The 144179-nt window shown below is 43.4% G+C and overlaps 2 protein-coding genes across 5 annotated transcripts; one reads left to right on the plus strand and one right to left on the minus strand.

Annotated features, from left to right (window-relative positions):
- Positions 1 to 1995: 1995 nt before the first annotated feature.
- Positions 1996 to 86520, plus strand: TBC1D8 (TBC1 domain family member 8). Of its 4 annotated transcripts, none has more exons than XM_073664782.1 (20): positions 1996 to 2134; positions 20327 to 20470; positions 24250 to 24368; positions 27732 to 27960; positions 33342 to 33582; positions 55815 to 56022; positions 60504 to 60686; positions 63148 to 63297; positions 71233 to 71383; positions 72270 to 72484; positions 72827 to 72944; positions 74336 to 74621; positions 74883 to 75012; positions 75559 to 75657; positions 76430 to 76498; positions 81816 to 82056; positions 82187 to 82252; positions 84129 to 84218; positions 84302 to 84402; positions 85492 to 86520. In XM_073664782.1, the coding sequence occupies exons 1-20, from the start codon at positions 2011 to 2013 to the stop codon at positions 85918 to 85920; spliced, it is 3393 nt and encodes a 1130-aa protein (XP_073520883.1). In that variant the 5' UTR covers positions 1996 to 2010; the 3' UTR covers positions 85921 to 86520. The 4 variants fall into 4 exon arrangements, with proteins under 4 accessions (XP_073520883.1, XP_073520882.1, XP_073520885.1 ...); XM_073664781.1 differs by having other exon boundaries at positions 2028 to 2438; XM_073664783.1 differs by having other exon boundaries at positions 2030 to 2438; positions 20327 to 20437.
- A 10016-nt stretch (positions 86521 to 96536) lies between these two features.
- On the minus strand, positions 96537 to 105086 carry RPL31 (ribosomal protein L31). The gene is made up of 5 exons (XM_073670494.1): positions 104973 to 105086; positions 104607 to 104715; positions 102469 to 102594; positions 99697 to 99809; positions 96537 to 96604 (listed from the first exon to the last, which is right to left on the minus strand). The coding sequence occupies exons 2-5, from the start codon at positions 104711 to 104713 to the stop codon at positions 96573 to 96575; spliced, it is 378 nt and encodes a 125-aa protein (XP_073526595.1). The 5' UTR covers positions 104714 to 104715; positions 104973 to 105086; the 3' UTR covers positions 96537 to 96572.
- Positions 105087 to 144179: the final 39093 nt, after the last annotated feature.

Here is a 144179-nt window from a genome sequence, read left to right on the forward strand (position 1 = left end):
GTATGTTATGGTCAGTGTGCTCCTCACATCTGGGGGCTTGGGCTTTCCTAGTTCTATCTATGGTCGGTGTGCTCCTCACATCTGGGGGCTTGGGCTTTCCTAGTTGTATCTTGTGACTAGTGTTGAGCGAATTTGTTCGGCATTTCAAATTAGGGTTTGTGTTCGGGGTTCCGGCTTGTTCGCGACAAAAAATCGGCTCCGCCCATAAACATCCCTGATGATGGCCGGTGTGCTCCTCACGTCTGGGAGCTTGGGCTTTCCTAGTTCTATCTATGGCGGATGTGCTCCTCATATCTGGGGGCCCGGGCTTTCCTAGTTGTATCTATGGCTGGTGTGCTCCTCACATCTTGGGGCTCGGGCTTTCCTAGTTGTATCTATGGCCGGTGTGCTCCTCACATCTGGGGGCTCGGGCTTTCCTAGTTGCATCTATGGCCGGTGTGCTCCTCACATCTGGGGGCTCGGGCTTTCCTAGTTCTATCTATGGTGGGTGTACTCCTCACATCTGGGGGCTCGGGCTTTCCTAGTTGTACCTTATGACCGGTGTGCTCCTCACATCTGAGGGCTCCGGCTTTCCTAGCTGTACCTTATGGCCGGTATGCTCCTCACATCTGGGGGCTCGGGCTTTCCTCATTGTACCTTATGGCCGATGTGCTCCTCACATCTGGGGGCTCGGGCTTTCCTCATTGTACCTTATGGCCGGTGGCTCCTCACATCTGGGGGCTAGGGCTTTCCTAGTTGTACCTTATGGCCGGTGGCTCCTCACATCTGGGGGCTCGGGCTTTCCTAGTTGTACCTTATGGCCGGTGGCTCCTCACATCTGGGTGCTCGGGCTTTCCTCATTGTACCTTATGGCCGATGTGCTCCCCACATCTGGGGGCTCGGGCTTTCCTCATTGTACCTTATGGATGGTGTGCTCCTCACATCTGGGGGCTCGGGCTTTCCTCATTGTACCTTATCGCCGGTGGCTCCTCACATCTGGGGGCTCGGGCTTTCCTCATTGTACCTTATGGCCGGAGTGCTCCTCATATCTGGGGGCTCGGGCTTTCCTAGTTCTATCTATGGCCGGTGGCTCCTCACATCTGGGGGCTTGGGCTTTCCTAGCTGTACCTTATGGCCGGTGGCTCCTCACATCTGGGTGCTCGGGCTTTCCTCATTGTACCTTGTGGCCGATGTGCTCCTCACATCTGGGGGCTCGGGCTTTCCTCATTGTACCTTATGGCCCGTGGTTCCTCACATCTGGGGGCTCGGGCTTTCCTCATTGTACCTTATGGCCAGTGGTTCCTCACATCTGGGGGCTCGGGCTTTCCTAGCTGTACCTTATGGCCGGTGTGCTCCTCACATCTGGGGGCTCGGGCTTTCCTAGCTGTACCTTATGGCCGGTGTGCTCCTCACATCTGGGGGCTCGGGCTTTCCTAGCTGTATTTATGGCCGGTGTGCTCCTCACATCTGGGGGCTCGGGCTTTCCTCATTGTACCTTATGGCCGGTGGTTCCTCACATCTGGGGGCTCGGGCTTTCCTAGCTGTACCTTATGGCCGGTGGCTCCTCACATCTGGGGGCTCGGGCATCCTAGCTGTACCTTATGGCCGATGTGCTCCTCACATCTGGAGGCTCGGGCTTTCCTCATTGTACCTTATGGCCGGTGTGCTCCTCAAATCTGGGGGCTCGGGCTTTCCTAGCTGTATTTATGGCCGGTGTGCTCCTCACATCTGGGGGCTCGGGCTTTCCTCATTGTACCTTATGGCCGGTGGTTCCTCACATCTGGGGGCTCGGGCTTTCCTAGCTGTACCTTATGGCCGGTGGCTCCTCACATCTGGGGGCTCGGGCATCCTAGCTGTACCTTATGGCCGATGTGCTCCTCACATCTGGAGGCTCGGGCTTTCCTCATTGTACCTTATGGCCGGTGGCTCCTCACATCTGGGGGCTCGGGCTTTCCTAGTAGTGACCCCAGTAGCCACCAGACACACTCTAATTGCCATTAGCTGTAGCCCAGGTGCCGGCGGGCAGGCAGGATGACATTCCCTCCGTACAGGGCAGGCTGGGGAAGAACTTCCTCTCTGGATGCCGGAACTGTGTGTGCAGTGTGTACGAGGAACACAACACGGATCCGGACGGGTGCCGTGCATGCGGCCACAGGTACCAGGATGATGGGGGCTGCTGTGTGGCTGACAGGAGCTGATGAATGGCGCGGGCTGTGTGGCCGCCAGTGATTACCGGGGAGGCAGCAGCTGAGCTCAGCCCGGGCAGGACGGCGCCGCCGTGCGCTCACAGCTCTCTCTCCAGGCAGAGCCGCCGCCGCCGCGCACCGACAAGATGTGGCTGAAGCCCGAGGAGGTTCTGCTGAAGAACGCGCTGCGGCTGTGGGTCACACACAAGTCCAACCAGTACTTCATACTGCAGCGACGCCGCGGACACGGGGACGGAGCCGCCAAGTTCACGGGTGAGTCCTGCACGAGGCAGGCCCGCACCATACACTGTGGGGAAGGGAGCTCCGGGCAGCCATGGTCTGCACCACAAGCCCATGGGTCTGTACGGTGTTGTCCATAGGATGTGTCCACCATGGAAAGTGCCATCTCTATACAGGCATAAGATCTATGGAGCATTGGCTGCCCAGAGCGCCTCCTACTGCTGTGGTATGCTATGGACAGGCCAGTAGGGCAGGTGCACACGAGGATATTTGCTGTCCGAGTGCGTTCAGTCGAAACATCAGATTGCACTCGGACCAATGTTATTCTATGGGGCCGTGCACATGTCTTGTTTTCCTTGGACAGAGATATTCGGATCGCACTCTGCCATGCAAGTGCGTGGAGAACCTCGGACTGCACTCGGGTGACATCTGACTGCAGTCTGATTTTAATACCCTGACACAATGGAAAAGATGGAGAAATTTTTGTCTCCATCTTCTCTTTATCTGATAGAATCGGAGCGCACTGATCACGCTTTGAGTAGAATTTGATCAGTGTGTAATTTGCATAATGATCCCGTTTCTTTTGTATGAGGGAATATACTGCACCTGTACCTGCCCTAATGGTGGTAACCCCACTGTGCACCAGCACTGTCATTGTGTTAAAAGGGAGCCCCATAGGGCATTGGGTGGCACTTTGCCGCCTGTGCCATCCTTGCATCTTACAAGACAATAGCAGTGTGTAGTAGAACTTAGAATTAAAGTGACTTAGATGTGATATTAATCTCCAGGACTAAACCATTAAAGGGAACTGACCACGTAGTACATGCAGTCCTATCTGTGGACAGCACGGTATAAAGAAGGAGAAGCTGAGCAGAATGATATATAGGTTTGTAGGAAGAGCTTCAGTATAACTTGTAATGCTGGTGTATGTATGTATAGGAGTCCAGTGGGCGGTCCTACTCAGTGATTGACAGCTGTCTGCATGCTCAGTCATACAGGGAACACTGCCAATCACTGAATAGGACCGCCCACTGGACTCCTATACAAACCAGTGATTTTAATAAATAAAATAAGTTTTACGGAAGCTTTTTCCAAAACAGTGTTTCTGATCAGCTCCAACACCCGACTGTATAACGCCCTACCTGCAGATCAGATACCATCCTCAAGATGACAGGTTCCCTTTAATGGTTTATCCTATTAGGAAACGCATTCAATGTTTGATCCTGGTCCCGCTGCTGACATGGCGAGTACTGCAGCACCTGCCAGGGACTGGGGCTTATCAGCATATTAAGGTGGTACTGGTGATGAAATGGTTAATATTCCTGATCATTAAGTAATCCATACTACAATGCTCATTAGTGGGCTCTCCAGTAATATTAACCTTTCTTATGCCTGTGATACTAACACAACCCATATGGCATTAAAGGGAAGCTGTCGGAGTAATTTTCCCACAACACAAGTACTAAGACCTGCACGGCTGTACCAAACAATAAAAACGATGCCTGATTTATAGTCATTTGATACGCCAGCATTGAGATTTTAAATCGCATCCAAATTAACCTGTTAGTGCATTGGGGCGTGTTAGTGTGCACAGGATTATAGCAACCCCCCTTCTTAGTGCGCGTCCACGCTAATTTGCATATGATTTAAGTCATTGCACTGGCACTTCAGATTACTCCAAAAGTTAACAAAAAGTTGAACAAAAAAGTTTGAATAGGCTTGGGTCATAGATTGACGGTAAGACTTAGTATTCCAAGAATGGCGTATGAAAAAAAATGTCACATTTACTACTTGTTTGTAGGATATTATAGTGTGCCGATTGCCAAAAAAAGGAGGTCAAATTGGACTTCTATGTTTGAATATCTATTTTTTTTGCGATGTCAGTGCACTTGTTGGGGAAGAGCCATAAGGGCTCATTCACATGTCTTTAGTCCAAGTGTTGTCTGTGAAAAAAACCCAGGCAGCACTCGGACCAATTTTATTCAATGGCGCAGTGTAGATGAGCAATTTTTATTCTTTTATTTTCACTGACTAAATCTGCGTGTGAGAAATATGGCAAAATGCACTGGTTTCTTTAGGAAATCAGATGGGACTCGTCCATTGTGCGCAAACAGTCTAGCATCTGATTTTTACGGATACATTGCCATTCTGTAACGTAGGAAACTATAAGCGGTCGTGTAAATGATTAATAGCTGCTGTAAAAAATCAGATTACATACGGATGACAAGTGTGAAAAAACAAAACATCCCAGTTTTCTAGATGAAACTGAATTTTATTTTTATACACTTGTGTGAACCTTCCCTTATGGTGACGGGGACAGAACCTTACTGTGCTATGTCGGATACTACAGGTTTTATTTGCCATACTTTTGTGTCTTCCCTCCTCGGTGAAGGAACGTTGCTGTATTAGTGGCATGCGTTGGCGTGCTGATCTGGCATGTACCTGCCTGACGGGTCGCCATGTGTTGGTTGTGATCTATACAGGGGCGGCTTTCTTCTCTCCCTCTTCATCCTGAGAGCTCGATGTCTCCATCCCTTCATCTTTTACCCCTAGATTGAATTGCCTGTGATCTAGTGATGGTTCTGACATGAATCTCCTTGTTAATGGTTCAATAGACTTTAATCACTGTATAATGGAGCAGTTTATGGCGGGCCATTAGCCGATTACTGCTTTGCTGTGTGTAATCATCTGTGTACTTTAATTTAACTCCAGTCGTGTTCTGTGTTATATTTCAGAGTAACGTCCTATTACTGCCATGTTTGACCTTCTAACATTAGCCGCACTCTCATAGTTAAAGAATCTTTGTCCTGCAGTCATTGTTTCTCCATCCTAACAAAAAATAAGTGTTTAGACTACATTCCCGTGATGAGTATATGATGCAGATTTTCTGTACCTATTGTCTAAATTAGGTTACTTATAGTTTTTTTTTAATCATGCGTTTTTGTCTTTTGTTATTATTATGTCATGGTTTATACAAAGCTGCTTTGTTTTTTATACTTCCTGATATATGTCTTTGACAAAAAGTTATTGGTATAGTCATGTGCGGATTTCTTATGTGTTTCTGCCTTGGAATTGCACTTAAGACGTATGTGCGTTTGCATCTAATTCAAGTCAATGGGAAAAATCTGCATATAAAACTCAGTGTAACTGTAAGAAAAATTGACTTGTTGCAGATTGCATAAAGCGACGTGTGGACTTTAAGACCGAATTAGGCCTGGTCTTTAACCCCTTAAGCCCCGCGGGTGGTTTGCACGTTAATGACCGGGCCAATTTTTACAATTCTGACCACTGTCACTTTATGAGGTAATTACTCTCGAACGCTTCAACGGATCCCCCTGATTCTGAGATTGTTTTTTCGTGACATATTGTACTTCATGATTGTGGAAAAATTTCTTCGATATCACTTGCGTTTATTTGTGAAAAAAACGGAAATTTGGCGAAAATTTTGAAAATTTTGCAATTTTCAAAATTTGAATTTTTAAGCCCTGAAATCAGAGCGATATGTCACACAAAAGAGTTAATAAATAACATTTCCCACATGTCTACTTTACATCAGCACAATTTTGGAACCAAAATTTTTTTTTGTTAGGGAGCTATAAGGGTTAAAAGTTGACCAGCGATTTCTCATTTTTCCAACAAAATTTACAAAACCATTTTTTTAGGGACCACATCACATTTGAAGTCACTTTGAGAGGTCTTTATGACAGAAAATACCCAAAAGTGACACCATTCTAAAAACTGCACCCCTCAAGGTGCTCAAAACCACATTCAAGAACTTTATTAACCCTTCAGGTGCTTCACAGGAATTTTTTGAATGTGGAAGAAAAAAATGAACATTTAACTTTTTTCACAAAAATGTTAATTTAGACCCAATTTTTTTTATTTTCACAGGGGTAACAAGAAAAAATGGACCCCAAAATTTGTTGTGCAATTTCCCCTGGGCACGCAGATACCCAATATTTGGGGAAAAAATACTGTTTGGGCGCACGGCAGGGCTCGGAAGGGAAGGAGCGCTATTTGACTTTTTGATTGTAAAATTTGCTTGAATAATTAGCGGACGCCATGTTGTGTTTGGAGAGCCCATGTGTGCCCAAACTTTGGAGCTCCCCCACAAGTGACCCCATTTTGGAAACTAGACCCCCCAAGGCACCTTTCTAGATGCATAGTGAGCACTTGGAACCCCCAGGTGCTTCACAAATTGATTCGTAACAATGAAAAAGTGAAAAAAAAAAACACTTTTTCATTTTTATGAATCAATTTGTGAAGCACCTGAGTGTTCCAAGTGCTCACAATGCATCTAGATAGGTGCCTTGGGGGGTCTAGTTTCCAAAATGGGGTAACTTGTGGGGGAGCTCCAATGTTTGGGCACACAGCGGCTCTCCAAACGCAACATGGTGTCGCTAACAATTTGAGCCGATTTTCCGTTAAATTTGTTAGAGGACACCATGTTGCATTTAGAGAGTCCCTGTGTGCCCAAACATTGGAGCTCCCCCACAAGTGACCCCATTTTGGAAACTAGACCCCCCAAGGCACCTATCTAGATGCATAGTGAGCACTTGGAACCCCCAGGTGCTTCACAAATTGATTCGTAACAATGAAAAAGTGAAAAAAAAAACACTTTTTCATTTGTATGAATCAATTTGTGAAGCACCTGAGGGTTCCAAGTGCTCAGTATGCATCTAGATAGGTGCCTTGGGTGGTCTAGTTTCCAAAATGGGGTCACTTGTGGGGGAGCTCCAATATTTGGGCACACAGCGGCTCTCTAAATGCAACATGGTGTCCGCTAACAAATTTAACGCAAAATTGGCTCAAATTGTTAGCGACACCATGTTGCGTTTGGAGAGCTGCTGTGTGCCCAAACATTGGAGCTCCCCCACAAGTGACCCCATTTTGGAAACTAGACCCCCCAAGGCACCTATCTAGATGCATAGTGAGCACTTGGAACCCCCAGGTGCTTCACAAATTGATTCGTAACAATGAAAAAGTGAAAAAAAAAACACTTTTTCATTTTTATGAATCAATTTGTGAAGCACCTGGGGGTTCCAACTGCTCACTATGCATCTAGATAGGTGCCTTGGGGGGTCTAGTTTCCAAAATGGGGTCACTTGTGGGAGAGCTCCAATGTTTGGGCACACAGGGACTCTCTAAATGCAACATGGTATCCGCTAACAAATTGAATGGAAAATCGGCTCAAATTGTTAGCGGACACCACATTGCGTTTGGAGAGCTTCTCTGTGCCCAAACTTTGGAGCTCCCCCACAAGTGACCCCATTTTGGAAACTAGACCCCCCAAGGCACCTTTCTAGATGCATAGTGAGCACTTGGAACCCCCAGGTGCTTCACAAATTGATTCGTAATAATGAAAAAGTGAAAAAAAAAACACTTTTTCATTTTTACGAATCAATTTGTGAAGCACCTAGGGGTTCCAAGTGCTCACTATGCATCTAGATAGGTGCCTTGGGGGGTCTAGTTTCCAAAATGGGGTCACTTGTGGGGGAGCTCCAATGTTTGGGCACACAGGGACTCTCTAAATGCAACATGGTATCCGCTAACAAATTGAATGGAAAATCGGCTCAAATTGTTAGCGGACGCCACATTGCGTTTGGAGAGCCCCTCTGTGCCCAAACTTTGGAGCTCCCCCACAAGTGACCCCATTTTGGAAACTAGACCCCCCAAGGCACCTTTCTAGATGCATAGTGAGCACTTGGAACCCCCAGGTGCTTCACAAATTGATTCGTAATAATGAAAAAGTGAAAAAAAAAACACTTTTTCATTTTTACGAATTAATTTGTGAAGCACCTAGGGGTTCCAAGTGCTCACTATGCATCTAGATAGGTGCCTTGGGGGGTCTAGTTTCCAAAATGGGGTCACTTGTGGAGGAGCTCCAATGTTTGGGCACACAGGGACTCTCCAAATGCAACATGATATCCGCTAACAATTTGAGCCGACAATTTGTTAGCGGATATCATGTTGCATTTGGAGAGTCCCTGTGTGCTCAAACATTGGAGCTCCCCCACAAGTGACCCCATTTTGGAAACTAGACCCCCCAAGGCACCTATCTAGATTCATAGTGAGCACTTGGAACCCCAGGTGCTTCACAAATTGATTCATAAAAATGAAAAAGTGTTTTTTTTTTCACTTTTTCATTTTTACGAATCAATTTGTGAAGCACCTGGGGGTTCCAAGTGCTCACTATGCATCTAGAAAGGTGCCTTGGGGGGTCTAGTTTCCAAAATGGGGTCACTTGTGGGGGAGCTCCAAAGTTTGGGCACAGAGGGGCTCTCCAAACGCAATGTGGTGTCCGCTAACAATTTGAGCCGATTTTCCATTCAATTTGTTAGCGGATACCATGTTGCATTTAGAGAGTCCCTGTGTGCCCAAACATTGGAGCTCCCCCACAAGTGACCCCATTTTGGAAACTAGACCCCCCAAGGCACCTATCTAGATTCATAGTGAGCACTTGGAACCCCAGGTGCTTCACAAATTGATTCATAAAAATGAAAAAGTGTTTTATTTTCACTTTTTCATTTTTACGAATCAATTTGTGAAGCACCTGGGGGTTCTAAGTGCTCACTATGCATCTAGATAGGTGCCTTGGGGGGTCTAGTTTCCAAAATGGGGTCACTTGTGGGGGAGCTCCAATGTTTGGACACACAGGGGCTCTCCAAACGCAACATGGCGTCCGCTAACAATTTGAGCCGATTTTCCATTCAATTTGTTAGCGGACACCATGTCGCGTTTGGAGAGCCCGTGATGTGCCTAAACAGTGGAGCTCCCCCACAAGTGTCCCCATTTTGGAAACTATACCCCTCAAAGATTTTATTAAGGTGTATAGTGAACATTTTGAACCCAGAGGTACGGCACATTATTTGTTTACATTAGGTCATCATATTGAATAAGTTTTCATTATTCTTGAGCGCAAGTGCTCGCTACTTGAGTTTGCATCGGGTACTCAGGTATGCACCATGTACAGCGTGTGCTCGAGTGACATGCTCGAGTCCCTGCTCCGCATGTTTCACGGTTATTAGACACCCAAAAAAAAACATGCGGGGATCGCTCGTGCATGGCAGGCAATCCCCGTAAAGTTTTTTGGCCGCGAAGCATATGGGGCAGAGACTCGAGCATGTCACTCAAATACCCACGATACTAAATGCATACCAGAGCACCCGATGCAAACTCAAGTAGCGAGCACTTGCTCTCAACACTAGTCGCCATATCGTCATCTTTTTTTCTTACTTTTGAAAAAAATCCCAACCCCAGCCCTAACCCTAGCACAACCCTAGCCCCAGCACAACCCTAGCCCCAGCACAACCCTAGCCCCAAACCCAGCCCTAACCCTAGCCCAATCCTAACTCAAGAGTTTATTTTTGACGCCGTTCCTTGTGCGGTATAAGTGATTAGACGACTTTATTCTTCGGGTCGGTGTGATTACAGCAATGCCAGAATCATATGGGGTTTTTATGACTGACAGCTGTCACACACTAAAAGACGCATTTTTTGTAAAATCTAGTTTTTGCATCGCCATATTTTGAGAGCTATAATTTTTCCAAATTTTGGCAGACAGTCATGTGACGGCTCGTTTTTTGCGGGATGACTTGACGTTGTTATTGGTGCCATTTTCAGGCACGTGACATTTTTTGATCGCTTTCTATTCCGATTTTTGGGAGGCAGAATAAACAAAAACCAACAATTCAGGAATTGTTTTTTTTTTTTTTTTTTTATTCTGTTCCGCGTGTGGTAAAATTGATGAGGCAGCTTTACTCTTCGGGTCAGTACGTTTACAGCGGTACCACATTTGTATAATTTTTCTATGTTTTGGCGCTTATACACAATAAAAGCTATTTTATAGAAAAAAATATTTTTTAGTATCGCTTTATTCTGAGAGCTATAACTTTTTTATTTTTCGGCTGATGGAGCTATATGGCGGCTTGTTTTTTGCGGGACGAGATGACGTTTTCAGCGGTATCATTTTTATTTATATGCGTCTTTTTGATCGCGTGTTATTCCACTTTTTGTTTGGCGGTATGGTGATAAAGCATTGTTTTTTGCTTGTTTTTTTTTTTTTTTTTTTTACCGTGTTCACTGAAGGGGTTAACTAGTGGGACAGTTTTATAGGTCAGGTTGTTCCGGACGCGGCGATACCAAATATGTGTACTTTTATTGTTTTTTTTTTATTTTTTTTATAATAATATTTATTGATGGGTACATTATATTTTTATTTTTGGTGTATTATTTTTTTTATTTTTTTATAATATTTTTGCACATTTTTTTTTTTTTTTTTTTTCCACTTTCACACAGTTTATACACTTTATTACTTTGTCCCACTCTGGGACTTTCACTTTTTTTTTTCTGATCGCCTGCATGGCACAGGAATGGAGCACCATCCCTATGCCATGAAGGCTGTCAGAAGTGCACAGTGTGAAGATTGCTTGGAGATGCACTGCGCATGTCCAAGCAATCTTCCTGCTCTCTGGTGACCCGGATGTTGTCATGACGACATCGGGTCGTCATGGCAACACCCGGGAAGCCTTTGCAGACTGCGCTGGAAGCCGGAAGAGGAGGTGAGTATCGGCGATCACCTCCCCTTGCCCCCGCAATGCCGCGATCGACTTCGATCGACTTCGATCGCAGCATCGCGGGGGTTAATGTGCTGGGAGCGGTGCGTGACCGCTCCCTGCACATAGTACCGGGTGTCAGCTGTGACAATCAGCTGACACCCGGCGGCGATCGCGCCCGCACAGCCTGTGTGCGCGCGCGATCGCCATGACGTACTAATACGGGTCTGGCTCTTAAGTCCCAGGGCACAGACGCGTATTAGTACGTCAGATGTTATTAAGGGGTTAAAGAAGCACTCCTCCTCCCATCAAAATTATTATCCTCTTAATATATTGCAGTCATATTATATAGCACTGTGTACTTACAATTGCTCATTTTACCCTCCTATCCAGCTAATTCTTCTGTTTTCCATTAGGTCTATGGCATCACATGATTAAAAACAGACTAGCTGAACCCTTCTAAGCTCTATGTAGAAACAGGAGATCAATTTTCCCTGTATGAGTCATAAGTCACTGCAAAAGTCAGTAATGGGGGAGGAGGGATCAGCTGGGTCACGAGTTGAAGAGGGGAATGATTTCTGCAGGGACAAGAGACTTCCTGTTTCTACATACAGTAGGGAAAAGAGAAGAAATTTTGCTCCCTGGGAGAAAAAATATGCAAATTAGTTTCTTCTGCTCTGTGAGAGATGTCTCTCACAAGTACCACCAAGGAGAATTAGCTGCCCTATAGGTCAATGTCCAACTTTTTAACTAGGCGTGCAACATGACAAGGCAGAAACTCCTCTGCTGAGCCTATTTTGGGGTGCTTGCCTGTTGGGGAGTGCTGGTGAAAATTACCGCGCTCGCAAAAAGAAAGGAGTCATCTGTAAATAGTTTCTATCTCGTGCATAATTGATTGTTTTCTAACCGATAGACCCATTGAATTTCAGAAATATTCAAAGAAATGTAGTCAATGAGCCAAGGAGCACCGCCGGCTTGAGTGTCTGGTTCCTGTTATGTTCCTCTCCTAGGAGGGTCAGGATATGGAAAATGACTACTGCTGTGAGGTCTTTGAAATAGTTTTTCTTTTATTATTATTTTCTTAGTTTATCCTAGAAACTTTTCCTTTGCACTTTGATAAAGAAAGTTGCTGCTTTGGTTGTGACTTGTTTTTTTCTACCCTTTCATGCCTATAAGTTCAGCAGCGTTACGGGGTCCAGCACTGTTCTATAATTGTGTCATTTCTTATATTATATGGAATAATAAATAATACAGCTACAGTTAGGATTTAAGCTGGCTAAGAGCAGTAAGGAGCTTGTCTGAGTTTTTTCATACATGGAATCTTGAGTTCATCATAAAAAAACAAAATAAAACCTATCCTACCTGCTGCTCCGCTTTTCTACACTGTTTCTCTGATCACAGCACTGTCTCTTTCCTGGCACTCACGTTTCATTGTTATGCCACGTGACCGCTGCAGCCAATCAACAGCTACTGATCTGCTGAAGCCTTTATTATTTAATCAAAGCAGACTGCCGCTCTGATAAAACACTTAAGGCTGCAGCCAATCCACAACCTCTGATTAGCTGCAGTAGTCAAGCTACATAACAATAACTTTAAGTGCATTTTACTTGGTGGTTTAAGGCTATGTGCCCACGTTGCGGACCTGAAGCATATTTTTTACGCTTCTCCCTGGCGGGAAAATCGCATGCGGATTGTACATGCGGTTTTCCCGCCAGGTAGAAGCGTTTGTGAGGCGTCTTTGCATGCATTTCCGCATGCGGGTTATCAAGCACTTCTCCAAGCATCACTTGGAAAAGTGCTTGACAACTTGTTCAGAATGGTAAAAAATAAAAAAATAAAGTTTATACTCACCTTCTGATGCATTCTCTGCCCCGTCCGGAGTCTTGAGCGGCTCACGCTGTTGTGTGCAGGACCTGCGGTGACGTCATTGAGTCATGTGGTGGGTCACATGACTCAATGACGTGGCAGGTCCTTCAGACAACAGCGCGACGGAGGGAAAACATCAGAAGATAAGTATAAACTTTATTTTATTCTTTTTTTTACAGGTTCTTTGGTACCCAGGTCTGGATGAGAGTCTCCTCTCATCCAGACTTGGGTACCATCCGCACATTGATTCCGCTGCGCTTCCGCAAAATTAATGAACATGCTGCGGATTTTTGACCGTAGCATATACGCTGCGGAAAAATCCGCAGCATGGGCATTGACATTGCGGAATGCCATTGGGGACCATGGGGTGCGGATATACATGCGTTTTTCAAGCGTTTACGCTGCGGAAATTCCGCAGCATATACGCTTGAAAATTGCTACGTGGGCACACAGCCTTAAAATCTGCAAAAAAACACTTTTTATGGAAAAAAAAAAATCTTTTCTTTTTACAAAATGTATTATATTATGATCCATACATATACTTAGTTGTGCATTTTGTTACCAATCTAGTGACATTTTATCACTGTCATTACAGGAGCACTCCTCCTCCTCCCAAAAAAGTTTTTATCCTCGTAATATATTGCAGTCATCACATTATATAGCATTGTGTACTTAAAATTGCTCATTTTACCTTTCTACCCAGTAAATTATTCTCTTTTTTTTCTCTTCCGATGTAAAAACAGGAAGTCTCTTGTCCCTGCATAAATCATCCCCCTCTTCAACTCCTGACCCAGCTGCCCCCCCCCCCCAGCCATAGACTTTTGCAGTGACTCATGACTTGTGAAGAGAAAATTTCGTCATTGATCCCGCCTATCGGCGCCCCTGTCACGTGATGAGGGATGCCTATGGGTTGTCATGACAGCCGGGGGTCTGCTGAAGTCGCCCGTGCCGGTCATCCCGATCCTCCTGTGAATGCCGGTTTGCGGTCTGTGTTCACAGGAGATTGTGATTTTTGCTGAAGCCCTGCTATGTGTAGCCCAGGCAATCAGACGATCGCAGCTTCAAGTCTCCTAAGGGGATTATTAAATACAGTAATAAGTGAAAAAAAAAAGTTAAAAAAGAAATGGGGAAAAAGTAAAAAAACACCAGTTCAAATCACCCCCCTTTTGCCCCATTAAAATTAAAACAATTAAAAAAAACCAAAAAACAACACATTTGGTATCGCCGCTTTCAGAAATGTCCAATCTGTGAAAATATAAAATAAATTAATCTGATCGGTAAAGGGCGTAATGAAAAAATAAATCAAAACACCATAATTTACGTTTTTTTGGTCGCCACAACATTGCAATAAAAGGCAATCAAAACATCAGATCTACCCCAAAATGGTATCAGTTAAAATGTCCGCTCAGGCGCCCAAAATAAGCCCTCACCCAGCCCCAGATCCCCAAAAAAATGACCCGGTTACGGGTCTTGGAAAATGGCTACAAAAGCAACATTTTTCTTTTACGAATTTCTGAAATTTTTTTCACCACTTAAATTGAAAAAAAAAAAACAAAAACAACAAACTATACATGTTTGGTATCTGCGTACTCGTACTGACTTGGGGAATGATATTGCCAGGTCAGTTTTAACATGGTAAATAACAAACCCCAAAAAACATTGAGGAATTGCACTTTTTTTTTTTGCAATTTCACCGCACTTGGATTTTTTTCCCATTCTCCAGTACACTATGTGGCAGAATGAATGGTGTCATTCAACAGTGCAACTCGTCCCACAACAAACCAGGCCTCATATGGCTATATTGACGGAAAAATAAAAAAGCTATGCCTCTTGGAAGAAGGGGAGGAAAAAAACGGAAAATCCCCCAGGGGGGAAGGGGTTAATGAAGTGCAGTTTCTGCGCCTGCTTTTCTAAGACTGACTGGTAGTATCCTTTTACTTTCAGCCATAAGTCCCTTTGATAGCGGTCAGGGAGGTGACATAATTTGCGCTGGAGGGACAGTCGCCAGCTTTTGATTGCTGTCTGTTATAGGGATTTCATGACATGCATTGAAGCGTCATTCCCAGAAAGAATTATTCATGCATTGGAGACTTTTATATGGGTTTTTTCAAATTCGGATATTACTACAGGCTATGGTTTTCCATTATAAGTGCAATGTTTTTCTATTGTGTTGCGCTCCCTGACTCTTACCGTAGTTTGCCTTCCAATAATGCTCTATTATCTGAACCCAGCATGAATGACTGCTTCATGGGGTGTTTCATATTTTCCTGTGATATGGTGTTGCTTCACACCAGGTGGCAGAAACAAGCTATTCTTAAAAGAAATCTGTCATCAGGTTTTACCACCTAATCTGAGACCAGCATAATATAGAGACAAAGACACTGAGTCCAGCGATGTCACTTACTGGGCTGCTTCCTGTAGTGTTTGATAAAATCAGAAGATGATTACTAGAGAATTAGAGTAATCCTCCATATACATGAGTTCTGTATAACCCTATACCCACCATTGACTTTCTGCCTATGCACAGTGTACACAATGCTGTTGTCAATCAATGTTGTGGGTGCGGTTATATACAGCATGTCATTCAGAGAACTAGTAGAACTACAACAGATAAAATAGTGATTTTATCAAAACTGCAGCAAGCTGCCCAGTATGGTAGGTAATACATTGCTGAAATCGGGGACTTTGCTCCCAAATTTTGCAGCTTTCAGATGGAGTAACAAAAATCCGGTAACACATTCCCTTTAAAGATTTATTTCCAACTAGACAAGTATCACTTATCCACTTGTTCATTACTGATGGTCTGACCTTCAGGACGCCCACTGATTCTGAGACCTTGAACGTTGGACTGGTGCTAGGCTTTCTCTGGCCATCCCATACACAGTGAATGCATGTAGGGCCTCTACTTAATTCTGACCGACTGAAGATGCCAAAAGCAGCAAGGGGGAGGACCAGGGTGCAACTTGGAGTCCATTAGTTTGCCTCTAACTAGCAACCAAACACATTTAGTGGGTGGGGAGGCTTCTCTCCTACTGCTGAGGCTGAAGACTAGAAGGATTTTTAGAGAAAAGGCATGCTGTGAGAAATGGACATGGGGGCTCCTCTGGAGGGGTCAGCACAATTCTCTTGGCTACTTTGTTTTTCTTTAAATCAGTCTTTGCCTTCTTGTGGGCCACACATTTAATCATAGCTGCTTACTTGGGCAGCAGAATTTCAGTCTGTTTCTCAGAAGAGGTCAGAAATTCTCAAAATGATGGTCTACCCCTAACCCATTGTACGACACAGTAAATATCTTCACATCCCTTTTCTGTGCAAGCTTACAGGCTTCTGTTAGGAGAACTAATAGAGCAACCTGAGCTGAACGCTGACTGCTGGCTCCTTATTCCTTATGTGCCCGCATTCTCCACCACTTTGGTAAGACACAGTTGTTTTCCTAGAATTGAGGTTACAAAGAGAGTCATGGTGACATGAGAACGCCACAGAATCACAGCAAGCAGAGATCCGATTGTAAAACCAGAATAATTGGTACTTACAAGAAATCTCTGAGGGAGGGCTCATGATGAATTCTAGGTCATTGTTGAAGAAGTCACACAAATAACCAACTATCAATTTAGAAAGAATATACTTTCTGGAATACCATCTCTGACTGGTTACTTTTTAATACAATTTATCACAGTTCAGCTATTATCAGAAAATTATCTATTGTTTAAATAAGTTTTTTTGTGTTAAATGTATTTTTTTAATGTTTGACTGACTGACTTTTTTTTTTTTTTTTCCCTTATCACAATCTGTATTAAAAATAAAATGTGGGGATCTTAACATTGGCCGATAGAGCTTTTTAAGACTCTAACTTTGTGTTGTTTCAGGAAACAACATATGTACATGGCCACAATGGTCAGACCCCAACCCTACTTTTTGTATTGAAGAATTTTAATGAGCGTGTGCAAAGGTCACAAGTGAAGGGTAGCAGGGTCAGCGGTGACATTGCCTATTGTTTGGTGGATCCGAAGTTATGAGTTGTGTATAGAGGCGTTATTAGTCTTTGTAATCCTGTCTGTTAATAAGGAGCCTAAGGAAGTTTGAGTCTAAAACAGCTCCAGTGGCCAGTGTTGAAATTGCAAGAGTTCTTTTTTTTTTTTTTTTTTTATTTGAATAAAGATCAATGTTGAAAAAAAAAATACAACTAACACAAAAAAACTGAATGAAGATGTATTTGTAGGTAATTTTCCAATGATAGCTCCCCCCCCTTTAATTTTAGACTACTTTTTTTTTTTTACAATTGATGTCTTATTCCCTACATGTTTTTATTTGTCTTAAAGTTGTCCAGTTTGTGCAAAAATGAATAAATAAAATAAGCCAGAAGTCTTAGAGGTTACCCAGTATTGGACTACCATTTTAAATGCTGTAGGCATCCGTGTAAAATTATATCCTCACCTCCTGAACCGGCGCCATTTCGGAGATGTATGCCTTGTTTCCTTGTTCTTCTCACATTGTCACGTGAGTCCTACAGAGCTCTGTCGATGCCCGCTGACAGGCTGCAGCGCTCACGTGGCATAACATCGCTGGAACGGTGCTGATCCGGGAGGTGGGTGTGTTTTTCTTTTTTCTATTTTATAGATTTCATCATTTAAGAAGGTGTTGTCGTGTATTGGGCAGCCATTTCAAAAAGAAAAACGACTTATTTCTTCTGTTCCCCACTGATCCTGCACAAGCTGCCAGTCCAGCATGTAACCACTGCAGCCAATCAGTGCGCTCAGTAATCATATGCCATACTACTAGCATCACCAAACAGCACTGAGCCATAATGCCTGTAGGCATTATGGCTCAGCACCTTACCTTTGGAGCCACAGATCGGCTGCAGTGGTCATGGGATGGCAGCTTGTCAGTGTTGGAGCATCAGCGCTGGGATCGGTGAGGGTCATAACCCCTTTATTTCCAGATCTTACTGCAGCAGTAACTTGGTATTTTCAGACTTTATTATTTATTCTGTGACGCCTTCCTCTCTGGATAATCTCAGTATATACACATAGTTGGCCGCCAGTCCTGATGTCTTTCTTGTTATTCACCAGCGCTGAATGAGGAAGTAACAGGCTATGTTGGGTTTCCTGTGGTGTTTCTACTGCTCACATAGTAATTAAGCACACACAACATGCCCCGGTGAGAATATATAGCACTTTTTGTATTACCGGGTTTTTATAAAGTGTAAGATTGTTGATAATGGTGCATTATTTTTCTTTTGAACTTCCTATATTCCATAATTCAAAAAAATCCACTACATATACCTGTATCCTGCCATATGTTCTAGTAAGTGCATGACTCCAAATCTAAAATGTTCTGCGGACAATTGATCAGGTAGTGATGATCTATCCTTTAATCTAATGGTTTTACAATGTAAGCCATACCATGTATTTATTTCTGAACTAGTATTATCTATATTATCTTTTAAGTTTCATGACCCAGGTGATGAGAAAACAGCTCATTGCGTTGGCCATCTTGCCTCGTAACCCTTCTCAGCAATGAAGGCCACGCGGCTTGGTGGGCTGCTGTAGTCTTTTGGCCCCTTTTGCTTAGTTCTCACCGTTCGGGAGATGATTTCTTTTTATTGCGGCTGTGATGTGGTGCTTCAGTTGGCTGTACAGATATATCAGCGCTATTAATCCAATTCTCCTAAGATGTTGCAGTGGTCAGGAGGAGCACGCTGCATGTGCCGCCAGGCCAGAGACCTGATGCCTGGATCTATACAGTGCGCGGCATTATCTGGATATAGAAGCATACCTCACCGGGCAGCCATGTGGCAGGCAGATGCCAGGCTGATTGTGTTACACAGTGAATAGAAGGAAAGCTCTGTGCAGGACGCATTGCACTCTGAAAATAGCTGCGTGTTGTAGCATAGTTTACAAATGACTTGGAAGTTTCTTAAATGGCGATCAAAATGCAATTTACCAAATGAGTTGTGATGTTCAGCATTTCACAGCATGCATATTTGCAGAGGCATAAAGATCTACTTATAAAACATCTGTTTATGTGGTTCTTTCCAGGCATACATTGCAGGAACATTAAGTTACTTACAGGTGTATATTCTATGTAAATCTTATCATCCATAAAAATAAGGGCCTCCATACACATTACATAGATGTCGGCCAAACATTAATCTTATCTCCATTTCGGGGAGGCTCACATAGACAATTGGACTGTTGACCGATCCCGCCGATATCAGTGGATTTGGCCTACTTTAGTCTAATGCAATGGTCCTTAACCTTTCTATCCTTGTGAGCCACATTCAGCTCTGTGGGTCGCGAGCCACATCCAGATCACCCCCCCCCCCCCCAAAACGTGACATCCAGAGCCCCCATTATCAGTATAATGACAGCCAAAGTTTCACCACAGGAATAAGACCAAGACAATATACTTGGATCTGAGGGTTCCCATCTTACCCTTATTCGGTATTCTCACATCAAGCACTCATCACGCTATCACATCTAGCTTTAAGCAACCCTATAACTGGCAGTATTATCCTGTGTCCAACTTTGCACTTAATTTATCTATATATTCGCAAGGCCAATATGTACCCATCTGCTTCTCTATGTGGACCTACTCACAAAAGTCACCATCTGGAGACCTGCTCTTCATAACTGCTAGACCTGGAGCTAAGGCATCAAGTTGGCAGACAGCCGCGAGCCACAATTCATGGGCCTGAGAGCCACATGTGGCTCCCAAGCCGCAGGTTGGATCCCTGGTCTAATGTATATGGGTCTTTAGTATAGGTCCCATGTGACGGTATTGGGGCAGCAAAGTACTTCACCATTACTAATAAACCTTATATCAATGCGAGGTTGTGTTCTTGCAGAACTTCATCCATGTGTGAGGGACTGGGCGCCCGTCTAATTTGTATGGCGGTGATCCAACTTTTTCAGGATGACAGAGGTCAGGGAAAAGAAGGTTCAGACATATTTAATTTCTACATGCCCAATACTTTTGTTATCAAAAGAGACAATCTGCCACTATAGGTGTCTGGCAGTGTTTTATTCTTCTCTCATTATTGGACCAAGCCTGCATGTGTATGGGGAACATGAGGAATAGTGTCCAAGGTCTATGGCCACCTACATGTGGCAGTTTGTAGCTGAAAATGTATCCTAACTGTGCTATAAATATTGCATTATGTACAGCAGATACATTATAAATATAATATATATTCTCCTGAAATGCCTATTAAAATTCAGAACCACTTAAGATGTTACATATGATCCAGGCCTTGGGTTACGAGATGCAGTCTGGTTCTCCGAGACTGGTTTACTGCATGGTGTAACAGTTGAGTGCCGGCTTTTGTAGACGTGCCGTCTGGACTGTAGACAGCTGTTTGTGTGTACTGATCATGTAACCAATATGTTCTCTTGGAGTATTTTCTTTAAGACCATAAGTGTAAAATCAAAGATACAAGTTTAATAATGTTGTAAGAGTTTCCTCCCCTACACAAGTAGTCATTACTTTTTCTTATAATAGGTCGTCTTGTGGGTGCTCTGGATGCTGTACTGGATTCCAATGCCCGAGTTGCCCCATTTCGGATACTACTTCAAGTCCCTGGGTCACAGGTTTACTCAAGCATCGCTTGTGGTGAGTCAGAGGTATACTGGGCCCTAGCAATTGGTGAGTCTCACTGCCTACATCCAAAGCATGCTGTGTGCCTGCATGACGGTGGATGATACGGTAACCGAAAATAACAGTGTTGTGTGCAGTGTTACACAGCTAATGACACCGTTGACTAACCTTTAAAAAAAAAGAAAGAGACATGCAATAGATACAATGCAAGGGAAGGGATTGTTTTAAATTAAAGAGAGATCTGTCCAAACCAGCGCCACTCTTGGGGTCTCTGCTGGGAGCGTGATTCATGACGTCCCATCCATACAGTCACCTGATCACTGAGGCCAGTGATTGATGAAAAGGTCAGTTGACTGTTTGGATGGGAAAATAGACCACTAGAGTAGCAGCAGTTCTGCGTTTCTATATCTTAAAATTATCCCTTTCTTCTGTTCAGTTTTGAAATGGAGGCGAAGCCTCTAATATTCAATGTTTTAGAAAGAGAGATATATATATGAAGCATATATAACCCACATTTGTGTCCATAAATTTGGGAGATGTTTTGTTTGACTACAGTTCTGTAAAAGCAGATCTGTCCCCAGATTTCAAAATTCAAACTGTATATATTATTAAATAGATTCTTAGACCTGATGACCCAGAAGACCAGTAGACCTTATCCAGGTACGCTTACCTTTACCCTGACTACTATCCACTGGTCCCCTGGTATACAGCCATCCCCAGGACCAAGCACCATATTAGGTATACACCACTTTACTGTGTACCCCCATTTGAAGGGATACCTTTTTTTGCCCGCAGCAAATTGCACCTAAGAGGCCGGTTTACACCACGCTGTTTTCCAGGATCCCACGGAATGCTGTGGATTCTACCACATAGCTCCTTTGAAGCCCCTGATGAAAACCCCGGTGGGGTTGAAACGTTGGGCACCTGTTTGAGCTACCTCTAACTTGGAGAATCTAATAAAGCATCCACCTGTTTGAAACACATCAATTGACTCTCCATCATTATTTGAGTGCCAGAACCTTAGTAGATATTATTCAGTCTTGTTGAGTTCCTGGCACCTTCACTCCATTGGTTGAGCCTGGACTTTATATATTGTGCACTCAGCCTGACTGACAGTTGCAGCTTGTCCTCAGCAGTGTGAGATTCCAGCAGCAGGAGGGACACTGAGGAGCTGTAAGTCAGGCTAGGTGGGCAGTGATTGAGTTAAGCTTTCATAAGAAATTGTTCAGCTATTCTGACATGAATTTGTAAAGTAAATACACCAGCCTTATCAGGTCTATAGATCAGTTTAATAATGTACACAGTTCATATTGTGAAATCAGGTGACAGATCCGCTTTATACCTATTCAAGAAATGTTTTCTTTCTTCCATATTGACATGTTTTGTCATCTACCTCTGAGCAATTTCCTTATTTCTGGTGCTAACATCATCTATCGGGTATAGTCTGAAACAGAGAGCTTAATCTTATAATGGCATGTCTAGGAGATGTTCCCATCTCCCAGGAATCTGTATGAACCAGAGAGTCTCTTCTGCAAACCTCACATCAGAAGCCTCCTGCTTGGCTGTGCAGCTTGGGCATATGTCCTGCCGTTTCTCAGTAACTATAAGAGGAAACGCTAAAACATATAATTTTTCGTTTATATCTATAGAGGTACAGTGTAAGGTTAGAAAACATTGGATTCTGTAGCACCCAGGAGGATAGTTTAAGGAATTTGAGTTCCTACCACTTCCTAGTACTACCGGGATTGCTCAATAAAAAAAGTAAAAATCAAAAAATACACAAGTAGACTATTTTATAGGAAAAATACCATTTTATGCTTGCAGCTCTTATGGAGACCTAGATATTTGCATGGCTGCAGACTACAAATAAGCCTTTGGTGGTCTAATTCTGCAGTCCTACTTGGTTCCTTATTCTTTTCCTTGGGGTTTGTGCAGACAACCATACGTTCTCTCATCTCAGAGAATTGGGCTGATTATGCAAATGACACTGATCAAAGTTTGATCAGAGTGTCAGCACTGTGCTGTCCGATTCTTGGATGAGCAAATTGGAGCAAGCTGAGGAGAAGATGGAGAACAAAATTGCTCCATCTTCTCCATTGTGTGAGTGTGTGGAAATCTGACTGCACTCAGATGTCATCTGAGTGCAATCCGATGATTTTCACGCTCTCATTAACTTGCATGACCGAGTGTAATCCGAATATCAGATCAAACTCTGGCATCCTGTGATTTTGGATCATCTCTGTCTAAGGAAAAAATCAGACTTGCATTGCCCCATAGAGTAACATTGGTCCGAGTGCAATCCAGTGTTTTATCGGATCACACTTGGACTGATAATACGGTTGTCTGCACGAGCCCTTATTTGAAAATATTAAATGTATATTGCAGAGGAGTGGGTGGGTGGAAGGATGACTTCAGGGTAGAGATGGGAGAATCGAATCACAGGACAGTGGTCCAGCAGCCAGGTCTGTATTCCATGAACGCTGGGCAGGAGCCCTGTGATTTGCCACTTACCTGACTGCATACTTGACTCCTATTTTAATTAGCCGCAGTGAGTACATGCAGCTAATGAAAAGAGGGGCTGCATATGTCGTCAGGTAAGAGGCGGTTCACGGGGCTCCTGTCTAGCTGTCATGATATACTGATGTGGCTGCCGGTCCGGAGTCTTGCGCATTGATTCTTTTAGATCTACTGCAGGTTTTTTTTTTTTTTTTGTGGTCGGTCTCCATGGTGACACCCATGTGTTCATAGGAACTGCAGACTGTGGTTTGAGGTGTACTAATTTTTTCTCTTTTAATGTGCATCAATTCAGGGAGTAGATTTCTCCCTCCCCCTCACCCCCTTATTTTTTCTATTAATATTTGTGGTGGTCTTTCTTTAGAGTAGGATTTGAAATGATTCTAACTTTTAGTCTTTTCCCCCTTTTTTATTTGTTTAAATAGGGAACGTCACATTGTCATTGTGTTCCCTTTTCCTGTTTCTGAACTCCTTTTCCTTAGCCCGCTGGCTGTCTTCTTGGAAACAAATGACAGGCACACAACTACTTTTCCTATTGAAGTTTTTACTTTTGTTTAGACTTCTTCTTACAAACCAAAGAATACAGCCGCACACTGTATGTGCTAAGATGTATGCAAACATTGAATATGTGACATTTAAACTACATTACTGCTATATAGAAGACACTTATAAAATGAAGGTACTTACTGCACAAATTGGCCAATTCATGAGAACCCATCAGGCACAACAAGGCCATCTTTCCCTGATGAGGCTCTAGATCTAATATTTGTCATATATGCTTCTCCTGGGCTACTAGCATACAAATATAAAGGGCAGGTAAGATGCGGCAGTAATTAAAAAAACCCTAGGCATATAGGAGGAGTGCTCAGCCAAATATGTAGTCAGTCACCACCTTCAATAGTACAAAAAACTGATGAACATCTTCTAACAAAATGAAGCAAGTGTGAACAAATGCAAGCTGCTGTGACTGCATAATATACAAACCAAAGAATACAGCAGCACTGTATGCACTAAGATATATGCAGACAGTGAATATGTGAAATGTAAACTGCATTGCTGCTTACTCTTTGGTTTGTATATTATGCAGCTTGTACCTGTTCACATTGGCTTCATTTGGTTAGGTAAGTTTTTGTTTTTTTTTGTAGACCTTTTTACATTGAATCCCCATTATTTAGAGTGAATCAGCTGTAGATTTTATTTTGCTTTAAAGAGGCTGGAGTTAATGAATTTTCCAAGTGATTTACTGATTGACTTTTTATTATTTAGACCTTGCATAGACTGTAGGAATACAGCGTCCATTCTGTTTTTACCAGGAGCCACCATAGAAGAGATTCTCCAGCACTGGGAATGGATAGAACAAAACTTGCTCCACACTCTCTCGGTGTTTGATAACAAAGATGACATAGCTAACTTTGTAAAGGGAAAGGTTAAGGTAAGTGCTACTGAATATTTAAATTTATTGTACATTGCATGTCCATATAGTTTTCATGCGAAGGCTTGGAGGAATTGTCTTTTGTACCGAAATATAGTTAGCCACATACATTTGACCGTTTCTGCTCCTTATTATGTGTTAGCAATTAATGTTTAAAGAGAGTCTGAACCCACCTTTATGCTACCGTCTCTGAGGGGTGGCATAAGGTATATTTTGATTTCAGCATTTTGTCTGTTATCTGTGCCTTTGGTGCAGATTTTGCTAAAATTTTAATTTTATTAATTGCAATGCTTATGAGTGATCTGCATAAGCTCAAGAGCCGTTGTTATTCATGAGCTACTGGTTCCCCTCGCCCTGCTGCTTCTGACTGACATCCTCTATTATGCTTTGGAAGGAAACTGTTATTTAGCCTCTGGAGAGTGGGGAAGCCCATTTCTCATTACCAAATGGGTCACCTGAGCTAATGCCGATCTTTAAAGGGAATCTGTCAGCTGGTTTTTGCTATGTAATCTGAGGACAGCATGATGTAGTGGTTCAAACACTGAATTTACCGATGTGTCACTTATTAGGCTGTGTGTTGTTGTTTACTTACAATGATGGTTTTATCACTAGAAAATTATGGTTGCTCAGACTAGCTGCCTCATGACAAGTCATCTAACTCCGCCCCCTCCACTGATAAGCTGCTCACTGTCTATAGAGAGTGTACACAAAAGCTGTGGTGTGGGTGGGGGCAGCTTTCTGAGCTCTGCTACGTGTTGCATCTAAAAACTCTGCTTGTGTCACAACTGCTGCACCCAGTAATCTAAGTGACACATCGTTGGAATCAGGATCTCTTTTTCTAAATCATGCTGCTCTCAGATGAGGTAGCGAAAACCTGCTGACAAATTCCCTCTAAAAAGAGTGCTTCAACTAATACGATTTATGGTTCATAAGCGCTGCAACTAGTACAATTTTTAAATTTAACAAAAATGACACTACTGGCACATGTTGGAGACACAATGCTGTTATCAACATGTTTGTCTTCTGCTGCCCTTGATAAGGTGTAGGTGAAAGATTCCCTTTAATATGTGGATAATATATATGTAAAAGTTTATTTTTGCTAAAAATCATTATAATTTAAGTGCATGAGAATCTTATGTTGATCTCCCATTCTCTAATACTGTGTGCACAATCGGTATGATTTTTTAACGCAGAACTGAGAAGCTCATTCAAAGTGCTATCCAGTTTTTTTTTTTTAAATTGATGGTATTTTTCATAGGAGTTATCCAATCTATCTACAGTTTTAATGATAACTTGCTGTTCGTTGGGGGTTCCTAGGTAGGACCCACGCCAATAAGTAAGTGTGGCGTATGAAGTGACGGCAACTCTTGTGCACCATTGCTCCATTAATTATCTATATGACTGCTGGATATAGTCGAGTACATCACATGCAAGGGAATTGCTTTATTCAAGTGGGGCACTTTAAAGCCCAGTTTTGGGAATCGGTGGGATTCCGAGCAGTAGGTGATAACTTGTTGTGGATAAGAATTAGCTAGCTAAACGCACGTTTAGCATCTCCCACTCCCACACTACCTCCTCCTCTCGCCCTCTCTCTGTTGATGTCCCTCAAGGCACTGTCCTGGGACCCATACTTTTCTAAATCTATACCTTTGACCTGGGACAACTCATGAAGTACCATAGCTTCCAGTACCAGCTATATGCTGAGAAAACTCAGATCTACCTCTCTGGCCAAGCTGTCACCTCTCTGCTGTCCAGAATTGTAGAGTGTCTATCAGCCATATCCTCCTCCTTGTCACTCGCTTCCTAAAACTTAGTGTGAACAAAACTGAACTCATTATCTTTCCTCCATCTCGCCTAACTCCCCTACCCAATCTATCACAATTAATGACACCACACTTTCTGCAGTACCAGTAATCCCCTGCTTCGGAGTGATTCTCAACTCTGCCCTGTCCTTCAAACCTCACATCCAAGCTCTTGCCACCTCCAACTCAAAAATATTTCCAGAATCCGACCTTTCGTCAGCCCTCAATCTACTAAAATGTTAGTGCATGCCCTCCTCTTCTCCCACCTGGACTACTGCAATATCTCCCTCTGTGGCCTCCCTGCTAACACTCTCGCACCCCTCCAGTTTTCCTTAATTCTGCTGCCCGACTAATCCACTTCTCTCCACTCTACTCCTCTGCTTCTCTCCTTTGCAAATCCCTTTAATGGCTCCCAATTCCCCATCATATTCAGTTCAAGCTATTAACACTGATCTACAAAGCCATCCATAATCTGGTCTCCTCTGTATATCTCAAACTAATTCCCCGATATCTTCAGACATGTAACCGCTGGTCCTCCCAAGACCTCCTTCTCTCCTCCACACTCGTATATGTTCCTCACCCAATCGCCTGCAAGACTTCTCCTGAGTATCCCTCATTCTTTGTAATTCTGTGCCTCAACACGTCCGATTATCCGCCACACTCGGAACTTTCAGACGGAACCTGAAAATCCATAAGAAAGCTTACAGCCTGCAATAACCCTGGTGCCATCTCACCACCACCGGAGCTGCCGCAACCTACTGTCTCCTTCCCCATTATCCTATAGACTGTAAGCCCACAAGAGCAGGGCCCTCTCCCCTCTGTACCAGTCTGTCATTGTTAGTTTGTTCACTGTAACATATATTTTTATTTTTGTATGTAATTGATGGAATCCATGGTTCTCTAAAAATAAATAAGTTGCTAACTCCCTATAAAGGGGTTGTCAGAAAGCAGCCATGATTTTCAAATTTTTATCAGAAACAGCGTCACCCATGACTTTAGGTTGTTTTGTTTAGCAACCAAGGCCCATTGAAGTGAATGGAAGAGGTCTGCAATACCATGCACAAACCATGTTCAGAAAGCAGTTACCTTTTTCTAGTCCTTGAAACCCCTTTAGTATGGGCAAACACAATAGATGAACATTGACCTAGCCTGTCGATGTCAGTGGGATCGGCCAACGATCTAATGATGTGATAGGAGAGAACGCAGAGTCTGGCCGCTGCTTATTCCCCTCTCTCTATTCTGAATATAGCAATGTCCTTGGTTGCCTGGCTATTCAGGGAATTGCAGGATAGCCCCATTTTACGATAATGAAGCTGTGTGGCATTTGCTTGCACATCTGGTGGTAGAGGCACTTTTCTGCAGGGTAAATTTAAAAAGGGACATTGTGCTTAATCCGTGCTGTGTCCTCTTCACCCCAAGAATTGGTGCACCCCACAGACTGTAAAGTGATCTAAATACACTATAATTTTAGTTTGAATGATTATTCAGTACTATTCACTGCGTTTATTATATCATGATTAAAGGGATCATGACTCTGTTATTTCTTCTACATTTGCCACAGGGTCTTATAGCGGAAGAGACCAGCAGCAGGTTGGCCGAGCAAGAGGAAGATCCTGAAAAATTCCGTGAGGGATTGGTAAAATTTGAGAGCAGGTTCAACTTCCCCGAGGCTGAAAAGCTGGTCACGTTTTACTCCTGCTGCTGCTGGAAGGGTAGAGTGCCACGTCAGGGCTGGCTGTACCTGAGCATCAATCACCTTTGCTTCTATTCCTTCTTTCTGGGAAAAGAATGTAAGTCACTAGAGTTCTGTTCACATTTTCCTTTTAAATCTCAAGTTATGATATACATTAGAGTATGTAATGGTAACATAAAAATCCAAAAAGTGTCCCGCATTGACTAATATGTTTAAAAAATTATGCTAACTTTCTTTTAAAGCTGCAGCTTAATATTTCTTACAAGAGTTGTAACTCTTCTAGAATTTGTTTATTTTGGCTAACATCAATTCTTTCCTTTTATACACCAAATATTTTGGCTGCCCCAGTCCCCAAAGCATATGACACATTAAGGGTATGCTCACACGTGGCATTTTTGTTGCCTATTTTATGCAGCGATCTGATGCAGATAATGCATAGCGTTTTACAGTACCAGCCTAATTTGCGATTTCTGAAATCTCATGCACATACCGTGTTTTCTTTTCCCACATATTATGAGCCCTGCTGCGTTTTTAAAAGAAGCAGCATGCCTATTCTTTCAGTGTTTTCTCAGCCCTTCTCACTCACCAAATGAATGTGGTAAAGATGCACATATTGTTCGCAACGTATGAACAACAATGGTTAACAGAGCACAGGTAGGGTTTCTTTCTGTAGAAGCAGTAGTGCAGACATACTTCTTGAACAACTAAATTCTCCTGCAGGTCCTTGAAGGAGATGTGTTGATGTTTGCCTGGTATCCCTAGACCAGGGATCCCCAACCAGTGGCTCACGGGCCAATGATGGGTGGCTCTCGGCTGTCTGCCAGCTTGGTGCATTTAGCACCAGGTTTAGTAAACCGCTATGAAGACCAGGTCTCAAGATGGAGGCTTTTGTGAGTAGCCCTCACAGAAGAACAGTTCTGGATATACATAGATTGGCCTTGGCAATGGAGAGATAGATTAACTGGACATAGGATGATACTGCGAGATAGAGTAGGTGCTTGAAGCTGGATGCAATAGCGTGGTGGGAATGCTTGCTGCAAGAATACCGTTAAGGTGGGATCCCCTAGATGCAAATATACTGCTTTGGTGTGATTGCTGTGGGGAAGCTTTGGCTGTCATTATACCAATAATGGGGCTCTGGGTGTTGCTACAGAGGGGGAGGTTGGAGCTGAATGTCACTCTTCGGGGAGGCTTTGGATGTGGCTCGCAACTCTCTCTCAGAGCTGAATGTGGCTGCCCAGGTAAGAAAGGTTGGGGATCACTGCCATTCTTGGAGCGGCACTATGAGAGATTTTGGGTCTTACAGATCTTGTGCTAGTTCCCATTACCAAGTGTTTCTTAGGCCGGTTTCACATGTCTATAAAACATGGATTGTGGTTGGATCGAGATACCTGGCCCGTCAATTGGGTCTCCTGACCTGAGCAACTTCCTAATAGTAGGATAGTATAGTAATAGATTAGCTCAGGTCAGGAGACCCAGTGAGAGGGCTGGATATTATGAGCACGGTCTGTGTTTCACGGACACATGAAACTAACGTGAGGCTGAATTAACACCTGCAGTGTGAATTCTATTGTTTTTTTCCATCTTGGAAACCCAAAAAAATAAGAAATTGATGGAGTTCTAGATTCGTTGCATGTTTTACACTATTGGCTTATAATGGAGTGCCCTTCATTTTGTCGGGAAGGATAGCATCACATGACGTGCTTTTTTTCCCCATAAATTATGACCGAATTTGTAATAGTCTTCTGATGGAGCCTCCAATGTAGATGTGAACAAACTCATAATACCATTTTGGGTCAGTGGAATTTGAAAGAGGGATGAATTTAGATATGATATGATATACCTTCTGCCTTTTGAGTGAATTATCTTTGGAAGATCTAAAGTCAGCTGCTTTGAAGAACCCATAGCGCTTTTGAGTGTAATCTCAACCCCCTGAGATGCCTAAAGGGTCACGTTATTTATGGATGTTCTCTTTGACGTTAAATATATAGATCATTCATGGAACTGGAATGCAGCCTACTGGAAAGTTATATGGAACTTATAAGGATGAAGTAACTTCTGAATCTAGTGGTTCGGCTGTATAGGTCCTGGTACAACAAGAAAAATTAATCCAATTTTGTAGAAATCTAATGTACCAGTGCTGAGAAATCAAGCTTTGACGCACCATGCTAATTTGCTTGGAAATGTCTAGTGAGCACTCACAGTGCATCGAGACGTCCCATTGCACTTCCAGGCTAATTTGCTTGGGGCTTCAAAGCTTGATTTCTCAGCACTGGCGCATTAAATTACTACAAGACGGGTATTATTTTTATTCTTGTTCCACAACCTATACAAACATACCGCAAGTTTCAGTAGTTACCATCATTCCTCCTGACAGGTTCCCTTTAATTAAATCCTGAGACCTGGGTTTTGATATTCCTAAAATATTGTTAACCACTTAACGACTGCCAATATGCATTAAACCCGGCGGTCAGGAATAAGTGAATAGCTCCCCGCTGCAGGCGCAGTTCCGCAGGTGACAACTGTACATGACAGCTAACACCCTGCGGTATCAGCCCTCGCCAGTTTTTGGCCGAATAACCCCTTAAATACTGCTATCAATTGCGACATTGGTTAAAAGGGGGTTAAATACCACCAGCGGTATCTTACAGGCTGTGTACTAGAGTACTGCAATACATGAGACTAGCAAACAAAGTAAAAAATATACACGTCCCACAGTGGGAATAAGTAAAAAAAAAAAAAAACACAGAAAAGAGCACACAAATCACGAAAAGCTGTTTCGCCACTAAAAATGCAGGCTTTGCGTTAAAAAGAAAACTAAAAGTACACATAATTGGTATTGCCGCATCCGGAACGTCCCGATCTATAAAACTGGTACATAATTTATTCTGTACAGCGAACACTGTAAAAAAAAAAAAATAATAAAAAAAAAAACACGCCAAAAATGACGCTTTTTCATCATACTGACAAACAAAAAATTGAGTAAAAAGTAATCAAAAAGGTGTATGTAAAAAAAATAAAATAAAAACTGTTACAAATGAAAACGCCAAACCGTACTGCAAAAATCAAGCCTTAATATGGCTCATTCGGCAAAAAAAATATTTTTTTTTACAGCTCTCAGAATATGACGATGTAAAAATAAATCAGCTTTTGTAAAATGTTTTCAGTCTGTAAAAGTAGCAAATCATAAAAAAACATATAAATCTGGTATCGCTGTAATCATGGTGACCTGAAGAATAAATTGATCTTCTCACTGTTACCACACGGTGAACCACACAAAAATAAATATATAAATAAAACCAATGATTGAATTGCTGGTTTTGTTTATTCTGTGTCTAAAAAAATCTGAATAAAAAGCGATCAAAAAAGGTCCCGAAATGATAAAAAAAAATCTCCAACTTGTCGCGCAAAAAATAGACCCTCATACAGCATTGTTCACCAAAAAATAAAAACGTTGCAGCTCTCAGAATATGGCAGCAAATTTTTTTTTTTTTTTTTAGGAAAAAAAAAAAATAAATTTACTGTGTGATAGTAGCAAAACATAAAAAAAGAAATTAAATCTGGTATCGCTGTAATCACACCAACCAGAAGAATAAAGTCGTCTTATCACTTATACCGCATAAAAATAGGAAATATTCTCTCTCTGTTGAGCGCTTACAGCGGGGTTTGTGTGTAAATCCCAAAAACCGCGATTCAGATGAAACCCCCAATGGAACCACTCACTATAAGGCAGATGGAGTCACTTTGGACTGGTCTGTGTTCCGGCAATGTCCCATCATTTTATGAGTCTTTTTAGCGCACAAGTGTGGTCGACCACAGTTCTGTAAATGCCTAAAAAGATGGATACCACCGGAGCAGGTGGCAAATGGAGTCCAAAGTGTCTCCATCTGCTTCATTATAATGGGTGATTCCGTCGGGGGTTTCATCTGAGTCGCATTTTCGTGGGATTTACACAGAAATCCCAATGTAAGTGCTCAGCGTAGAACACAAGAATGTGATCCCAGTCTTATTCTGGAAGCGATGGAAAAATATTATGTACCCCAAACCCTAACTTATCCCCCATTCAAGTCCGTCATCTGTCACTGGAAATATAGAGGTTCCCAAAGTTACTGCTAGAACAAAGACTCTGGAAAAGCAACATGACTCTTAAACCCTCAAATAAAATCCAGTGAAATATGCGCTCCCAAATCCTAATTCTCCCTCCTTCTGTGCCCCAGTGTGGCCAAACTGCAGTAAGCGGCCACATGTTTGGCATTATTGTAATGGGGGAGCCCAATTAATTTACGGGGCTGCTTGTCTTCAGAAACACTAGCTGGGCACACTGTATGGAGGCACAATGTATGGGCACTGAGATAGGAGATGGCAGTTGAGGGAGGAGCTAGAGGCAGCGGTCCAGCCTCCTCCTGTCTGCATAGAATCTCCTCAGCCGCTCTCATCCCCTATCTCAGTAATGGGAAAGTCTGTCTGCGCTTAATACAGATTTTGATTGACTGATCAATTTGGGCAGTGAAAGAAGCAGATTTCTCTGATAAGATATAGAACAAAGTTGCTTATTTTCATGTGCACTATTGATTTATGAAATAAAAATGAAAACGACAGCTACGCTTGAAGGTTAAAATTTGCTCAGTCACCAAGGGCCCTAAGACAGGTCATCAATATCAAATGGGTCCTAAGAGCAATCCCACTGTTTAGAGTCCACAAGCACCGATGTGTCGCCTTTGTTTATTAGACACAGTTCCATATATTTTGTAATAAACTGTCTTATCAAATAAGTAACCCAAAGTGTGGTGGTCTGGCTATCCACATTTTACTTTATGCACCCTTTCCTCTGTACTTTTCCTTGAACAGACTGGATTTGCCAACAGCTGCTTGATGGTTCATGTTCTGAACAATAGTGCCCATTCATGCAAGTTTCTAAGAAGTTCTCAGGACTATGTTTAATTATCTTTGTTTGAGAGGCCTCTGAATTGTCCTGATCTGAAAGTAGCAGAACCTGTTTTCGTCTGTTTCTTAGAAACCTTTTATGTCTTAAGTCTAAACTTGAGATGTTCAAGGTCCACTAGACACACACGTTGTCTATAATTTCTATACAGAGAGAATTATGGTAACTGATGAGGAACATTTCTCTATAGCTTAGTCATTTTGCATGTGGTTTCAAAGCTTGATTTTATATATGGAAATGTGCCCAAATAGATTAAAGCTATAGTGTGTGTTTGTAAAAGTATATTTATACTGCGATAATATTGCTTTGTATGCGATGCCTTCTTGTTTAATAGTTGTTTTATTTTGTAAAGAAATTGTAATATTACTTTACTGATTTATTCCTTTCATACCTGTAAAAAAAAATAATGTTCTTATTTGTAGTATATTAGACAGACATTGCATCATTAACAGAAAGTTGAATGGATTGGGTAGATTGTATTGGGTTTTTTTCTATGGCAACACTTTTTTTATGTTATATTTTCTTTTCTTGTTTAGTAAAACTTGTGATCCCCTGGGTAGAGGTTCAGAAACTTGAAAGGGCATCAAATGTTCTTCTGGTTGATATCATCATGGTCTATACACGTGGAAAGGAGCGGGAGTTCTCAATGTTCCTTGACATCAATGAGGTGTTTAGGATAATGGAGCAGCTTGCAGATGTAACAGTTAGGAGGCTGCTGGACAATGAAGTCTTTGAACTAGACCAAAATTTGCAGCAACCAACACAAATCACTAAGAGGTAAGTGTTCTATTGTTTCGTTTTTTATTGTTTTGTTTTTTGTTTTGCAACATGATTAAATTGAAAGTGTATCTCTTAACTTGCTTAAAGGAATCCTAGTATGAAGACCGGTCTGTTGCACTATTAGCCTAAGGAGCAAAAAATGTGTACTGCAGTTTGAATAATAGGGGAATCTGTGACAGAGGGGCACCATTGACCCTGGAATTTCCAGGCAGCTGTCTGCTAATCATTTTATTTACATAGCACCAACATATTCCAGAGCACTTTACTATTGAGAGAGTACTTGTACAAACACTATCAGACATTACAGAGTGACACATAATACTACTATTTAAACGAGGAGTGAGGGCCCTGCTCCAAGCTTACAGTCTACAAGGAAGTAGGGAAGGCACAAAAGGTAAAAAATGCTTGTCGTGTAATTTCCAGCCATCTTTATAATAAATAAGGGTATTCATTAAAGCTGGATAAAGCAGTCATCAGTTAATGTGTATATGTTCATATTCAAAGTGTTACTAAGTGCATGGAGGTTGTAAGTGAGTGTGATAAGTTTATGTTGTATTCTATAGTGGATGAGCAACCAGTGCAATGACTGGCATAGGTTGGAGTCACCGGTGTAGCAGCTGGACAATAAATATGAGCCTGGCTGCTGCATTCAGGTTACATTGGAGAGGGGAGAGTTTGGTAAGGGGGAGACCAATTAGTAGAGGTTTACAGTAGTCAATGTAAGAATGAGTAATTGTGACAGTAAGATTATTTGCAGTTTCAAAGATTAAAAAAAAAAAAGTGAATTCTGGAGATGTTTTTGAAATATAGGTAAGAGAGTGATTAGATATAGGGAGTGAAGGAAATATCTAAGACAACTATAACCCCAAGAAAGCAAGCTTGCTGCCTGAAATTTCTACGCATGGAAATAGAAATATCAGGTTTAGGTGGGTTAGTAGAGGGAGGAAACGCAAGAAGTCCAGTTTTGGCGAGATTGTTTCTGATATAGGGAGGAAAGACAATCGCTGGTATTTTGTAGTAATGCAGGGGTGATTTATATAAATGGGTGTTATCAGCATAAGGATGGTACTGAAAGCCAAATCTGCTGATGGTTTGTCCAATATAGGCAGTGTATAGAGAAAAGAGGACATACTTTGAGGAACTCACACAGTAAGGGGAAGCATAGAGGAAGAAGAGCTATGATTCAACAAAACAGTGAATGAGCAGTCAGAGGTAGGACGAGAACCAAGAGAGATCAGTATACTTGAGATCAATAAAACAGCGCATAGTGAGCAGGAGCTGGTGGTCCAAGGTGTCACATGTTGCAGAGATCTAAAAGAATCAGAAGGGAGTGGTGAACATTAGATTTATCTGTTAAATCATTAGTGACTTTAGTAAAGCCCCCGTCACACTAAGCGAGATCGCTAGCGAGATCGCTGCTGAGTCACAAGTTTTATGACGCAACAGCGACCTCAGCAGCGATCTCGCTACGTTTGACACTTAGCAGCGACCAGGCCCCTGCTGTGAGATCTCTGGTCGTGTTGGAATGGTCTGGACATTTTTTTGATCTTTAAGGCCCCGCTGGGTAGCATGCATCGGTGTGTTTGACACCTTACCAACGACCTTGTTAACGACCCAGACACAGAAACACATAGGCGTGCATCGTTATACAGATCGTTACGGGTCGCCGATCCCTGACAGGTCGTATCGTTGTCGGGATCGCTGTAGCGTCACTTAGTGTGACGGGGCCTCAAGGGCTGTTTCTGTATGGGGTAAAGAGCGGAAACCAGATTGTAAAAGGGTCCAGAAGAGGGCAATCTGAGAGATGGCGGATTAGATTAGAGTGGACCAAGCATTCCAGGAATTCAGAGATGAAGGGAAGATTAGAGACAGGTCTAACTAGCAGAGCAGTTCTGGTCAGTGGATAATTTATTTTTAGTAATGGAGTTCTCTCTATCTGACCGGTTTTGGAGTTCTCTGTGATGGATGTAGGTCCGCACTGTGCTGGATGAGATTGCGGTGGGTCTTGTGCTCTGGATAAGTGCTGTATATCACCAAGCAGTGTTGGTGGTGTGCCAGCCTGTCCCGCTCGCTCAGACACTTGTTTGAAAAGTGAAAAACTGCCGCCCTGTGTATCTGTGACGTCACTGATTACGGACTCTCTTGGATACAAAAAAAAGTGTGATGATTCCTGTCATGTTCTTTTTCATCTGGGAGTGTTTTGTGCATAGCAGCCTATAATTTTTAATAGCATAGCTTGAATCGCGCACATGGACAGGGGGTGCGTTAGCTTATGCGGCTTCTGGCTTCCCTATGGCAGCAGTAGTGCATACATTTTCTTTTAGTAATGGGGTTATGAGTTTGTGTTTGAAAGAGGTGGGAAAAATATCAGAAGAAACAAATTCAATATTTTAGTTGAGTAATGACATTCGGGGAGAAGGACTGGAGGCAGCGACATGGAATAGGGTCATGGAGCATGTAGTAGTGAAAAAGAAGAGAGGAACCTGGTAACTTCTTCTTTGATTCAACGGCAGAAAATGAACCTAATGAAATGTGGCAGGGAAGAGGATCCATGATATTTGAGGTTTAAGAAATAATTTCCGCTTGAATATGGTCAGTTTTTTTCTTTTTTTTTTAACAAGTAGATCGTCAGCACTAAGGTTGGTGATAAGAGTCTGCAAATTGAGACCGAGTAGGAAGGGAAATGCCAGTCGTTTTGGATTGACAGATAGTAAGGTAATGAGTCTGGTGAGTAGGCTTGTTTAGTGAGATGAAGGGCAGTGTTATCTGTTTTGAGCATAAACTTATACTGAATGAAGTCTTGTGCCAAGTGTGATTTTTTTTTTTTTTTTTTTTTTTTTTTTAATTTTCCACAGACCTTCAGCACACCTAAAGCACCTCTGGAGTAAACATGTTTGCATTATGAGCCAGGGTGGCCATCATCTGTGCCGGTGCAGGGGGTGCAGCTTCTTCATGGTTACTTTCCATAATGGGCACGTTTGCAAAGCTATGTCAGCACAGGAGAGGGAATGAGATTGGGGCCAATGATGAGAGCAAATTCTTCATAAGTTGCTCGGTATTGATGGAACGTAGATTTCTGTATATGTGATATGAAGGGATGTCTTGAGTGGGGTGACAAATCTTAACATTCTAAAAAAGAGATCGGGAGAGGAGCGTTAGTAAAGTCATTGACTGAGCAAGGCCGGAAGAAGACCAGGTCCAGTGCATTCCCATCCTCATGTGTAGGAGAGTTAGTAAGCTATGAAAGGCCTAGGGTGGAGGTTAGAGATAGAAGATGAGTGAATATCAGTAGGGATGTTATGATGAGTGGGTGTGTCAGAAACCAAGTTGCAAAATGATCCAGGAATTGGTGGTTTGACCTGGAAGGAGAACGTAAATGAGGGTACTGAAGGCATAACCTGAATAGCATGTTTTAATGAAAGAAGGCCAAATCCCTACACCTTGCCTGTTCTCAGGTTTGGGGGGGTATGGGAAAAATGTTGCCCACCATGCAAGAGAGCAGCAGTGAAGGTGGTGTCCAGCAGTGTGATGCGGGCTCAGCTCCTAAGTCCATACTATACAGTAGTGCCGTACCATCATCATAAATGTGACCTGATCAATTCTTCTTTGACCTTGAAAGATATGGTCTTGGCATGCCTTTGTTTCTGTCTGTCACAGGGACTTCCAGTGTATTGCTCTTCCTGGCAGTCCAGATCTGTACACACATAAATGTTTAATGAATCCATCTTTATTAGTCATTAAAAATATTCTCCAGGCTCTGCTCATGAGTACATAATAATTATGGCTAATAGGCATCCTGCTGCTTATTGACTTTCCATCCGTACTGTTTCTTCTTCTCCCTTTAATCTCAGACTGATGTTGCATGATACAACTGGGTTAGGTTTTGCAAATTGACTGAAGTGGTATAATGAAATTTGATGTGGAGCATTGCACTAATGCTTGCTAGTCATGAATATGTTGTGTACAATATTAACATGTTCCATTCCAGAAAGCCATTATTTGGCATTTTAACCCCTTCACTGACTTACTATTATACCATAGGCCGGTGTATCCAAACCCAATATGCTGTACTATTACGACCTGCTGATGGCGAGGGCTCATGAGTTTATATCAGTGGATATCTGCTGTAACATTTAGTTGACATCTTTTCTGCAGTGGCTGGGATTGGTGCTTTTACCAATGTCAACCATTTAAGAAAGTGACCGGGTAGGAGGAGGTTAATTGAGGGAGAAGGCTCCCACTGTATCCCATTGGACTTTCTCTTCCTCTCTCCCTCCAAGATGCAACCGGAGGCATAATATTGCCCTGTATCTAATAGGCTGACAGGTGTAATACACTACAATACAGGAGTATTGCAGTATATTATACGAGCAGTCAGAGATATAAATGTTCACGTCCCATAATGGAACTAGGTAAAAAAAGCCTCTAAAAATGTTTGTTTTTTTAAATATAAAGTGTGAAGTACAAAATATGTAAATCTACTTTTTCCCTTTTATCCATTTCACCGCCGGGCAAATTTTTGTTTTTTTTCCTACCTTGCTTCCAAGAGCCATAACTTTTTTTTTATTTTTACAATATAGTCAATATAGCCATATTGGCTTGTATTTTGCAGGACAAATTGTACTTTTGAATGACACATTGATTTTACCATATAGTGTCCTGGAAAACGGAAAAAAAATTCCAAGTGCGGTCAAGTTGAAAAAAAAGTTCAGTTCCACAATTGTTTGTTGGATCTCTTATTTACCATGTTCGCGATATGGTAAAACTGACCTGCCATTCTGATTCTCCAGGTCAGTAAGAGTACACAGATACCAAACACTTATAGGTTCTTTTTTACTTAAGTGGTGAAAAAAAAATCCCAAATTACGGTAGTATGAAGAAAAGATTTTGCGTTTGATGCCATTTAACGAGACCCGTATCAATTCAATTTTTCGCCATCTGGGGCTGGGTGAGGGTTTATTTTTTGCAGCTTGATCTGACGTTTTTATTGACACCATTTTGGGGTACGTACGATGGTTTGATCTCCTCTTACTGCATTTTATTGCAATGTTGTGACGACCAAAAACCTGTAACTTTGGCATTTTGATATTTTTCTTGTTATGCCGTTTGCCGATCAGATACGTTTACTTTATGCTTTGATAGATTGGACATTTTTTATTTTTTTTATTCTTATTTTAATGGGGCATAAAGAGGGTGATTTGAACTTTTTTTCAGATTTTTTTTTTTTTTTAAATCTTTTTTTTTTTGTACTTTTTACGGTGTTCAATAGTCCCCTTAAGATGCTTGAATCTGCGATCTTGTGATCACGTGTGCTATACATAGCAGTGCATAGCAAAAATCACGATCTCCTATGACAGGAGGATCGTGCTAACAGGCAAGAGGGTCTTCTGCAGACCCCTGCTGTCATGACCACGTATTGGCACCCTGTGATCATGTGCCGAGGGGTGGGACTTGTGACATGCTTTCGGCCGGCACATGTTAAGTGCCGCTGTCAGTGATTGACAGCGGCATTTAACTGGTTAACAGCCGTGGATGGATCTTGTTTAGAGGCACTTGATGGCTGATTACATAAAAATAGAGGTTACTGGAAACTTCTGGAAAATGTGAAAAATTACTGCTAAACTATTAAGCCTTCTGATTCCCCAAGTAAATGGACATGTGAAAATTATGTTAAAATAAAAGACATATTCTAAATGTTAATTATTAGTGATTTTGTGTGATATAACAATGTGTTTTAAGGGCTAAAATATAAAAATAATGATAACTTAAATTGTTTCCAAATATTATTACATTTCAGGGTTTTAAATAATGAACTCAAAACATATCGACCTCAAAGCATCTCGGAATCACCTTAATTAGTAAATGATTCCAAAGTTATTTCCTCGGAAAATGACACCTGCTAGATTTAAAAATGAGTCTGCGTCCTGAAGTCACATATGGGCCACATAATTAAGGGGTTAATAAATGATCATGTACCCAAGTAGTTATTAAAAGAAAATACACTGGTTTATTAAAATGATTTACATTTATCAAAAGGTGGATACCTCTTAATTAGTGTTGAGCATTCCGATACTGTAATATCGGGTATCGGCCGATATTCGCGGTATCGGAATTCCGATACTTAATTCCGATACTTTTACAATATCGGATACCGGAATCGGAAGTTCCCATAATGCCTGCGCTCTGCAGTGTCTGTGAAGGATGACAAGTTGGATGGCAGCGCGATCCAGCCTGTCATCAGAATGCCATCCCAGCGGGGGAGAATTCTCCTGATTGTTTAAAAGCCGGCGGGCGGTATAAAGCCGCCGGCTTTTAAACAATCACACAGCCCCATACTGCTTCCCCGCAGCCTCCCACCCCGATCCTCCGCTCCCCTCGCCACCTCCCATCCCGATCGTAAGTTAGGACCGGGCGGGGAGCGCAGCTCCAAGGAGCGGGGAGTGAAGGACCCGGGCGGGAAAGCCGGCAGTGAAAAGACTTCACCGCCGGCTTTCCCGTTCTGTGCTGCGCTTTCCCGCCGGTTATTTCAAATGAACAGCTGAGGTATCAGGTGATGCCGATCAGCTGTTCATTTGAAGTCGCCGCGTTGCCCTCAGAGGGTTCATGTGAGTTCATGCTTGACTGCATGAACACACATGAACTTTCCCACGGCCGCACAGGTCAGCCTCACCTCCCAGACCCGTCATGATTAGTGTGTGTGCGGGGTGTGTGCGCGATGTTTGTGCGGGTGTGCGCGGTGTCTGTGCGTGCAGGCAGACATAGGCCGATGTGACACTACTACTCCCATCGGCCTATGTCTGTCCCCCGTCCACTCCTGCCAGCAGGATCAGCTCGATGGGAGCAGTAGTTCCCATCAGACTGATCCTGCTATTTAAATTGCCCTACTGTGTCCCCAATAAATGTTAAATACATGTCATTGGTGGCCAGTGGTTACCTAAAAGAAATTAGTTCATACATTACCTGTCCCCGCCGATCGCCACCTAAAATAAAGTAAAAAATAAAAAACTACACCTATACTCACCAAGACACCTAATTCCCCGAAGCCATCGATCTCCTGTAATAAAATATAAAATAATAAACCACAACCTTATCCTTACCCCTCCGTAGCAGTCCACGAGTGTCCCACGAAGATCTCCAGTTCAGAGCAGCCACATAGAATGTGACCGCTCTGAACCGCTGCCGCCGCTAGAATGACGGGGCCGTAAGGGTTCACCGGAGTTCAGGCAGCGCTGCTCCGGTTAGCTCCTTTACGGCCCTGCTGTATCGTGAGAAATTCCCACGGTACAGCAGTGCCGTAAAGGAGGTCTCCGGAGCTGCGCTGCCTGAATGCACTCCGGTGACCTCAGTCAGTGGCTCCCGCTGCCGGGAGCGGACGTGTTCCCGGCAGCGTGAGCTTACAGCAGCCATGCACAGCTGTCACCATCTCCAGATGTGACAGCTGTGCATGGGAGATCAGCGCAGGAACGTGGACAGGTAACTATTATTTTTAGTAAACTAAGAATTAAATAAAATTGTGTGTTTTATTTCAAATAAATTATTTTTTTCTGGGTGTAGTGTGTTTTTTCTTTTTAACACTTTGTAGGTTAGTAATGGGGGTGTCTTATAGACGCCCATCATTACTAACCTGGGCTTCATGGCAGCTGGCGCTGACATGAACCCCACCACTATTACCCCCTGCCACCGCACCAGGGCAGCGTGGAAGAGCGAGGCTAAGTGCCAGAGTTGGCGCATCCTATGGATGCGCCATTTCTGGGGCGGCTGACGACTGGTGTTTCTAGCCTGGGAGGGGGCCAATATTCATGGCACCCTTCCTGGGCTATTAATATCAGCCCCCAGCTGTCTGCCTAGCCTTTGCTAGCTATTAAAATAGGGGGGACCCCACGTCATTTTTTTTGGGGGGGTCCCCCATTTTAATAGCTAGTAAAGGCTAGGTATTCAGCTGGGGGCTGATATTAGTAGCCTGGGAAGCTCCGTGGGTTTTACCCCCTTCCCAGGCTTCAAACATCTGCCCCAGCCGTCTGCTTAACCTCCGCTAGAGACTAAAATTATGGGGGATCCCACGCCATTTTTTTTTAAAATAAATCCATTATTTTAACACTAAATGACATTTGAGGAGTTAATAAAGATGCAGTCCCTAAATTATTATTTATTTTTTAATTAATTTTTCCCAAAACTTTTGACGTGGGCTTCGCCATATTTTTGTATGCTAGCCAGGTACAGCATCCAGCTTCTATGAACGCGCCATTTTCCGGGGCTGCTGCGGACTGCAATTTTCAGCGGGGGGCAGAAAGCTTGGGCCTCCCTGCGCTGCAGATTCCATCCCCCAGCTGCCTAGTTGTACCTGGCTGGACACAAAAATAGGGAGAAGCTCCACGTTTTTTTTTTTTTAATTATTTCATGAAATTCATGGAATAATTAAGAAAAAAAGGGCTTCCCTATATTGTTGTGTCCAACCAGGTACAAATAGGCAGCTGGTGGTTGGGGGCAGCCCGTTCCTGCCTGCTGTACCTGGCTGGACCCAAATATAGTGCAAAGCCCCACGTCAATTTTTTTTTAATTATTTCAGGAAATTCATGAAATAATTAAAAAAAAATTATGTGGGGCTTCGCCCTATATTTGTGTCCAGTCAGGTACAGCAGGCAGGAACGGGCTGCCCCCAACCACCAGCTGCCTATTTGTACCTAGCCGGACACAACAATATAGGGAAGCCCTTTTTTTCTTAATTATTCCATGAATTTCATGGAACTCATCCAGGGCCCTGGTGCGGTGGCTCACTGGGTAATAAAGGGGTTAAAGCCAGCTTGGCATTATCAGCTGGCCCTAAGCCCGAAATTCATGGGGTCACGCCAATATTAGACATGACCACCATGAATTTCTAGTAAAGTATTTAAAAAAAACACAACACCCAGAATAAAGTCATCCCGCAGACACTGAGAAGCGCAGGCATGCTTCCACTCCTCAGTGTCTGGCTGTGACGGCATCCAGATGAGCCGAGGTCATGTCCAATGAACTCAGCTCACCTCATGTACGTCACTGACAGCGTGGGAAAATTCTCCTGCACTCAGCACTTCAGCGTGAGAATTTTCCCACGCTGTCAGTGACGTGAATGAGGTGAGCCGAGTTCGTTGGACATGAACTCGGCTCATCTGGATGACGTCACAGAGAGACACTGAGGAGCGCAAGCATGCCTGCGCTTCTCAGTGTCTGCGGGATGACAGGCTGGATGGCAGCGTTCTGCTGCGGTCCAGCCTGTCATCTCGATGTAGCAGAGCTGAAGCTGTCGTGGGAACCATGGAAAGGTAAGGATGAGGTTGCTTTATTATTTTACTTTTATTGCAGGAGATCGTTGGCTTCAGCTGGAATGGGCGTGATGGTAAGTATGGTTTAATTTAGAACAATAAAGAATTGTGTCTTTATTTCAATTAAAGGACTTTATTCTGGGTGTTTGTGTTTTCTTTTAACTTTGACTATGGGGTTAGTAATGGGGGTGTCTTATAGACGCCTCTCCATTACTAACCTGGGCTTGATGTCAGCTGGCATTATAAGCTGACATCAACCCCAACCCTATTACCCCCTGCCACCGCTACAGGGCAGCGTGGAAGAGCGAGGCTAAGTGCCAGAATTGGCGCATCCTATGGATGCGCCATTTCTGGGGCGGCTGACGGCTGGTGTTTCTAGCCTGGGAGGGGGCCAATATTCATGGCACCCTTCCTGGGCTATTAATATCAGCCCCCAGCTGTCTGCCTAGCCTGTGCTAGCTATTAAATTAGGGGGGACCCCACGTTATTTTTTTTGGGGGGTTCCCCCATTTTAATAGCTAGTAAAGGCTAGGTATTCAGCTGGGGGCTGATATTAGTAGCCTGGGAAGCTCCGTGGGTATTACCCCCTTCCCAGGCTTCAAACATTTGCCCCAGCTGTCTGCTTAACCTCCGCTAGAGCCTAAAATTAAGGGGAACCCCACGCCAATTTTTTTTTAAATAAATCCTTTATTTTAACACTAAATGACAAGTACAGTAATCAACACTGTCACTGTACTTCATATATATGTGACTGACATGTTTCTATCTATCTAATCTATGTGTGATTCTCTATTCTTTCTATTCTAAATTGTCGGGTACAGATGCTGAATTGCCGGCCGGCTTTCTTAAAGAGACGGTGCATGAAAACACTATTATTTTTTTAAATAAATCCTTTACACTAAATGACAAGTACAGTAAGCAACACTGTCACTGTACTTCATATATATGTGACTGACATGTTTCTATCTATCTAATCTATGTGTGATGCTCTATTCTTTCTGTTGTAAATTGTCGGGTACCGGTGTATGCCGCTGATGAATTGCCGGCTTTTCATGTCATTCTACATTATTCTTAGTTGTTTTACTTCATGTAGAATTAACCTACAAGGAAAGAAAGGGTTTATTTTCATTCCGATATTTGTGTCCCATTGACTTGCATTGGTTTCCGGTATCGGAATCGGCGATATCCGATACTTTTTGGGTATCGGCCCGATCCAATCCGATACGATATTTCCTGATATCGGAAGGTATCGCTCAACACTACTCTTAATAGATTTTAGCACATCTGGAACGTTTTAGAAAATGAAAGTGCTCTAAAGATCTTGCCATTTTCACATTTTCTTAATGGATTTGTCCTAAAACTGTGTCTTTTTGGGGAACTCCCTACTTTTGACACTTTTTTTAATTTAGCAAGCAATGAAAAGAGTTGCATATTTTTGTGAAATTTGTTGTAAGTTATTATTCGTGACTTTCTGGAGCTGGTTACAACAAAACCGGATTGACTGTGTGGTCTACAGTAAGGCTTGTATTGTGTGCAGACTGAAAGTACGGTAGTGAGCAAGCTCCAGGCGGACTCTTTTATGGTGTTAATGTAGTGGAGCTTTTCATTTACTTGTTATTTATTAGTCCTATAGAATTGTGGTTTTGTGCTTGGAAATCTTACCAACTCCACATACATAGCACCCTAGGGGTAGATACAAAATGGAATATCACAACTAACGTTGCATGCTGGTACTTAGCAGTTTATCTTCCTAACCATGCATTTATGGTTGTAATTCTATGACTATCTAGTGAACATAGTATGAAGTATCTGTCTTTTGAGCTTGTAATAGAAAGATTAAAATCCATAAGACATATCCAGGGAGATGTCCTCCTCCCCCATCCTTCACATTGGACATATGGTGAAGAGGAAGAATTACATAAAGCTAGGACGTGGGCAATACTAATTAAGACCTAAGAAGAGCTGACAATTTAAACTCCTTTTTGGAAGTAGGCCTTTACATGGAACATATGGGGAGCTACAGTGCCATGGGTTGTACACTTCTTGATTATGTTGCACACCGTGGACAAAGGAACATCAAAATATCTGGAGATGGAACAGTTGGACATGTATATTCAAAAGTTTATAGACGGTCACATTAAGTTCACCTGAAAAGATTAGAGTGCATTTTAGGATCATCCTGAAATTTCACCCGAAAGCCAAATATCCCTAACTTTTTGTAGTGTATGTCATGGCAAAGTCATTGTAAAAAGTGTTAGCACCATTGAAATTGTTCCAGAAAATGAAGTATTTCTCCCAAAAAATTATTGCAGTTACACATGTTTTGTTCTACACCTGTTTATTTCCTTTGTGTGTATTGGAACAACACAAAAAAAGCAGAGAAAAAGGCAAATTGGACATAATTTAACACACAATCCCTAAAATGGGCTGGACAAAATTGTTGGCACCTTTCCAAAATTGTGGGTGAAAAACTGTTTCAAGTATTTGCCTATGGCAAGTAACTGGTTTCGGCAATATGAAAATGACACCACATAAAAAGCGGAGAAGTTGACTCAATCTGATCATTGTGTGTCTGTGTGTGCCACACTAAGCATGGAGAACAGAGAGAGGAGCAGAAAAGTGTCTGAGGACTGAGGACTTGAGGGTCAAAATTGTTCAACAGTCTCAAGGTTACAAGTCTATCTGTCTATCCTACAAAGAAAATAACATAGTACATACAGTCAAATACTGTGGCGGTTCAAAGATGTTTTGAGGTTGTTTTGTTGCCTCTGGCACTGTGTGCCTTGATTCTGTTCAAGGCATCATGAAATCTGAAGAATACCCAAGTATTATGGGTCACAATGTGGTGCCCAGTGTCAGAAAGTTGGGTTAGCGTCCTAGGTCATGGGTCTTCCAGCAGGACAATAACCCCAAACATACTTAAAGAAGCACCCAGAAATGGATGGAAACCAAGCGCTGGAAGGTCTGAATTGGCCAGCAGTGAGTCCGGATCTAAATGCCATTGAACACTTGTGGAGAGATCTTAACCCCTTAAGGACCCTGGGATTTTCCGTTTTTGCATTTTCGTTTTTTGCTCCCCTTGTTCCCAGAGCCATAGCGTTTTTATTTTTTGGTCAATATGGCCATGTGAGGGCTTATTTTTTGCGGGACGAGTTGTACTTTTGAACGACATTACTGGTTTTACCATATCGTGTACGGGAAAACGGGAAAAAAATTCCAAGTGCAGTGAAATTGTAAAAAAAGTGCAATACCACAGATGTTTTTATTTTTTTTTACCACGTTCACTGAAAAGCTAAAACTGACCTGCCATTCTTATTCTCCGGGTCATTGAGAGTTTGCAGATACCAAACATGTACAGGTTCTTTTTTATTTAAGTGGTGAAAAAAAATTCCAAAGTTTGCAAAAAAAAATAAAAAAAAATAAATAAAAAAAAAAAAATGGCACCATTTTCCAAGACCCGTAGCGTCTCCATTTTTCATGATCTGGGGCTGGGTGAGGGCTTATTTTTTGCGCGCCGAGCTGAAGTTTTTATTGATTACATTTTGGGGTAGATCCAATGTTTTGATCGCCCGTTATTGCATTTTATTGCAATGTTGCGGCGACCAAAAAACGTAATTCTGGCGTTTAGAATTTTTTTCTTGTTACGCCGTTTACCGATCGGATTAATTCTTTTTTTCATGTTGATAGATCGGACGATTCTCAACGCAGCGATACCAAATATGTGTATGTGTTTTTTTTTTATTATTATTTAATTTTGAATGGGGCAAAAGGGGGGTGATATTAAACTTTTATATTTTTTTACATTTTTTTTTAATGTTTTTAAAAACATTTTTTTTTCACTTTTTTGCATCCTTCAATTGTCTCCATAGGATACTAGAAGCAGCAACTGTCCGATCGCCTCTGCTACATAGAGGTGATGAGCAGATCACCTCTATGTAGCAGAAATGCTCCTGTGCTATGAGCGCCGACCATTAGGTGTCGCTCATAGCGGTCAGTACATGACAACCACTGGGGTCTGCTGCAGACCCAGGGTTGTCATGCCCACGCATCGGTGACCCGCGATCACGTGACGGGGTCACCGTAGCAGGGTAAGTGACGCGCTTCCGACGCAGCGATGTTAAATGCCGCTGTCAGAGATTGACAGCGGCATTTAACATGTTAACAGCCGTGGGTGGATCGCGATTCCACCCGCGGCTGTTGCGGGCACATGTCAGCTGTAAGGATACAGCTGACATGTGCCCGGTTCAGTGCGGGCTCACCGTCGGAGCCCTCACTGAACCGGGGGTGACAGCCTGGTGCATACTATTACTATTACTTACATCCTGGTTGTCATGGTGACCCGATGTCGTCATGACTACATCCTGGTCACCAGACAGCAGGAAGTTAGGTAGACAGTGCTCAGTGCGCGGGGGCTGCAGTCTGCATAGTATAGAGATGCTGTTGCAGCATTTCTTTGCTATGCAAGCGATCTGGGTGAAAAAAATAAGTCTCAGGTTTTTTTTTAAACTTTTACACTTTGTCCCACTATCAGGAAGTGGGGAAAAAAAATTATTTAAAAAAAAAAATAATCCCAAAATAATAAAAATATACTGTACCCATGAATAAATATTATTCTGAAAAAAAAACAAACAAAAGAATAAAAGTACACATATTTGGTATTGCCATGTCCAGAACGACCTGACCTATAAAACTGTCCCACTAGTTAACCCCTTTAGTGAACACGGTAAAAAATAAAAAGCAGAGCAAAAAACAATGCTTTATCATCATACCGCCAAACAAACTATGGAATAAAACGCGATCAAAAATACAAATGTAGATAAAAATGGTACCGCTGAAAACGTCATCTTGTCCCGCAAAAAACAAGCCACTATACAGCTCCATCAGCCAAAAAATAAAAGTTATAGCTCTCAGAATAAAGCGATGCAAAAAAATTAATTTTTTCTATAAAATAGTTTTTATTGTGTAAAAGCGCCAAAACATAAAAAAACTATATAAATGTGATACCGCTGTAAACATACTGACCCAAAGAATAAAGCTACCTTATCAATGTTAACCCCTTTACAACCCAAGGTGGTTTGCACGTTAATGACCAGGCCAATTTTTACAATTCTGACCACTGTCACTTTATGAGGTAATTACTCTGGAACGCTTCAACGGATCCCCCTGATTCTGAGACTGTTTTTTCGTGACATATTGTACTTCATGATAGTGGTAAAATTTCTTCGATATCACTTGCGTTTATTTGTGAAAAAAAACAGAAATTTGGCGAAAATTTAGCAATTTTCAAAATTTTTATTTTTATGCCCTTAAATCAGAGAGATATGTCACACAAAATAGTTAATGAATAACATTTCCCACATGTCTACTTTACATCATCACAATTTTGGAACCAAAATTTTTTATTAGGGAGCTATAAGGGTTAAAAGTTGACCAGCGATTTCTCATTTTTCCAACAAAATTTACAAAAACATTTTTTTTTAGGGACCACATCACATTTGAAGTGACTTTGATGGGTCTTTTTGACAGAAAATACCCAAAAGTGACACCATTCTAAAAACTGCACCCCTCAAGGTGCTCAAAACCACATTCAAGAACTTTATTAACCCTTCAGGTGCTTCACAGGAATTTTTGGAATGTGGAAGAAAAAAATGAACATTTAACTTTTTTTCACAAAAATGTTACTTTAGACCCATATTTTTATTTATTTTTTTCCGCAGGGGTAACAGGAAAAAATGGATCCCAAAATTTGTTGTCCAATTTCCCCTGAGCACGCAGATACCCCATATGTGGGGAAAAAACACTGTTTGGGCACACGGCAGGGCTCGGAAGGGAAGGAGCGCCATTTGACTTTTTGAATGTAAAATTTGTTTGAATAATTAGCGGACGCCATGTTGCGTTTGGGGAGCCCCTGATGTGCCTAAACAGTGGAAACCCCCCACAAGTGACACCATTTTGGAAACTAGACCCCTCAGGAAACTTATTTAGATGTGTGGTGAGCACCCTGAACCCCCAGGTGCTTCACAGAAGTTTATAACATGGAGTCGTAAAAATAAAATTTTCACATTTTTCCCACAAAAATGTTTTTCAGCCCCCAATTTTGCATTTTCATAAGGGTAACAGAAGAAATTGCACCATGCAGTTTGTTGTGCAATTTCTCCTGAGTAAGCAGATACCCCATATGTGGGGGAAAACCACTGTTTGGGCGCGCGGCAGGGTTCGGAAGGGAAGGAGTGCCATTTGACTTTTTGAATGTAAAATTTGCTTGAATAATTAGCGGATGTGCCCCTGATGTGCCTAAACAGTGGAAACCCCCCACAAGTGACACCATTTTGGAAACTAGACCCCTCAGGGAACTTATCTAGATGTGTGGTGAGCACCCTTTAGTGCTTTACAGAAGTTTATAACATGGAGCCGTGAAAATAAAAAAATCTAACTTTTTCCACAAAAATTATGTTTTAGCCCCAATTTTTTTATTTTCACAAGGGTAAGAGGAGAAAATGGACCCCAAAAACTTTTGTGCAATTTCTCCTGAGTACGCCAATACCCCTTATGTGGGGAAAATACAGTGTTTGGGCGCACGGCAGAGTTCAGAAGGGAAGGAGCACGGTGACCTTTTTGAATGCAAAATTGTCTGGAATCGAGAGCGGATGCCATGTTGCGTTTGGAGAGACCCTGATGTGCCTAAATAGTGGAAACCCCCCACAAGTGACCCCATTTTGGAAATTACACCCCTCAAGGATTTTATCAAGTGGTATAGTGAACATTTTGAACCCAGAGGTACGACACAGAATTTGATAACATTAGGTCATCATATTGAATAAGTTGTCATTGGTCTTGAGGGCAAGTGCTCGCTACATGCGTTTGCATCGGGTACTCAAGTATGCACCATGTATCGCGGGTGCTCGTGTGACATGCTCGAGTCCCCGCCCGCATGTTTCACGATTATTAGACACCCAAAAAAAAACATGCGGGGATCGCTCGTGTATGGCAGGCAATCCCCGTGAGGTTTTTTTGGCCGCGAAGCATATGGGGCGACTCAAGCACCCGCGATACTCAATGCATACCCGAGCACCCGATGCAAACTCAAGTAGCGAGCACTTGCGTTCAACACTATTGCGGGAGCTGAGCAATTGCGCTCAGTGAATAAGGGCTTTTTGCCAGAAACGCGTTGAGATATATTCCCAACCTGTATGATCTGTTAAATTATTTTGTAATAAATTGAGGATTTTAATTATTTTTGGGACTCACCAAAATTATTTTCTTATGTGAAGCTGTAAGTCACGGCTACTGGTTGGAGACCCACAACATTGTAAGACGGACTGAGTCATATAAATAGGACACGGTGAAGCTGCTTTTTTGTTTATTTACCTTGTGTATATACATTATATAGAAGTAAATGATATATATATACATTATATAAGAGTCACCGAGGCTGACACGCTGTGATTTTTTTGTATGGATGTAGTTGGAGAGGGGCACGCTCTGATTTCGTACAAGGACGCAGTTGGAGAGGGGCATGCTGTGATTTCTTGTATGGACGCTGTTGGAGAGGGGCATGCTGTTATTTCTTGCTCGGACAGAGTAGGAGATGGGCATGCTGTGATTTCTTGTAAGGATGTAGTTGGAGAGGAGCATGCTGTGATTTCTTGTAAGGATGTAGTTGGAGAGGAGCATGCTGTGATTTCTTGCACAGACTGAGTAGGAGAGGAGCATGCTGTGATTTTTTTTTTTTTTGCATGGAGCAGGAGAGGGGCATGCTGTGATTTCTTGTAAGGACGTAGTTGGAGAGGGGCATTCTGTGATTTCTTGTAAGGATGTAGTTGGAGAGGAGCATGCTGTGATTTCTTGCACAGACTGAGTAGGAGAGGAGCATGCTGTGATTTCTTGTAAGGACATAGTTGGAGAGGAGCATGCTGTGATTTCTTGTAAGGATGTAGTAGGAGAGGACCATGCTGTGATTTTTTTTTTTTTTGCATGGAGCAGGAGAGGGGCATGCTGTGATTTCTTGTAAGGACATAGTTGGAGAGGGGCATTCTGTGATTTCTTGTAAGGATGTAGTTGGAGAGGAGCATGCTGTGATTTCTTGCACAGACTGAGTAGGAGAGGAGCATGCTGTGATTTCTTGTAAGGACATAGTTGGAGAGGAGCATGCTGTGATTTCTTGTAAGGATGTAGTAGGAGAGGACCATGCTGTGATTTTTTTTTTTTTTGCATGGAGCAGGAGAGGGGCATGCTGTAATTTCTTGTAAGGACGTAGTTGGAGAGGAGCATGCTGTGTTTTTTTTTTTTTTGCATGGAGCAGGAGAGGGGCATAGGTGGAGAGGGGCATGCTGGGATCTCTTTTAAGGATGTGGTGGAGGCTGCTGTGATGACTGGAGAAAGGCTTGGGGAGGGAAAAAGCTAGTTCAATAAATAAATAGGAAGGCCTCTGCTGTGACTACAGTAAGGTGATCTTTTTTTCTGCCTCCTTGAGAATAACTTCTTTGTGAAGCCCATACATCCTTGAATGCAGAACACTTAGTGAATTTTTTCATGTTTTTTTTCTTGCAGCAATTGGTAGTTGCCATTCAATCACATTGTGCATACTCAGCTGTCAAACATGTTGTTTCTTGGTCCTATTTAAGATTTATTCAGATTTCTCATATTCACATTGTAAGTGTAGTCTTCTCCTCAGGCCACATGTTAAAGAACAGCGGGAGCTGAGCACATTAATATTTATTTATCTTGTGGGAAAAGATTCAGTATAACTTGTCACTTTGTGTACTGAAATTTTATGTTTTTTTTTTCTTCTGTACTGAAATTTTATGTTTTTTTTTTCTTCTGTCAAATAGATGGTCCTAATCAATAATTGACAGCTATCCCTGTATACACCATTATATAGGGGGAGACTGTGAATCATTGATTAAGACAGCCCACCTGACTGAAAGCACAGAATGAGCAGGGATTTCAATTCACCAAATGACATGTTGTACTGAATCTTTTCCCACCAGATAAATATCAATGTGCTCAGCTCTCCCTGTTCTTTAATATAGTTATAGTGCATTCACAGTATAACAGGTTCCCTTTAAGCCAAGCTTGGTTCAGTGTACATTTCCCCCCTTTAACGTGTACTTTTCTTCATGTAGTGTAGAGACCTCCAACAAACACTCTTAACTTCCCAACAAAGCACATAACTGCAGTAAATGAATATGGGAGATATTCCCTTAACGTATGATCCCTGCTAGAGATTTCACTGCAGAATAGTGCACAATATACTCCAGTAATACATCACGATGTATATAGTATTTATGGCTGGGTAGATAAGATCTTATAATGTTGCAGGCTCGGTGTAATGATTTATATACTTGGTAGCAGAATGCAGTGCAGTGGAGGGTTGTACAAGGTGGTCCCTTTATCTTTCAGCATACTATCATGCAAATTTAAAATTGCGAACATTAGTGAGTTGCAATATTTTTTTTTTTTAAGATTGCTGCCTACTAACCTCCTAGATCCTGAACAATGCCTTTAACTTTTTGCAGAACCTTCTCTGCCATAAAGGAGCACAGTATAGTTACTGACGGTCACACAGGACTTCTGCTTTCGCAGATGTTTCTTAGAAGAGAGCTGTATTTCTCCTTATGACTTTAGTCTTGGGGCCAGTTTATATTTTACTTTGCTTGCTTCTCAGAAGAAGGAAGCTGTGTCTTCGCTATTTAGTCATTAAGTAATTGCTGGCAATCTCCTAAAAAAAACCTGTAGTCTATTTAGAATTTGTATTGTTTTTGGGGTTCTAATAAATATAGTTTGTTTTTGGGTAGAGTGGACCGATTGTATATTTCTGTATTAATTTCTAATTGTGCAGCTGGGTTGGAAGATCACTGCACACATTACTCTAAACCAGAGGTCTCAAACACACGGCCCCCGAGGCTCCATTGTATGGCCCTCGGGCCCTGGAGACTATCGCAGCCCGGTCCATAGGCCGTCGATGTCAGCCTTTATTTTCAACTGAATGTGTTTCCAAATTGAAATGTACTGCAGCGCAGAGACCCACAATCAGAGGCCAGCTGCAGCTGTCGGCATCTCCGTCGTGGCTGTGCATGATGTCACGGCCACGCGTCGCCCTGGTTGTGGAGGAGGAACAGGACGCTGTTTGCTGTGGGAACGAGGTCCGGTGAGAAGGATTTTTTTTTAATGTGTGTGTAAAGTACAACAGAATGTAGGACATTGTTACAAGTACAAGATGGGGAAATTACTATATGATGGCAACCAGGATGGGGACATTACTACAAGATGGGGCCAGGATGGGGACATTACTACAAGATGGGGACCAGGATGGGGACATTACTACAAGATGGGGACCAGGATGGGGACATTACTACAAGATGGGGACCAGGATGGGGACATTACTACAAGATGGGGCCAGGATGGGGACATTATTACAAGATGGGGCCAGGATGGGGACATTATTACAAGATGGGTCCAGGATGGGGACATTACTGCAAGATGGGTCCAGGATGGGGACATTACTGCAAGATGGGTCCAGGATGGGGACATTACTATATGATGGCGACCAGGATGGGCACATTACTATATGATGGCGACCAGGATGGGCACATTACTATATGATGGCGACCAGGATGGGCACATTACTATATGATGGCGACCAGGATGGGCACATTACTATATGATGGCGACCAGGATGGGCACATTACTATATGATGGCGACCAGGATGGGCACATTACTATATGATGGCGACCAGGATGGGCACATTACTATATGATGGCGACCAGGATGGGCACATTACTATATGATGGCGACCAGGATGGGCACATTACTACATGCTGGCGACCAGGATGGGCACATTACTACATGCTGGCGACCAGGATGGGCACATTACTACATGCTGGCGACCAGGATGGGCACATTACTACATGATGGCGACCAGGATGGGCACATTACTCCATGCTGGCGACCAGGATGGGCACATTACCTCATGATGGCGACCAGGATGGGCACATTACTCCATGCTGGCGACCAGGATGGGCACATTACTCCATGATGGCGACCAGGATGGGCACATTACTCCATGATGGCGACCAGGATGGGCACATTACTCCATGATGGCGACCAGGATGGGCACATTACTCCATGATGGCGACCAGGATGGGCACATTACTCCATGATGGCGACCAGGATGGGCACATTACTCCATGATGGCGACCAGGATGGGCACATTACTCCATGATGGCGACCAGGATGGGCACATTACTCCATGATGGCGACCAGGATGGGCACATTACTCCATGATGGGAACCATTATTACAGGGACATTACTACAGGATTGGGGCCAAAATTACTATAAAGGGCTAATTGTAAAACAATAATTCTGTATGGGGCTGATTTCGAGACAAAGGAAAACCTTTTTTTAAAAAAAAAAAAAAAAAATTCAAAATAAAGCATGAAAAAAACAGAAGAGACTTGATGGGACCAAGGTTGGGAGCTTGTAACCAAAGCTTGGGGCACTTTTAAGAAATTTAAGTGTGTTTATAAGTTGCATATCTTACTAGTTTAAACACATTTAACTAGAATTTATTTTTCTGGACACCATTTTAAGGTCAAAACATCTGTATTATATATTTTATTTAATTTCTGATGCAAATTTGTCCCTATTTTATTGTAGAATTCTATATTTAAAATAAAATGCCAATACCACTTTGATGGCTTCTGTTTGCTGGAAAACTGAGCAGTCAAGACTTTGTTACAAATACATAAGGATTCTGAATGGAGTCCATTATAAGGAGTCCTGGCAACCTCACTGCTCTTTGTGTACAGATCAGCAGTTTCTCAGATGTTTGGTGTGCTGCTTCTAGTGAGACACAAAGGAAATCACTGAAAATATTATATAAAATTATAAATTATAATATTAATAAAATATCCTGGGTTGGCAGAGTGAAATATTTTTTTATGGGATTTTGAGAAGTAATATATAGGTATAGTATTAATTATAAGAAAAGTTTCCTATTTGCCAAACGTTAAGGCTAAGTTGACGCACAGTTTTTTTTTTGAGTGGATCTGCTCAAAAGTCTGTATCAAAACCGCTTGGAATAGGAAATCCACTTTGCAGTTCATATAACATAGCACTGTCCAATCAGAAGGCTGCAAAAAATGCTTTAGGAAAAGCTCTTCCAAAATGCATCAAAAACTCAAGAAAAAAACTTCCCAAAAAAGTGGTGATTGCTAAAGCAGTTTCCACTTGAAAAACTCATTTTTGAACACCACAAAGTTATGCTCACATACCGTGTTTTTGCTGTGTTTTTTTCTGCAGCCATAACCTACTTTCTTGGCAGTAAAAACGCTCTGTTCAGTCGCCTCTTTTTCGCTGCATTTTCACTGTTTTTCACGACATTTGTGGTGTTTGTGTTTTGGGTGCGGATTACATGTGTACTTTGTCTACAGAACATGTTTAATAAAGTTAGTTTAATTCACCAAAAACAGCGAAAATGCTGCAAAAATGTTTGTCGCTTTTTTTCCCACTTTCTTAATGCTTTTTTTGGGTGAAAAAATGCTGCAAAAACACTGAAAAAATTGATGTGCTGCAGTTAAACACTGCCGTTCACAAATTCAGTCAAGTGTGTGCATGACATTTCCCTAATCTCATAGCTTTTTGTAGTACTGTAATAATCCGCTTTTCATTTTTATTAAAAAAAAACGCAGCAGATACATGCTACATGTGAATGTTGCCTTAATGTGATTAGATTGTGATTAGATTATTATTGAGGAGGCTGTGAAGTCTGCCCATTTTTCACCTTCTCATTTAATAGCTGATATTCGGAAGTGTACTTTGTGACTGTAAGTTCTGGAATGTTCATAGTTTACATAATGGACTTTCACTGACTAAGTATATAAGTTTCTATTAAGCGAAAAATGCAAAACTCTGTTTTTTTTTAAAGGGATCTAGAAGCAAGAGCACAAAAGGAGTTTTTTCGGGCAATGTTTAAGCTTCCGAGGATTGAGAAGTTGTATGATGTTGTGGATTGTTCTCTGTGGACCCCCTTCAGCCGATGCCATACATCAGGCAGGATATATACTTCTGACAGCTATCTCTGCTTTGCCAGCAAGGAAGACGGAGTGTGCAATGTTATTATACCACTCTCAGAGGTAGGACTTTAAGGCTGCAGCTATAAAGCAACTTTAGCCATGATCCAGGCCGCCCAACCAAAAATGGCTCTATGCAACTGTGGTTGCATTGTGACCAGCAAGGTACAGGGACTCTGGAAGCAAGTATCTAAAAAATTTCACCTGGTTCCTACTTTCTGCAACTTGCTTGAAACAGTCGCAGCATTTTGCGGGTCACACAGTGACTTTATTTGACTGCACTACACTGTGATGTAGCAGAGGGATACGGCAATCTTTGGCCACACCACTTGCATCTTGGCCAAAGCCACCAAGTAGCTCCAGCCTAATTGATTTGTAATCTGGATCTTTGAAATGGTTACAGCATAAACTGAACTACTATATGTGTTACATAACGTGAGTCGACCAGCTGGAATAGAAATCACTATTATTAATACAACCCCTGGCAAAAATTATAGAATCACCGGGCTCGGAGGATGTTCATTCAGTTGTTTAACGTTGTTGAAAAAAAGCAGATGACAGACATGGTACAAAACTAAAGTCATTTCAAATGGCAACTTTAGGGCTTTAAGAAACACTAAAAGAAATCAAGATTAAAATGTGGTACTCAGTAAGGGTAATTTTTTTCAGGCCAAGCAGAGGGAAAAAATTATGGAATCGCTAAATTCTGAGGAAAAATTTATGTAATCATGAAAAACAAATGCACAAAAGAACACTCCAATAAATCACTAGTATTTTGTTGCACCACCTCTGGCTTTAATAACCGCTTGCAGTCTCTGAGGCATGGACTTAATGAGTGACAAACAGTACTCTTCATCAATCTGGCTCCAACTTTCTCTGATTGCTGTTGCCAGATCAGCTTTGCAGGTTGGAGCCTTGTCATGGACCATTTTCTTCAACTTCAACCAAAGATTTTCAGTTGGATTGAGATCCGGACTGTTTGCAGGCCATGACATTGACCTTATGTATCTTCTTTCAAGGAATGTTTTCCCAGTTTTTGCTCTATGGCAGGATGCAATATCATTTTGAAAAATGATGTCATCATCCCCAAACATCCTTTCAATTGATGGGATAAGAAAACTGTCCAAAATATCAATGTAAACTTGGGCATTTATTGAAGACTAGATGGTGGCCCGATTCAAGCGTATCGGGTCTTCTAGAATACGTATGGGGTGACCGGGCGGTGTTTAAATTTGGCGCCAATATCGCTGATTGGCGCCGCTCCCCTGTCCTCCTTTCACACTTGCCGTCGGGAGATCAGCGGCCCTAGCTGCTGATCTCCTGACGGTAGCCGCATGGAAGTCAGCGGCGCCGCCGGTCGGGGTACTTCGGCTGCATCACTGCTGATCTCTGTGCAGAGCGTTGTTTAAATTTGGCGCCAAAATCGCTGATTGGTCGCGGCCGGGGAGCGGCACTGCGTGTGCGGGTACTTCCGCTGCGAGCAGCCGGGAGATGAGCGGCTGCTCGCAGCAGAAGCATCCCGACCAGCGGCACCGCTCCTCTGTCCTCCCTTCACACTTGCCATTGGGAGATCAGCGGCCTTAGCCGCTGATCTCCCGACGGTAGCCGCATGGAGGTCAGCGGCGCCGCCGGTCTGGGTAGTTCTGCTGCGAGCCGGACCAATCAGCGACGCGGGATTTCCTGGACAGACAGACGGGATAAGACGAGATATATATATATATATATATATATATATATATATATATATATATATATATATATATATAATGACAGCCATTTCCCCAGTGCCTTTACCTGACATGCAGCTCCATATCATCAATGACTGTGTAAATTTGCATGTTCTCTTCATGCAGTCATCTTTATAAATCTCATTGGAACGGCACCAAACAAAAGTTCCAGCATCATCACCTTGCCCAATGCAGATTCGCGATTCATCACTGAATATGTCTTTCATCCAGTCATCCACAGTCCACGATTGCTTTTCCTTAGCCCATTGTAACCTTGCTTTTTTTCTGTTCAGGTGTTAATGATGGCTTTTGTTTAGCTTTTCTGTATGTAAATCCCATTCCCTTTAGGCGGTTTCTTACAGTTTGGTCACAGACATTGACTTCTGTTTCCACCCATTTGTTCCTCATTTGTTTTGTTGTGCATTTCCTGTTTAGGTGACATAGTGCTTTAAGTTTCCGGTCTTGACACTTTGATGTCTTCCTTGGTCTACCAGTATGTTTGCCTTTAACAACCTTCCCATGTTGTTTGTATTTGGTCCAGATTTTAGACACAGCTGACTGTGAAAAACCAACATCTTTTGCAACATTGCGTGATGATTTCCCTTCTTTTAAGAGTTTGATAATCCTCTCCTTTGTTTTAATTGACATCTCTCGTGTTGGAGCCATGATTCATGTCAGTCCACTTGGTGCATGAGCTCTCCAAGGTGTGATAACTCCTTTTTAGATGCAGACTAACGAGCAGATCTAATTTGATTCAGGTGTTAGTTTTGGAAATGAAAATTTACAGGGTGATTCCATAATTTTTTCCCTCTGCTTGGTCTGAAAAAATTACCCTTACTGAGTACCACATTTTTAATCTGGATTTATTTTAGTGTTTCTTAAAGCCCTAAAGTTGCCATTTGAAATGACTTTAGTTTTGTGACATGTCTGTGATCTGCTTTTTTCAACAACATTAAACAACTGAATGAACATCCTCCGAGCCCGGTGATTCCATAATTTTTGCCAGGGATTGTAATAGCTGAACTAATCGAAAAAATACTCAGTCTTCTTGATCTGAGGAAGAGGAGTCTTGCATCAAAATACATTCTTTTTAGACATTTAAAGAGTAACCATCATATTATTTTTTCTTTAATAAATCAATAGTACACCTGAAAATAAACTATTTTGTAATATATGTTACCAGAGAGATCTGCTTTTTTTTATCCTCCTGGATCGCTCTTTAACTCTCAATTCTTGGCTAAAATCTGTTTCCAGTGAAGCCAGACTTTCCCATTACTGAGAGAGGAGATGACTGTTGGTGCTTATAACATTCTATGAAGAGGGGAGTAGGAGGGAGGAGCTAAGGACACAGACATTCTGCTGCAAGTTCTCCTGAAACTACAGTTACACTTTTTTTAACCATACACTTAAAATGTACTTGTTTCAGGAAAGTTTCAAAAGAATGCTTGTCTCTGCCTCTAGTTCGCTCGCCACCCCCTCCTTTTCATAGAATCTTATAAACACCAACTGTCATCTCCTAGATCTAGTAATGTGAAAATCTGTCTAAACTGAATACAGATTTTACAACTTTTACCCTTGAATTGAAATTGAAAGATCAGTTCAGAAGAGTCAAGCTGATTTCTCCAAAAAGATATGTAACAAAGTTGCTTCTTTTCATGTTATCAATGAAATAAAAATCAAAATGTCGGTTACGCTTAAATAAATATTTTTATACTAGTGCCCTGATATTTTTTATTCTTTTCAAAAAACATCTAGAAATTGATAATGGCTGCACTCTGTTATAGGTCTGTAGCCTGAGGCTGCTGGGATGATCCAACGAGAACATTCCCTGCTGTGATCAGTGCGGTCCTACAGACATGTATAGGAGGATTAGCAGCAAATCTAAACCAATTCGATTACTGTTTATATTTTCCAAATAGACATACAATTATAAAAGTTGGAATCTGATTGGTCGCTATAGGCAATTCATCTATTTTACCTTTGTACTATTTTAATAAATGCATAAATCCCCATCCACAACATTGTACACACATGTACAGAGAGAACTTGTATTAGACCTTAGAATCAGAACAGGAACGGTATCGGCCTCAGGTTTCTGATTTACAGCTTCTTGTTCTGATATCTTCACACAGATGTAGAAGTTGAAAACTTGTGTTTTTTTATAAATACATTTTTGTAAATTACTCTTGTCAGGATTTGCAGGTGTACGTATATTTTCTTCCCGTCTCAGTTTATAGAATTATGAGGTGGTATCGAAATTTAAGAAAATTGGTAGAAATTCTTGCGCTTCTAGTTTTATGGATAGAAGGTCAAATTAAGACAATGCTTTGTGTCAGAAATCTTGCAATTTTTTTCTCAATTTTGTAAATTTTTGCGATTTTTGACATAGCGCCACTAACTTTTTGGAGCTTGGTGGACTGGACATGACTGAGCACAACCCAATCCGTTCACCAGAATTTACACCAAAAAAGTGCTGTAAATTAAGACCGCAACAAAGTGCCCGTCTTGATAAATTGGACCCTATGGAGCAGATTCATCATCTCTTTTTTGCACCAGTTTTCTGCAAATGAATGAAGTCACACATTTTTGCCTTTTTGTACAAGCTTCTTCAATTTTCTAAAAAGTGGGCTGAATTTAGCAGAACAGAGCTCGGCGTCAATTGTAGCAAAAACCTACCTAATCACAAATCTGGGCTAGATTTCAGATTATGGCATCGGGGCAGCTTGAAGATGCATCAGAGCTATTAAGAGTAGAATAGTACCTGACAATAAATATTTAATTTGTTCCTTTTGCAATAATTTTTTTCCCTACTTTTAGGTAGTAAGTGTGGAGAAGATGGAGGACACCAGCCTTCTTCCAAACCCTATCATTATCAGCATAAGGCAACAGATGGCTTTCCAGTTTATTGAGCTGAAAGATCGAGAGAGTCTGGTTAATGGTTTACTCCAAAGACTTCAACAAGTCAACACGAGCTCAGTGTGCCCAAGAAAACGAGACCTGGTACTGTATAAACATAACTGCCATAATAATGCACAATCATTACACTGCTGGAAAGACCAAGCAGATGGAGGCCACGGGAAAAACCTCTTTCCACTGGCTCCATGTGTCATAGCTTATTTTTTCATCATCTGTAACTTCCCCAAAGTCTCAGCTTTGCGATATCACTCCATTGGATAGATGACTTATAATCCCATTCTGCAAATTTTAAGGGGGATCTGTCACCAGACTTCACAACACAATCTCCGTGCATTATGAAATATATCTGTTAGATCGGATGATATTTTTAAAATCCACTTCAGAATATATAGAATGAGCCCTAGCTGGACTCATAACAACATGCTTATTTTGGTAAAAGAAGAGAAAATTTAAAAAAAGATTATATCGCCATTCTGACATGTCTTTCCAAACTAAGTACACCTGGCTCATCCGGTATGAAAGGTTTATCTTAATAATGTATGCATTTTGTGTTTTGAAATATGCGATAAATCCTCTTTTATCATCGTTTGCTGCAGTGTTCTGAAAATATAATTTGTATTTCCACTCCTCACCATTTTAGGAAGTTATGTGCTGTAAGTGAATGAGAACTTTCAGATGTAGGAAAGTTATACAGCCAGGTCTGAGAAGGCTATATTTAAAGGGAATCTGTCACCCCTCTGGCCCTTGGCCAGCGAGTCACTCTGACTTCCCCCGCGCCTGTGCACAAGATCACTGCTCTACAATGATACATAGACGGCAGGAAAAAGTGAGCCTTGCATAAAAGGTGAAGTGCGCAGGCACGGGATCTGGCCGCGGAAACTGCAAGTCACAGGGGAGGGGGGAAAACATTATAATTCACACATGAGGCGGGGATTTCTAAAGGGCCCCGGGACTGAAACGCATCAGAAACTTGTAGGAATAAAAAGACATTTCACAGCAACAAGACCTCTAATATGAGTCATACTGGTAAGAATAGATTTACATTTCTATCACATGTATGCCCATATTAGAGGTCAGACAAGTGCCAGGGGGTGACAGATTCCCTTTAAATGGTGCCTTTCTGGTCCTCCCGAACTCCCAAACTGATCCAGAACTCCCAAACTGATCCATAATGATTAGCGGCAATAATCCAGCAATAAAATCACACCCCTGATGTAGCATACAGTTGTTTGTATCTGCACAAAAATGCCACTTATTGCCCTCACTCATATGCACACTCTCTCTGACTAGTCCAGCGGGCTTTTTTCATAGAACTATCTGACCGTTCACGCCTCCTAAGGAATGATTGACATTCTCCACACGGCCCACACCATGTCTCAGCCTGGACCGGTGCAATGAACCAAGGTGCACTCTCCCAGGCTTCATAGGCGCATCACCCCTGACCAGGGAGGAATGTATGGAGAAGTGCTGTGGGCTGTGTGGCCAATGTCAATCACTCCTTAGGGTGCGTGAACAGCGACTGTGAAGCCAGCCTATTGTATGAAAACAATGCCAAGGTGGACTCGTCCGAGATGCTTCACATATGTGAATGAGGGTAATAACAGACATTTTACATCATGGGCATGATTTTATTGCTGGATTATGGCAGGGAATCCATTTGGGGCAGGTTTGGAGGCCTGGGGGACATGACATATTCCCTTTAAATCACAGAGGTGTTCAGACTCTGGATGTAGACAAGATGGATTGCAGCTAGTGATGAGCAAGTATGTTTTGTTAACCCTTTCGCCAAGTATGCTCGGGCGAGCACCGAGTATTTATAGCGTGCTCGGTGATATGTTTGAATCACTCCCGTGTGCATGATTTGCGACTTTTTGACAGCTTTAATACATGTGAGGAATGTGTAAGAAGCAGACATTCCTCACATGTATTAAAGCTGTCAAACAGTCGCAAATCATGCACACGGGAGTGATTCAAACACATCACCAAGCACGCTATAAATACTCTGTGCTCGACCGAGCATACTCGGCGAAAGGGTTAACAGAACATACTCTCTCATCACTAATTGCATCCACTAAATTTTGAAACCGCATAAAAAATCTCATGTCCATATTCTTTGTAACCTCTGTAAATGGCATTACTTCTAATATCCTAATCCCGATGCCCAGCCCATATTATCGCCTGAAGCTGCATTTTAGCTTCATAGTGAAATTCTCCCAGCATTCCTTGCTGTTTCCATGTCTTCTAATTTGCATGATGGTAATCTGATCTCAGAGAGGCGACCTATCCTCCTGGAGTAAAGGAGCTCAGCTATGGGGGGTTTGTGATTGGAAACAGTCAGCAAGTTTATCACTAATTGGAAATATAATGATTACAACTATTAAATTATTTACAACCTGTGCAAAATGAGTTTTGTGCTTTACTTACAAACTGACTTTTGTGTAATTATTTCACAGTAAAGTGTTGTTTTAACATTAACAGCTGCATGACCGAAAACAGGGGCAGCTATACCTTACTATTTCTAACCGAGACCTGTCTCCATGACTAGGTGTTTGGTAAAGAAGGCTTCGGGAATATGAACCTAATAGTTAACCAGGATGTGGAAGGTGGAAATGAGAAGGAGAAGTTGGCAACAAATGCAGAAGCGCTGATGTCCTCTATTCATCAGACTGGACCTGGGAACCCCAACACTGGAATGGTACAGTATAATTGCTTCAATGATCCCTGTCTGCCGAAAGGAGGAACCACACAAAGACATTTTATGTAAAATTATCATTTATTGCTGCTGCGTGCCGTCACTGGTGGCAGCTTAGTACTTTTTTTGCCTATACAGCAAGACCTGAGAGATGCATGTGGGCTATGGCTGGCCACTCCTATATATACACCAGGTCCTACACTTGTAGGCTGACGAGCAGCATGGTAGCAGGACAATGTATATATTCATAGGGTAGGTTTCAATGGTGGCAATAATGGTGCATTTACTGCTGTAACGTTCTCTGTGTGGGGTGGTGCTGTGGCTGTTGCAGCAGTCACAGGTTTGAGGAGAGAACGGAGTGATCACAGCTCTGCTAGGTGTCTGTGAAGGTTGCAGTGCACAACTCTGGTGGGTGCTGTGGTTGTCTCCGTTCTTGGGGGTGTTCTGCAGCAGCCACAGGTCTGATTGGGGCACTTGCAGCTCTGGAGGAACTGGATTGTGTGGCTACCACAGCTAGGGAAACTATATGGCTCTGGTAAAACTGATACATTGTGATATGCCTAGCGTAGGGCCCGAGAGGGTGAGTGAGCTATGACCCAGAGATTTTATTTTGCACCCCTGTATAGTGCACCAGCTCCTCAGGACCTGCACTAGGCATATCTTTGTATATAACAATATAGCAGGGTATTTTGATAATACTTTGTAAATTGTGCTACAGGAGTAATACACACAAGAACTTCTGCATGGTGACGACACCTACATAAAGATGAAACCATTTAGAAAAGAGTCTTAATTACACATTTCTTAGCGATTTGTGTGCAGCTCCTTTGCAAAGTGATGCATTTCCATGGTAACAGACTACAAAGAAAGAAAACCACAACTTGTTTAATCAAACCTGTGGACTTCAAATGAACACATCAAGTTTATAGTCCCAACGCATTCAGCTTTAAAATAAAACAAAAAACTTGTTGCCTTTTGTTTCAATATTTTTTAAAATTTACAGGCAACTCAGTCATATAGTTCACAAATAATTCCATGATTAGAAGTAATGAGTCCCACAGTACTAATACCAATACTACCAACACTACCGCTATACAAGGAACAAATAATACCTCCATACCATGACCACATATTATTACCACATAGCGACCGAATAATACCACCATACTGATAACTAACAAAAAACACTGAGCGAAGAGCAATATTACCATCATACAGTGGTCCTAAGGTTGCAGATACCAGTTGTACGTGGGTACTCTGTATACCATATGTATCTTTACTGAATAGATAAATCCAGTGACGCTCTCTGATCATAGTCATTATTTTCCCCTGTTCTTCATCCTGCCCAGAACGCCATGACAAAGTCTTCTTGTTTCTGTAGGCTATAACGCGGAAATGTACCAGTGCCCTCCTCATTCTACTCCCCTTTGCACAAACTCCATAGTGCCCAACAGAGTAATATTTCCACCCCCCTTTTGCCATTCACCAGTTTTGTGCTCAACAACTACCAGAGTATCCATGTACTTCCACACATACTGTATATAGTGCCCCCTCTATGCCTCCAGACAGCAATAGTGCCCTCATGCAGGTCATGTCCCCTTTGTGCCCCATACACTAGCTCCCTTTTGTGCCTTCATGCAACAGTTATTACAAGCTTGTGCTTCCATACAACAATTATGTTCTTCAATGCAATAATTAACTCCTTTTTGTGCTCCCATACTATAATGATGCCATTCTTTTTGCCTCTATATAATAATTATGTTCCCCCTTAGTGCCCCCATGTGATAATTTTACCCCTTTTTGTACCTGCACACAATAACTATGCCCCTCTTTGTACTTTTATAGAATAGTTATGTCCCCCTTTCTGGCCCCAAACATTAATTAGGTCCCTTTTTGTGTTTCCAAACAATAATTTTGCCCCTCTTTCTGACTTCATACAATAATTATGGGCCCACTGTAATATCCCCCTTTGTGCCTCCTTGCCAAATAATGCCACTTGTGTAATATTTCCCTGGGTGCCTATATACATTAAAGACGATTGTGTCCTCTCATCATGTTTTAGATTTTGAACAAAAAACAAATCAAACTTGTCTTTCCTCTCTCCCAATCAGTGTGGTAAGATCTACTTCTTCCTGTCTGTAACATAATACAGATCTAATCCGCGCTCTCCCGACCCTTGGTTGTCCGCAGGCCTAAAGCAGCCTGAGACTTATCAGAGTAAGCGGTAGGGCAAGGAGAGAAAGCAGCGTCTTCCCGATGATGTAGGCACTCCCTTCCCTCCGAGCCCGCACCTCCTGCTCTATTACAATGCTGTTCTAGCACCTATCCGCTTCCAGTGCTGCCAGAATACAGGAACTGCACTGCAACTACCATTATAGATTAGATGATTATCTTCACAATTAATTGTATTAGTGTAAGTTAGATACAATGCAGTTTCGGATCTTGCTCTGAATAATGCAGATGTTCCTGACATAACTGTGGTGGGAGCAGAGTATGCGGGTCAGGAATGTGGCCACATGCAGAATGCTCACATTATCCCCCACACTCTGTGTAAAGGTTTGGCTTATTGCTATGTGCCATTTTATTGTTGAATTCTTCACTGAGATGAAATACATTTCTCGTGGACTTGTCAGATGTTGGAGATCTTGGAATGGCGAAGAAAAAAAGTCTTGGCAATGCTATTCACTTTGTGCATGCAAGAGGTCATCACGGCTAGATAAAGCTTCATGTCTTTTCTTTGCTGGGCTTTTTAAACATCCTAAATATGACAAACACTAGGATTTTTTATTAACCACATAATGCCAGAATATACCGTATATTCCGGCGTATAAGACGACTTTTGAAGACTGAAAAATCTTCTGTCTAGTCTGGGGTCGTCTTATACGCCGGTAATGCTTTTGAACTTTCAGAAATTGACATGCGGGGATACTCTGGGGGTGTTAATAAGCTGCCGTGGCCGTATCCCTGCCATGTCGGAGTTAATATAAGGTGGAGGGAGTTAAAATACGGCGGCGGTAGGTCCAGACAGTCAGCGCTTCTGTGCTGAAACTGACACATCGCTGCGTATTCCCAGCTCCGGACACAGCGCAGGGCTTCTGTGCCGACAGCTTTCACTTGTCACAGAAGCGCTGCGCTGTGTCCGGAGCTGGGAAGTTCGCATCGCTTCTGTGACAATATATGAAAAGCCGGCAATTCAGCAGCGGCATAAGCCGGCACCTGACAATTTAGAATAGAAAGAATAGAGCTTCACACATAGATTAGATAGATAGAAACATGTCAGTCACATATATATGAAGTACAGTGACAGTATTGCTTACTGTACTTGTCATTTAGTGTAAAGGATTTATTAAAACAAATAATAGTGTTTTCATGCACCGTCTCTTTAAAAAAGCCGGCCGGCATTTCAGCATCTGTACCCGACAATTTATAACAGACAGAATAGAGCATCACACATAGATTAGATAGATAGAAACATGTCAGTCACATATATATGAAGTACAGTGACAGTGCTGGTTACTGTACTTGTCATCTAGTGTTAAAATAACGGATTTATTTAAAAAAAAATTGGCGTGGGGTTCCCCTTAATTTTAGTCTCTAGCGGAGGTTAAGCAGACAGCTGGGGCAGATGTTTGAAGCCTGGGAAGGGGGTAATACCCACGGAGCTTCCCAGGCTACTAATATCAGCCCCCAGCTGAATACATAGCCTTTACTAGCTATTAAAATGGGGGACCCCCCAAAAAAAATGACGTGGGGTCCCCCCTAATTTAATAGCTAGCAAAGGCTAGGCAGACAGCTGGGGGCTGATATTAATAGCCCAGGAAGGGAGCCATGAATATTGGCCCCCTCCCAGGCTAGAAACACCAGCCGTCAGCCGCCCCAGAAATGGCGCATTCATAGGATGCGCCAATTCTGGCACTTAGCCTCGCTCTTCCACGCTGCCCTGGTGCGGTGGCAGTGGGGTAATAGGGCTGGGGTTGATGTCAGCTTATAATGCCAGCTGACATCAAGCCCAGGTTAGTAATGGAGAGGCGTCTATAAGACACCCCCATTACTAACCCCATAGTAAAAGTTAAAAAAAACACAAACACCCAGAATAAAGTCCTTTAATTGAAATAAACACACAATTCTTTATTGTTCTAAATTAAACCATACTTACCATCACGCCCATTCCAGCTGAAGCCAACGATCTCCTGCAATAAAAGTAAAATAATAAAGCAACCTCATCCTTACCTTTCCATGGTTCCCAGGACAGCTCCAGCTCTGCTACATCGAGATGACAGGCTGGACCGCAGCAGAACGCTGCCATCCAGCCTGTCATCCCGCAGACACTGAGAAGCGCAGGCATGCTTGCGCTCCTCAGTGTCTCGCTGTGACGGCATCCAGATGAGCCGACAATGAACTCAGCTCACCTCCTGGACGTCCGTCACTGACAGCGTGGGAAACTTCTACTGCGCATGCGGGGAGCAGGAGAATTTTCCCACGCTGTCAGTGACGTGCATGAGGTGAGCCGAGTTCATTGGACATGATCTCGGCTCATCTGGATGCCGTCACAGTCAGACACTGAGGAGCACAAGCATGCCTGCGCTTCTCAGTGTCTGCCGCATGGCAAGCTGAACGGCAGCGTTCTGCTGCGGTGCAGCCTGTCATGTGAATGTAGCAGAGCTGGACCGGTCCTGGGAACCATGGAGAGGTAAGGATGAGGTTGCTTTATTATTTTACTTTTATTGCAGGAGATCGTTGGCTTCAGCTGGAATGGGCGATGGTAAGTATGGTTTAATTTAGAACAATAAAGGATTGTGTCTTTATTTCAATTAAAGGACTTTATTCTGGGTGTTTGTGTTTTTTTTAATTACTTTACTAGAAATTCATGGCGGTCATGTCTAATATTGGCGTGACCCCATGAATTTCGGGCTTAGGGCCAGCTGATAATGCCAAGCTGGCCTTAACCCATTTATTACCCAGTGAGCCACCGCACCAGGGCCCTGGATGAGTTGGGTACAGCGCCAGAAGATGGCGCTTCTATGAACGCGCCATTTTCCGGGGTGGCTGCGGACTGCAGTTTGCAGCGGGGGGGGGCCCAGAAAGCTTGGCCCTCCCTGCGCTGCAGATTCCAGCCCCCAGCTGCCTAGTTGTACCTGGCTGGACACAAAAATAGGGCAAAGCCCCACGTCAACATTTTTGGGAAAAATTAATTACAAAATTAATAATAATTTAGGGACTGCATCTTTATTAACCCCTCAATTGTCATTTAGTGTTAAAATAAAGGTTTTTTTTAAAAGAAAATTGGCGTGGGATCCACCATCATTATAGTCTCTAGCGGAGGTTAAGCAGACGGCTGGGGCAGATGTTTGAAGTCTGGGAAGAGGGTAATACCCACGGAGCTTCCCAGGCTACTAATATCAGCCCCCAGCTGAATACCTAGCCTTTACTAGCTATTAGAATGGGGGACCCCCCCAAAAAATGACGTGGGGTCCCCCCTATTTTAATATGTTTATGAGTGACAGTTTTCCTGCTATATACCTGCATGTCATAAGAATTTAAATTAAAAAAGGACCATGTTAAATTCAAATCTGTTTTTTTTAAAATTTTTACCGGTGTTTGGTATGCGTTGGAAAAGGGGTAGTCTTATACGGTGAATATATCCTAAACTCTATATTTTAACAGGAAAGTAGGGGGGTCGTCTTATACACCAGGTCGTCTTATACGCCGGAATATACGGTAGTGTCAAGAAAAGAGCATTTCTATCATGTCCGTGCATTTTACGGACAACCCAATGACTTTAATGATTATTGGTGCTAGGAAATAAACATTTGTTAGAATGTTCCTCTACAGCAGGGTTCCCCAACCTGTGGCCACGTGACTCACGGGCTTGTAATGTGTGGCTCGTGGCCATCTGCTAGCTTGGCACATTGTAACGTTTTGCTAGAACTGGGGATAAAGAGCAGGTCTCCAGGTGGTGACTTTTGTAGGTGGCCCTTCACAGAAGAGCAGATCTGGATGGGTATATACTGGACTTGGTATAGGGTGATACTGCCAGTCAGAGCTGGATGTGGTAGTGTGGTGGGAGTGCAAGAATACCAAAGGTGGGAACCCTCTAGATCCATGTTTCTCAGGACCCCAACAGATTAGGTTTTCAGGATCTCCTTAGTATTGAACAGGTGAGAGAACCTGTGACATTTTTGGTGCCATGATAATTATTCCATCACCTGTGCAATACTAAGGATATCCTGAAAACCTGATCTGTTGGGGGGTCCTGAGGACTGGAGTTGAGAAATACTGCTCTAGATGTAAGTATACTGCCTCGGTGTGACTTCTGTGGGGGAAGCAGGAGCTTGATGCCACTATTCAGGACTCTGTATATGGCTCGCAACCCTTGATTAGAGCTCAAATACGGTCCTCAAGGTACAAAAGATTGGGGACCACTGATCTACAGAATAGATGGTGATTAGGGGCTCGTAAGTGAACCTTTGGCTGTAAGTCGAAGTACTGCTAGCGTTAAATTTGCATTTCATAGAGGCCCATTGAAATCAGTTGGCATTGATTGTTTCTCCTGTCTAGATCCAATCCTCCAGTAGAGGGGTAAACTGTTCACGGCACTGTCAGTCAACTAATAAAGGGGGGTCAGAATATAAGGAAAGTAGAGAAACTCTGTCCAGTAGATGGCTCATTAGAGCTGTTTCACCAGCAGCGTACACTATATGATGAAAGGGCTTTTTTCTTTTAACTAAATTTATCAAAGAAAAGCAATTTTCCTATTTTCCCTTCCTATAATAGATTGAGACTTTTGTCAAGAGCGCTCAAGATTTTAGGTTTTCTTTTTATCTTTAAAATCAGGGCACAAATATTAGGTTATAGTTTTAACGTACCCACTAATGTAGAATTCTAGAGAATGGTGGTGACCAAATTGGGTAAGACTTGACGATTTTTCCCTCAAATTTCTGTGGTCATTGAAATTGTTATTTATGGGGAAGTGTTTCTAAGAAATCCGCTAGTATAGATGAGAAATGTGTTTTTTTATATATATATTTTAGCAAGTTTTCAGTTTTTAATTCAACTGGTTTGAAGAATGACGCTATTGAAATCACGTATCCTAATGAGAATGACCTCGTGGCTGTTTTAATCTTGTTCAGCTTTACTGTAGGGACATTGTGTGGATCTTCAAGGGGTTTTTAGAAAACCCCTGTCCTCAGACACAGTTTGTTAAGAAGAAAAAAAAAAAGTAATAATAATAATTTGTGCTTCACTCATCCTCCTGGGTCCCAGCCCCAAGTCTCTGCTGCTGCTCCCAGGGTCTTTTATTTTGTGCAGCGCTTACATCACATCAACAGCACTGCAGCCAATCAGTGGGCTGACCCGCTCATGTCATCTACTGAGACAAAGCGGCTGACCTCTGTTATTGGCTACAACTATGCACCTGACATCAGCGCTGCACTGGGACATCAGCGGAGACTCGGCGCTGACCCCGGGGGGTGAGTAACACACAGGTTTATTTTTTTTTTTTTAAGCAAACTGCTTTTTAAGATAGAATACAGAATTCTTCATTAGTGGATATGTTACCACTGTAAGCTAATGTTTTTGTCCTGATTTTCAAAGATAAAAGGAAAAACTAAATACTTGAGCACTCTTGACACAAGTCATGCAATCAATCCATTGTAGGAAGGTAAAATAGATAAAAATATACTCGGTTTAATTTCCAATTCTTTGTTTTTGGCAATCTGGGATTGGCCATCATTATAATGTGCATTACATTTCAGAGACAGGTATCCAAAATAAGGATTGGGCATGTTGTATTTCGACATGCTCAATCATATGTTTTGCTGCTCAGCATTTTCTGGCAGCTATTGCATTTGTATGTCTACCTTTCAAGTCTTCACTACAGATTGATATTCTGGAGAGATCTTTCTACATTTGGTTTCTTCTGTTTTGTCTAATTTACAGACACGAGAACAAATAAAAGAAAGATTGTGGATGGACCATTTTGCGGAGTACGGGAGGACCGTTTGTATGTTCCGCACAGAGAAAATCCGGAAACTTGTTGCTATGGGAATTCCCGAATCCCTGCGTGGGGAACTCTGGCTCGTTTTTTCAGGTTGTCAATAAAGTCTGTATCTGAAAAGTATTGGAAAAAGTCATTTTACTGGTATTAATGTCCATCTTCAGCCTGCATGGACCACTATTTTGCAATCAGCTGTTCAGTTTGCCTATAGTCAGTGTACGGCAACAGATAACCTCATAACAACAACCACTTACAATACCTTACATGAGTTGTCCACCACTGAACAACCCCAGCTTATTTAATTCAGGACCCAAATTAAAATAAAAACTGTGTATACTCTCCTGCAGCAGCGGCGCCATTCCAGCCATATTGCAATAAATGAGGAATACGGTGGTTCAGAGTCCGTACTGCCCAAGGTACAATCACACACAGAGATGAAGCATGAATGCGGTTTCTCAACGCGTTTCAAGGTTTTCAAACCTCTTCATCAGGACCAAACCACAATGATCAGCTATATTGGAACCACAGTTTCCCGGTGGTGATATGACATCATTGTGTCACATGCAGGCTGCAGCCAATGAGGGGCTGCTCGTCATCTGCAGCTCAGGCGTCCGCTCTGATGAAATAATAAAGGCTGCAGCCAACACATCACGTCACCCAACAGGAACAGCGGTGCGGACATCACTGGAATGGCGCCTCTGCGAGTGGGGAGTATACAGTTTTGTATTTTTTTTATTAGGGTTTTGGATTGATTAAGCTGGTGCTGTCTAGTAGTGGACAACTCCTTTAAGTTTTGCCAAGCTTTATTGACCCAATATTCTATTACAATCACTTCCCATTAATGGATGTACTTTGCTGGCTTAGAGCATGCACACTGCACCACCGATGAAGTACATGGACTTAGGCCATAGAAACCACTTGATATACATCTTCTAGACAAAATACTGATTTTAGTTACAGAGTGTTTCCTTACTTCTAGATGCAGTGACGGACCTGGCCACCCATCCAGGTTACTACAACAGACTGGTGGATGAATCAATGGGCAAGAGCTGTGTGGTGACAGAGGAGATCGAGCGCGATCTGCACCGATCATTACCCGAACATCCAGCCTTCCAGAATGAAACGGGCATCGCAGCCCTGAGGAGAGTGCTCACAGCGTACGCCTACAGAAACCCCAAAATAGGATACTGTCAGGTAACGCCTGAGAGCAGATGATCAGCTTCTCTTCTCCCACTGCTGAGATAATGTTCAGAGTGGTGGGGCATATGCTACTGCTGTGGGCAATCTGTGTGGCTCCCAGTGTGTGACATCCCCTAGCACACGGACAGGTGATACACGTGACTGTATAGTAATTAGCCATTATTTTTAGAACATTTTTTCTAATTCTGTTTTGAACATTTCAGATTTTATGCATCTGTATTTATGTTATATTGTCAGTCTCTAACATATTTAATGGGGTTTAGCTCTCATCACGTAATTATTCTGTCTTGGTATCTGATAAATACATGGCTCATTTATATATATATTTTTTTTTAGTCTATGAATATCCTCACTTCAGTCTTACTACTTTATGCCAAAGAAGAAGAGGCATTTTGGCTGCTAGTCGCAGTATGTGAAAGGATGCTTCCAGATTATTTTAATCATCGGGTCCTGGGTGAGTCTATTATTTGCAGTCTATAAGACATCTGCCATCTTCTGGGGAAGAGAAGAATTACAGGTTATCTGTAATATAACGCTACAAGCGTCCCTCTGTCTGAAGCCTCTATAGACTGCGCAAGCGTGGCATGCCTGCGCAGTCTGGCTCCTGATACCTGTAACGGCTCCATGCGTTCTTCTAAGAGGAGTCTATGGCGCCAGAGATCGCGGTATGCGTAGACACTGAACGCATACCACGATCTCCGGCACCATGCTTACCTGACCGGGAGGAGCTTTGCCGCGGCGCCTCTCTTCTGGCCTGAGACCGGGGGCGGAGTGAAGGCGTCGGAATCGGCGCATGCGCATAGCGCTATCTGGTGCCATTTTACTGAAGACACATTTGCAGTGTGTCTTCAGCAAAACGGTGCCGGATAGCGCGGTATGGGCACATGCATACTCCGGCGGCGCACTCCTCCCCACGGCCTCCGGCAGAACAGGACACAGCAACGCTGGAGCACAGGGAAGAAAGGTGAGTATATGTGTATGTGTGCAGTGTGAAAGGGATGAGGGGTACCATACATACCAGGATTGGCAGGTGAGGGGGCCACTCATACTAGGATTGGGGGATGAGCAGGCCACTCATACCAGGATTGGGGGATGAGGGGTACCATACATACCAGGATTGGGGGATGAGGAGGTGCCAGGATTGGGGGAGGAGGGGTGCCATGCGTGCCACGATTGGGGGCGCCACGCGTACCAGGATTGGGGGCTGAGGGGGTGCCATGTGTACCAGGATGAGGTGTACCATACAGGATAGGGATGAGGGATGGGGTACCATGCATACCAGGATTGGGTATGAGGGAGCCATGCATGCCAGGATGGGGGGGTGCCATGCATGCCAGGATTTGGATGAGGGGTGCGCCATGCGTACCAGGATTGGGGGTGAGGGGCGCCATGCGTACCAGGATTGGGGGTGAGGGGCGCCATGCGTACCAGGATTGGGGGTGAGGGGCGCCATGCGTACCAGGATTGGGGGTGAGGGGCGCCATGCGTACCAGGATTGGGGGTGAGGGGCGCCATGCGTACCAGGATTGGGGGTAAGGGGTGCCATGCGTACCAGGATTGGGGGTGAGGGGTGCCATGCGTACCAGGATAGGGATGAAGGCAGCACATAACAGGATGAGGGAACAGCATGGGGGCAGCACAAATACCAGCATGGGAGACCATATACCAATAAAAATGCTCGCCACCCGGGCGTAGAACGGGCTCAATAGCTAGTTTAAATATAATGGGTTTAGAAGTAGAGAAACACTGCCATTGTACGGATAAGAAAAGCAGAATTTCTGAAATGGAAAATGTCATCTGCTAAGTTGTAATTAAGTTCCTAATTTCTTGGAATATTCTTGACAGGGGCTCAGGTCGACCAGTCTGTTTTTGAAGAGCTGATACATGAGCGGCTTCCCGAGCTGGCAGAGCATATCACTGACTTGACCACTCTGGCTTCCATATCCTTGTCATGGTTCCTCACACTGTTCATCAGCATTATGCCCCTGCAGAGCGCGGTCAGTGTTGTGGACTGCTTCTTCTTTGATGGCATTAAGGCCATTTTCCAGGTTGGACTGGCAGTCCTGGATGCCACAGCTGTGGAACTGTGCGGCAGTAAAGATGACGGACAGGCACTAATGATCCTCAGCAGGTTAGATAGTTCTAATTTTCTTTGTTGCTCTGTTTCAGTGTTAGTTACTGGAAATAATAATTATAACGAAATCTGTTAATGTTATATAATGCCAAAATGCATACTTCATGACATGAATGAATTGACGCTTTCTACTTGGCATTATGAAAAAAAGGAATGTTAGGCAACTCTCGGCATTTGCTATACGGATAACATTGCTTATATTTTGTACATGCCTTCCCAGAGCATTACAGTTACTAGTGAAAATGTTCCTGTGAATAGGTTTTTAGAGCATGTCAAGAATGAGGATAGCCCTCTGCCGCAGACCGGAAACGTGCACAGTTTATTGAATAATGAACAGGAGCTTTACCCGGTAACTGATATAGCAGATTTAATACGGGATTCCTATGAGGTATGTAAATGAAAGCCTGAAATGATCAATGATAGAATCTACTGTAAAAAGGACAATAATTATCTAATGTTTTTGGGCGTGCCTGATTCTCTGCTGACTGTTCATTTTGGGGGGAAAGCAGGGTGGAACACATTAAACTTCAACATGCCCCTATCTATTTGTTCTTAAGGCCTGTTACACACATCCATGAATCACTGTCCAAGTGCGGAACGTGATGTACGGACTAGCCATGGGTCTCCTGCGGCCTTGTATATGCCTGTGAGGCTGCCGAGACCCACGGTCAGTCCTTGCATCACAATCCGTACTCAGACCGTGATTCATAGAAGTGTGAAGACGGCCTAAGGGACAGAATCTGCCAAAAGAGGTGTCTGTGGTTTGGCCGACTGTTATCTAAAGTGTATGGCCAGGTCAAGTCTGCTGTATTCTTGGTATGGCATTATCTCCGTCTTATTCAATACCATCTATTAGTGCTATGTTTTAAAGTGATCAGTTTATCATTTTGCTATTCCCATGAATAGAACTGGTTAACTTATTTTCTCATTCCAGAAATTTGGCAACGGCTCTGTCGAACAAATTGAACACTTACGCTGTAAAAATAGGATCCAGGTTCTTCAGAGCCATGAGGATACTACAAAACAAAATGTTGTAAGTACCTTGTGGATAGTTAATGGAATAAACATTGTGCTCAGCACCTATTGAAGGGAATCTGTCAGCAGATTATTGCTGTGTAATCTGAGAGCAGCATGATGTAGGTTTATTCCAATGATATGTCGCTTATTGGGCTGTGTTTTGCTGTTCCAATACAGTGTTTTATCACCAGGAGATTATCAGTACCTGCAAGCTCCCTTTTGCCTCTTAGTCCAATAACGCCCACACCACAGATTAGCAGCTCTGTCACTATTCAATGTACACAGAAAGCTGTTGTGTGGGCGAGGTTATGTACAGCTCAACAACTGGACTCTGCTACATCTGCAGCAGTGATGACTATCACAAATGCGGCATCCAGTAAACTAAGCCATACATCGCTGGAATCAGGATCTGTGTACCTACATCATGCTGCTGTCAGATTACATGACACAAGCCTCTTTGTAGGAAAGAATCACAAACAGCCCAGCCTATGAATTAACTAATATCAGATATTTGGGGAGCATATAATCCTAATAATAATAATCTCATACTACAGGTGCCTTTTTCATGTTGACTAATAGCGAGCCATATACATTTCTTGCCATTTCTAGTGTTGTGATTATTTATTCTCAGTATACAAGCAGGGAACACGTTCTACATGAAGATCAGAATACTGAATAATATCAGCTTGCACAGATCTTCTACTTTCTGAGAGTTGCAGTTCTCACTTATTTCCCTTTTCTTCCTTTGACGCACATTAAATCTCACCAGAGGTCTCTTTCTTTTTTAGCTTAGAGTTGTTGCCCCTGATGTGTCCTTTCTTCATGAAGATTTAGAAGATATTTTTGATATGTTTAAGGTAAGAGTGAGGATCTGGACATCCGAAACATCTTGGGCACATCCATCTTAATGTCGCTCTATTGCTGTACATACTTACCTGTCAGCTGTGCGTGCACCGTGGATCTGCAGCAAGGCATTGCCATACCTGTTTATACTCTGACTTTTGCAGTAATATTGTTCCACTTAAGTACTTGGAAATGAGCAGTTCAAATATATATTTAACCCCTTCCTGCATTAGAATGTGAATAAACATCCTGGTGTGGATTCTGGCTGTACTATGCAGCTGGCATCAGTGACTAACAGCCATGGCTGGAGCTGAGCTGCTGTTAATCATTTAGATGCCACTGTTAATCTCTGACAGCAGCATTTAAATGGAACAATTGCAAGTGCTCGCAATGGTTGGGTACCGATGTGTTACCATGGCAGCTAGGAGCCTTGCTGAAGGCCACCATGGTTGCCATATTGGTACTTCTGTGATGCTCAGTCACAGACTGAGCTCCGTAGAAGTCCGTAATTTTTCCTACAACTGATATAAAAACTCTACACATCCTGAAAATCCCAGATTTTTGTCTTGCAAAAAAAACTGCAAATAGTAATTTAGAACTTTTTCCACCTTTTTAATGTCCTCTATAACCTGTAAAAATCAATTGAAAAATAAACTGATAGAGAAAATTAAAATAACTAAAATGTGGTTGTATAAGTATGTATTGTACACCCTTAAACTAATACTCTGACGTACCCTTTGAATTTAAGATAGCATTTTTCTTTTTGGGTAAGAGTCTATCGGCAATGCACATCTAGAATTGGCATTCGTTGCCCACTCCTTGCAATTGCGCTTCAAATCTGTCAGATTGCGAGGGTATCTCCTGGATATAGAGGCCTCTTTGGGTTAACCTCATCATCATCAGACCCCTGGCTGTCATGATAACCCATCGGAGCCCCACGATTACGTCACGGGTGCAGGAGCATAGCATGACGTCCCTGTTGGCATGTGTTAAATGCTGTTGTCAGAGAGTGACAATGGGATAAGCACATGATGGCTGATGAAATCAGCTGTCATGTGCGGGGAAAGATGTGGGCTCGGCTTGTGAGCCCGCATCAAAGGCTGAGACAGGAAGGGCCATCTTAAGAGGTTAAGATGGCCATAAACCTGAAGATTATCACTAATGAGTAGAACAATTTTTAAAGTAACTAGTTTGATCCTGTGTCTTCATGCTGCAAATTTTGACTGTGGAGAATGCAATTATTGCATCATTCATATTCCCAATGTTGACTGGGGCCAATTTGTGTGCTTGTCTACTGCCTGCCTTTCCAACAAGATAATCAGAATTTATTGCTGAGGATTTGCAATAGAAAATGTAACAAACAATTTGCACATTTGTCCTATGCTGTATTCTTTTTATAAAAAGGGAATTGCAAGGCTGCACCCAGGGGCATAATGCTGTCGCAGAGGTCGCAACCGGGCCCTGCGGGTGAGGGGCCCGCTGACACCACCTCAAACTTCAACTTGATGTGCTTCCTTAGATGCACATTCACCTGAAGTGTACTGCGGCATAGAGACCTGTCGGGTCTGTGCACTGAAATACACACTGCTGGCCAATCAGAGGCCAGCAGCTGATGTCGGCATGGACCTGGATGGGGGCACATGGCAGTGAAGTCATGCGCTCCTGTCGCTTGCACACTGAAGTCAGCTGCCAGCTTCAGAAGAGGACGTTGCACGGAGGAAAGTTGAGTAGAATCTTTTTTTTTTTCTATGTGTTAAAGAACAGCGGCAGAATGGGGGACAAATATACTAGGATGGGGGATATGTATACCAGGATAGGGGATATATATACCAGGATGGGGGATATGTATATATCCCCTATCTTGGTATACATATCCCCCATCCTAGTATATTTGTCCCCCCATTCTGCCGCTGTTCTCTAACGCAGAATAATATACACTGCTAAATAAAGGGAACACTTAAACAACAGAATATAACTCCAAGTAAATCAAACTTCTGTGAAATCAAACTGTCCACTTAGGAAACAACACTGATTGACAATCAATTTCACATGCTGTTGTGCAAATGGAATAGACAATAGATGGAAATTATTGGCAATTATCAAGACACCCTCAATAAAGGAGTGGTTCTGCAGGTGGGGACCACAGACCACTTCTCAGTACCAATGCTTTCTGGCTGATGCTTTGGTCACTGTTGAATGTTTGTTGTACTTTCACACTCGTGGTAGCATGAGACGGACTCTACAACCCACAGAAGTTGCTCAGGTAGTGCAGCTCATCCAGGATGGCACATCAATGCGAGCTGTGGCAAGGAGGTTTGCTGTGTCTATCAGCGTAGTGTCCAGAGGCTGTAGCCGCTACCAGGAGACAGGCCAGTACACCAGGAGACATGGAGGGGGCCGTAGGAGGGCAACAACCCAGCAGCAGTACCGCTACCTCCGCCTTTGTGCAAGGAGGAACAGGAGGAGCACTGCCAGAGCCCTGCAAAATGACCTGCAGCAGGCCACAAATGTGCATGTGTCTGCACAAACTGTTAGAAACCGACTCCATGAGGGTGGTATGAAGGCACGATGTCCACAGATGGGGGTTGTGCTCACAGCCCAACACTGTGCAGGACAATTGGAATTTGCCACAGAACACTAGGATTGGCAAAATCGCCACTGGCGCCCTGTGCTCTTCACAGATGAAAGCAGGTTCACACTGAGCACATGTGACAGACGTGACAGAGTCTGGAGACGCCGTGGAGAGCGATCTGCTGCCTGCAACATCCTTCAGCATGACCAGTTTGGCAGTGGGTCAGTAATGGTGTGGGGTGGCATTTCTTTGGAGGGCCGCACAGCCCTCCATGTGCTCGCCAGAGGTAGCCTGACTGCCATTAGGTACCGAGATGAGATCCTCAGACCCCTTGTGAGACCATATGCTGGTGCAGTTGGCCCTGGGTTCCTCCTAATGCAGGACAATGCCAGACCTCATGTGGCTGGAGTGTGTCAGCAGTTCCTGCAAGATGAAGGCATTGAAGCTATGGACTGGCCCGCCCGTTCCCCAGACCTGAATCCGATTGAGCACATCTGGGACATCATGTCTCGCTCCATTTACCAATTCACATTGCACCACAGGCTGTCCAGGAGTTGGCGGATGCTTTAGTCCAGGTCTGGGAGGAGATCCCACAGGAGACCATCCGCAACCTCATCAGGAGCATGCCCAGGCGCTGTAGGGAGGTCATACAGGCACATGGAGGCCACACACAATACTGGGCCTCATTTTGACTTGTTTTAAGGAAATTACATCAAAGTTGGATCAGCCTGTAGTGTGTTTTTCCACTTTAATTTTGGGGTGACTCCAAATCCAGGCCTCCATTGGTTAATAAATTTGATTTCCATTGATGATTTTTGTGTGATTTTGTTGTCAGCACATTCAACTTTGTACAGAACAAAGTATTCAATGAGAATATTTCATTCATTCAGATCTAGGATGTGTTATTTGAGTTTTCTCTTTCTTTTTTTGAGCAGTGTATATATGCAGGGTTGTCCAAAAGTAGGTGGACAGAAAGTGTAATAAGGTTATGAAGGGGGAGATTTATCAAACATGGTGTAAAGTGAAACTGGCTCAGTTGCCCTTAGCAACCAATCAGATTCCACTTTTCATTCCTCACAGACCTTTGGAAAATGAAAGGTGGAATGTGATTGGTTGCTAAGAGCAACTGAGCCAGTTTCACAGATAATCTCCCCCAAATCTGTTTTCTTTTCAGATAATTCAAATAACACATAATGGCAAATAATTTAAATACAGATCAAAGAAAATGGATTTTAACAGAGTATTGGAAATCTCAAAATGGTGAAACCGTTAGAGCAAAGTGGGTTGAAACATTTGGTACTCAAGCCCCAGAGACAAACCATTTACCGCATTCGTGACAAATTCAATGCCACTGGCTCAATCCTTAATGCTCCAAAAACTGGTCGCCCCAAAACAGTCTGTACAGAAGATAATAAACAACTTGTTGCTGAAACATTTGTTCAGAGTCCAAAAAAGTCCACCAGAAGAGCCTCTTTGGAATTGGGAATTTCACAAGCTTCTATCATGCGAATCCTGAAATCTGTTGGGTGGAAAGCTTATCGTCCATGTCTAATTCATGGTTTATTGGAGGATGATCCAGACAGGCGGCTGCAATTTAGTGTTTGATAAATCTCCCCCTTCATAACCTTATTACACTTTCTGTCCACCTACTTTTGGACCACCCTGTATACACCAAGATAGGGCCAAGGATAAGGGACATATGTACCACTATGGAGGACATATACCAGGATGGGGCTAGGATGAGGAACATATAAACCAGGATGGGCGCATATATACTAGGATGGGCCCAGCATGGGGACATATGCACCAGTAAGGAGCCCAAGATGGGGTACCTTACTACATAATGGAGGAGGGGGTGCAACTGGTATGTCCTTATAGGATTTAGAATGTTACAAGGGCCCATACAGCTAACCAACATGGTGGGGTAGGGCCCAGGTCCAAATTTTGCATCGGGGCCCTTCTGACTCTAGGTACGCCACTGGCTACACTAATAGTTTTTTGGCTACATACTGTGGTCCTAGGCCTCAATTCATAAAGCGTTGTTTTGTACACCAGTTTTGATGAAGAGTGCGCTGGAGTAAGATGCGCCTCCTCATGAGTTTGGTTCACCTTTCAGCTGCCGGGCAAAACTTTCTCCATTGAGGTACTGGGGTACATTTCTGTCGTAATTTACGGCACTTTTGTGGTGTAAATGTTGATGAAATAGCTGGGTAGGTTTGGCTCTGCCCCCTCCTGCTAAGCTCTGCCTAGTTTTCAGAAAGGGAGTGGAGCTGGCCAAGACTGGCATAAAGCTGCCAAAAGTCAGACATTTTTTTGTGCAACCTAGAGTTGTGCAAAGACTTTGTGACATTTCAAGTAGCTTTAGGCCAGAAAACTTCTTGATGAATCGGGACCTAAATGTTCTGAAATCCGAGCTACATGACTCACACGCAGTCTGCATCTGATCATACTGATACATTCTTAACAGTTTCCATTAGTTTATACATCTTATCACCCACAGACTTTGTTGATAACTTAAAAAATTTGATGTAAGCGGAAATGATGAAGACTGATGTAATCAATTTGAGTTCTGTAGAATTCAGTAGGATAAATAATAATAATTGTATTTATATAGCGCCAACATATTCCTAGCCTAAAATAAATCCCGTCAGAGGCACAGAGGTAATAGAAATCACAAGTGATGAGATATATGATGGGAGTATAGTTTATGAATCATTCTGCACCATTCTGTCACGTAAACCTGTCTTGTTTCGTTTCAGAGGGAGCATTTCATCAGTTGTTACTGGGAAGGGATCTCTTCATTAGTTGAGCGCCATGACCCTAGACGGCCTTATGCAGAACAGTACAAGATCGATAGTCGCCAGTTTGCATCCCTCTTCAGGCTGTGCTCGCCCTGGCCCTGGGGTTCTCACACTGAAGTCTTAGCAGAAAGGATGTTCCGGATATTGGATGAAAATCAGGACCTTCTCATTGAGTTCAAGTCTTTTGCATGGTGTTTAGGTAATTTTATTTGTGTATGATCACAGTAAGGATCATATAGTGTACTGGTTTAGTTGTGTCAGTCTGCTGCTATAGGATCAATTGATATTCATATTGTGGTGTTTTTTTTTATTTATTATTTTGCTTTCAGACATTATTTATCACGGCGAGATGAACGAAAAAATCAAGCTGTTATATAGACTCCATATACCACCAGGTGAGATGTACGGATCATAAAAATATCAGTCTAGATATGTGTGTGTACAGAGGCTAATGTCACACAGATGGCCATGCCACCATATACAGTGCCTACAAGTAGTATTCAACCCCCTGCAGATTTAGCTGGTTGACACATGCGGAATTAACTTGGCATTGTGACATTTGTACTGTAGATCAGCCTGGAAGTGGGAAATGCACTGCAGCAAATTTTTTTTTTTTTTTTAAAAACGTTAAAAGTTAATTCAGAGTGTCATTTATTATTCAACCCCTCAAACCACAAGAATTCTGTTTGGTCCCCCTAAAGTATTAAGAAGTAGTTCAGGCACCAAGAATAATGAGCTTCACATGTGTGGATTAAAGATCTCTTTTGCCAGCCTTTTCTGACTATTTAAGACCCTCCCCAAACTTGTGAACAGCACTCAGACATGGTCAACATGGGAAAGACAAAGGAGCATTCCAAGGCCATCAGAGACAAGATCGTGGAGGGTCACAAGGCTGGCAAGGGGTACAAAACCCTTTCCAAGGAGTTGGGCCTACCTGTCTCCACTGTTGGGAGCATCATCCGTAAGTTGAAGGCTTATGGAACTACTGTTAGCCTTCCACGGCCTGGACAGCCTTTGAAAGTGTCCTCCCGTGCCGAGGCCAGGCTTGTCCGAAGAGTCAAGGCTAACCCAAGGACAACAAGGAAGGAGCTCCGGGAAGATCTCATGGCAGTGGGGACATTGGTTTCAGTCAATACCATAAGTAACGTACTCCACCGCAATGGTCTCCGTTCCAGACGAGCCCGTAAGGTACCTTTACTATCAAAGCGTCATGTCAAGGCTCGTCTACAGTTTGCTCATGATCACTTGGAGGACTCTGAGACAGACTGGTTCAAGGTTCTATGGTCTGATGAGACCAAGATCGAGATCTTTGGTGCCAACCACACACGTGACGTTTGGAGACTGGATGGCACTGCATACGACCCCAAGAATACCATCCCTACAGTCAAGCATGGTGGTGGCAGCATCATGCTGTGGGGCTGTTTCTCAGCCAAGGGGCCTAGCCATCTGGTCCGCATCCATGGGAAGATGGATAGCACGGCCTACCTGGAGATTTTGGCCAAGAACCTCCGCTCCTCCATCAAGGATCTTAAGATGGGTCGTAATTTCATCTTCCAACAAGACAACGACCCAAAGCACACAGCCAAGAAAACCAAGGCCTGGTTCAAGAGGGAAAAAGTCAAGGTGTTGGAGTGGCCTAGTCAGTCTCCTGACCTTAACCCAATTGAAAACTTGTGGAAGGAGCTCAAGAATAAAGTCCACATGAGACACCCAAAGAACCTAGATAACTTGGAGAAGATCTGCATGGAGGAGTGGGCCAAGATAACTCCACAGACCTGTGCCGGCCTGATCAGGTCTTATAAAAGACGATTATTAGCTGTAATTGCAAACCAGGGTTATTCCACAAAATATTAAACATAGGGGTTGTATAATAATTGACTCACACTTTTATGTTTAAAATTTAATAAAATTCAACTGAGCAACATAACTTTTTGGTTTGTAAGATTTATGCTTCTGTTCATAAAACCTACTCTCGTTTGCAGTTTGAAGGCTCTAACTTATTTGCATCTTATCAAACCAGCTAAATCTGCAGGGGGTTGAATACTACTTGTAGGCACTGTATGGGGTACATTTTCTCTTTTCCATCAGTTATGTAACAGATCCATTTTAGACATGAACTCATATTGATCAGACAAATAGAATGTTCAGGTGTGAACTTAGCTCTACATGACAATGTTTGTTTGTAATTTTGCATTCACTTAATGTTTCATGTTTTTTAAATGTCTGTATCTGTTTTGCTCTTTTGGTCAACTTGACTTTTTTTTTTTTCAGCTCTTACAGAGAATGACCATGACTGTCAATCTCCACTCAAGGGGCCATTGTTATCTACTACCAGACCATTGAAGCTTACAAAACCAAACAGTATGTGCTCTTTATCATTTCTCCGTGACCCTTAAATGTCTTTTTATTTACTTAGATGAGTTTGAACTTTATTTTATTCACAGGTGGAGAAAAGGATTATCAAAAACAACTAAAGCAAATGCTTAAAGACTTGGCAAGAGAGAAGGACAGAAGCACAGAAAAAGAATTACCCAAAATGACCCAGGTATGTCTCCTCTCCATCTCTGAAACCTCTGACTAACCTATTAAGAAAACCTTATGTATAATCCTGGAGCCTTAAAGGTGTTTTACAGGATCAAATCTTTGGACTGCAATGATTTCCCTTGGGAAAATGTAACAAAATGAAGTCATCTTGGCATTCACAGGCCCAGCAATGCTTCCCCAGGTTAAAGGCTGCAGTGGTTACATCTCAACAACAGCGCATGTTACCACTGCAGTCAATCACTAAATACATCAGCCTTGTGCAGTCTACACTGATTTGCTGCCGTGGTCATATACTGTATACTTCTATTTAGATGTACAGAGTGGGTTTTTACATTCTAGAACTTTCTGCTTCAAATCTGCCATGTGTTAGCAACCTTTTCTGGCTCATTAACACAGGCAGTGTATAGAGTCTCATGGACTATGTGCACTGCCATACAAGTTTCACGGGGCTCCATGTGTATAGAGATATTGTATCCTAGAAGCATTGCTCGTACATACAGTGATGAAGCATGTTACTTTTTTTTCCCTAAACAATTAAAAAGAAAAGTTTGCATGCTGTTATAGGCATACCGGGGCTTGAGCATCTATAGAAGCTTTATTACTTATCTATGTAGAAAGAAACCATGACTTAAAGGGGTATTCCCATCTCCAAGATCCTATCCCAATATGTAGTAGGTGTAATAATATTAGAAAACCTTTACTACATTTTTAATTGGAAGTATTTGCTGATTCGCTGTGTCTCTTTCCTCATGTACAGGCATTGCAGGACCTTAGGTATACATGGTTATGACCACTAGCAACTAGCTAACTGTCACTATATCAATGGTTGCAACCATGGATACCTAAGGTCCTGCAATGCCTGCACATGAGTAAAGAGACATAGCGAATCAGAAAAACTTTACTACATTTTTAATTGGAGGTATTTGCTAATTTTATTATTATTACATCTACTACATATTGGGATAGAATCTTGGAGATGGGAATACCCCTTTTAAGTTTAATCAAACTATTTAGAAGGTATATGGAAATCACCTGAAATGTATGCTTAACAACCTTTTATAAAGTACTTTTCTTTTATTTCAATTATCAGAAGGAATTCATCCAATTCTGCAAAACCTTGTACAGCTTATTTCACGAAGACCCAGAGGAAAACGATCTGTATCAAGCCATTGCCACAGTGACGACCCTTCTACTTCAGATTGGAGAGGTTGGACAGCGCAGCAGTAGCATAAGCTCAGGTAGTGCTTCAGATGAATTTGTAGATTCAGAAAATGGGGCCTGCTCATCAGAACATGATTGTGTTTTCTCCGAGACCACTAGTACGCCAACCCACCCACTCCCTGAAACTGACTGGGTCGTTTCACTGGAACACATCTTGGCGTCTCTCTTGACAGAGCAGTCATTGGTGAATTTCTTCGAGAAACCATGGGATCTGAAGCCAAAGTTAGAAAGTGCTAAAATAAATCCATACAGCCTCAAGACGAATGGAATTAGCCAGCAATCCCCCATGCTGTCCTGAATATATGCAAATCTTGCAGACTTTTAGATTTTAATATCTGACTGCTAAAGGACCACTGAAAGTATTAACACCAGTGATAATCAATATGACTGAGCAGCTTGGAAGCTACAATAGGTCAATTAAAATTGAAAGGAAACAATAACTTTAAACAGGATTAACTTCCGGTTAATCCACAGAGACAAGCGGTTGAGACCTGCTAGAACGGAGAGATGCCTCAGATAAGTGGCCACCACTGACATTCTTGAATTACCAAAGCACACTGGAAGACGTCTCGTTCTTAAGATGCATCACCTTGGTGAAACCATCTTGAGGAGATGAGATACCTACACAACTTCCAAAACTCATTTGTATCCAGTTACCGGCATGCCAAACATTTTTTATTGTTGACTTTTGTTCAGGGTTTCTGTCATTTGTCCCATGTTTTGTATATGTGAGTTCATGTCTTGTGTTTGCACTAATAGTAATGTTTCAATGCTGGAAATTGAAACTTTTATTCTGTTCGATTTGCATTTGAATTTTTATGTCGTTAAGATGTCAACTTTTGTGCTTTTGTCTTGGTTTGTGAAGAGCTGCACTTTTCAATAAAGGTTTTTTTTTTTACATTGACTTCCTCTTAATGCGACATTTCAGCTTTCGATCTACTGTGGTATCCTAAATGTGGATGAGTGCACTAGACAACACTTCCAGAAGCTGAAGCAAACCAGTATACCTAAGGGATGTCTTCACTGATGTGCAATTCACGCGTCTGTATGTTATTGCCTGTGCTCAGACTGCAGTACCCAGCCCGACTAAAGATTTCCTGACCTGAACTAACAACCTCATAGTTTCATTGACAATGCTGCAGAATTTACCACTGAAAAGTCTACTGTGTGAACATGCCCCAAGGTTAAATTCACATATTGGGAGCAATTTATTAGGATGTTTAAGCCAGAAATCTGTTGTAAACACCTTTAATAAGTCGCAATATTTTTACGCAACTCTGCTGTTGGCGCAAGATATTGCGACTTTTGTTGTTATGGGCAGGACGGAGCATGGTCTTGCGCACCCGTCAAATTCATCATAAGTTACGCCACTAAAGTATTGTAAATTACTCTCGATAGGTATGCCAGCGCACACTGGATATCAGATGTGCCTGATTTATTAAGCGTCAAATATCGCCAGAACGCTGCGAAAACGCATCTTGGAACATGTGTATGATGCACAGACTAAAACCACATGCTGCCACTGGGGTGCTTCCCAACATTTCTCCAATTATCACAAAGTCCCCCCACCCAAAGGGGGAGGTGATAGATCTCGCATTCTAAAACCTAAGGAAGCATCGTGGATCTTAAAATTAAGCACAAGAATACCAAATGGTATGAATATTGGAACAGATTTAATGTACATATATTAATTTACCATTTGGAAACATTATCTAAATATTTTTTTTTCATGCGAATGAGCAGTTGTCCACTGATGTCATATCCTGCATAGTCCCTATATAAAACAACCCCTGTGAATGAGGGTACTATGCTATACTATGATTACAAACATTCAGTTCGAAACGCATACGTTTGTGCATGCCCTGATGAACTGAAATTTTTTTTTAACCATCATGAATTTTTTAAAATCATTATTTCAAATAAAAGGTTGTTTTTAATTAATTGAAATTCACCCCGGAATTGTTGCTGGATACACTCCTTTGGACCATTACTTTAGAAAGGTATGCCAGTGTACACTGGATATCAGACGTACCTGATTTATTAATTATAATTATACTGAAGAGAGGAGCCGGGGATTCCTTCCAGGCACTGTACGCACCGGGACTGGAAGGAATCATTAGCATAATGAAATAAAGTAAGATTTCACAAGAACAAGACCACTAATATGAGGCACAGGTAGGACTAGTTTAACATGTCTATCACCTGTATGCCCATATTAATAGGTTATATACCGTCCCAGGGGGTGGCAGATTCCCTTTAACGCATCCAATTGTGGAACTTCTTTTTATTCTAAGATCTATTAATTAAAATGAACTCTGTTTGTGGGAAAACCTCTTAAGGACTGGTGTGTACTAGTATGTATATAATATATGGGATTTTCTACGAAAAAAAAAAATCTGCGTTGTTGAAATAATTCTAATACTCGCTTTGCTGGACATAATACACATCAAAAGAGAAGTAGCTGGTATCTATCTGAACAAAACCTATAAAATAAGTACTGTCACAGCTATAAAAATGATTTGCAAATGATCTGTAATGGCAACAGACCATGCCACCTCCACTTGTGTTGAAGCCACTGTTAGGAGGCTTTGGTACAAGTTGTCAGTTGTACTGGAAAAAAAAAATGAAATTTTAAAGAAAATTTGCCATCAATATTCCCCCCCTCCCAGCCTATTTACATGCACATGTAAGACTGCCTGCCCACTATGCATTTTTCAAGCGTTTTTGCCGCGGAATTTCCGCAGCGAAAACGCTTAAAAATGCTTGGTAATACCTGCCCCATGGTCCCCAATGATAATCCGCATAGAATTAAAAATAAAAAATATACATTATACTCACCTTCTGATGTCCCCCGGTCTCCTCTATGATGCGTCCTGGCTCCCCAGTGGCTCGCGATGGTGTGAAAGGACCTTCCATGACATCATTTAGTCATGTGACAGGTCACGCGACCGCTGACTTCTGTGGTCGCGTGACCTGTCACATGACTAAATGATGTCATCGAAGGTCCTTTTACACCACCGCGAGCCGTACAAGAGACCAGACGCACCGGAGAAGGAGACCGGGGGCCATCGGAAGGTGAGTATATGTTTTTATTTTTTACCATTTTTATTCTTTTTTTAACTATTACTTGGTCATACTATATAAATCCATGCCAGTTGCATGGATTTATATAGTGTGACCAAGTTGTCAAGCACTTTTCCAAGTGATGGTAAAATCGCTTGGAAAATAACTTGATAACCCGCATGCGGAAATGCATGTGAAGAACGCTTGACAAACGCTTCTACCTGGCGGGAAAAACGCATGTGCAATCCACATGCGTTTTTCCTGCCAGGAAGATGCAGAAAAAATCTGCAGCATTTCTGCATCGTGGGCACTTAGCCTAACGCTTTCAAAGACAAATCTAGCAATACCTTTATATGGCCATTCAATTTCTCTGATACTGATAAATCAGCGCTTTAAACTATGTTAATGAGGCTGTAGGGCTATCTGTAGATTTGAAGCCTCTGTCACTCCAGCTCTATTCCACGCCAAGCTCTGCTTCCTCCTGCTTGACTGACGACTCTTGCCTGAAATCACACAGCATAGAAAGGCTGTCAGTCAAGTAGGAGGAGACGGCACTGGGCGGTGAATAGAACTGGAGTGACAGAGGCTTCAGATCTACAGCTTCATTTACATATCACTTCAAACACTGCTTTCTCAGAAACAGAGTAAGGGACTGACTATGTAAAGGCATTGCTGGACTTGTCATTAAAAGAGTTACTTACACATATACATTTTTGAGGGTGAAATCCCGCTGACAGATTCCCTTTAACATAATTAATAAGGGGTACATCAAGCATTGTTAGTGTCCGGAGCAGTCTCTTGCAGGAAAATATTTTTTTTCTTTATCAGAACAGATAGACATCTGGAGTTTGGAATTCAGTTTGTTAAAAATTAATATGTTCAAATACAGCAACACATACACACAAATCATGAATTATGTGTTTGGGGAGCACTTTTGTTCGCATCATACTTTATGGGGTGTAATTAAAGGGCATTCTAGGGGCTTCAATAGGAGGAAAAATACTTTGAAAGGGATGTAAAGTTGTGACATATACTCTTCTGTGACCCCACCGAATATTACGTTTTTTTTGGGGAGGGGGGGGTGGGGCCCAATTAGAACTTCGGCTATGTGACACTGATTACTATGTACGCACCTGCCTGCAAGGAAATACCCAATTGTCTGGTCATGTGGTCTTTCTCTTAAGATTTATTAATTAAAATAAATGTACCTTGTTTGTAGGACAATCCCTTTAGGGTTGTTTCCATATTAGATGATAATGAAAAACGTCCTCAATTGTACACATTTTTTTTAGTATATATCAAAGTTGGCCCGCAACTTTATTCCAAGTTTTTAATTTTGGCCCTCTGTGTATTTCAGTTTGAAATCCCTGCACTATATGGTATTGCTGAAACAATATTTTATTTGAGCACAAGCAGTGAGCAATGCGTTTCAACCACAAAGTGAGGTCTTCATCAGGCTCTATTAAAAGTTGAAACGCAATAAGATTGTGCAGTCTTGGGGGCGCCAACTGTGTTCTCCTTGGTCAGTGATGTGGACATGTCTTCACTGAGTGCAGATTTGGCTCTGCGAGATGAGAGTTGGGGATCATTATGGGTGGGAAGGGCGGTGGTGGATTTCTCAAATAGGTTGCAAGGTTGCTTATTTTCACATGTCCAGTTGATTTATGAAATTCCAGAATGCTACCATGGTCCCCTTGGTACCATAGATGAGATTAGGTGTAGGCAGCATTTTGAACCCACTGTTTTTTTAGCTTCATAACATTGATTTTCTTTTCCCAATAAAATGCTTCTTTAGTCCCAAATTTTCCATCTGCACATGAAGTAAAGGAAGAAAAAGAAAAACAATTTGTAACGCAATTTCTCAAGTATGCCACTACCCTAAATGTGGTCATAAACTAAAATTTGGGCGTGAAGCAGAGCTCAGAAGTGCTGATTAAGAGGGCGCCATTTGATATTACTATAGCCCTTGAGGTAGCAGAACCACCTTCCTCAATTTTTTTAAATTAATATTTTAGCCTGTTTTTTCATATTTTTTTTATATATTTTTCTACTTATATTTTTGGGAGACGGAATGAACAAATATATAATTACAATACCGGACTTGCTGTTTATTTTTAAACTGTTCACCAGGTCTGAACAATTGCAGCAATACTAGATTTATATTTTGTTTGCTACTTTTACACCTTTTTTTTTGTACAAATTTGTTTTAGCATTGTCATATTCAGAAAAATAAATCTTTAAATACAGTTAGGTCCAGATATATTTGGACAGTGACCGAATCTTTGAGATTTGGCCACTGCATGCCACTATTTTGGATTTTAAATGAAACAAGTGAAGTGTAGACTTTCAGGTTTAATTAATGGGGTTGAACAAAAATATCCTAGGAAACATTTAGGAATTTTTCTACAAAGCTTTCTCATTTCAGAGGCTCAAACAGTAATTGGACAAATTTAACTTTCCCATAAATAAAATGTTTATTTTTAATACTTTGTAGAGAATCCTTTGGAGGCAATGACCTCCTGAAGTCTGGAAGCCATGGACGTCACCAAACGCGGGGTTTCCTCCTCTGTGATGCTTTGCCAGGCCTTTATTGCAGCTGACTTCAGTTGTTGCTTCTTTGTGGGGTTTTCTGCCTTAAGGTTTGCCTTAAGCATGTGAAATGCTGCTCGATGGGGTTGAGATCTGGCGATTGACTCGGCCATTGCAGAATATTTCACTTCTTTGCCTTGAAAAAAAAAAAAACCACTTGGGCTGCTTCTGCAGTATGTTTTGGGTCATTGTCCATCTATACTGTGAAGCTCTGTCTAATGAACCTTTCTGCGTTTGGTTGAATCTGAACAGGAAGTATAGCCCTATACACTTCAGAATTCATCCAGTTGCTTCGGTCTTCAGTCACATCATCTATAAACACTAGTGACCTGTTGCCATTGGAAGCCATGCATGCCCATGTCATCACACTGTCTCCACCATGTTTTACAGAGGATGTGGTGTGCTTTGGATCATGAGTCATTCCGAGCCTTCTCCATACCTTCTTCTTCCCATCATTCTGGTTGAGGTTGATCTTTGTTTCTCTCTCCAAAGGATGTTTTTCCAGAACTGGGCTGGCTTCTTTACATATTTTATGGCAAATTCTAATCTGGCATTTCTATTTTTAAGGATGATTAACCCCTTAATGACCGCCAATACGTCCTAACACTGACCTGCGCTATAAGAGACTAGCATCCTCTGATGGGTGAAAATCAAGCAGCCATCAGCTGTACATGATAGCTGACAACTTGCTGCATCAGCCATGATCAGTGTTGGCACCGACCAAGGCCACTTAACCCCTTAAATATTGCTGGCAATAATGACTACAGCATCTAGATGATTAACAGAGTGTGGGGACTAGCTCTTTAACCCCATCGGCACCCTGAGATTATGATCGTATGGTCCTGATGTTTGCCATGAATTTAGGGCCAAATAACATTCTTAAAGTCTTCCAGCTATAGCGGCATGTTCAGGAGTTAGAAACATTTAGGTGGCAAAAATACATTTTGTAAATTTCCTTGAAAAATTACTGCCAATGTTTAAACCTTCTAAAATGTTAACAAAATAAACCAACATTTTACAAATGGTGCTGATGTAAGACAGCCATGAGGGAAATGTTATTTATTAATGTCTTTGGGTGGTATGATCAGCTGGATTAACCCCTTAATGGCCCAGGGCGTATTAGTACGCCCTAGGCCATCACCCCCGGTTCAGTGAGCCCGCACTGAACCGAGCACATGTCAGCTGATTATTACAGCTGACATGTGCCCGCAACAGCCACGGGTGGAATCGCGATCTACCTGCGGCTGTTAACATGTTAAATGCCGCTGTCAATCTCTGACAGCGGCATTTAACGTCGCCACGTCGGAAGCGCGTCACTTAAATCCGCCCATCGGTGACCCTGTCACGTGATCGCGGGTCACTGATGGGTGGGCATGACAACCCTGGGTCTGCAGGAGTCCCCAGTGGTTGTCATGTAAAGATCGCTATGAGCACCACCTAGTGGTCGGCACTCATAGCACAGGAGCATTTCTGCTACATAGAGGTGATCTGCTCATCACCTCTATGTAGCAGAGGCGAGCAGACAGTTGCTGCTTCTAGTCTCCCATGGAAACTATAGAAGCGAGCAAAAAGTTTAAAAAAAAAAAAAATGTTTTAAAAAATATAAAAAAAAACAATTTAAATATAAAAGTTTAAATCACTCCCCTTTTGCCCCATTCAAAATAAAATAAAAAAATAAACCCCACATACACATATTTGGCATCGCCGCGTTCAGAATCACCCGATCTATCAATATAGAAAAATAATCTGATCAGTAAACGGCGAAAAAACGAGAAAAAAATTCCAAACACCAGAATTACGTTTTTTTGGTCGCCGCAACATTGCAATAAAATGCAATAACGGGCGATCAAAATGATATCAATAAAAACGTCAGCCCGGCACGCAAAAAATAAGCCCTCACCCAGATCCCGAAAAATGGAGACGCTACAGGTCTCGGAAAATGGCACCATTTTTTTTTTTTAAGCAAACTTTGGAATTTTTTTTCACCTCTTAAATAAAAAAGAACCTATACATGTTTGTTATCTACGAACTCGTAATGACCTGGAGAATAATAATGGCCAGTCAGTTTTAGCATCCAGTGAACGTGGAAAGAAAAAAAAAAACTCTGGAATTGCATTTTTTTGCAATTTCACCGCACTTGGAATTTTTTTCCCGTTTTCCAGTACACAATATGGCAAAACTAGTAATGGCGTTTAAAAGTACAACTTGTCCCGCAAAAAATAAGCCCTCACATGGCCATATTGCCCAAAAAATAAAAAAGCTATGGCTCTGGGAACAAGGGGAGCAAAAAAATGAAAATGCAAAAACGGAAAATCCCAAGGTCGTGAAGGGGTTAACCCCTTTACAGCCTGTGCCCTATTAGTACGCACAGGCTGTAATCCCCTGGTTCAGTGAGGGCTCCGGCGGTGAGCCCGCACTGAACCAAGCACGTCAGCTGATTATTACAGCTGACGTGCCCGCAACAGCCACGGGTGGAATCGCGATCCACCCGCGGCTGTTAACATGTTAAATGCCGCTGTCAATCTCCGACAGCGGCATTTAACGCGCACTTCCGGGAAGCGCGTCCTAAGCCCCGCCCATCGGCAACCCCGTCACGTGATCGCGGGTCACCGATGGGTGGCCATGACAACCCAGGGTCTGCAGCAGACGCTTGTGGTTGTCATGAGCTGGTCGCTATGAGCGCCACCTTGTGGTCGGCGCTCATAGCACAGGACCATTTCTGCTGCATACAGGGGATCTGCTGATCCCCTGTATGTAGCAGAGGCGATCGGACAGTTGCTGCTTCTAGTCTCCTATGAAGACTATAGAAGCAAGCAAAAAGTGAAAAAAAAAAGTTTTTAAAAATTAAAAAAAAAATGTAAAAGTTTAAATCACCCTCCTTTCGCCCCATTCAAAATAAAATAAAAAAAACCTACATAGACATATTTGGTATCGCCGCGTTCAGAATCGCCCGATCTATCAATATAAAAAAAGAATTAATCCGATCGGTAAACGGCGTAACAAGAAAAAAATTCTAAACGCCAGAATTATGTTTTTTGGTCGCCGCAAAATTGCAATAAAATGCAATAACGGGAGATCAAAACACCGGATCTACCCCAAAATGTTATCAATAAAAATGTCAGCCCGGCACGCAAAAAATAAGCCCTCACCCAGCCCCGGATCACGAAAAATGGAGACGCTACAGGTCTTAGAAAATGGCGCTATTTTTTTTTTTTTTTTTTTACCAAATTTTGGAATTTTTTTTCACCACTTAAATAAAAAAAGAACCTGTACATGTTTGGTGTCTACGAACTCGTAATGACCTGTAGAATAAGAATGGCAGGTCAGTTTTAGCATTCAGTGAACGTGGTAAAAAAAAAATAAATAAACAACTGTGGTATTGCACTTTTTTTGCAATTTCACCGCACTTGGAATTTTTTTCCCTGTTTTCCAGTACACGATATGGTAGAACTAGTAATGGCGTTGAAAAGTACAACTCGTCCCGCAAAAAATAAGCCCTCACATGGCTCTGGGAACAAGGGGAGCAAAAAACGAAAATGCAAAAACGACAAATCCCAAGGTTGCGAAAGGGTTAAAGGGATAATCATTCAAAGTTTGAAAATTGCAATTTTGTTTTACATGTCACATTTCTGATATTTAAAGAAAAAAAAAAAACAACCTAAATTTACCCCTATCAAAGTATAATGTGTCGCAAAAAAAAAAACAATCTCAAAATCAATGGGATATGTTGAAGCATTCCAGAGTTACTACATAAACACTTCAGATTTCAAAAATTTGGCCTAATCATTAAGGGGTTAATGGTTTTCACCTTGTGATAAACCTTCTATTTGCTCTCATGAAGTCTTCTATTTCTTGTAGACTTAGATACTGAAACACCTACTTCCTGTAGTGTTCTTCACTTAGGTGGATGTTGTGAAGGGGTTTTTTCTTCATCATGGAAAGGATTCTCCAATTATCCACCACTGTTGTCTTCCATGGACGTCCAGGCCTTTTTGAGTTGCTAAGCTCACCAGTGCCAGACTGTTGATTTGGCCACTCCTAACATTTCTGCTATCTCTCCGTCTGATGGAATTATATTTTTCAGCCTAATAATGGTCTGTTTACCTTCCACTGAAAGCTCCTTTGACCACATGTTGTAGATTTACAGCAACAGATTCCAAATGCCACACCTGGAATCAGCTCCAGACTGTTTTACCTATTTAATTGATGATGGATTAATGAGGGAATAGTCCATTAAAGAGCTTTTGAGGTAATTATCCAATTACTTTTGGTCCCTTTAAAAGAAGCAGCTACATATTAAAGAGCTGTAACTCAAACCCTTAGTCCTATTGCGAATACCCTCAAATTAAGGCCACATTTAGTATTTGGTCAGTATTTTACATCAGTATTTGTAAGTCAAAACCAGGAGTGGGTGATAAATACAGAAGTGGTGACGTGTTTCTATTCTACTTTTCCTCTGATCTACTCCTGATTTTGACTTACACATACTGAGGCAAAATACTGATAAAATGCTTCACGTGGCCAAAAGCGGAGAGTCATGTCATATTGATTATATAACTGTATATTTGGTAAACAGCTAAATTGCCAAAACTTGTGTCACTGTCCAAATATTTCTGGACCTAAATGTAGAACATTCCATTTTTTGTACATGAATATTATGAAAACAATAGCTTTTTGTAGCATTTTTTACAGTATTCATTGTTTGGGGCCAATATCTAATATGTATACTTTGTTTATTTTTACACAACAAATACATTTTTAGCGGCAAAACATTTGTTTGGGATTTTGTGTTTTTTATAGGTTTACAAGTAGTAGCTACCTCCATGAACAAGTCACTTTCCTTTTTTGTCTTGTGGTATTTTTGGTGCCAATTACATCAAAATGGTGCACGTGACTCATGAATTTGGTGCAAAGTAAAAAATGTGATTTCAAAAATACACCAGGGTAGGACTACAGTGAAGTTATGTCAAATTTTGCAACTTTTTTAATTAAAAAAAAAACAAAACGGAATTTACGAAATCAAGCTAAAACCCATCTGGAACTACCAAAAGTGCACCCACAAAACAGAAAAAAAAACAGACGAGCACATATGAAATACTTAAAGGCACAAATATAATAATAAATTTGATGCAAAACACCCCCCCCCCACCCCACCCCAAAAAAAAAAAAAAAAAAACAGGAGCAAATTAAGTGATAAATCGGGTTCCTAATCTTTTGCAGAACCTTGCCAAGATGAATAAAAGACAATTACAGACTGGTTCATAGGTTTAGTTTTTTTATTTCAACAATGATGACAAATTAGTTTTCATCCACATTAACTGTCTGAAGACCTGAAAAACAAACAAATAATAGATTAACACTAGTGACAAAAACAAACAAAAGCAGTCTAAAATAAGTATATGGCCTGAAAATGCTCAAGTATCTGAGCTTGGGATGAAAACTATTAGGCCACATTCATGCCTTCAGTATTTGGTCAGTATTTCACATCAGAATTTGGAAGCCAAAACCAGGAGAGGGTGATAAATACAGAAGGGGTGACGTGTTTTATCACCCACTCCTGGTTTTGGCTTCCAAATTCTGATGTGAAATACTGACCAAATACTGAATGTATCAACGTGGCCCTAAACTGGTTATTGTCCAGACTTGTGGTTCAAGTCTACAGTCACTATGTGAGCTGCAAGCATGCCATTTCCATACATCCAGCCACATTCCAACTAGACGTGTCCATAATTCACTTGTATAGAGCGAGACAGAGCATGTGTAGTCGGCACGCGCCCGCCCACTCCCGGAGAATCCTGACAGTGTGCACAGTAAGGATTCACAAGTCTGCAGTCACAAATTGACTGTAGACTTGAACCTCAAGCTGGGAAACCCTGTAGGCATAACTCATGATTCTTGGATGACACACGGAGGCGAGTGAGGGTCATCTGGCTAGTCTTTATACACCACACTAAGGCATGTTCACACATTGAAGACATGAGGGATTCTCTGCACTAACGCATAATAAGGTACCAGCAAACTAGATGAAACTCCAACAAATTTCATCTACACACTGGGAAAAAATTCTGTCCAGAAAATCTGCAGTAGGTTTAAGGGGTTGTCCACTACTCTTGACAACCTTTTCTGAATCCCTATGTTTCACAATAATAAAATTTATACTACCCTCTGGTGCAGTTCCGGTGGTGCTGGCACTGGCTCTCCAGTGACATTGCTATGTCACACAATCCCTGCAGCCAATCAGCGCTAGCTTCACTCTCCTCTGTATGTAATTGATGTCTGGAGGGAGCAAGTGAGAATAACAACAGCTCTCACCTCCTCCGGATTTCTTCATTTGTCCAAAGGAGGGGAGAGTGAAGCTAGTGCTGATTGACCGCAGGGATTGCGTGACAGAGTCATGGGAGCCTTGGGAGAACCAGAGCAGACACCGGTAAAACAGCATCAACACCGGAGGAGAGTATAATATTATTAAACTTAGGAGAAACATAGGGGTTTAGAAGGGGTTGTTTGATTAGTGGACAACCCCTTTAACCTTTTCGCAACCTTGGGATTTTCCGTTTTTGCATTTTCGTTTTTTGCTCCCCTTGTTCCCAGAGCCATAGCGTTTTTATTGTTTGGTCAATATGGCCGTGTGAGGGCTTATTTTTTGCGGGACGAGTTGTACTTTTCAACGCCATTACTAGTTCTACCATATCGTGTACGGGAAAACGGGAAAAAAATTCCAAGAGCAGTGAAATTGCAAAAAAAGTGCAATACCACAGTTGTTTTTTATTTTTTTACCACGTTCACTGAATGCTAAAACTGACCTGCCATTCTTATTCTCCAGGTCATTATGAGTTCATAGACACCAAACACGTATAGGTTCTTTTTTATTTAAGTGGTGAAAAAAAAATCCAAAATTTGGTAAAAAAAAAAAAAAAACCATGCCATTTTCTAAGACCTGTAGCGTCTCCATTTTTTGGGATCTGGGGCCGGGTGAGGGCTTATTTTTTGCGCCGAGCTGACGTTTTTATTGATAACATTTTGGGGTAGATCCGATGTTTTGATCGCAATTTTGTGGCAACCAAAAAAAACGTAATTCTGGCGTTTAGAATTTTTTTCTCGTTACACCATTTACCGATCGGATTAATTCTTTTTTTGTATTGATAGATGGGGCGATTCCAAATATGTGCATGTGGGTTTTTTTTTTTAATTATTTTATTTTGAATGGGGCGAAAGGGGGGTGATTTAAATTTAATATTTTTAAAAACTTTTTTCCCTTCACTTTTTGCTTGCTTCTATAGTCTCCATAGTAGACTAGAAGTAGCAACTGTCTGATCGCCTCTGCTACATACAGGGGATCAGCAGATCCCCTGTATGCAGCAGAAATGGTCCTGTGCTATGAGCGCCGACCACTAGGTGGCGCTCATAGCGACCAGCTCATGACAACCACAGGCGTCTGCTGCAGACCCTGGGTCGTCATGCCCACCCATCGGTGACCTGCGATCACGTGACGGGGTCGCCGATGGGCGGGGCTTAGGACGCGCTTCCCGGAAGCGCGAGTTAAGTGCCGCTGTCGGAGATTGACAGCGGCATTTAACATGTGAACAGCCGCGGCTGGATCGCGATTCCACCCGCGGCTGTTGTGGGCACATGTCAGCTGTAAGAATCAGCTGACATGTGCTCAGTTCAGTGCGGGCTCAGCGCCAGAGCCCTCACTGAACCGGGGGATTACAGCCTGTGCGTACTAATACGTCACAGGCTGTAAAGGGGTTAATTCTTTGAGCAAAACGCAATGCAAAGAGTGAAATCTAAAGCAAATCTACAGGTCAATATCGGGAAATATGGCTTTCCATAGGAATACATTTATGATCAAATTCTCAGTAGTTAAGATAATTGCTAGCATTTTTAATTTTATAAATCACTAAATGGTGGGATTCCTGAATGATAATGGCTACCTCTATCCTTCTCAGAAAATGGAGAACCAGGTGACGTTTGGAAACTGTGCCATGCTGGACCACGGGTTATGGGTAGTATTACAGCTTGGCTCCATTCCCTTCATGTCCTGGGTTTCCAATACTAAACACAACCCATGGTCAGGTGTGGCCTTGTTTCTGAGAGAAACTACAATTATCTAGTAATGGACAACCCCTTTTTATAGTTTAAATGAAAAATATCTTGCTACAGAGCAGTGTTTTCGTCTCCACGGCCTCCAACAGGTCATGTTTTCAGGATTTCCTTAGTATTGTACAGTTGTTGGGACTCATCATCAAGGCATCAGAGATTGCTACAGGTTCTCTCACTATTAGGTCTATTAGGGCACCCGTGAGGACTGGAGTTTGGGAAACACTTAAGAGTCTAGGTGTAGCACACAGACAGCCTAATGTGTCATTATAATGCAAATATAGCTCAATAAAGCAATGACAAACATCACATAGTTTAGTACCTTTGTAAGTTGTAACTGGCACATATGTGACCAATGTGTACAGTTTGTTGGGAGAATCTTCATCCTCATTGCGCTTCCTGGATAAACGTACACGTATACGGTAAGGTACATTCCTAGAGACGAAAAAATACAAATAAAACATACATATACAGCAACTCCTTCCAATAGCTGAGAAAAAGTAACTTCCCTATGGCGAGAAAAGGAGTTTCTTCAGCATCCTGTACATTACAGGGGTCTGCAGGCGCCCCGTGTACTGTCACAGGTAGATACAGTCCAGGCAGTACAGGATGTATAGCAGATAGGCGATGTTCACACTAGGTGGTTTTTTCTGCAGCAAAACCTGATCTCTTGGCAGGAAAGAAGCTGCGTCAAAAATGCAGGTTTTGGTGCGCAAGGCTGTGTGTCCACGATGCAGAAATTAAGCAGAAAATTTCTGCAGCGTTTCTGCATGGTCTTGGCAGTCAAAAAAGCTTGCGGATTTTACACGCGTTTTTACATGCGAATTTGACTTGCGTTTTTCAAGTCCATTGGGACCTCAAATCCGCATGCAGAAACGCACAAATAATGGACATGCTGCAGATTTTTCCGCAAGGAAAATCCGCTGCGGAAAAATCAGCAGCATCGGTACAGAACATGCAGATTTTCATTGGGGATCATGGGGCACGGATTACCAAGCGTTTTTAAAGCGTTTCTGCTGCGGAAATTCCGCATCAAAAACGCTTGAAAAACGCATAGTGGGCACACAGCCTTATTTGGTGTGTTTTTCAGGATGCCAAAGTTCACAGGTATTGTTCATTGTTCAGCCAATGTTTACACTCTACACATAACTAATAGGGTTGAGCGAGTATGTTCTGTCCGAGTATGCTCGGGCCGAGCTCCGAGTATTTACAGCTGCTCGGTGATAAGGTTAAATCGCTCCCGTGTGCATGATTTGCAACTGTTTGACAGCTTTATTACATGTGAGGAATGTGTAAGAAATAGACATTCCTCACATGTAGTAAAACTGTCAAACAGTTGCAAATCATGCACACGGGAGCAATTTAACCTCATCACCGAGCAGCTGTAAATACTCGGAGCTCGGCCCGAGCATACTCGGTGAAAGGGTTAATAGAACATACTCGCTCAACACTAATAACTAATTTAACTGTACTAATCCAAACTGCCATCTCAGGTGACAAAGACAAGATGGTAAAAATCACAAAAATAAATGCCTTTCACATACTGCTCTACTTTTTTTTCCCCACTAAAAAAGCAGCAAAACCTGATAGCTATGTTCACATAAGGCGCTTTTTCACCACCCATTACTTTCAACGGGTGAAAAATGCTGAAAAAAAACACTGAAAGAAGTGGCATGATGTTTTTTTGTGCAAAAAAAAACATACAAAGCACAAAATAATGATGACACATAAACCAATGTGTGTGCATGAGATTTCTGAAATCTCAGACTTTGCTGGTACTGTAAAACGCAGCTAAAAATTTGCATAATAAAACGCCTAGTGCGAACATAGCCATAGGCTGCTCAATGCATTTAAACACTGAGGATTTAGAAGAGAAACATGCTCTCAGTCTGCAGGACCCTGCCAAATCAATCAGAAGTGCCGGGGATCTACGCTGCCTGTGACAAGGAGGGGATCTTCATGAAACAACCCCTTTAAGGTCTGTAATCAAATACTATATAGGAGACAATGAATACAGTTGACGTACTCTTGAGAATGTGTTTACTTCTAGTATCCTCGCTCTAAGAAAGGGGGAATTTATCAAGACTGGGGTTTCATATGCTAGTATTGAACAATAGGCCACAGTAAGGGTATGTGGACACAGTGCGGATTTACTGCAGATTTGATGCTGCAGAATTTCTGCACCTAATATGCAAATTAGGTTACTTGCGGTTTTTATGCATGCGTTTTTCATGTTTTCATGTTGAAATTGCACAATAGTTTTTTTTAAACAAACTTTATTGATCATCATGTAGCGTTTCTGTGCACGTTTCCGCAAAAACGGACACAAAACACACATGCGGTTTTTACTCAAGCAGATTTTCCTCATCTAATGCAAGTCTATGGGGAAAATCCGCATGCGTTTCCACAAGGAAAATAGACATGCTGCGGATCTGAAAACCGCACCTCATGTCAGTTTCCGCAGGTGCACAAAAACTCATAGTGGGCATGGGATTTCTAGAAATCCCATTCACTATGCTGTAACATCTGGCCGCTGAGGTTTTGACGCAGCATAAAAAAGCAGCGTCAAAACCGCAGCAAATCCGCACTGTGTGAACATACCCTCAGAGACGCTTGTGCATTAATAAATGTAGCACATCTTTGGGTTGCCATGTGCCAGAAAATAAATCCACAAGAGCTCAAATCTGATAAAAGATTTTAGCTTGAATATATGGCAGTTTTCTGCGCCCTTTGCAAAGTCTCACACACTTTAGAAATTGAAATCAGGAATTGTGCGCTCCTGAAGATTACATTAGTGCATCTTACGCCAGTGAGCTTTAGATTCAGAAGTTGCCCCAATGAATACATTTGGTGCATGATGGGATGTCTATGGGACATATACATACACAAATTGTTTGATAGCCACAAGATGTTCATGTAGTCTACCACCCAGCCACAGTGTCTATTCACCCCAAAATAAATAGCAAGAGGTCCAATACATAACAGCAGCTGTAAGAACTGCTCTTCTATGACAGCTGCCCTTTACTCTTCAGATCTTAACTACACATACTGTATACATTAGGGGGCTGTACACACACTGCATATGAAGCCTCACCTGATGCCTTTGGCCCACACAGCTTTGTTCAGCCTTGTGTCGATACGTACGTCAGGAGTACGCATCTCTTTCACTGCAAATTTGCGGATTTCCTTGAGAGCCCGGGGAGCGCGCTTTTTGAAGCCACTGAAAAAAGAACACAAACTTATTGAGTCTTGGAGGATATAAAACTCCACAAAAAATGAAATGGAAAGTCAAATGTTATGTTCTAGAAATGTGGAAAAACTGCAATAAACTAACAGTGCCGTCCACAACTGCGGTACACGTACAGGTCTTACACCAAATAAAACGGAATTCTGCTTGTGAAACCACCGATATAATGGTTTACAAAGGGGCTTTTCACACCAAATCTAAAATTTGGCCATGTACTCTGAAGTTGGAGCAATAGTTGGCGTTGGTATTTGGAAAATAAGTCTTTTTTTTCTGTTATCTGGTTGTGCAATTTTTGCAAAAAAAGATTAAAAAAAAAACAATGGCAGTGCAGCCATAAGATTTCTATTCTATGGTATAAATTTTTACTACTGCAGCCCTTGGTGCAGGAAAACAGACTGCACTCTCCTATTCAGTGAAAAAACAAAGGTTTGTACATAGGACCCTATAGGCATACACTGGGTGCGGGGTGTATGGCGGGAGCTTTCCCTGCACACAACCCAATCTTGTACAAAAGGCAAAGTGTGTACAGAGCCTAATAACCAATATGGCTGCACTTTCCGATGCCACAAATAGCAAAAATCCACAACTTAAAAAACAACGGAGTAATAATTCCCACAGCTCCAACTTACAGCCTTGTTATTAGAGGACATCTAGAACATATCACAACCGAGAGGCTGCAGTCATATAATGGCAACAATGACAGCAGAGCTGGACCGGTCACATGACAAGACATACCCCTCCTCCCCCCCAAACATACAATGAGGTCTGTTAGTAGACTAGCACTGCAGTCTGCACTATTCAAAGCAGACAGTAGTGAGAAAAATACTAATACCTTGATGTACAGACCACGGCCCCGCAGCACAGCGTGCACCCCTGCCCCATGTTACCCAGGCCCCATGTTACCCGGGCCCCGCAGCACAGCGTGCGCCCCAGCCCCATGTTACCCGGGCCCCGCAGCGGAGCGTGCGCCCCAGCCCCATGTTACCCGGGCCCCGCAGCGGAGCGTGCGCCCCTGCCCCATGTTACCCCGGCCCCGCAGCGGAGCGTGCGCCCCTGCCCCATGTTACCCCGGCCCCGCAGCGGAGCGTGCTCCCCTGCCCCATGTTACCCCGGCCCCGCAGCGGAGCGTGCGCCCCTGCCCCATGTTACCCCGGCCCCGCAGCGGAGCGTGCGCCCCTGCCCCATGTTACCCCGGCCCCGCAGCGGAGCGTGCGCCCCTGCCCCATGCTACCCAGGCCCCGCAGCACAGCGTGCGCCCCTGCCCCATGCTACCCAGGCCCCGCAGCACAGCGTGCGCCCCTGCCCCATGCTACCCAGGCCCCGCAGCACAGCGTGCGCCCCTGCCCCATGCTACCCAGGCCCCGCAGCACAGCGTGCGCCCCTGCCCCATGCTACCCAGGCCCCGCAGCACAGCGTGCGCCCCTGCCCCATGCTACCCAGGCCCCGCAGCACAGCGTGCGCCCCTGCCCCATGCTACCCAGGCCCCGCAGCACAGCGTGCGCCCCTGCCCCATGCTACCCAGGCCCCGCAGCACAGCGTGCGCCCCTGCCCCATGCTACCCAGGCCCCGCAGCACAGCGTGCGCCCCTGCCCCATGCTACCCAGGCCCCGCAGCACAGCGTGCGCCCCTGCCCCATGCTACCCAGGCCCCACAGCACAGCGTGCGCCCCTGCCCCATGTTGCCCCGGCCCCGCAGCACGGCGTGCGCCCCTGTCCCATGCTACCCAGGCCCCGCAGCACAGCGCGCGTCCCTGCCCCATGCTACCCAGGCCCCGCAGCACAGCGTGCGCCCCTGCCCCATGTTACCCCGGCCCCGCAGCATAGCGTGCGCCCCTGCCCCATGTTACCCCGGCCCCGCAGCATAGCGTGCGCCCCTGCCTGCCATTAGATTTGGTGCAGGTATAAGTGACCTGATGACATACTGACAGCCACCTCCCTCCCCCCACCACTCTGCTACATGGCAGGTCCTAGTGTGCAGACACTTACATGCCATGGATCCGCTTGTGAATGTTGATGGTGTATTCCCTAGTGACCACCTCGTTGATGGCGGAGCGCCCCTTCTTCTTCTCGCCTCCTTTCTTTGCAGGAGCCATCTCTGTAGACACAAATACAGCAGGTTAGTGGGAGCGGCACAGAGGTAACACACTGCCGTCTGTAAGGCAGCAGCTCGGCCTGCACCGGGCACATCACACGATTCCTGCCCGCAGCATCCGCCGCCCGAGAAAAATACGGCGCCGGTCACACGTGGACACATCTCTACTGCGACTCCCGGGAAGCCGGGAAACGGCGGGAGGGTAAGGAAGGGAGGATGGCAACAGATACGACTGCGGAGACGGCCGGGACCATACTTACTCGTCTAGGGAAAATGTCGGAAAGGAAGGAGAAGGGGATTGTGGGAAACGTGTAAACCCTAGCACATAAAGAACACTTCCGGGTCAGATACCCGGGCATGCGCAGTGCTTGTAGAGCTGACACCTGGAGGCTGCTTCCAGCAACTTCTCTGTAGATGGCAGCGCTCAGTGCTAAGGTGACAAGGATGGAGGTGTTGGAGCGAGGTCCTCACAGGAGCCCCCAATGCAGACGGCAGCACTGACAGGACAGAGTGGGGCTGATAACAGGAGCTCCTCAAAATGTTCACTCTTTGTTTCATTGCAGCCATTTGGTAAATTCTAAAAAATTCATTTTTTTTCATTAATGTACATTCTGCACCCCATCTTCACTGAAAAAACAGTAATGTAGATTTTTTTGCAAATTTATTAAAAACTGAAATATCACATGGTCATAAGTATTCAGACCCTTTGCTCAGACACTCATATTTAAGTCACATGCTGTCCATTTCCTTGTGATCCTCCTTGAGATGGTTCTACTCCTTCATTGGAGTCCAGCTGTATTTAATTAAACTAATAGGATTTGATTTGGAAAGGCACACACGTCTATATAAGACCTCACAGCTCAAAGTGCACGTCAGACCAAATGAGAATCATGAGCTCAAAGGAACTGCCCAAGGAGTTCAGAGACAGAATTGTGACAAGGCACAGATCTGGCCAAGGTTACAAAAGAATTTCTGGATTACTCAAGATTCCTAAGAGCACAGTGGCCTCCATAATCCTTAAATGGAAAAAGTTTGGGACCACCAGAAATCTTCCTAGACCTGGCCGTCCAGCCAAACTGAGCAATTGTGGGAGAAGAGCCTTGGTGAGAGAGGTATAGAAGAAGCCCAAGATCACTGTGGCTGAGCTCCAGAGATGCAGTAGGGAGATGGGAGAAAGTTCCACAAAGTCAACTATCACTTCAGCCCTCCACCAGTTGGGCCTTAATGGCAGAGTGTCCCAACGGAAGCCTCTCCTCAGTGCAAGACATATGAAAGCCCGCATAGAGTTTTCTCAAAAACACATGAAGGGCTCCCAGACTATGAGAAATAAGATTCTCTGGTCTGATCAGACGAAGGTAGAACTTTTTGATGATTATTCTAAGCGGTATGTGTGAAGAAAACCAGGCACTGCTCATCACCTGCCCAATACAATCCCAACAGTGAAACATGGTGGTGGCAGCATCATGCTATGGGCGTGTTTTTCAGCTGCAGGGACAGGACGACTGGTTGCAATTAAAGGAAACATGAATGCGGCCAAGTACAGAGATATCCTGGATGAAAACCTCTTCCAGAGTGCTCTGGACCTCAGACTTGGCCAAAGGTTCACTTTCCAACAAGACAATGACCCTAAGCACACACCTAAAATAACAAAGGAGTGGCTTCAGAACAACTCTGTGACCATTCTCAACTGGCCCAGCCAGAGCCCTGACCTAAGCCCAATTGAGCATCTCTGGAGAGACCTGAAAAAGGCTGGCCACCAACGTTCACCATCCAACCTGACGGAACTGGAGAGGATATGCAAGGAAGAATGGCAGAGGATCTCCAAATCCAGGTGTGAAAAACTTGTTGCATCATTCCCAAGAAGACTCATGGCTGTACTAGCTCAAAAGGGTGCTTCTACTCAATAGTGAGCAAAGGGTCTGAATACTTAAGACCATGTAATATTTCAGTTTTTCTTTTTTAATTTGCAAAAATTTCTACATTTGTTTTTTTTTTTGTTTTTTTTTTCAGTCAAGATGGGGTGCAGAGTGTACTTTAATGAGGGAAAAAAATGAACTTTTTAGAATTTACCAAATGGCTGCAATGAAACAAAGAGTGAAAAATGTAAAGGGGTTTGAATACTTTCCGTACCCACTGTATATAAATAGTGTGTGTATATGCGTATATACACACACACACCATCTTCATAATTGTAATGATTTAATGTTTTTTTAAGGAAATGCTCAAGTTTTTAATGGAGCAAACATCAAAAGTCATACGTGCATTTGTTTTTTTACACTGATATTGTTACAAAACTGCAACTCAGAACCAGGGCAGGAGAGGGAAAAGCTGTTCCTGCACTAGGACTCTTTTGAAACCTCTTCGATGGAGTGGGCAACCTATTCCTAGTGAATAGACCCACCGACGTTTCCTAGACTAAACTCAAAAGAAGACCTAAAGGAAGAGGAAAAGGAGACCCTGAAAGAACTAAGGACAAACAGGTGACCTCCTAACAGGAAACTAGAGGAAGCTGCTGAAATGAAAAGGGAATACAGGAATCTCAACAGGCTGAACTAGATGATCCCAGAACAGCACAAAACTAAACACAGAAACCACTACTACCAAACCTCCTAGCCAGAACTCTCGCGGATTAACACTGTTCTCCGGCAAGGACTAGGAGGCAGGTGCTGGGAAATAAAGGGTGATACAATCACCTGACCTTGGTCTTTTTCCCCTGGTGTTGGTTTTGACTAACAGCCATAAAACCACAACAAAATGGCAGATGGTCCCAAAGAAACAGATTCTAACAGATATTTTTTTATAGGAAACATTTTTAACCTTTTTGTAATATAAAAACATTACCTACATCGCTGATTGTTCGGTTTTGCTATCTGCCCACCAGTCCTGGCCGCAGCATCACCATTTAAGAGTGGCCGGAGCTCTGCGAGGAAAGTCGTAACAGCAAAGCCGATAGGGTCATCATAACATACAACACAGAAGTGACATAAATTATTACAGGAATATTTGGGGTCACTGGAGAACGTTTACGCCACTTTTGTGATGTACATTATGATGATTCTGTTGGCTGCGCTCTGTCACTGTCACGCCCCTCCCCGCAAATCTCCACCCACTCTTCAAAATGGCGGTGCTGGCTGAGACTTCTGTACATTCGGGAAAAGTTGAATTCTATCAAAACTGGACAATCAGCGCTGCGTGTAATGTTTCAGATTACAAAAAGCGATAATAAAAAAGCTACTTTTATTAATTGCAAAAAAAATTGCACAAAGTGCCACAGCTTTCTCCAGATAACCCTTCATTAAGGCTGGCATGTAAAATGTCAGTCTTCATGTAATCTTGTGCAACTGCCTCCCTAGAAATAAGGAAACTCCCAGAGATTACTCGATTGGAGTTGCTGCACTGAGGTTCATGATTTCTGCCCACACAGCAATGTCTATAAGGACATCCTCTGTACAACAATTCCATTCTAGCAGTCCCAGTGCAGAGATCAGGGCTGCCCATCAGGAATTTCAGGGCACCATACTAGCAAATTTTTTGGGCCCTCTTTAGACTCCGCCCAGGCTCCACTGCCGCTCTGCCTCCACCCCTTGAATCTTGCGCAGTCCCACTGCCCACTCTTGGAAAAACTCCACTTCTCCACTTCCTCAACAATCACGCATTAACAGTTCCCATTGAACACCGTATCACATACATACATAGCTTTTGTATTGGCCAAAATATTTTTTAAGCCTGCCACCACAACAAGGTAGACTCTTTTGGCTGGACCCAACTCTACTCTACCCTATTAAAAATTTCTTAAAATATCCAATATTATTTTTAAGTATACTTTTATTTTTCTATTTTTCTTTAAGGGAATGTGTCACATACATTTTTTAGAATGACTAATAATACCACATACAATGAACACATACCGCCACACCATGATCATACCACATATTACCAACACATAGAGACCGAATAATACCACATACAAGAAACAAATACCGTCACATCATGAGCAGATCACATATTACCACCACAGAGTGACCGAATAATTCCACATACAAGGAACAAATACCACCACACCATGATCAGATCACATATAACCACCACATAGTGACCGAATAATACCACATACAATGAACAAATACTGCCACACCATGACCAGACCACATATTACCACCACATAGTTACTAAATAATACCACAAACAAGGAATAAATACCACACCATGATCAGATCACATATTATCACAACATACTGACCGAATAATACCACATTCAAGGAATACCGCCGCACCATGACCAGACCACATATTACCACCACAGAGTGACCGAATAATACTACATACAAGGAACAAATACCACCACACCATGATGAGATCACATATTATCACAACATACTGACCGAATAATACCACATACAAGGAACAAATACCTCCACACCATGACAGACCACATATTTACACCACATAGTGACCAAATACAAGGAACAAATACCGCCACACCATGACCAGACCACATATTACCACCTCAGAGTGACCGAATAATACTACATACAAGGAACAAATACCTCCACACCATGACAGACCACATATTACCACCACATAGTGACCAAATACAAGGAACAAATACCGCCACACCATGACCAGACCACATATTACCACCACATAGTGACCTAATAATACCACATACAATGAATACCGCCACACCATGACAGACCACATATTACCACCACATAGTGACCCAAAAATACCACATACAATGATTACTGCCACACCATGACCAGACCACATATTACCACCCCATAGTGACCGAATAATACCATATACAAGGGACTAATGCCATCATACAATGACCAGACCACATAGTGACTGAATAATACTACATACAAGGAACAAATACCACCACACCATGATCAGATCACATATTACCACCACATAGTGACCGAATACTACTATACTGATTCTTAATAAAAAAAAACAATACTAATATTACCATGAGTGCCATTATTCACATGAGCTCTTTACATAGTATACAATGTTTAGTGTCAGTGTACAATACAGTCACTCACCAGTGACATTATACACAGGAGCGCTGAATATAGTGTATAGTGTACAGGTAATACAGTGATCACCAGTGACATTATACACAGGAGGTCTGTATATAGTGTCAGTGTACAGGTAATACAGTGATCAAAAAGACATTATTCATAGGAGCTCTCTATATAGGAGCTTTCTATAGAGTGTCAGTGTACAGGTAATACAGAGATCACCAGTGACATTATACACAGGAGCTCTGTACATAGTATACAGTGTACAGGTAATACAGTGATCACCAGTGACATTATACACAGGAGCTCTGTATATAGTGTACAAGTACTACAAGGATAACCAGTGACATACACAAGAGCTCTGTACATAGTATACATTGTATAGTGTAAGTGTACTAGCAATACAGGGATCACCAGTACCATTAAACACAGGAGCTACGTACATAATATACAGTGTATAGTGTAAGTGTACAGGTAATACAGGAACTCACAAGTGACATTATACACAGGAGCTGTCACGGGTGTGTCAGATGTGACAGACAATCGCCCTGCAGTTAATTGCAGAAGATCTCTTCATTTGGCATTACAGACACCTACTTAGATCTGTCTCACTCTAGCACCCAGCGGCTACCTCCCTCCTGCTAATTGACACCCAGGCCTGGGTGTTTAAATACTTTTTGTCGGCTACTGGGAGGTGCTGGTGATATTCACATGTTCCCATATGAAGGTTTGGAGCTATTGCAGTCTGCTTACTTCCTCTCTGGTGTTAAGAGGACGTGTGGTGTAATCTCTCTGAAGTTGGCTCAAGCTAAGTTTCTTTCCCTCGTGTTTGTCTCCCTTGTTGTTTTTAGTTGTTAGTGGGGACTAACTAGTGCTTATCCCCCCCTTCCCTATTCAGTGCCAAGCTCTAGGGAAATACAGGGTTTAGGTTCTTGTGCGGCGATTGGTGAGAAACCAATATAGGGACGATAGGGGAAACAGTGATATCAGATCAGCCTAGGAGGTCTCCACTCCCCCTTTCCCTAGTGTCTGGGCTCCTTTCCTCTCTTCCCTTTGTTTTGCACTTAGTCTTTCCACATCATCACCGGCTGTGCACATTTAAAAAAAAACGAAAAAAACCTGACACTTGGGTTTATTTGTGCGTTGTTTTTTTTTTCAGGCGTGTTTTTTTCCTTCCCTTTCTCCCTTGGTATGGTTCAGATGCGAAGCTCGCAGAGCGGCTGCGCGGTCTTTTTCTGGAGGTGAATGACCTCCGCTGTGAGGTTCAGCTACAGCATCAGCGGCTACAGGTAGCTAATGTGGGAGTCTCCGCAGGTAGGCCTGTCCAGCCTGAAACCAAGGTTGCCATCCCGGACAGGTTTTCAGAAGGTAGGAACAAGCGTTTTGTGTTCAAGGAGGACTACAAACTGTATTTTAAACTTCGTCCTTACTCCTCCGGAAGTGAGTAGCAACGAGTGGGAATTGTGATCTCACTTTTACAGGGAGATCCGCAATCCTGTGCTTTTTCTTTACCGCAAGTTTCGGTTTGTCTCCAGTTTGTGGAGCGTTTTTTTGGGGCCCTGGCCCTCATCTATGATGACCCTGACTGAGTCGCCTTCAGCAGGGAAATCTGTCAGTGGAGACGTACAGTTTTGAATTCTGTAGATGGTCAACGGATTCTAAATGGAATGACTCAGCCCTTAGAAGCAAATTTTGTGAGGGCCTTACTGAAAGGTTGAAAGATGCTTTGGCTGTATATGAAACCCCTGAGTCCTTGGAGGCTGCCATGTCGTTGGCTATACGTATTGATAGACGCCTTGGGGATAGACGGGTGAGACCACCTTCTCTGGGGCCTTTTTGTCAGGGTTATGTACCTCTGCTGGGAGGGCATTCTGGCAGTGAACCAGTACTGGGGGAGGTTGAGGAACCTATGCAGTTAGGGGGTGCCTCTGCATCATACATTGCCCCAGAGATTCCCAAGAAAAAAGGCGTATTCTTTTTTGTGGGAAAAAGGACATTTTATAGGGCCTGTCCTTCGATTCCTCAGCAAAAGGAAACTTGATTAACCCTTGGTAGTCTGGAGTTGGATAAGCAAGGGGTGCATTTTATCTCCAACCTGCAGTTCCCGTTTGTCCTGACAGCAGAGGTGGTGCTAGAGAGCAAAACCAAGAACAATTCTGTGTTTGTTGACAGTGGAGCTGAAGCCAGCACGTTTGATGCTGAGTTTGTGAAAATTCATGGTCTTGCTTGTGGTACTTTAGCTAAGCCTAATCGCATCTTCGCAATCGACTCAGCGCCACTTGCACAGAAAGCATTAACTCAGATTGTACATAATGTAAAATTGAGGGTGGGGTCAGTTCATTGTGAAATAATCCCTTGCTATGTCCTGGACGGTCTTCCCACCCCAATTGTTTTGGGTCTTCCCTGGTTGGTGAACCATAATCCGTTGATGGATTGCCAAGCCAGGGAGATCATTGAATGGGGAGATTGCCGCCATGAGAACTAGATATTTCCCTTGTTACAGTCTCTACGGAAATATTACCTGCTTTTCTGTCTGGTTTTGACGACGTTTTTTCTGAGAGGGGGTGTCAGGATTTACCTCCTCATCGTGCATATGACTGTCCTATTAACCTGACCCCTGGAGCTAAAACGACCGAAGTCCAGACTGCATAATCTTTCTGGCACTGAGAGACAAGCCATGATGGATTTCATTGTGGAAAGTCTGGAGAAGGGACACATCAGGCCCTCATCTTCGCCCGTGCCGGCAGGGTTCTTCGTGAAGAAAAAAGATGTCGGCATACGTCCCTGTTTAGAGAATTAAATGAAATTACAGTGAGCCGGCTACTGCCTCCTGTGCCACGGTCTTCTGCCGCTGCCACTCCCCCCACAGCCTCCCCCCAGAGCTTCCCTGGGGCGGTGACCATGAGAACCCTAACCCGATATTCCAGAAGGGGGTAGTTATTTTGGCATTGTATCCTGAACTGGAGTGGGAGGTGTTGGAGGCTCAGGGGGATGCGCCTCCCTCCTGCCCTTCAGGAAGGTTAACCATCTAATCTGTGCCGTAAATTAATTAAGGAACATCATAACCAGGGCTGCCACTAGGAATTTTGGGGCCCCATATTGGTAAAATTTTGGAGCCCCCTTGAGACTCCGCCCCAGCTCCGCCTCCACCCTTAGAACTTTCCACAGTCCCATCGCCCAATCTTGGAAAAACTCCACTTCTGCACCACGTCCTTACCAATCACACATTAACAGTTCCCATCGAATACCATATAACATGCATAGCCAGCAGCTTTTCTTTTTCCCAAAAGATTTTTTAAGCCTGCCACCACAACAAGGTAGACCCTTGCCCAGTGGTCAGCGCTCATAGCAAGTGAGCTTATCTGCTACACTCAGGCGATCTACTCAACGCCTGAGTGTAGCAGAGGAGATCTGAAAAGTGCTGCTTCTAGTCTCCCATGGAGACTATTGAAGCAAGCAAAAAATGTAACCTTTTCTTTTTTTTATTAAAAATATTAGAAAAATAAAAATATAAAAGTTTAAATCACCCCCCTTTCGGCCCATTCAAAATAAAACAATTAAAAAAAACCCACATACACATATTTGGTATTATAGCGTTCAGAATCGCCCGATCAATATAAAAAAATAATTAATCTACTGACATGACTAGGAAGGGGGTCTGATTTTTCCAAATGGTCGGATGGCTCCCTTCAGACTTTTTCTTCCTTAACCCCTTTAAAGCCCATGACGTACTAATACGCGTCTGTGCCCTGGGACTTAAGAGCCTGACCCGTATTAGTACGTCATATCTTTAATGCGGCACCGCGACTTAAGTCGCGGTGACAGCATTAAAGTTACGGTGCCATCTTACCTCTGGGTAGATGGTGCCGTCATCCAGGGGGGTGTCTCCGCCCCCCCGCACCAGCGATCGCTGTGATTGGCTGTTCAAATCTGAACAGCCAATCACAGCATTTCTCACTGTTTCCGGCAATGTGAATGCAGTGATCTGCAGCCTAGGATCGGTGCTCCTAAGAGCACTGATCCTAGGCTGTTGCTAGGACACCCCAGCCCTGGCCCCAGACTGCTATGATCGGTGCGATCGCCGATCACATGGATCGCACCGATCGTAGCGCAACCGCGCGGTGACAGGGCGGCCATGGGGCGGTGACCGGCTTGTGACCTGCCTGTCACCGCCCCATGACCCCCTGTAATGTGAACCAAGCCCCCAGACTGCTGTGATTGGAGCGATCGATGATGACATCGATCGCTCCAATCAGAGTTCCTGAATACAGGTGACAGGGAGGTGTCACCTCCCTGTGACCCCCTGTGCTGCTTGATCTGCTCCAGCTATGTCTGATTGGTGCAATCAGTGTCACCAATCAGATGGCTGGGGCACAGCATGCACCACAGGGGGTCACAGAGAGGTGACACCTCCCTGTGACCGCCTGGTCACCTGTATTCAGGAACTCTGATTGGAGCAATCAATGTCATCAATGATTGCTCCAATCAGATTACCTCCACCTGTCACCACCCCATCATCACCCTGTGACCGCCCTGCAGACCCTCACACTTGGTGAGGATTTCTACAGAGCGATCACATCTGATGTGTCTGTGCTGGGCCTTGTAGTGCCACAGAATATTCTGTGACACCACAAGACCATCTTCTCACTGTTTCAGTCACTGCTGCTGCTCCTGGATCTTCTGCCCCAGCGTCCTGGATCTTCTGCTCCAGCTCCTGGATCTTCTGCTCCTGACCTGCTGTGGTTCCTGCTCCAGAGCCTGCTGCTGATCCTGCTGCTGATCCTGCAGAGAAGACTTTGGTAAGTCTGTTCTCCCCTCATCCACCCCAATGCCCCCTCCCCCCTCTTTTTACCCCTCCCGCCCTTACCACCATTTTTTTTCTGAGTCCTGCAGCGGTCTCCAGCTCCGGTCCCAGTCTTCGGCTCCGGTCCCAGTCACCAGCGCCGGGCTCTCGCTCCGGGCTCCCGGGCACCAGCGCCGGGCTCCTGCTGCCGGGCTCCTGCTCCCGGGCACCTGCTGCCGGGCACCTGCTCCCGGGCACCAGCGCCGGGCTCCTCCTCCCGGGCACCTGCTGCCGGGCTCCTGCTCTCGGGCACCTGCTGCCGGGAACCAGCGCTGGGCTCCTGCTCCCGGGCACCAGCGCCGGGCTCCTGCTCCCGGGCTCCTGCTCCCGGGCACCAGCGCCGGGCTCCTGCTCCTGGGCACCTGCTCCTGACTTGCTGTGGTTCCTGCTCCAGAGCCTGCTGCTGATCCTGCAGAGAAGACTTTGTTAAGTCTGTTCTCCCCTCATGCACCCCAATGCCCCCTCCCCCCTCTTTTTACCCCCCCCCCCTTACCACCATTTTTTTTCTGCGTCCTGCAGCGGTCTCCAGCTCCGTTCCCAGTCTTCAGCTCCGGTGCCAGTCTTCAGCTCCGGTCCCAGTCTCCAGCGCCGGGCTATCGCTCCGGGCTCCCGGGCACCAGCGCCGGGCTCCTGCTCCCGGGCTCCTGCTGCCGGGCACCTGCTCCTGACCTGCTGTGGTTCCTGCTCCAGAGCCTGCTGCTGATCCTGCAGAGAAGACTTTGGTAAGTCTGTTCTCCCCTCATCCACCCCAATGCCCCCTCCCCCCTCTTTTTACCCCCCCCCCTTACCACCATTTTTTTTCTGCGTCCTGCAGCGGTCTCCAGCTCCGGTCCCAGTCTCCAGCTCCGGTTCCAGTCTCCAACGCCGGACTCTCGCTCCGGGCTCCCGGGCACCAGCGCCGGGCTCCTGCTGCCGGGCACCTGCTGCCGGGCTCCTGCTCCTGGGCTCCTGCTCCCGGGCACCTGCTCCCAGGACCAGCGCCGGTCACCTGCTCCCGGGCACCAGCGCCGGGCTCCTGTTCCCGGGCACCAGCGCCGGGCTCCCGCTCCCGGGCACCAGCGCCGGGCTCCTGCTCCCGGGCTCCTGCTCCCGGGCACCTGCTCCCGGGCACCAGCGCCGGGCTCCTGCTCCCGGGCACCAGCGCCGGGCTCCTGCTCCCGGGCACCAGCGCCGGGCTTCCGGTCCTGAAAGAAGAACAGAGAGGACTTTGGTAAGTAATCTCTGATCTCCCCTCATCCACCCCAATTCCCCTCTTCCCACTCCCCACACATCCGTGCGCACATCCAGCAGCCGCCGCGTATTGATCGGTGGCATAGTTCACCAATCCACACTCGTGCTCGCTGTTTGCACCACATACAGTATTTCCTTTTTCCACACACTCTAAATAAAGTATTGACACACACGCACCAAATACACACCAAACAATGTCCCGTTCATCCCAAACTCGCTATTCAGCGGAGGAGGCATATGCTATTCTTGCCTCCGACACTGACAGCGAGGGCAAGGATCCCACATTTCTTTGTTTTTCCAACTCCTCGTCGTCTTCCTCCTCCTCTTCTTACTCCTCTTCCTCTTCTTCTGCTGGCCCGCCCCGCCGTCGTCGCAGGAGAGACGATAATCCAGCGCTCCCCACTACTGATCCCATATGGACCTCGCCCCCCGAAAATTATGAGCCGCTGATTCCTGATTTCGTGGCGGAATCAGGAATCAAGTTTGACACCACCGGCCTCACAGAAATAGACTTTTTCAAAGTCTTTTTCTCTGAGGATTTTGTAAACCTCATGGTGGGCCAAACTAATTTATACGCTCATCAATTTTTGGAGCAAAACCCCTCTTCATCATTTTCTAATTGGTCTCCTGTAGACGCAGTAGAAATGATGAAGTTTTGGGGCCTGGTCCTTCTTATGGGGATCTTGAAGAAGCCCTAGCTTCGGCAATACTGGAGTGTTGACATTTTGTACAACACTCCAGTGTTCCGAATGGTCATGATCCGGAGACGCTTTCAGGCCATCCACAAGTTCTTGCATTACGATAATGCAAGGTGTCCTGCACGCGATGACCCGAACTTTGATCGTCTTTTCAAAGTTCGGCCGGTCGAGCACTTCAACAACAAGTTTGATGAAGTGTACGAGCCCCAAAGGGACATCTGCGTGGATGAGTCCTTAATTTCTTTCAAGGGGCGGCTTGGATTCTGGCATTACCTGCCCAGTAAAAGGTCCAGGTACGGGATCAAGCTGTATAAACTTTGTGAGAGTACCTCAGGGTACACTCACAAGTTTAGAGTTTATGAAGGGAAGGACTCCCGGATTGAACCCCCTGAATGCCCCCCTGTTCTGGGAGTGAGTGGGAAAATTGTGTGGGACTTGGTGCACCCACTGCTGGATAAAGGTTATCACCTGTACGTGGATAACTTTTATACAAGTATCCCGCTCTTCAAGTCCCTCTCTGCGCGACATACCGCAGCTTGTGGTACTGTCCGCAAAAATCAGAAAGGCCTCCCAAAGACGCTAATTGGGCAGCTGCTCAGAAGGGGTGAGAGCAGAGCCCAATGTAGCGACCACCTGTTGGTGGTCAAGTACAAGGACAAGAGGGATGTCCTTCTCTTGACCACCATACATGGTGATGGCAGCACCCTCAGCACTGTAAGAGGTTCCACTACACAGGTCTCTCCGATCAAGTCCTCCAGCCGTACAGTGCTTTGAGAAAGGCCAAGATATGGTATAAGAAGCTGGCCGTGCACATTGTACAGATGGCAATGTACAACGCTTTCTTTCTGTCACAATGTGCAGGCCAGACTTCTATGTCATATCTTCACTTCCAGGAGACCGTTATCAAGGCCCTGATATTTGGCAGAGGTGACGGAGCAGGCCCCAGTACTTCCGGAATTGAAGGACCGAGAATTGGACCAGGCCAGCATTTCCCAGGGCAGATCCCTCACCGCGGAAAAAAAGGAAAGTCACAAAAGAGGTGCTGAGTGTGTTATAAAAGTGGAATACGCAAGGACACCATTTATCAATGTGACACCTGCCCTGACAAACCTGGCCTCTGTATGAAAGACTGCTTCAAAAGGTACCATACTTCGATGGACTATTGAATTAATTTCTGACGTATGACAACCTGACGAACACTACACAGCTGACGTAGTGTTCATCAGGTTGTCATACTTCAGTTGTGTAGTGTTCGTCAGGTTGTCCTACACAACTGACGTATAACACTACATGATAGGATTCAAAAATCAACTACCACTACCAAAAAGGGGGCACTTGTTGGGCATTTCCACTGTTTAGGCACATCAGGCGTTCTGAGAACGTGACATGACGCCCGCAGACCATTCCATCAAAGTCTGTGTTCAAAAGAGTCACTCCTTTCCTTCTGAGCCCTGACGTGCGCCCAAACAGTAGTTTTCTCCAATACATGGGGTATCTGCGTACTCAGGAGAAATCGCACAACAATTTATGGGGTGCAATTTCTCCTGGTACCCTTGTGAAAATATATTTTTTTGCATTTTTGTGGAAAAAATTTTTTTTTTTTATTTTCACAAGTCAACATTATAATTTTCTGTGACGCACCTGGGGGTTCAATGGGCTCACCACATATCTAGATAAATTCATTGGGGGGTCTAGTTTCCAAAAAGGGGGCACTTGTTGGGCATTTCCACTGTTTAGGCACATCAGGGGTTCTGAGAACGTGACATGACGCCCGCAGACCATTCCATCAAAGTCTGCGTTCAAAAGCGTCACTCCTTTCCGTCTGAGCGCTGACGTGTGCCCAAACAGTAGTTTTCTCCAACACATGGGGTATCTGCGTACTCAGGAGAAATCACACAACAATTTATGGGGTGCAATTTCTCCTGGTACCCTTGTGAAAATATTTTTTTTTGCATTTTTGTGGAAAAATTTTTTATTTTTTATTTTCACAAGTCAACATTATAATTTTCTGTGACGCACCTGGGGGTTCAATGGGCTCACCACATATCTAGATAAATTCATTGGGGGGTCTAGTTTCCCAAAAGGGGGCACTTGTTGGGCATTTCCACTGTTTAGGCACATCAGGGGTTCTGAGAACGTGACATGACGCCCGCAGACCATTCCATCAAAGTCGGCGTTCAAAAGCATCACTCCTTCCCTTCCGAGCCCTGCCGTGCACCCAAACAATGGTTTACCCCCACATATGAGGTATCAGCATACTCAGTAGAAATTGCACAACAACTTTTGGAGTCCAATTTCTCCTAGTACCCTCGTGAAAATAAAAATATTGCGGCTAAAAGATCATTTTTGTGGAAAATTTTTTTTTTTTTTTTCACGCCTCTACGTCATAAACCTTTGCAAAACACTTGGGGGTTAAAAGTGCTCACCACACATCTAAATAAGTTTCCTGAGGGGTCTAGTTTCCAAAATGGGGTCATTTGTGGGGGGTTTCCACTGTTTAGGCACATCAGGGGCTCTCCAAACGCAACATGGGGTCCGCTGGCAATTCCAGCAAGTTTTTCATTGAAACCGTCAATTGGTGCTCCTTCCCTTCCGAGCCCTGCCGTGTGCACAAACAATGGTTTACCCCCGCATATGAGGTATCGGCGTACTTAGTAGAAATTGCACAACAACTTTTGGAGTCCAATTTCTCTTAGTACCTTCGTGAAAATAAAAATATTGCGGCTAAAAGATCGTTTTTGTGGAAAAAAAATGATTTTGGCTCTACATCATAAACTTTTGCAAAACACTTGGGGGTTCAAAGTGCTCACCACACATCTAAATAAGTTCCTTAAGGGGTCTTGTTTCCAAAATGGGGTCACTTGTGGGGGGTTTCCACTGTTTAGGCACATCAGGGGCTCTCCAAACGCGACATGGGGTCCGCTGTCAATTCCAGCAAGTTTTACATTGAAAACGTCAATTGGCGCTCCTTCCCTTCCGAGCCCTGCCGTGTGCCCAAACAATGGTTTACCCCCACATATGAGGTATCAGCATACTCAGGAGAAATTGGAGAACAACTTTTGGTGTCCAATTTCTCCTAGTGCCCTTGTGAAAATAAAAATATTGTGGCTAAAAGATCGTTTTTGTGGAAAAAAAATGATTTTGGCTCTACATCATAAACTTTTGCAAAACACTTGGGGGTTCAAAGTGCTCACCACACATCTAAATAAGTTCCTTAAGGGGTCTAGTTTCCAAAATGGGGTCACTTGTGGGGGGTTTCCACTGTTTAGGCACATCAGGGGCTCTCCAAACGCGACATGGGGTCCGCTGTCAATTCCAGCAAGTTTTACATTGAAAACGTCAATTGGCGCTCCTTCCCTTCCGAGCCCTGCCGTGCACCCAGACAATGGCTTACCCCCACATATGAGATATCTGCGTACTCAGTAGAAATTGCTCAACAACTTTTGTGGTCCAATTTCTCCTAGTACCCTTGTGAAAATAAAAAAAATGGGGTCTAAAATAAAATGTTAGTGAAAAAAAGTTAAATGTTCATTTTTTCCTTTCACGTTCAATTAATTGGTGTGAAGCACCTGAAGGGTTAATAAAGTTCTTGAATGTGGTTTTGAGTACCTTGAGGGGTGCAGTTTTTAGAATGGTGTCACTTTTGGGTATTTTCTGTCATAAAGGCCCCTCAAAGTCACTTCAAATGTGATGTGGTCCCTAAAAAAAATGGTTTTGTAAATTTTGTTGTAAAAATGAGAAATCGCTGGTCAACTTTTAACCCTTATAGCTCCCTAATAAAAAAAAATGTTGGTTCCAAAATTGTGCTGTTGTAAAGTAGACATGTGGGAAATGTTATTCATTAACTATTTTGTGTGACATATCTCTCTGATTTAAGGGAATAAAAATTAAAATTTTGAAAATTGCTAAATTTTCAAAATTTTCGCCAAATTTCCGTTTTTTTCACAAATAAACGCAAGTGATATCGAAGAAATTTTACCACAATCATGAAGTACAATATGTCACGAAAAAACAATCTCAGAATCAGGGGAATACGTTGAAGCGTTCCAGAGTAATTACCTCATAAAGTGACAGTGGTCAGAATTGTAAAAATTGGCCTGGTCATTAACGTGCAAACCACCTTGGGTTGTAAAGGGGTTAAAGAATTGTTTTGCCTCTGCACCTATACTCAGTCAACCCGATGTTTCCCAGCCCTTTATTGTGGAAGTTGATGCGTCGGATGTGGGGGTTGGGGCTGTGTTGTCTCAGGGTCTGTCCCCTGGTAAATGGCATCAATGCGCTTTTTTTTCTAAAAAATTGTCTTCGGCTGAGAGAAATTATGACGTGGGTAATAGGGAACTTTTGGCGATCAAATTCTCGTTCGAGGAATGGCGACATTGGTTGGAGGGGGCTGTCCATCCTATTACTGTTATTATTGCCCATCAGAACCTGTCATATTTCCAATCATGTAAACGTCTCAACTCAAGGCAAGCCAGACGGTCCCTGTTTTTTACAAGGTTCAATTTTGTTGTCACTTTATGCCCAGGGGTCAAAAATGCCATGGCTGATGCTTTGTCCCGGAGCTTCCCTGGTGGCGGTGACCATGAGAACGCTGCCCGATATTATAGAAGGGGTTAGTTATTTTGTCATTGTATCCTGAATTGGTGAATTGGAGGTTAAGGGGTTGGAGGCTCAGGGGGACGCCCCTCCCTCCTGCACTTCAAGAAAGTTATTTGTACCATCTAATCTGTGCCGCAAAGTAATTAAGGAACATCTTTACCAGGGCTGCCACTAGGAATTTCGGGGTCCCATACTGGTAAAATTTTGGGGCCCCCTTTATACTCCACCCCAGCTCCGCCTCTACCCCAGCTCCGCCTCCACCCCTCGAAATGTCCACAGTCCCACCGCACAATCTTGGAAAAACTCCACTTCTACATCACGTCCTCACCAATCACACATTAAAGGGAATCTGTCACCCCCTGAGAGATATCAGAACGCTACTATGGGCATACAGGGTATAGAAAAGTAAATCTATATGTAACTGTATGGCCCATAGCAGAGATCTGATTGCAGAGAAAAGTAGTTTTATCTTTTTGATTTTCAACAGGCTTGGCGTCCAGTTGACGCAAAGCAATGCCCGCCTATCTATTATTCCCCTAAATCCCCGCCTATCAGCCTAGTTACCACTTTCCCTCCCCCACACGTCACAGGGCGCTGCGACGTACGCTTTCCATTCTTACCTCACGCCGCATGTGCAAAGCGCGGCTCTTATAGACCGCGCTTTGTTTCCTCCTGGTCGGGTTTGTATAAGCACAGTGCTGCAGAAAACCTTCTTGTTATGCGCCGGGAGTAACTGGAGCGGAAGTCACAGTGACTCCCCGGCACCTGTGCAATAGAGCACTGCGGCACTGTGCTCATACAAACCCGGCCGGGAGGAAACAAAGCGCGGTCTATAAGAGCCGCGCTTTGCGCATTCGCCGGAGGGTGAGGAAGGAAAGCGCACGTCACAGCGACCTATGACGTGCGGGGAAGGGAGGGGGAATGGTAACTACTAGGTTGATAGGCGGTGATTTAGAGGTATAATAATCAGATAGGCGGACATTGCTTGGCGTCCCCCGGACGCCAAGCCTGTTGAAAACCAAAAAGATAAAACTACTTTTCTCTGCAATCAGACCTCTACCATGGGCCATACAGGTACAGTACAGACCAAAAGTTTGGACACACCTTCTCATTTAAAGATTTTTCTGTATTTTCATGACTATGAAAATTGTACATTCACACTGAAGGCATCAAAACTATGAATTAACACGTGGAATTATATACTTAACAAAAAAGTGTGAAACAACTGAAAATATGTCTTATATTCTGGGCTCTTCAAAGTAGCCACCTTTTGCTTTGATGACTGCTTTGCACACTCTTGACATTCTCTTGATGAGCTTCAAGAGGTAGTCACCGGAAATGGTCTTCCAACAATCTTGAAGGAGTTCCCAGAGATGCTTAGCACTTGTTTGCCCTTTTGCCTTCACTCTGCGGTCCAGCTCACCCCAAACCATCTCGATTGGGTTCAGGTCTGGTGACTGTGGAGGCCAGGTCATCTGGCTTAGCACCCCATCACTCTACTTCTTGGTCAAATAGCCCTTACACAGTCTGGAGGTGTGTTTGGGGTCATTGTAATGTTGAAAAATAAATGATGGTCCAACTAAACGCAAACCGGATGGAATAGCATGCCGCTGCAAGATGCTGTGGTAGCCATGCTGGTTCAGTATGCCTTCAATTTTGAATAACTCCCCAACAGTGTCACCAGCAAAGCACCCCCACACCATCACACCTCCTCCTCCATGCTTCACGGTGGGAACCAGGCATGTAGAGTCCATCCGTTCACCTTTTCTGTGTCACACAAAGACACGGTGGTTGGAACCAAAGAACTCAAATTTGGACTTATCAGACCAAAGCACAGATTTCCACTGGTCTAATGTCCATTGCATGTGTTCTTTAGCCCAAACAAGTCTCTTCTACTTGTTGCCTGTCCTTAGCAGTGGTTTCCTAGCAGCTATTTTACCATGAAGGCCTGCTGCACAAAGTCTCCTCTTAACAGTTGTTGAAGATATGTGTCTGCTGCTAGAACTCTGTGTGGCATTGACCTGGTCTCTAATCTGAGCTGCTGTTAACCTGCGATTTCTGTGGCTGGTGTCTCGGATAAACTTATCCTCAGAAGCAGAGGTGACTCTTGGTCTTCCTTTCCTGGGGCGGTCCTCATGTGAGCCAGTTTCTTTGTAGCGCTTGATGGTTTTTGCAACTGCACTTGGGGACACTTTCAAAGTTTTCCCAATTTTTCGTACTGACTGACCTTCATTTCTTAAAGTAATGATGGCCACTCGTTTTTTTCTACTTAGAATTTGTATTCTGGCAAGAAAAAAGCAGCTAACAGTCTATTCAGTAGGACTATCAGCTGTGTATCCACCAGACTTCTGCACAACACAACTGATGGTCCCACCCCCATTTATAAGGCAAGAAATCCCACTTATTAAACCTGACAGGGCACACCTGTGAAGTGAAAACCATTTCCAGTGACTACCTCTTGAAGCTCATCAAGAGAATGCCAAGAGTGTGCAAAGCAGTCATCAAAGCAAAAGGTGGCTACTTTGAAGAATCTAGAATATAAGACATTTTCAGTTGTTTCACACTTTTTTGTTAAGTATATAATTCCACATGTGTTAATTCATTGTTTTGATGCCTTCAGTGTGAATGTACAATTATCATAGTCATAAGAAAATACAGAAAAATCTTTAAATGAGAAGGTGTGTCCAAACTTTTGGTCTGTACTGTATGTATAGATTTACTTTTCTATAACCTGTATGCCCACAGTAGAGGTCTGATATCTCCCAGGGGGTGACAGATTCCATTTAACAGTTCCCATCAAACACCATATCACATACATAGCCAGCAGCTTTTCTTTTGGCCAAAACATTTTTTAAGCCTGCCACCACAACAGGGTAGACCCTTGCCTAGTGGCCAGTGCTCATAGCAAGTGAGCAAATCTGCTACACACAGGCGATCTTCTCATCGCATGTGTGTAGCAGAGGAGATCTAAAAAGTGCTGCTTCTGGTCTCCCATGGAGACTATTGAAGCAAGCAAAAAATGTATAAAAAAAAAGTTTTTTAAAAAATATAAAATATATATATAAAAGTTTAAAATCACCCCCCATTCGCCCCATTCAAAATAAAAGAATAAAAAAAAAACACATACACATATTTGGTATTGCCACATTCAGAATCACCCGATCAATATAAAAAAAAAATTTATCCGATCGGTAAATGGGGTAACAAGAAAAAAATTCTAAACGCCAGAATTATGTTTTTTTGGTTGCCGCAACTTTGCAATAAAGGGCGATCAAAACATTGAATCTACCCCAAAATGGTATCAGTAAAAACGTCAGCTCAGCGTGCAAAAAATAAGACCTCACCGGCCCCAGATCACGTAAAATGGAGACACTACGGGTCTTGGAAAATAAATGGCACCATTTTTTTTAGCAAACCTTGGATTTTTTTTTCACCACTTATTAAAAAAAGAACCTATACATGTTTGGTATCTACGAACTCTTAACCCTTTTACCCCCGAGGGTGGTTTGCACGTTAATGACCGGGACAATTTTTCAAAATCTGACCACTGTCACTTTATGAGGTAATACCTCTGGAACGCTTCAACAGATCCAGCTGATACTGAGATTGTTTTTTTGTGACATATTGTACTTCATGATAGTGGTAAATTTCTTCGATATCACTTGCGTTTATTTGTAAAAAAAATCGGAAATTTGGCGACAATTTTGAACATTTTGCAATTTTCAAATTTTGAATTTTTATGCCCTTAAATCAGGGAGATATGTCACATAAAATAGTTAATAAATAACATTTCCCACATGTCTACTTTACATCAGCACAATTTTGGAAATCAACTTTTTTTTTATATTAGGGAGCTATAAGGGTTAAAATTGACCTGCGATTTCTCAATTTTACAACAAAATTTACAAAACTATTTTTTTAGGGACCACATCACATTTGAAGTGACTTTGAGGGGCCTTTATGACAGAAAATAGCCAAAAGTGACACCAGTCTAAAAACTGCACCCCTCAAGGTGCTCAAAACCACATTCAAGAAGTTTATTAACCCTTCAGGTGCTTCACAGGAATTTTTCGAAAGGGGAAGAAAAAATGAACATTTAACTATTTTCACAAAAATGTTACTTTAGACCCCAATTTTTTTATTTTTGCAGGGGTAACAGGAAAAATGGACGCCAAAATTGGTTGTGCAATTTCCCCTGAGCACGCAGATACCCCATACGTGGGGAAAAAAAACACTGTTTGGGCTCACGGCAGGGTTCAGAAGGGAATGAGCGCCATTTGACTTTTTGAATGTAAAATTTGCTTGAATAATTAGCGGACGGCATGTTGCGTTTGGAGAGCCCCTGATGTGCCCAAACAGTGGAAACACCCCACAAGTGACACCATTTTGGAAACTAGACCCCTCAGGGAACTTATCTAGATGTGTGGTGAGCACCTTTAACCCCCAGGTGCTTCACAAAAGTTTATAACATGGAGCCATGAAAATAAAATTTTCAAATTTTTCCCACAAAAATGTTTTTCAGCCCCCAGTTTTGCATTTTCAGAAGGGTAACAGGAGAAATTGCACCATGCAACTTGTTGTGCAATCTCTCCTGAGTAAGCCGATACCCCATATGTGGGGGCAAACCACTGCTTGGGCGCACGGCAGGGTTCGGAAGGGAAGGAGCACCATTTGACTTTTTGAATGTAAAATTAGCTTGAGTAATTAGTGGACGCCATGTTTTGTTTGGAGAGCTCCTGATGTGCCTAAACAGTGGAAACCCCCCACAAGTGACACCATTTTGGAAACTAGACCCTTATGGAACTTATCTAGATGTGTAGTGAGCCCCCAGGTGCTTCACAGAAGTTTATAACATGGAGCCGTGAAAATAAAAAAATCAAACTTTTTCCATAACAATTATCTTTTAGCCCCAAATTTTTTATTTTCACAAGGGTAAGAGGAGAAAATGGAACCTAAAAACTGTTGTGCAATTTCTCTTGAGTACGCCAATACCCCATACGAGGGGAAAATACATTGTTTGGGCGCACGTCAGGGTTCAGAAGGAAAGGAGCACTGTGTGACTTTTTGAAAGCAAAATTGGCTGGAATCAAGAGTGGACGCCATGTCGCATTTCAGGAGCCCCTGATGTGCCTAAATAGTAGAAACCCCCCACAACTGACTCTGTTGAGGGAGGGCAATGGCCCTTCACGGTTGACCAAGTGAGTGTCAAATTATTATGTTGATTGCGCAATCCACAGAAAACCAAATGGAGGCAGTGCTCTGTATGGGAGGATTCAAAGAATCTCTGATCCCGTTTATTTTGCTTAGCATTTTATATTGTTTTGAGTATATCAATAGCCAATCACCTACAGCCATACTACAGTACTACAGGCTTGAGCCAATGTTAGTGCAGTTATTACGGAAACACATATATGGTCATATTATCATCGTTAGTTCGAAGCACGATGGAAATTTACAAGGTCAATCCTGGCCTAGACTAGTTAGATAACAGGAGCAGGGTGTCTGACAAAATGTTCTTGTGAGAAAAGGTTAGTGTGAGAAAGTTGCATGAGAAAAGAAGAAAAGAGTGTATGCTATGCAAGGAGTGATAATAACATGATTTTGAAACAAGCAGACAAAATGGAGTTGCTATAGCATGAATATCAATATGTCCTTTACAACTCCATTTTGGAAACTAGACCCCTCAAGGATTTTATCAAGGGGTATAGTGTACATTTTGAACCCTGAGGTACGACAGAATTTGATAACATTAGGTCATCATATTGAATAAGTTTTCATTAGTCTTGAGCGCAAGTGCTTGCTACTTGAGTTTGTATCGGGTACTCAGGTATGCACCATGTATCACGGGTGCTCGAGTGACATATTTGAGTCCCCGCCCCGCATGTTTCACGGTTGTAAGACACCCAAAAAAAAAACATGCGGGGAATCGCTCGTGCATGGCAGGCGATCCCAGCAACGTTTTTTTTGGCCGCGAGGAATATGGGGCAGAGACTCGAGCATATCACTCGAACATCCGCGATTCTCAGTGCATACCCGAGCACCCTATGCAAACTCAACTAGCGAGCACTTGCGCTCAACACTGGCCGCCATATCGTCATCGTTTTTTTTTTTCTTTACTTCTGAAAAAATCCCAACCCGAACCCCAAACCTAATACAACCCCAACCCTAAACCTAGCCCAACCCTAACCCTAGCCCAACCCTAACCCCAACCCTAATACAACCTTAACCCTAGCACAACCCTAAGCCTCGGTTCGGTGTGATTACAGCGATACCAGATTCATATTGGGTATTTATGATTGACAGCTGTCACACACTAAAGGACTCTTTTTTTTGCAAAGACTAGTTTTTGCACCGCCATACTTTGAGATCCATATTTTGTCCGACAGAGTCATGTGACGGCTTGTTTTTTTGTGGGATAAGTTGACGTTTTTATTGGTACCATTTTCGGGCATGTGAGGTTTTTTGATCGCTTTCTATTCCGATTTTTGGGAGGCAGAATAAACAAAAACCAGCAATTCTGGAATTTTTTTTTTTTTTTTTTTTTTTATGCCGTTCCGCGTGTGGTAAAATTGATAAGACAGCTTTATTCTTCGGGTCAGTACGTTTACAGCGGTACCGCATTTATATATTTTTTTTTTATGTTTTGCCACTTTTACACACTACTTTTGAGTGACACCATTCTAAAAACTGCACCCCTCAAGGTGCTCAAAACCACATTCAAGAAGTTTATTAACCCTTCAGGTGCTTCACAGGAATTTTTGGAATGTGGAAAAAAAATGAACTAACTTTTAACGAAAATTTTAATTTACACAACGGTAACAGGAAAAAATGGACGACAAAATTTGTTGTGAAATTTCTCCTGAGCACACCAATACCCCATATGTGGGGGAAAACCACTGTTTGGGCGCACGGCAAAACTCGGAAGTGATCGAGCTCCATTTGACTTTTTGAATGTAAAATTTGCTGGCATAATTAGCGGACACTATGTGGTGTTTGGAGAGCCCCTGGTGTGCCGAAACAGTGGAAAACCCCCACAAGTGACACCATTTTGGAAACAAGTCCCCCTCCCCCACAAATAATATACAGTATACAGACAAGTCCCCCTCCACCAAAATTGATACATTTAGATCTATTACTCTATTACACATCTCAATTGCACATAGCATACAGTATAAAGACAAGCCCCCCTCCCCCACATATAGCATACAGTATAAAGACAAGACCCCCTCCCCCACATATAGAATACATTATATAGCCAATCTCCCTCCCCCACATATAGCATACAGTATAAAGACAAGTCCCCCTCCCCCACATATAGCATACAGTATATAGCCAATCCCCTCCCCCACATATAGCATACTGTATATAGCCAATCTCCCTCCCCCACATATAGCATACAGTATATAGCCAATCTCCCTCCCCCACATATAGCATACAGTATAAAGACAAGTCCCCCTCCCCCACATATAGCATAAAGTTTATAGCCAATCTCCCTCCCCCACATATAGCATACAGTATATAACCAAGTCCCCCTCCCCCACATATATCATACAGTATAAAGACAAGTCCCCCTCCCCCACATATAGCATACAGTATATAGCCAATCTCCCTCTCCCACATATAGCATACAGTATAAAGACAAGCCCCCCTCCCCCACATATAGCATACAGTATATAGCCAATCTCCCTCCCCACATATAGCACACAGTATAAAGACAAGTCCCCTTCCCCACATATAGCATACAGTATATAGCCAATCTCCCTCCCCCACATATAGCATACCGTATAAAGACAAGACCCCCTCCCCCACATTTAGCATACAGTATATAGCCAATCTCCCTCCCCCACATATAGCATACAGTATATAGCCAATCTCCCTCCCCCACATATAGCATACAGTATAAAGACAAGTCCCCCTCCCCCACATATAGCATACAGTATATAGCCAATCTCCCTCCCCCACATATAGCATACAGTATAAAGACAAGTCCCCCTTCCCCACATATAGCATACAGTATATAACCAAGTCCCCCTCCCCCACATATAGCATACAGTATATAGCCAATCTCCCTCCCCCATATATAGCATACAGTATAAAGACAAGTCCCCCTCCCCCACATATAGCATACAGTATATAGCCAATCTCCCCCCCCACATATAGCATACAGTATAAAGACAAGTCCCCCTCCCCCACATATAGCATACAGTATATAGCCAATCTCCCTCCCCCACAAATAGCATACAGTATAAAGACAAGTCCCCTCCCCCACATATAGCATACAGTATATAGCCAATCTCCCTCCCCCACATATAGCACACAGTATAAAGACAAGTCCCCCTCCCCCACATATAGCATACAGTATATAGCCAATCTCCCTCCCCCACATATAGCATACAGTATAAAGTCCCCCTCCCCCACATATAGCATACAGTGTATAGCCAATCTCCCTCCCCCACAAATAGCATACAGTATATAGCCAATCTCCCTCCCCCACATATAGCATACAGTATAAAGACAAGTCCCCCTCCCCCACATACAGCATACAGTATATAGCCAATCTCCCTCCCCCACATATAGCATACAGTATAAAGACAAGTCCCCCTCCCCCACATATAGCATACTGTATATAGCCAATCTCCCTCACCCACATATAGCATACAGTATATAGCCAATCTCCCTCCCCCACATATAGCATACAGTATATAGCCAATCTCCCTCCCCCACATATAGCATACAGTATATAGCCAATCTCCCTCCCCCACAAATAGCATACAGTATAAAGACAAGTCCCCCTCCCCCACATATAGCATACAGTATATAGCCAATCTCCCTCCCCCACATATAGCATACAGTATAAAGACAAGCCCCCCTCCCCCACATATAGCATACAGTATATAGCCAATCTCCCTCCCCCACATATAGCATACAGTATAAAGACAAGTCCCCCTCCCCCACATATAGCATACAGTATATAGCCAATCTCCCTCCCCCACATATAGCATATACAGTATAAAGACAAGCCCCCCTCCCCCACATATAGCATACTGTATATAGCCAATCTCCCTCCCCCACATATAGCATACAGTATAAAGACAAGTCCCCCTCCCCCACATATAGCATACAGTATATAGCCAATCTCCCTCCCCCACATATAGCCAATCTCCCTCCCCCACAAATAGCATACAGTATAAAGACAAGTCCCCCTCCCCCACATATAGCATACAGTATATAGCCAATCTCCCTCCCCCACATATAGCATACAGTATAAAGACAAGTCCCCCTCCCCCACATATAGCATACAGTATATAGCCAATCTCCCTCCCCCACATATAGCATACAGTATATAACCAAGTCCCCCTCCCCCACATATAGTATACAGTATATAACTAAGTCCCCCTCCCCCACATATAGCATACAGTATATAACCAAGTCCCCCTCCCCCACATATAGCATACAGTATATAGCCAATCTCCCTCCCCCACATATAGCATACAGTATAAAGACAAGTCCCCCTCCCCCACATATAGCATACAGTATATAGCCAATCTCCCTCCCCCACATATAGCATACAGTATAAAGACAAGCCCCCCTCCCCCACATATAGCATACAGTATAAAGACAAGCCCCCTCCCCCACATATAGTATACAGTATATAACTAAGTCCCCTTCCCCCACATATAGCATACAGTATATAACCAAGTTCCCCTCCCCCACATATAGTATACAGCATATAACCACGTCCCCCTCCCCACATATAATATACAGCATATAGCCAAGTCCCCCTCCCCCACATATAGCATACAGTATAAAGACAAGCCCCCCTCCCCCACAAATAGTATACAGTATATAGCCAAGTCCCCCTCCCCCACATATAGCATACAGTATATAGCCAAGTCCCCCTCCCCACATATAGCATACAGTATAAAGACAAGTCCCCCTCCCCCACATATAGCATACAGTATATAGCCAATCTCCCTCCCCCACATATAGCATACAGTATAAAGACAAGTCCCCCTCCCCCACATATAGCATACATGATATAGCCAATCCCCCCCCACATATAGCATACAATATAAAGACAAGTCCCCCTCCCCCACATATAGCATACAGTATATAGCCAATCTCCCTCCCCCACATATAGCACACAGTAAAAAGACAAGTCCCCCTCCCCCACATATAGCATACAGTATATAGCCAATTTCCCTCCCCCACATATAGCATACAGTATATAGCCAATCCCCTCCCCCACATATAGCATACAGTATATAGCCAATCTCCCTCCCCCACATATAGCATACAGTATAAAGACAAGTCCCCCTCCCCCACATATAGCATACAGTATATAGCCAATCTCCCTCCCCCACATATAGCATACAGTATATAGCCAATCGCCTCCCCCACATATAGCATACAGTATATAGCCAATCTTTTTCCCCCACATATAGCACACAGTATAAAGACAAGTCCCCCTCCCCCACATATAGCATACAGTATATAGCCAATCTCCCTCCTCCACATATAGCATACAGTATATAACCAAGTCCCCCTCCCCCACATATAGCATACAGTATAAAGACAAGTCGCCCTCCCCCACATATAGCATACAGTATATAGCCAATCTCCCTCCCCCACAAATAGCATACAGTATATAGCCAATCTCCCTCCCCCACATATAGCATACAGTATACAGCCAATCTCCCTCCCCAACATATAGTATACAGTATATAACCAAGTCCCCCTCCCCCACATATAGCATACAGTATATAACCAAGTCCCCCTCCCCCACATATAGTATACAGCATATAACCAAGTTCCCCTCCCCCACATATAATATACAGCATATAGCCAAGTCCCCCTCCCCCACATATAGCATATAGTATATAGCCAATCTCCCTCCCCTACATATAGCATACAGTATAAAGACAAGCCCCCCTCCCCCACATATAGTATACAGTATATAACCAAGTCCCCCTCCCCCACATATAGCATACAGGATATAACCAAGTCCCGCTCCCCCACATATAGTATACAGTATATAACCAAGTCCCCCTCCCCCACATATAGCATACAGCATATAACCACGTCCCCCTCCCCACATATAATATACAGCATATAGCCAAGTCCCCCTCCCCCACATATAGCATACAGTATAAAGCCAAGCCCCCCTCCCCCACAAATAGTATACAATATATAGCCAAGTCCCCCTCCCCCACATATAGCATACAGTATATAGCCAAGTCCCCCTCCCCCACATATAGCATACAGTATAAAGACAAGCCCCCCTCCCCCACATATAGCATACAGTATATAGCCAATTTCCCTCCCCCACATATAGCATACAGTATAAAGACAAGTCCCACTCCCCCACATATAGCATACAGTATATAGCCAATCTCCCTCCCCCACATATAGCATACAGTATAAAGACAAGTCCCCCTCCCCCACATATAGCATACAGTATATAGCCAATCTCCCTCCCCACATATAGCACACAGTATAAAGACAAGTCCCCCTCCCCCACATATAGCATACAGTATATAGCCAATTTCCCTCCCCCACATATAGCATACAGTATAAAGACAAGTCCCACTCCCCCACATATAGCATACAGTATATAGCTAATCTCCCTCCCCCACATATAGCATACAGTATAAAGACAAGTCCCCCTCCCCCACATATAGCATACAGTATAAAGACAAGTCCCCCCTCCCCCACATATAGCATACAGTATATAGCCAATCTCCCTCCCCCACATATAGCATACAGTATAAAGACAAGTCCCCCTCCCCCACATATAGCATACAGTATATAGCCAATCTCCCTGCCCCACATATAGCATACAGTATAAAGACAAGCCCCCCTCCCCCACATATAGTATACAGTATATAACCAAGTCCCTCTCCCCCACATATAGTATACAGTATATAACCAAGTCCCCCTCCCCCACATATAGTATACAGTATATAACCAAGTCCCCCTCCCCCACATATAGCATACAGCATATAACCACGTCCCCCTCCCCACATATAATATACAGCATATAGCCAAGTCCCCCTCCCCCACATATAGCATACAGTATAAAGCCAAGCCCCCCTCCCCCACAAATAGTATACAATATATAGCCAAGTTCCCCTCCCCCACATATAGCATACAGTATATAGCCAAGTCCCCCTCCCCCACATATAGCATACAGTATAAAGACAAGCCCCCCTCCTCCACATATAGCATACAGTATATAGCCAATTTCCCTCCCCCACATATAGCATACAGTATAAAGACAAGTCCCACTCCCCCACATATAGCATACAGTATATAGCCAATCTCCCTCCCCCACACATAGCATACAGTATACAGACAAGTCCCCCTCCCCCACATATAGCATACAGTATAAAGACAAGTCCCCCTCCCCCACATATAGCATACAGTATATAGCCAATCTCCCTCCCCACATATAGCACACAGTATAAAGACAAGTCCCCCTCCCCCACATATAGCATACAGTATATAGCCAATCTCCCTCCCCCACATATAGCATACAGTATATAGCCAATCTCCCTCCCCCACAAATAGCATACAGTATAAAGACAAGTCCCCCTCCCCCACATATAGCATACAGTATATAGCCAATCTCCCTCCCCCACATATAGCATACAGTATAAAGACAAGTCCCCCTCCCCCACATATAGCATACAGTATATAGCCAATCTCCCTCCCCCACATATAGCATATACAGTATAAAGACAAGCCCCCCTCCCCCACATATAGCATACTGTATATAGCCAATCTCCCTCCCCCACATATAGCATACAGTATAAAGACAAGTCCCCCTCCCCCACATATAGCATACAGTATATAGCCAATCTCCCTCCCCCACATATAGCCAATCTCCCTCCCCCACAAATAGCATACAGTATAAAGACAAGTCCCCCTCCCCCACATATAGCATACAGTATATAGCCAATCTCCCTCCCCCACATATAGCATACAGTATAAAGACAAGTCCCCCTCCCCCACATATAGCATACAGTATATAGCCAATCTCCCTCCCCCACATATAGCATACAGTATATAACCAAGTCCCCCTCCCCCACATATAGTATACAGTATATAACTAAGTCCCCCTCCCCCACATATAGCATACAGTATATAACCAAGTCCCCCTCCCCCACATATAGCATACAGTATATAGCCAATCTCCCTCCCCCACATATAGCATACAGTATAAAGACAAGTCCCCCTCCCCCACATATAGCATACAGTATATAGCCAATCTCCCTCCCCCACATATAGCATACAGTATAAAGACAAGCCCCCCTCCCCCACATATAGCATACAGTATAAAGACAAGCCCCCTCCCCCACATATAGTATACAGTATATAACTAAGTCCCCTTCCCCCACATATAGCATACAGTATATAACCAAGTTCCCCTCCCCCACATATAGTATACAGCATATAACCACGTCCCCCTCCCCACATATAATATACAGCATATAGCCAAGTCCCCCTCCCCCACATATAGCATACAGTATAAAGACAAGCCCCCCTCCCCCACAAATAGTATACAGTATATAGCCAAGTCCCCCTCCCCCACATATAGCATACAGTATATAGCCAAGTCCCCCTCCCCACATATAGCATACAGTATAAAGACAAGTCCCCCTCCCCCACATATAGCATACAGTATATAGCCAATCTCCCTCCCCCACATATAGCATACAGTATAAAGACAAGTCCCCCTCCCCCACATATAGCATACATGATATAGCCAATCCCCCCCCACATATAGCATACAATATAAAGACAAGTCCCCCTCCCCCACATATAGCATACAGTATATAGCCAATCTCCCTCCCCCACATATAGCACACAGTAAAAAGACAAGTCCCCCTCCCCCACATATAGCATACAGTATATAGCCAATCTCCCTCCCCCACATATAGCATACAGTATATAGCCAATCCCCTCCCCCACATATAGCATACAGTATATAGCCAATCTCCCTCCCCCACATATAGCATACAGTATAAAGACAAGTCCCCCTCCCCCACATATAGCATACAGTATATAGCCAATCTCCCTCCCCCACATATAGCATACAGTATATAGCCAATCGCCTCCCCCACATATAGCATACAGTATATAGCCAATCTTTTTCCCCCACATATAGCACACAGTATAAAGACAAGTCCCCCTCCCCCACATATAGCATACAGTATATAGCCAATCTCCCTCCTCCACATATAGCATACAGTATATAACCAAGTCCCCCTCCCCCACATATAGCATACAGTATAAAGACAAGTCGCCCTCCCCCACATATAGCATACAGTATATAGCCAATCTCCCTCCCCCACAAATAGCATACAGTATATAGCCAATCTCCCTCCCCCACATATAGCATACAGTATACAGCCAATCTCCCTCCCCAACATATAGTATACAGTATATAACCAAGTCCCCCTCCCCCACATATAGCATACAGTATATAACCAAGTCCCCCTCCCCCACATATAGTATACAGCATATAACCAAGTTCCCCTCCCCCACATATAATATACAGCATATAGCCAAGTCCCCCTCCCCCACATATAGCATATAGTATATAGCCAATCTCCCTCCCCTACATATAGCATACAGTATAAAGACAAGCCCCCCTCCCCCACATATAGTATACAGTATATAACCAAGTCCCCCTCCCCCACATATAGCATACAGGATATAACCAAGTCCCGCTCCCCCACATATAGTATACAGTATATAACCAAGTCCCCCTCCCCCACATATAGCATACAGCATATAACCACGTCCCCCTCCCCACATATAATATACAGCATATAGCCAAGTCCCCCTCCCCCACATATAGCATACAGTATAAAGCCAAGCCCCCCTCCCCCACAAATAGTATACAATATATAGCCAAGTCCCCCTCCCCCACATATAGCATACAGTATATAGCCAAGTCCCCCTCCCCCACATATAGCATACAGTATAAAGACAAGCCCCCCTCCCCCACATATAGCATACAGTATATAGCCAATTTCCCTCCCCCACATATAGCATACAGTATAAAGACAAGTCCCACTCCCCCACATATAGCATACAGTATATAGCCAATCTCCCTCCCCCACATATAGCATACAGTATAAAGACAAGTCCCCCTCCCCCACATATAGCATACAGTATATAGCCAATCTCCCTCCCCACATATAGCACACAGTATAAAGACAAGTCCCCCTCCCCCACATATAGCATACAGTATATAGCCAATTTCCCTCCCCCACATATAGCATACAGTATAAAGACAAGTCCCACTCCCCCACATATAGCATACAGTATATAGCTAATCTCCCTCCCCCACATATAGCATACAGTATAAAGACAAGTCCCCCTCCCCCACATATAGCATACAGTATAAAGACAAGTCCCCCCTCCCCCACATATAGCATACAGTATATAGCCAATCTCCCTCCCCCACATATAGCATACAGTATAAAGACAAGTCCCCCTCCCCCACATATAGCATACAGTATATAGCCAATCTCCCTGCCCCACATATAGCATACAGTATAAAGACAAGCCCCCCTCCCCCACATATAGTATACAGTATATAACCAAGTCCCTCTCCCCCACATATAGTATACAGTATATAACCAAGTCCCCCTCCCCCACATATAGTATACAGTATATAACCAAGTCCCCCTCCCCCACATATAGCATACAGCATATAACCACGTCCCCCTCCCCACATATAATATACAGCATATAGCCAAGTCCCCCTCCCCCACATATAGCATACAGTATAAAGCCAAGCCCCCCTCCCCCACAAATAGTATACAATATATAGCCAAGTTCCCCTCCCCCACATATAGCATACAGTATATAGCCAAGTCCCCCTCCCCCACATATAGCATACAGTATAAAGACAAGCCCCCCTCCTCCACATATAGCATACAGTATATAGCCAATTTCCCTCCCCCACATATAGCATACAGTATAAAGACAAGTCCCACTCCCCCACATATAGCATACAGTATATAGCCAATCTCCCTCCCCCACACATAGCATACAGTATACAGACAAGTCCCCCTCCCCCACATATAGCATACAGTATAAAGACAAGTCCCCCTCCCCCACATATAGCATACAGTATATAGCCAATCTCCCTCCCCACATATAGCACACAGTATAAAGACAAGTCCCCCTCCCCCACATATAGCATACAGTATATAGCCAATTTCCCTCCCCCACATATAGCATACAGTATAAAGACAAGTCCCACTCTCCCACATATAGCATACAGTATATAGCTAATCTCCCTCCCCCACATATAGCATACAGTATAAAGACAAGTCCCCCTCCCCCACATATAGCATACAGTATAAAGGCAAGTCCCCCTCCCCCACATATAGCATACAGTATATAGCCAATCTCCCTCCCCCACATATAGCATACAGTATAAAGACAAGTCCCCCTCCCCCACATATAGCATACAGTATATAGCCAATCTCCCTGCCCCACATATAGCATACAGTATAAAGACAAGCCCCCCTCCCCCACATATAGTATACAGTATATAACCAAGTCCCTCTCCCCCACATATAGTATACAGTATATAACCAAGTCCCCCTCACCAACATATAGCATACAGTACATAGCCAATCTCCCTCCCCCACATATAGCATACAGTATAAAGACAAGTCCCCCTCCCCCACATATAGCATACAGTTTATAGCCAAGTCCCCCTCCCCCACATATAGTATACAGTATATAATCAAGTCCCCCTCCCCCACATATAGCATACAGTATATAACCAAGTCCCCCTCCCCCACATATAGTATACAGCATATAACCACGTCCCCCTCCCCACATATAATATTCAGCATATAGCCAAGTCCCCCTCCCCCACATATAGCATACAGTATAAAGCCAAGCCCCCTCCCCCACATATAGTATACAGTATATAACCAAGTCCCCCTCCCCCACATATAGCATACAGTATATAACCAAGTCCCCCTCCCCACATATAATATTCAGCATATAGCCAAGTCCCCCTCCCCCACATATAGCATACAGTATAAAGACAAGCCCCCCTCCCCCACAAATAGTATACAATATATAGCCAAGTCCCCCTCCCCCACATATAGCATACAGTACATAGCCAAGTCCCCCTCCCCCACATATAGCATACAGTATATAGCCAATCTCCCTCCCCCACATATAGCATACAGTATAAAGACAAGTCCCCCTCCCCCACATATAGCATACAGTATATAGCCAATCTCCCTCCCCCACATATAGCATACAGTATAAAGACAAGCCCCCCTCCCCCACATATAGTATACAGTATATAACCAAGTCCCCCTCCCCCACATATAGCATACAGTATATAACCAAGTACCCCTCCCCCACATATCGCATACAGTATATAGCCAATCTCCCTCCCCCACATATAGCACACAGTATAAAGACAAGTCCCCCTCCCCCACATACAGCATACAGTATATAGCCAATCTCCCTCCCCCACATATAGCACACAGTATAAAGACAAGTCCCCCTCCCCCACATACAGCATACAGTATATAGCCAATCTCCCTTCCCCACATATAGCATACAGTATAAAGACAAGTCCCCCTCCCCAACATATACCATACAGTATATAGCCAAGTCCCCCTCCCCCACATATAGCATACAGTATATAACCAAGTCCCCCTCCCCCACATATAGTATACAGCATATAACCACGTCCCCCTCCCCACATATAATATTCAGCATATAGCCAAGTCCCCCTCCCCCACATATAGCATACAGTATAAAGACAAGTCCCCCTCCCCCACATATAGTATACAGTATATAGCCAATCTCCCTCCCCCACATATAGCATACAGTATATAGCCAATCTCCCTCCCCCACATATAGCATACAGTATATAACCAAGTCCCCCTCCCCCACATATATCATACAGTATAAAGACAAGTCCCCCTCCCCCACATATAGCATACAGTATATAGCCAATTTCCCTCCCCACATATAGCACACAGTATAAAGACAAGTCCCCCTCCCCCACGTATAGCATACCGTATAAAGACAAGACCCCCTCCCCCACATTTAGCATACAGTATATAGCCAATCTCCCTCCCCCACATATAGCATACAGTATAAAGACAAGACCCCCTCCACCACATATAGCATACAGTATATAGCCAATCTCCCTCCCCCACATATAGCATACAGTATAAAGACAAGTCCCCCTCCCCCACATATAGCATACAGTATATAGCCAATCTCCCTCCCCCACATATAGCATACAGCATAAAGACAAGTCCCCCTCCCCCACATATAGTATACAGTATATAGCCAATCTCCCTCCCCCACATATAGCATACAGCATAAAGACAAGTCCCCCTCCCCCACATATAGCATACAGTATATAGCCAATCTCCCTCCCCCAGATATAGCATACAGTATAAAGACAAGCCCCCCTCCCCCACATATAGTATACAGTATATAACCAAGTCCCCCTCCTGCACATATAGCATACAGTATAAAGACAAGTCCCCCTCCCCCACATATAGCATACAGTATATAGCCAATCTCCCTCCCCCACATATAGCATACAGTATAAAGACAAGCCCCCCTCCCCCACATATAGCATACAGTATATAGCCAAGTCCCCCTCCCCCACATATAGCATACAGTATATAACCAAGTCCCCCTCCCCCACATATAGCATACAGTATATAGCCAATCTCTCTCCCCCATATATAGCATACAGTATAAAGACAAGTCCCCCTCCCCCACATATAGCATACAGTATATAGTCAATCTCCCCCCCCACATATAGCATACAGTATAAAGACAAGTCCCCCTCCCCCACATATAGCATACAGTGTATAGCCAATCTCCCTCCCCCACAAATAGCATACAGTATATAGCCAATCTCCCTCCCCCACATATAGCATACAGTATAAAGACAAGTCCCCCTCCCCCACATATAGCATACAGTATATAGCCAATCTCCCTCCCCCACATATAGCATACAGTATAAAGACAAGTCCCCCTCCCCCACATACAGCATACAGTTTTTAGCCAATCTCCCTCCCCCACATATAGCATACAGTATAAAGACAAGTCCCCCTCCCCCACATATAGCATACAGTATATAGCCAATCTCCCTCCCCCACATATAGCATACAGTATAAAGACAAGCCGCCCTCCCCCACATATAGCATACTGTATATAGCCAATCTCCCTCCCCCACATATAGCACACAGTATAAAGACAAGTCCCCCTCCCCCACATATAGCATACAGTATATAGCCAATCTCCCTCCCCCACATATAGCATACAGTATATAGCCAATCTCCCTCCCCCACATATAGCATACAGTATATAGCCAATCTCCCTCCCCCACATATAGCATACAGTATATAGCCAATCTCCCTCCCCCACAAATAGCATACAGTATAAAGACAAGTCCCCCCCACATATAGCATACAGTATATAGCCAAGTCCCCCTCTCCCACATATAGCACACAGTATAAAGACAAGTCCCCCTCTCCCACATATAGCATACAGTATAAAGACAAGTCCCCCCTCCCCCACATATAGCGTACAGTATATAGCCAATCTCCCTCCCCCACATATAGCATACGGTATATAGCCAAGTCCCCCTCCCCCACATATAGCATACAGTATATAGCCAATCTCCCTCCCCCACATATAGTATACAGTATATAGCCAAGTCCCCCTCTCCCACATATAGCATACAGTATAAAGACAAGTCCCCCTCTCCCACATATAGCATACAGTATATAGCCAATCTCCCTCCCCCACATATAGCATACAGTATATAGCCAATCTCCCTCCCCCACATATAGCATACAGTATATAGCCAATCTCCCTCCCCCACATATAGCATACAGTATAAATACAAATCCCCCTCCCCCACAAATAGCATACAGTATAAAGACAAGTCCCCCTCCCCCACATATAGCATACAGTACATAGCCAATCTCCCTCCCCCACATATAGCATACAGTATAAAGACAAGTCCCCCTCCCCCACATATAGCATATCTTCCTCCCCCACATATAGCATACTGTATAAAGACAAGTCCCCCTCCCCCACATATAGCATACAGTATATAGCCAATCTCCCTCCCCCACATATAGCATACAGTATATAACCAAGTCCCCCTCCCCCACATATAGCATACAGTATATAGCCAAGTCCCTGTCTCCCACATATAGCATACAGTATAAAGACAAGTCCCCCTCCCCCACATATAGCATACAGTATATAGCCAATCTCCCTCCCCCACAAATAGCATACAGTATAAAGACAAGTCCCCCTCCCCCACATATAGCATACAGTATATAGCCAATCTCCCTCCCCCACATATAGTATACAGTATATAGCCAAGTCCCCCTCTCCCACATATAGCATACAGTATAAAGACAAGTCCCCCTCTCCCACATATAGCATACAGTATATAGCCAATCTCCCTCCCCCACATATAGCATACAGTATATAGCCAATCTCCCTCCCCCACATATAGCATACAGTATATAGCCAATCTCCCTCCCCCACATATAGCATACAGTATAAATACAAATCCCCCTCCCCCACAAATAGCATACAGTATAAAGACAAGTCCCCCTCCCCCACATATAGCATACAGTATATAGCCAATCTCCCTCCCCCACATATAGCATACAGTATATAACCAAGTCCCCCTCCCCCACATATAGCATACAGTATATAGCCAAGTCCCTGTCTCCCACATATAGCATACAGTATAAAGACAAGTCCCCCTCCCCCACATATAGCATACAGTATATAGCCAATCTCCCTCCCCCACAAATAGCATACAGTATAAAGACAAGTCCCCCTCCCCCACATATAGCATACAGTATATAGCCAATCTCCCTCCCCCACATATAGCATACAGTATAAAGACAAGTCCCCCTCCCCCACATATAGCATACAGTATATAGCCAATCTCCCTCCCCCACATATAGCATACAGTATAAAGACAAGCCCCCTCTCCCACATATAGCATACAGTATATAGCCAATCTCCCTCCCCCACAAATAGCATACAGTATAAAGACAAGTCCCCCTCCCCCACATATAGCATACAGTATATAGCCAATCTCCCTCCCCCACATATAGCATACAGTATAAAGACAAGTCCCACTCCCCCACATATAGCATACAGTATATAGCCAATCTCCCTCCCCCACATATAGCATACAGTATATAGCCAATCTCCCTCCCCCACATATAGCATACAGTATAAAGACAAGTCCCACTCCCCCACATATAGCATACAGTATATAGCCAATCTCCCTCCCCTACATATAGCATACAGTATATAGCCAATCTCCCTCCCCCACATATAGCACACAGTATAAAGACAAGTCCCACTCCCCCACATATAGCATACAGTATATAGCCAATCTCCCTCCCCCACATATAGCATACAGTATATAGCCAATCTCCCTCCCCCACATATAGCATACAGTATAAAGACAAGTCCCCCTCCCCCACATATAACATACAGTATATAGCCAATCTCCCTTCCCCACATATAGCACACAGTATAAAGACAAGTCCCACTCCCCCACATATAGCATACAGTATTAGCCAATCTCCCTCCCCCACATATAGCATACAGTATATAGCCAATCTCCCTCCCCCACATATAGCATACAGTATAAAGACAAGTCCCCCTCCCCCACATATAGCATACAGTATTAGCCAATCTCCCTCCCCCACATATAGCATACAGTATATAGCCAATCTCCCTCCCCCACATATAGCATACAGTATAAAGACAAGTCCCCCTCCCCCACATATAGCATACAGTATAAAGACAAGTCCCCCTCTCCCACATATAGCATACAGTGTACAGTATATAGCCAATCTCCCTCCCCCACATATACCATACAGTATAAAGACAAGTCCCCCTCCCCCACATATAGCATACAGTATATAGCCAATCTCCCTACCCCACATATAGCATACAGTATAAAGAGAAGTCCCCTCCCCCACATATAGCAAACAGTATATAGCCAATCTCCCTCCCCCACATATAGCATACAGTATAAAGACAAGTCCCCCTCTCCCACATATAGCATACAGTATATAGCCAATCTCCCTCCCCCACATATAGCATACAGTATATAGCCAATCTCCCTCCCCCAAATATAGCATACAGTATAAAGACAAGTCCCCCTCCCCCACATATAGCATACAGTATATAGCCAATCTCCCTCCCCTACATATAGCATACAGTATATAGCCAATAACCTCCCCCATGTATAGCATACAGTATATAGCCAATCTCCCTCCCCCACATATAGCACACAGCATAAAGACAAGTCCCCCACATATAGCATACAGTATATAGCCAATCTCCCTCCCCCACATATAGCATACAGTATAAATATAAATCCCCCTCCCCCACAAATAGCATACAGTATAAAGACAAGTCCCCCTCCCCCACATATAGCATACAGTACATAGCCAATCTCCCTCCCCCACATATAGCATACAGTATAAAGACAAGTCCCCCTCCCCCACATATAGCATACAGTATATAGCCAATCTCCCTCCCCCACATATAGCATACTGTATAAAGACAAGTCCCCCTCCCCCACATATAGCATACAGTATATAGCCAATCTCCCTCCCCCACATATAGCATACAGTATATAACCAAGTCCCCCTCCCCCACATATAGCATACAGTATATAGCCAAGTCCCTGTCTCCCACATATAGCATACAGTATAAAGACAAGTCCCCCTCCCCCACATATAGCATACAGTATATAGCCAATCTCCCTCCCCCACATATAGCATACAGTATAAAGACAAGTCCCCCTCCCCCACATATAGCATACAGTATATAGCCAATCTCCCTCCCCCACATATAGCATACAGTATATAGCCAATCTCCCTCCCCCACATATAGCATACAGTATAAAGACAAGTCCCCCTCCCCCACATATAGCATACAGTATATAGCCAATCTCCCTTCCCCACATATAGCACACAGTATAAA

This window comes from Phyllobates terribilis, unplaced genomic scaffold (genome assembly GCF_046119375.1).
Source record: "Phyllobates terribilis strain yellow unplaced genomic scaffold, ASM4611937v1 Scaffold_2__4_contigs__length_985480577, whole genome shotgun sequence".
NCBI lineage: Eukaryota > Metazoa > Chordata > Amphibia > Anura > Dendrobatidae > Phyllobates > Phyllobates terribilis.

Coding starts and splice junctions, on each gene's coding strand:
- RPL31 (XM_073670494.1), bottom strand. CDS start 104,713: ATGGCTCCTGCAAAGAAAGGAGGCGAGAAGAAGAAGGGGCGCTCCGCC. Junction 99,810..102,468: donor GTGTGGGCCAAAGGCATCAG/GTGAGGCTTCAT, acceptor TTTCGTCTCTAG/GAATGTACCTTACCGTATAC. Junction 96,605..99,696: donor GCCAGTTACAACTTACAAAG/GTACTAAACTAT, acceptor TTTGTTTTTCAG/GTCTTCAGACAGTTAATGTG.
- TBC1D8 (XM_073664781.1), top strand. CDS start 2,312: ATGTGGCTGAAGCCCGAGGAGGTTCTGCTGAAGAACGCGCTGCGGCTG. Junction 63,298..71,232: donor GGAACCCCAACACTGGAATG/GTACAGTATAAT, acceptor TCTAATTTACAG/ACACGAGAACAAATAAAAGA. Junction 75,658..76,429: donor ATACTACAAAACAAAATGTT/GTAAGTACCTTG, acceptor TTTCTTTTTTAG/CTTAGAGTTGTTGCCCCTGA.